Below are 144,179 nucleotides of genomic sequence, written 5' to 3' on the forward strand. Positions count from 1 at the left end.
GCCATGCTGCTGCTCCAGTTTCAACTGACCTGAGCCCTAGGACCATGCCCCAGGACTACCTGACATGATGACTCCTTGCTGTCCACCTGGCCATGCTGCTGCTCCAGTTTCAACTGTTCTGCCTTACTATTATTCGACCATGCTGGTCATTTATGAACATTTGAACATCTTGGCCATGTTCTGTTATAATCTCCACCGGGCACAGCCAGAAGAGGACGGGCCACCCCACATATGCTCTCTCTAATTCTCCCTTTCTTTCTCTCTCTCGGAGGACCTGAGCCCTAGGACCGTGCCCCAGGACTACCTGACATGATGACTCCTTGCTGTCCCTGGTCCACCTGACTGTGCTGCTGCTCCAGTTTCAACTGTTCTGCCTTGTTATTATTCGACCCTGCTGGTCATTTATGAACATTTGAACATCTTGGCCATGTTCTGTTATAATCTCCACCCGGCACAGCCAGAAGAGGACTGGCCACCCCACATAGCCTGGTTCCTCTCTAGGTTTCTTCCTAGGTTTTGGCCTTTCTAGGGAGTTTGGGGAGATTATAGGGGAGATTATAGGTAGCACACATGAGGACATTTCCCTCTGTTGGGATAATTTCCTTATTCATTTCTAGCCAGATGTAAAATGTTCCTGGCTTGCCTAATTTAATAGAGTGGGTTAGGTCTTCTACCAAATTAACAAACCCCTGAGTCTCTTCCCTGTTTCACACCTGGTAGTTTGGTGGATGGTCATCAGTGGTTCCGTCTCCTCTATACCATGCTTTTTATAGAATGACAATGTCTGTATTTCCAATTTCTTTGATGAAGTCTGGGTTCCTGCTCTTTAGGCCAAAGGCAGATGACCTCCGTCCTTGTATATTCCAGGATGACATAGTAAAAGCTTTGTGTTCCGTAGTGTCTAGTGTTGTTTTTGTGTGGTTTAGGCCCGGCCCATTACAGTAGGTGTGAGCAGAGCATGTTGAGCATCTGATACATACCTCATAAGTCGCAAGATGGGGCTTTGGGGGGTGCATTAGTGGGGATTTGGCCTCTTGCTCTTCTCATGGCCTGGCATATGTGCGGCTGTCATGTTGAGGTCCTTGCTGCAGAGGCCATGGGGGTGGCAGAAGGGGCATAGGTCTGATCAAGGGGGGCCTATATAGGATGTGGCCAGGGTTTGTATGGGGTGGTCTCAGCTGGTTGGGGTATGGGTGTAGGTCCTTTTGGCATGGGTTCTCTCGGTGCAGGTCCTTCGGGAGGGTGTCTCGCTCCACACACACACTGCTGTTCTGAATGCTGGAAGGAAGCCCAGGACAGTGTTTTTACTGTGGAGGGGGTGAGCACTTGGCAGAAGTTTCTGTCTCCATTCTGTGACTTCCTTCTGGCATCACTGCAGCACACACTCAGCCTGTGTTGATGGAGATGTCTGCACACCAAGTGTTACAGCTGCCTCCGCAGGAGAAGAAAGGATCAAGAACAAGACCTCCTGAAGACAGTTCTAAATCTCTTGTTCAGAGTCTGTGTACATGTTGACTGAGGTGTCTGATTCACTGTCCTTCTACGTTGTCTGGTGTGTTGAAAGAGGGGATTCATGTCATTTAAATAATGTACAGGGAGTCACTCAATCTGGGCCAGGCCTCTACAACCCTTTTCCTGGAGAGCTACTATCTTGTAGGTTTTCACTCCAACTCTGATCTAGCACACCTGATTCTCATATTTATCTGGTTGATAAACTGTACCAGGTTAATTACAACTGGGTTTGGAGCCAAAACCTACAGGACTGTAACTCTCCAGGAGCAGGATTGGAGACCCCTGATCTGGGCTGTCCCTGCCCTGCTGTGTCTATACACCCGCAATAACCTCTGCTAAATATGTATATGTGACCAATAAAATTGTACTTGATTTACAGTACATAGCCAGCCCACATGCAGCAATGCTGCCTCAGTCCCCAGGTAGGACTGGCTATGCTCCATAAATGCACCCGCTCTGTCAGGAGAAGAGTATTTATGTCTCAGCATTGGCACAAGCATGAAGAAGAGGATGAAAGATGCTTATTATTTCAGTGGCAGTCTGTGGAGAGTAACTCTCCCTGTGTGGACATTCGGATCAGTGGTTATTTTATTCAAACTTGGCTGATACCTCAGCCTTCTGGCTGACTGTATATCATCAGGACACACACTTTCACTCCCCTTTCGATACGCTGTGATTTTCGTAGCAGGTGAGGATAGCAATTTCGCTAACTCTAACCCTTTTCCGAACCTTAACCTCAGTGTCCTAACCTGCTATGTTAATTCTGCTAACCTGCTGCGTAAGTTCGCCTAACCTATTACGAAAAAGTGTATAAAAAATATTTTCTTGTAAATCATCACTCTACCCCAGACTTGACCTTTACAGCATGTCATATTGTTCTCATATCCTCCCTGAGCTCCCAAGAAGAGAGAGACATAGTGTGACTTGTCATACTGGTCAACTGTCAAGAACCTTGTCACATAGGTGCTATGAGGAAGAAGTCCTGTGGGCCATTTTCCCGAAACCTGACTGTCACAGCATTCCTCAGTTTAGTGTTTGACACACTTGTTTGCCCCCTGTGTAAGCTGAACAGAGGGGCTTCTGTGTGTCAGCAAAAGCAAGCACCACCCAAGCAATGTAACAGCATGGTGATAATCTGCTGCCATCAAAATTATTTGAGAGGTTATTGTTCCTTCCTCTTTCCACTCAGGAAATACCAGAGGCCTCATTTATTATTTATAGTCACTGAGAGTTAACTAAATATGTCACACACTGTAGCAAGAGGGTATGATGATGTCATGGTGATGAAGAAAGATCCCTCATATTGTATCCCTTTTGGTGTGTCTCCTTACTCCCCTATGGGATTATGACTTTATACACGGTCCGGCTGGCAAACACACATACCTCTTACACATTCATCATTCCAATTCTCACAAATTGTAACTTCACATAGCCTAATATCTGCTGATAGTTGAGCATGTACACACTCAGAAAGTACTTGTATGTATGATCTATTACTGTATTGTAGCTATATTAGTAATAGAATTGTGGACTTGAATCCGATGACTTGGATTTGAATCGAGTCTCACAAATATTATAGCATGATACTCGACTTGAACTTTGAGAGTTGACCCTCATGACATGTCATTGAAGTAGTCAGTCTCGACAGATGATATGATACACTACATTACCAAAAGTATGTGAACACCTGCTCGTCAAACATCTCATTCCAAAATCATGGGCCTTAATACGAAGTTGGTCCCCTCTGCTGCTATAACAGCCTCCACTCTTCTGGAAAGGCTTTTTTGGAAATCCACCCCCCCCCCCCCACAATCTGGACCCTCTCTTCCTAAAATAATCCGCCGCCATTGTCGCAACCCCTATTACCAGTCTGTTCCACCTCTCTTTTGTATCGTCTGAGATTCCTAAAGATTGGAAAGCTGCCGTGGTTATCCCCCTCTTCAAAGGGGGATTCACACTCTAGACCCAAACTGTTACAGACCTATATCCATCCTGCCCTGCCTTTCTAAAGTCTTTGAAAGCCAAGTTAATAAACAGATCACCGACCATCTCGAATCCCACAGTACCTTCTCCGCTATGCAATCCGGTTTCCGAGCTGGTCGCGGGTGTACCTCAGCCACGCTCAAGGTCCTAAACGATACCATCACCACCATCAAAAAACACTATTGTGCAGCAGTCTTCATCGACCTGGCCCAGGCTTTCGACTTTGTCAATCACCGTATTCTTATCGGCAGACTCAACAGCCTTGGTTTCTCTAATGACTGCCTCGCCTGGTTCACTAACTACTTCTCAGACAGAGTTCAGTGTCTCAAATCAGAGGGCCTGTTGTCCCGGACCTCTGGCAGTCTCTATGGGGGTGCCACAGGGTTAAATTCTCAGGTCGACTCTTTTCTTTGTATATATCAACGATGTCGCGCTTCCTGCGGGTGATTCCCTGATCCACCTCTACGCAGACGACACCATTCTGTATACATCTGGCCCTTCTTTGGACACGGTGTTAACAAATCTCCAAATGAGCTTCAATGCCATACAACACTCCTTCCATGGCCTCCAACTGCTCTTAAACGCTAGTAAAACTACAGTGCCTTGCGAAAGTATTCGGCCCCCTTGAACTTTGCGACCTTTTGCCACATTTCAGGCTTCAAACATAAAGATATAAAACTGTATTTTTTTGTGAAGAATCAACAACAAGTGGGACACAATCATGAAGTGGAACCACATTTATTGGATATTTCAAACTTTTTTAACAAATCAAAAACTGAAAAATTGGGTGTGCAAAATTATTCAGCCCCTTTACTTTCAGTGCAGTAAACTCTCTCCAGAAGTTCAGTGAGGATCTCGGAGTGATTCAATGTTGACCTACATGACTAATGATGATAAATACAATCCACCTGTGTGTAATCAAGCCTCCGTATAAATGCACCTGCACTGTGATAGTCTCAGAGGTCCGTTAAAAGCGCAGAGAGCATCATGAAGAACAAGGAACACACCAGGCAGGTCCGAGATACTGTTGTGAAGAAGTTTAAAGCCGGATTTGGATACAAAAAGATTTCCCAAGCTTTAAACATCCCAAGGAGCACTGTGCAAGCGATAATATTGAAATGGAAGGAGTATCAGACCACTGCAAATCTACCAAGACCTGGCCGTCCCTCTAAACTTTCAGCTCATACAAGGAGAAAACTGATCAGAGATGCAGCCAAGAGGCCCATGATCACTTTGGATGAACTGCAGAGATCAACAGCTGAGGTGGGAGACTCTGTCCATAGGACAACAATCAGTTGTATATTCCACAAATCTGGCCTTTATGGAAGAGTGGCAAGAAGAAAGCCATTTCTTAAAGATATCCATAAAAAGTGTTGTTTAAAGTTTGCCACAAGCCACCTGGGAGACACACCAAACATGTGGAAGAAGGTGCTCTGTTCAGATGAAACCAAAATTGAACTTTTTGGCATCAATGCGAAACGTTATGTTTGGCGTAAAAGCAACACAGCTCATCACCCTGAACACATCATCCCCACTGTCAAACATGGTGGTGGCAGCATCATGGTTTGGGCCTGCTTTTCTTCAGCAGGGACAGGGAAGATGGTTAAAATTGATGGGAAGATGGATGGAGCCAAATACAGGACCATTCTGGAAGAACCTGATGGAGTCTGCAAAAGACCTGAGACTGGGACGGAGATTTGTCTTCCAACAAGACAATGATCAAAATTTTTTTTTTTTACAATGGAATGGTTCAAAAATAAACATATCCAGGTGTTAGAATGGCCAAGTCAGAGTCCAGACCTGAATCCAATCGAGAATCTGTGGAAAGAACTGAAAACTGCTGTTCACAAATGCTCTCCATCCAACCTCACTGAGCTCGAGCTGTTTTGCAAGGAGGAATGGGAAAGAATTTCAGTGCAAAACTGATAGAGACATACCCCAAGCGACTTACAGCTGTAATCGCAGCAAAAGGTGGCGCTGCAAAGTATTAACTTAAGGGGGCTGAATAATTTTGCACGCCCAATTTTTCAGTTTTTGATTTGTTAAAAAAGTTTGAAATATCCAATAAATGACGTTCCACTTCATGATTGTGTCCCACTTGTTGATTCTTCACAAAAAAATACAGTTTTATATCTTTATGTTTGAAGCCTGAAATGTGGCAAAAGGTCGCAAAGTTCAAGGGGGCCGAATACTTTCGCAAGGCACTGTAAATGCATGCCCTTCAACCGATCGCATCACTACTCTGGACGCTTCTGACTTAGAATATGTGGACAAATAAAAATACCTAGGTGTCTGGCTAGACTGTAAACTCTCCTTCCAGACTCATATTAAACATCTCCAATCCGAAATTAAATCTAGAACCGACTTCCTATTTCTCAACAAAGCCTCCTTCACTCATGCTGCTAAACATACCCTCGTAAAACTGACTATCCTGCCGATCCTCGACTTTGGCGATGTTATTTACAAAATATCCTCCAACACTCTACTCAGCAAATTGGATGCAGTCTATCACAGTGCCATCTGTTTTGTCACCTAAGCCCCATATACCACCCACCACTTCGAACTGTATGCTCTTGTTGGCTGGTCCTCGCTACATATTCGCTGCCAAACCCACTGGCTCCAGGTCATCTATAAGTCTTTGCTAGGTAAAGCTCCGCCTTATCTCAGCTCACTGGTCACCATAGCAACACCCACCCGTAGCACGCGCTCCATAGGTAGATTTTACTGGTCATCCCCAAAGCCAACACCAACTTTGTCCGCCTTCCTTCCAGTTATCTACTGCCAATGACTGGAACAAATTGCAAAAATCGCTGAAGTTGGAGACTTATATCTCCCTCACTAACTTCAAGCATCGGCTGTCAGAGCAGCTTACCGATCGCTGCAGCTGTACACAGCCCATCTGTAAATAGCCCATCCGATCTACTACCTATCTTTTCCCCATATTTGTTTTTTCTGCTCTTTTGCACACCAGTATTTCTACTTGCACATCCTCATCTGCACATCTATCACTCCACTCCACACATCTATCACTCCACTCAATTGAAATTACTTTTCCACTATGGCCTATTTATTGCCTTACCTCCTTACTTAATTTGCACACACTGCATACAGATTTTGTATTGTGTTATTGACTGTACGTTTGTTTATCCCATGTTGTAACCCTGTTGTTTTTTCGCTTTGCTTTATCTTGGCCAGGTTGCAGTTGTTAATGAGAACTTGTTCTCAACTGGCCTACCTGGTTAAATAAAGTGTTTCAATACCATACATTTCAGTAGAAATACCCCTTCTGCTTTCACTAGTATTCTTCAACATTGGGATGCGTCTCCAGTCTAGATGACTCAACAAATGATGAAGCATATATTATGTTGATTAAATTGCTATACCATGTGCAAGGAAAAATGGACCGAGCTCCAGTCAATGTCCTGGACACCAATACATATGAATTAAAACCCTGGAACAAAATCATATTTTCCATCTTAAGTAGTATATCATGCTGTAAACATATCCAACTTGTTTGTTCTCTAAGTTGTGACTGGCCCATCCAGAAAGAACAAAAGTGCCCATGTACGTGCCATAGAGACTGTGAAACAGGAAATTGTATATGATGCAAAACATTTACTGCAATACTGTTGGATTAGTCAAAGTGTGCCCTATTCCCTGAACCCATCTGCTGAACAAAAAACCCAGTGTCTGAACTTGCATCAGAGGAGCAGACGGCTGACACAAACTATAGTAAATACCTGGGCTCTCATCCTTTTTTCAGTATTGAGTTAAAATATTGAAGTAGGCAGAGACACACATGGGCGCGCATGACGAACACTCACACACATAGAGACCGACTGTGAGCACACCTTTGTTCTGGATCTCCACAGAGTGTGATGTCAGAGGTCAGGAAGGATAGTGAATGGGAGGTGTGTGTGAGCGTGTGTTGGAGCACAGGAATGGGGCCATTCCTCTCCAGTATAAATACGGGGTCCTGGTGGGGACAGTGGTAGAAAAGTGAGGCATACACCTTCAGGGCTGTTTGAAAAGGCACAAGAGGAGTCAAACTTATCATAAAAGTAGGTAACACGGCAGAGAAGAAAAGGAGGTGATATTCACAACATAGACTGGAAAATGGCTGACCAAAACGGTGAGTGATTTATCATTATCACACTGCTTTTTCAACCCATTGATAGTGCTCTCTGAAGTAGAGGAGACAAATATTACTTGCAGTTTCCATATCTGTGAAAAATGTGCTACCATATAAATAAAATGTGCTGCCGTATGAATTCACAGCAGTGTGTCGAAATCCCTCATTCTAATTTAAGCAATGCATACCAGGAGAGTACGAGACCAATATAGGCGTGTATGCACTATTCATAAAAATATGAGGATGGGCAGATGTGCTATCTGAAAGTTTATCCTGAAATGTATACATTTCTAAATTTATACCGAATATACAGTAGATCAGTGTTTCTCCTAGTGGAAAAAGTTGGTCTGTCTCTGTGTGTGTTATAAGTACATGGCACACAAGATTTCCTGCCAAAATAGATTAGCAAAAAGTAATCAACTTAAGGGCATTTCATATTTTTTCCCCAAAACTTTTAACCTAAATCCAATAACATGATGAAATGTTTTGTGGATTTCACGTTGAATTCACGTTAGTTGACAACTCAACCAAATGTAAATCAAAACTACATGTTGAACTGACGTCTGTGCCCAGTGGGTATCATCAGCGCAATGACTGGAAGTCTACAGATACCTTAGGGTATGCTACATAAAAATGGTATCCACGAGTACATCTGACACTGTAAAAAAAATAAGTTAAAAAACGTATTGATTGCCAAAATCTCAATCTCTAATGTTTTCACACAGTACATCATGCTTAAATGCAGTTGCCTACATACAGTAGTTTCTATAAATATGAAGTGGGGTCCTTGACTTGGTGACTCATAACGATAGTCAGGCTCCAATTGATGACTTGTCTGACCTTTCTGTTGTTTGAACTGTACAACATGGGACCATTGTGATTGATATGACTAAAATAGAGATCTGTCTAGAAATATGAATATCTACTAGAGTATTACTGTATGGCCTGGTTACCGCCAAGATTCCCTCATGGACTCATTATTCCTAACTACACAGTAGAAGTGACTGTGCCCTATGTTATTTATTTTATTGTGTTCCAGGTGTATTCATGGGAATGGACCTGCGTTGCCAGGTGAACAACCATGCCCATCGTACAGGGGAAATGGACCTGGAAAGGCTGCTAGTTCGTAGGGGGCAGCCCTTCTCCCTCGCTCTACAGTGCTCCACACCCCTGCCCCCTAAACACAAACTAGCCATGATCCTGCATCTGGGTGAGCAACTCAATGCCAAGGACCATAAGCTTGAGTCAGCTATAGATTGGACACTATTGCACAGTGGGAGGAGGAGTCAGTTATGATTGACAGATAGAAAACGACAATGGTCTGGTAAAATAGCTTTGACTGATTGTATATGAGTTTTTGTTTGTTTGCGTGTTTAGATAAGGAGAGTGAGGTGGTGGTGAAGGTTTTGGATGCCCGTGCTGGCCGTGACAAGTGGTGGTTCCGCCAGCAGAGGGCTCAGAATGAGGTGCTGCTGACGGTCCACAGCCCAGCAGACACCCCTGTGGGAATCTACAGCGTGACATTGCTGCTCCTCTCCCCTGACGGACACATCCTGGAGCAGACCACACCAGAGACGTTCTACCTGCTCTTCAATCCCTGGTGCAAAGGTGAGCTCCGACACAAACACAAATTAGTAGAATCAGTTGAAACGGCCCTGTTTTATTTGCTCTTTTGGTGAGGGGGAACCAATAAGGGCTCAGGAAGGTGTCATCGGTATTCATTACTTTTGCACATTACTTTTTGAGCTCAACATGTAATTATTCGAAGGGATAGATTAATGTCAAAGTTGGTGAAGAGATTTCTGATATGAAAGCTGTCAGTTATGTGATACAATATCAAATCAATATGATTGCTGTTGCCCCATGTTTTCTCACTCAGTCTTTCCTCTGCTGGGTCTTTGTTTCCCCCCCCCCCCCCCCCCCCCAGCTGACTCTGTGTACCTCCCTGATGAGGAGCTGCTAGAGGAATACATCCTGAATGAAAATGGCCTCCTTTACCAGGGCTCTTGGGACCAGATCTCCTCACTGCCCTGGAACTTTGGACAGGTAGCAAACAGCACACTTCTGAAGGATGGACAGCTAACCCACCTGAGACAAAATTGATATATAGAGTGCAAATCTTTTGATCAAACCCATCGATCCACTGAGAACAAGAACTCAGTGTTGTGTTGCCTAAATCACTGTTCTAGCTGAGGCGTTTTCAAACAGAAAGATAAACAACAGGGCATGTGGGAGGGTGTTGGCAGCCAGTAGTTTCTAGCAAGTCTGATGGCTTGATGGTGGCCTGTGTGAATTGTCACAGTGCCTCAGCTGGCTGAAGACATGTCTTTGGTGGATGTAAGGCATTTCTACCCTGGCTATGTGAAAATCCAGGGTTTGTCTCATTTCAGAGAGAGACATAGTCACATAGACATTGAGAGACGGACAGACAGCCTGCATGGCTGATTGTCTCCATCTAGTGAGGAAAGTACATATTCACAGTCACTGGTTTGAGATGTGCATACCTCATAATGAGCTCAATGTGTTCTCATAATATTTTAACATATCATTTTTCATAGTTTGAACAAGATGTGGTGGATATCTGTTTTGAAATCCTGAACAATTCACCTGCTGCACTGAAAAACCCAGAGATTGACACAGCCAACCGAGCAGATCCAGTGTACGTGAGCAGGACAATTACTGCAATGGTAAGGTTCACCATATAAAGTAATTCTTTCTACATCTAGGGGAATAGATGGTGCCGGAGAAGAAGGCTGACATTTTACGTGTTCCTATCCAGTTGTGTTTTTTGTTCGTTTTTTTGCGTTTGTATTTTTAAAACTTATTTTGTACATTATATTTCTGCTACCGTCTCTTATCAGAACTGTGATTTCTCACCATGAACTGGCAGAATCATTTTTTCCTTTAACAAGTCCGACGTGAATGGTATACTGCAATCTTTGGAAAATAAAATGTATGACCTACGCAGAAGATTAAACTACCAACGGGACATTCAAAACGGCAATATCCTATGCTTCACGGAGTCGTGGCTGAACGACGACATTATCAACATACAGCTGGCTGGTTATACTCTGTATCAGCAGGATAGAACAGTGGCGTCTGGTAAGACAAGGGGTGTCGGACTAAAGATACATAAGCTGTAGACCACAATATTTACCAAGAGAGTTTTCTGTATTTTTCGTAGCTATCTACATACCACCACAGACTGAGGCTGGTAGTAAGAGCACACTCAATGAGCTGTATTCCGCCATAAGCAAACAGGAAAACCCTCACCCAGAGGCGGCGCTCCTAGTGCCCGGGGACTTTAATGCAGGGAAACTTAAATAGGACTCACCAAATTTCTATCAGCATGTTAAATGGGCAACCAGAAGGAAAAAAACTCTGGACCACCTTTAGTCCACACACAGAGACGCACGCAAAGCTCTCCCCCGCCCTCCATTTGGCAAATCTTACCATAATTCTATCCTCCTGATTCCTGCTTACAAGCAAAAATTAAAGCAGGAAGCACCAGTGACTCAATCAGTAAAAAAATGTTCAGATGAAACAGACGCTAAGATACAGGACTGTTTTGCTTGCACGGACTGGAATATGTTCCGGGATTCCTCCGATGGCATTGAGGAGTACACCACATCAGTCATTGGCTTCATCAGTAAGTGCATCGATGACGTCATCCCCACAGTGACCATGCGTAGCTACCCCAACCAGAAGCCATGGATTACAGTCAACATCCGCACTGAGCTAAAGGCTATAGCTGCCATAGCCATGAAGTGCTTTGAAAGGCTGGTCCTGGCTCACATCAACACCATTATCCCAGAAACCCTAAACCCTCTCCAATTTGCATACAGCCCTAACAAATCCACAGATGATGCAATCTCTAATGCACTCCACACTGCCCTTTCCCACCTGGAAAAAGAGTACACCTATGTGAGAATGCTGTTCATTGACTACAGCTCAGCATTCAACACCATAGTGCCATCAAAGTTCATCACTAAGCTATGGACCCTGGGACTAAACACCTTCCTTTGCAACTGGATCCTGGACTTCCTGACGGGCTTCCCCCAGGTGGTCCTCAACACAGGGGCTCATCAGGGGTGTGTGCTCAGTCCCTCCTGTACTCCCTGTTCACTCAAGACTGCACAGCCAGGCATAACTACAACACCATCATTAAGTTTGCCGATGACACAACAGTGGTAGGCCTGATCACCGACAACGACGAGACCGCATACAGGGAGGTGGTCAGAGACCTGGCCGTGTGGTGCCAGGACAACAAACTCTCCCTCAACGTGATCAAGACTAAGGAGATGATTGTGGACTGTGGGAGAAAGAGGACCAAGCACACCCCCATTCTCATCGACGGGGCTGTAGTGGAGCAGGTTGAGAGCTTCAAGTTCCTTGGTGTCCACATCACCAACAAACTAACATGGTCCAAGCACACCAGGTTCTAGAGCTGCACAATCAAGAGCATCCTGACTGGTTGCATCACTGCCTGGTATGGCAACTGTTTACAGAGGGTAGTGTGTACTGCCCAGTACATCACTGGGGCAAAGCTTTCTGCCATCCAAGACCTCTATACCAGGCGGTGTCAGAGGAAGGCTCTAAAAAATGCCAAAGACTCCAGCCACCCTAGTCATAGACTGTTCTCTCTGCTACCGCACGGCAAGCGGTTCCGGAGGGCCAAGTCTAGGTCCAAGAGGCTTCTAAACAGCTTCTACCCCCAACCCATAAGACGACTGAATATCTAATCAAATGGTTACCCAGTCTACTTGCATTGCCCCCCACCCCCTTTTTACACCACTGCTGCTCTCTGTTGTTATCATCTATGCATAGTCACAGTAATAACTCTACCTACATGTACATATTACCTCAATTACCTCAGTCAATCTAACCAGTGCCCCCGCATATTGACTCTGTACCGGTAATCCCCTGTATATAGTCTCGCTATTGTTATTTTACTGCTGCTCTTTAATTACTTGTTACTTTAATTTTTTTTCTTATTTGTACTGCATTGTTGGTTAGGGGCTCGTAAGTAAGCATTTCACTGTGAGGTCTACACCTGTTGTATTCAGCTTATGTGACTAATAACATTTGATTTGATTTAGTTAATAATCTCACAGTAATTAATTTACTTCCTCTACATCTGTGCAGGTGAACGCTAATGATGACCGTGGCGTGGTGTTGGGTCGCTGGGACGGGAAGTATGACGATGGGGTGTCCCCCACACGCTGGACCGGCAGTGTGGCCATCCTCAGGCGATGGCGCGAGGCCGGGGCACAGAGGGTGCGATACGGACAGTGCTGGGTGTTCTCAGGTGTAGCCTGCACAGGTGAGGCACACATACAGCGCCCTGAGACAGGATGGCTCTCTTCTTTTCAACTACAAATTTCCAACACTCCCTGGCTCTATATTTTCTTTGACCTTTCATTAGGGCTCCAGTAATATTCAGCTCTGTAATTCTTGACAGACTATATGCTATTTGCTCCTTCCGTTCACCCATCCCACAGTTCTTCGCTGTCTGGGCATACCTACTCGCCCTGTTACAAACTACTCCTCTGCCCATGACACTGACGGCAACCTGAATGTGGACTATCTGTACGATGAGCAGCTGGAGAGTGTGTCTGAAGGCAGGAAGGATATGATCTGGTAAAGCTCAAAAGCTACATTTCTGTCTCGACAAAGTCAGCACATTCATCCGTTTTTTTTTATAGTGGCCTCCCTCACATCAATACTGTTAATGCTTTGTGTGTGTAGGAACTTCCATTGCTGGGTGGAGTCCTGGATGGACAGGGAGGATCTTCCTAAAGGCTATGATGGGTGGCAGGCCCTGGATCCCACCCCACAGGAGAAGAGTGATGGTACGGCCCCACTTGATATTCATGATCAGTCTGTCTCACTAAAAAAAAAGCTCCTTTAAAACTCTGTTATTGGGTTCTTCATAACCTCACTCTCCTCAAATCCCCCCACTATCGTTCCTTTGTCTCTTAGGGGTGTACTGTTGTGGGCCCTGTCCAGTCAAGGCGGAGGGACGGTGATGTGGGGATGAAGTATGATGCAGCCTTCGTGTTCTCTGAGGTGAACGCAGACCTGGTCACCTGGATCGTCCACCCAGATGGCCAACGCTCACAGGTTTCCCTCAACCAGAAAACTGTGGGCCGAAACATCAGCACCAAGAGTGTGTATGGAGACTACAGAGAGGACATCACTAAACATTACAAATACCCTGAAGGTATTCACTTTCTTTCGTTAAGTACAAATATTCACACCTGCTTAAATATTAGCACTGATGGCAACCGAACAGAAAGTTCAGAGTACAGTACCGTTATACACAACAAATACCTCAAGGGAACGGGGTTACTATATACACACGCATAACATAAAAACACATTTTATATAACAGTATGACATCCTCCTTTCTTTCTACCAGGTTCAGTGAAGGAGCGTGAGGTGTATGAGAAGGCAGGACGTCGGATAACGCAGCTGAATGGGGCACCAGGGCAGCTGGAGCTGAAGATCAAACATGCCCAGGCCATCCTGGGGACAGACTTTGATGTGATAGTGGAAGTGCACAACGTGGGTGGTGAGGACACCCCGGCCCAGCTCACTGTGACCTCCAACGCAGTCACCTACAACAGCCTTCACCTGGGGGAGTGCCAGAGGAGGACTGCCAGCCTGACCGTGCCAGCCCAGAAAGGTGGGCCTCCGCTTGTCACATACACCATATAGTTGCCGTAGGCGAGAGGAATCAAGACTCAGAACTGGTGTCAGTCCCTGTGTTAGATTTGTTTTTTTACTTGCACTGGGTGAGTCTGACCTACAACATCCCTGGGTTTCTTGTATTTTTAGGAACCGAGTAAACAGAGCAAAAAATACCACACTGAAGTGAAAAGAATACAATAACATACTTTTTCCTCTCATCCCTATTATGCTCACAGCTCATAAGGAAGTGATGCGTCTACGGTACGATCACTATGGGGCCTGTGTGTCTGAGCATAACCTGATCAGGGTCACAGCACTGCTCCAGGCCAGCATGCCCGATGTCATTCTGCAAGAGGTCAACATCCCACTAAGCATGCCACAGCTCCATGTCAAGGTACTAGGCTATACTGTAAATAACTGTAAATAGCTGGTGAATAATTGCTTGATGAATTGCGTGCTACTATTTGCACTTTGCACAATTGTCAAGTTTGGCTATTTCTGCAGGGAAAGCAGTTGAAATATGCTGTTGGGGCTTGTTTTAGATATACTGAAATAATCCTCTGATGATGCCTGCACTGTCCATTTCCTTGCTTCAGGTAGTGGGAGATGCAGTTGTATCTCGGAAATTAATTGCACACATCAGCTTCACCAATCCCCTGCCTATCACCCTGAGAGGGGGAGTGTTCACAGTGGAGGGGGCAGGTCTGACTGCACCACGGGAGCTCCAAGCACCGTAAGTATCTCTGTGTGTTGTATGTGAGGGGACACATTCTTCATTGACTGTCAGCATGTTTGCCAATAAGTGTGTTCAGAGAGAATGTTACATCAGTATTACAGCCATGTTATTACTGTAAGTATAGAGGTGTAAAGTGCTATTTAAGCATAGAGGGGCGGCAGGGTAGCCTAGTGGTTAGAGCGTTGGACTAGTAACCGAAAGGTTGCAAGTTCGAATCCCCGAGCTGACAAGGTACAAATCTGTCGTTTTGCCCCTGAACAGGCAGTTAACCCGCTGTTCCTAGGCCGTCATTGAAAATAAGAATTTGTTCTTAACTGACTTGCCTAGTTAAATAAAGGTAAAACAATTAAAAATAGAAGTTGACTCATCTAAGGTTTTGCTTAAATAGCTATGATTGTGGGTTTATCCATGAGCAATGAGTGAGACATGGCAGAATGAGTTTGAACAATGGTCTACTTACTATATGTAGACCTGAAACTCTTTAAAGCCATGGGCTCTTTAAAGATCCCACACCCTGTGCAGCAGCAGATTTAGGACAGCAGCTCAGAGAGCTCTTAGCTGCCGTGGTAAATTCCTCAGCAAGGACATACTCTTGCAATGTGGTCATACTATAAAGAACAAGATCTGCTTTTCTCTCACTCCACCGCCCCCAAAGACAAAGAGAGAGAGCCAGACATACCCTCCTTTTGCCAGGCCAAAGACAACTAACCTACCAGCCCAACATGGCTCTCCCGGACCACAAGCCAAATGTTACCACACATAACCTCCAACAGGAGACGCAAATGTAAACATAAACCCTCAGACTAAACACAGGATTATTTCTCTGTCCGTCATTGACGTGAGGCTGGGGTACATTGAACATTCTTTGAATGTTCAGACTGTGATTTATTATTAAATCATGATCCAGACTGTTTTGCTAAGAAAGAACCTAACAAAAAACATAATTTTTGCTGGATGAACCTAGCCTACCTCATCTTTTGGTCAGTCATCTCATATTGTTCAAGGAGTGATTTAAAAAAACATGCTATGGCACACTGTCATAGCAGCACATTGCAGCACATAGTGTAGTAGCACATATCAGCACATGGTGTAGTAACAGTGTTGTACCACATAGTGTAGTAGAACATACTGTAGTAGCACATAGTGTAACAGCACATAGCAGCACATAGTAGCACATAATACAGTAGCACATAGCAGCACATAGTAGCACATACTGTAGCAGCACAGTGTAGTAACACAGTGTAGCAGCACATAGTGTAGTAGCACATATCAGCACATGGTGTTGTACCACATAGTGTAGTAGAACATACTGTAGTAGCACATAGTGTAACAGCACATAGCAGCACATAATACAGTAGCACATAGCAGCACATAGTAGCACATACTGTAGCAGCACAGTGTAGTAACACAGTGTAGCAGCACATAGTGTAGTAGCACATATCAGCACATGGTGTTGTACCACATAGTGTAGTAGAACATACTGTAGTAGCACATAGTGTAACAGCACATAGTAACACATAGTGTAGTAACACAGTGTAGCAGCACATAGTGTAGCAGCACACAGTGTAGCAGCGCATAGCAGCACATAGTGTAGCAGCACATAGTGTAGCAGTGCATAGCAGCACATAGTGTAGCAGCGCATAGCAGCACATAGTGTAGCAGTGCATAGCAGCACATAGTGTAGCAGCGCATAGCAGCACATAGTGTAGCAGCGCATAGCAGCACATAGTGTAGCAGCACATAGTGTAGCAGCACATAGTGTAGCAGCGTATAGCAGCACATAGTGTAGCAGCACATAGTGTAGCAGCGCATAGCAGCACTTGGCAGCACATAGTGTAGCAGAGCATAACTGCACATAGTGTAGCAGCACATAGTGTAGCAGCACATAGTGTAGCAGCACATAGTGTAGCAGCGCATAGCAGCACATAGTGTAGCAGCACATAGTGTAGCAGCGCATAGTGTAGCAGCACATAGCAGCACTTGGCAGCACATAGTGTAGCAGCACATAGTGTAGCAGCGCATAGCAGCACATAGTGTAGCAGCACATAGTGTAGCAGCACATAGTGTAGCAGCACATAGTGTAGCAGCGCATAGCAGCAAATAGTGTAGCAGCACATAGTGTAGCAGTGCATAGCAGCACATAGTGTAGCAGCGCATAGCACCACATAGTGTAGCAGTGCATAGCAGCACATAGTGTAGCAGCGCATAGCAGCACATAGTGTAGCAGCACATAGTGTAGCAGCACATAGTGTAGCAGCGCATAGCAGCACATAGTGTAGCAGCACATAGTGTAGCAGCGCATAGCAGCACATAGTGTAGCAGCACATAGTGTAGCAGCACATAGTGTAGCAGCACATAGTGTAGCAGCGCATAGCAGCACATAGTGTAGCAGCACAGGATGTAGCAGCACATAGTGTAGCAGCACATAGTGTAGCAGCGCATAGCAGCACATAGTGTAGCAGCACATAGTGTAGCAGCACAGGGTGTAGCAGCACATAGTGTAGCAGCACATAGTGTAGCAGCACATAGGAGCACATAGTAATGCATAGTGTAGCAGCACATAGAAACACATACTGTAGTAGCAAATAGCAGCACAGTGTAGTAACACATAGTGTAGGAGCACATAGCAGTACATACTGTAGTAGCACATAGTAACAAATACTGTAGTCGCACATAGTAACACATACTGTAGTAGCACATAGTAACACATACTGTAGTCGCACATAGTAACACATAGTGTAGTAGCACATAGTAACACATACTGTAGTAGCACATAGTAACACAGTGTAGTAGCACATAGTAGCACATAGTGTAGTAGCACATAGTGTAGTAGCACATAGCAGCACAGTAACACATAGTGTAGCAGCACATAGTATGTGTTACTATGTGCTGCTATACTATGTGCTACTATGTGCTAGCACATAGTAACACAAGTGTAGTAGCACATAGTAGCACATAGTATAGCAGCACATAGTAACACAGTGTAGTAGCACATAGTAGCACATAGTGTAGTAGCACATAGTGTAGTAGCACATAGTGTAGCAGCACATAGTGTAGCAGCACATAGTGTAGCAGCACATAGTGTAGCAGCGCATAGCAGCACTTGGCAGCACATAGTGTAGCAGCGCATAGCAGCACATAGTGTAGCAGCACATAGTGTAGCAGTACATAGTGTAGCAGCGCATAGCAGCACATAGTGTAGCAGCACATAGTGTAGCAGCACATAGTGTAGCAGCGCATAGCGCACTTGGCAGCACATAGTGTAGCAGCGCATAGCAGCACATAGTGTAGCAGCACATAGTGTAGCAGCACATAGTGTAGCAGCGCATAGCAGCACATAGTGTAGCAGCACATAGTGTAGCAGCGCATAGCAGCACATAGTGTAGCAGCACATAGTGTAGCAGCACATAGTGTAGAAGCACATAGCAGCGCATAGTGTAGCAGCACAGGGTGTAGCAGCACATAGTGTAGCAGCACAGGGTGTAGCAGCACATAGTGTAGCAGCACATAGTGTAGCAGTGCATAGCAGCACATAGTGTAGCAGCACAGGGTGTAGCAGCACATAGTGTAGCAGCACATAGTGTAGCAGCACATAGTGTAGCAGCGCATAGCAGCACATAGTGTAGCAGCACAGGGTGTAGCAGCACATAGTGTAGCAGCACATAGTGTAGCAGCGCATAGCAGCACATAGTGTAGCAGCACAGGGTGTAGCAGCACATAGTGTAGCAGCACATAGTGTAGCAGCACAGGGTGTAGCAGCACATAGTGTAGCAGCACATAGTGTAGCAGCGCATAGCAGCACATAGTGTAGCAGCACATTGTGTAGCAGCGCATAGCAGCACATAGTGTAGCAGCACATAGTGTAGCAGCACAGGATGTAGCAGCACATAGTGTAGCAGCACATAGTGTAGCAGCACATAGTGTAGCAGCACATAGTGTAGCAGCGCATAGCAGCACATAGTGTAGCAGCACAGGGTGTAGCAGCACATAGTGTAGCAGCACATACTGTAGAAGCGCATAGCAGCACATAGTATAGCAGCACAGGGTGTAGCAACACACAGTGTAGCAGCACATAGTGTAGCAGCACATAGTGTAGAAGCACATAGCAGCGCATAGTGTAGCAGCACATAGTGTAGAAAGCGCATAGCAGCACATAGTGTAGCAGCACATAGTGTAGCAGCACATAGTGTAGCAGCACAGGTTGTAGCAGCACATAGTGTAGCAGCACATAGGAGCACATAGTAACGCATAGTGTAGCAGCACATAGAAACACATACTGTAGTAGCAAATAGCAGCACAGTGTAGTAACACATAGTGTAGGAGCACATAGCAGTACATACTGTAGTAGCACATAGTAACACATACTGTAGTCTCACATAGTAACACATAGTGTAGTAGCACATAGTAACCCATACTGTAGTAGCACATACTATAGTAACACATAATAGCACATAGTGTAGGAGCACAAAGTAGCACATCGTAACACACAGTGTAGTAGCACATAGTAACACAGTGTAGTAGCACATAGTAGCACATACTGTAGTAGCACATAGTGTAGTAGCACATAGCAGCACAGTAACACATAGTGTAGCAGCACATAGTAACACATACTGTAGTAGCACATAGCAGCACAGTAACACATAGTGTAGCAGCACATAGTAACACATAGTGTAGCAGCACATAGTAACACATAGTGTAGTAGCACATAGTAGCACATAGTATAGCAGCACATAGTAACACATAGTGTAGTAGCACATAGCAGCACATACTGTAGTAGCACATAGTAATACATACTGTAGCAGCACAACGCAGCACATACTGTAGTAGCACATAGCAGCACATACTGTAGTATCACAGAGCAGCACATAGTAGCATATACTATAGTAGCACATACTATAGCAGCAAATAGCAGCACATACTGTAGTAACACATACTGTAGCAGCACCTAGTGTAGTAGCACATAGCAGCACATACTGTAGTAGCACATAGCAGCACATGGTCACAACTTTGTCATTTCTGGCAGCAAACCAGATTGAACTATTTACTGTGTGTGTGGTCTTTCCCAGAAATACACTGCAAAAACGTTGCTATTACAGAGTCTGAAGACACTTGTCAGACTCCAGTCACCCAAGGCTCCAGTCACCCAAGGCTCCAGTCACCCAAGTTATAGTTTGTTTTCTCTGATACCGCATGGCAATTGGTACCGGAGTGCCAAGTCAACAGCTTCTACCCCCAAGCCATTAGACTGCTGAACAATTCATAAAAATCGCCACCGGATGATTTACATTGACCCCCCCCCCACCACTGCTGCTACTAAAAGTAATTTCCTCACCATCTTAAATAAGCATGTCCCTTTAAAAAAATTAGAACTAGGAACAGGTATAGCCCTTGGTTCACTCCAGACCTGACTGCCCTCGACCAGCACAAAAACATCCTGTGGCGGTCTGCATTAGCATCGAATAGTCCCCACGATATGCAACTTTTCAAGGAAGTCAGGAACCAATACATGCAGTCAGTCAGGAAAGCAAAGGCTAGCTTTTTCAAACAGAAATTTGCATCCTGTAGCTCTAACTCCAAAAAGTTTTGGGACACTGTAAAGTCCATGGAGAACAATAGCACCTCCTCCCAGATGCCCACTGCACTGAGGCTAGGAAACACTGTCACCACCGAGAAATCCACAATAATCGAGAATTTCAATAAGCATTTCTCTACGGCTGGCCATGCTTTCCTCCTGGCTACCCCAACCCCGGCCAACAGCTCTGCACCCCCGCAGCTACTTTCCCAAGCCTCTCCAGCTTCTCCTTCACCCAAATCCAGATAGCAGATGTCCTAAAAGAGCTGCAAAACCTGGACAAATCAGCTGGGCTTCACAATCTGGACCCTCTCTTTCTAAAATTATCCGCCGCCATTGTTGCAACCCCCAATACCAGTCTGTTCAACCTCTCTTTCATATCGTTCGAGATCCCTAAAGATTGGAAAGCTGCCGCGGTCATACCTCTCTTCAAATTGGGTGACACACTAGACCCAAACTGTTACAGACCTATATCCATCCTGCCCTGCCATTCTTTCTAAAGTCTTTGAAAGCCAAGTTAATAAACAGATCATTGACCCTTGCGAATCCTTTGGCCACCGTTCCTTCCAGTTCTCTGCTGCCAATGACTGGAACTATTTGCAAAAATCACTGCAGTTGGAGACTTATCTCCCTCACTAACATTAAACATCAGCTATCTGAGAAGCTAACCGATCGCTGCAGCTGTAATAATATAATAATATATGCCATTTAGCAGACGCTTTTATCCAAAGCGACTTACAGTCATGTGTGCATACATTCTACGTATGGGTGGTCCTGGGGATCGAACCCACTACCCTGGCGTTACAAGCGCCATGCTCTACCAACTGTACACAGCCCATCTGTAAATAGCCCATCCAATCTACCTACCTCATCCCCATATTGTTTTTATTTACTTTTTTGCTCATTTGCACACCAGTATTTCTACTTGCACATCATCATCTGCACATCTATCACTCCAGTGTTCATTTGCTAAATTGTAATTACTTTGCCACTATGGCCTATTTATTGCCTTACCTCCTCTCGCCATTTGCACACACTGTATATAGACTTTTTTCTATTGTTATTGACTGTACGTTTGTTTATTCCATGTGTAACTGTGTTGTTTGTGTCGCACTGCTTTGCTTTATCTTGGCCAGTCGCAGTTGTAAATGGCCTACCTGGTTAAATAAAATAAAAAAATACTTGCTGTTTGTTTGTTACCTATGCATAGTCACTTCGCCCCCACCTACATGTACAGATGACCTCAACTAGCCTGTATCCTGACTCCGTACTGGTGCCCCCTGTATATAGTCTCGTTATTGTTATTGTGTTACTTATTACTTTTTATTTTAGTCTACTTGGTAAATACTTTCTTATTCTTGAACTGCACTGTTGGTTAAGGGCTTGTAAGTAATCATTTAACTGTAAAATCTGTACTCGTTGTATTCAGTGTATGTGGAAAATAGTTTGATTTGAACCACAATTTACATTCGAGGATCATACCAAGGTGAAGTTAAGAGAACCATGCTTTATTTTCTCCTACAGAGGCAACATTGGCCCAGGTGAAGATGTGAAGGTTAAGTTGTCCTTCAAGCCCACCCGTGCTGGCCTGAGAAAACTGATGGTTGACTTTGATGCAGACAGACTGAGGGATGTTAAGGGGATTGCCACTTTGATTGTGCGAGACAGATTAACTGTGAATTAAGAACGTATATATTTCATAGGTATATTTTTTATATGTAAACATATCCCTGTGAATGCAATATAAAAGTGAGGTGCAAAATAACAGGATGGTTTTTCATATTATTCTTTTTTACCTTGTCCAAAGTAGTTAAGATTAGCAAAGAAAGGTGGGCCTCTAAATCCAAAACTATTGTTAGAGTCTGAAGACTATTTGTGAGAAAAAACTGTACTCTTACAGTATTTACAGGATATAGCACACTATTTAGAAGCACATATTGCCTAGGACCAAGGAGCATGGAGGCAGCCTTTAGTTATTATGCCCCCAGCCTCTGGAATAGCCTGCCAGAGAACCTGAGGGGGCCAAAACTGTGGACATATATTTTAAAGAGATCATAAAACATATTTTTTGCTTTGCCTTAGGGTGCTTTTTAGTTTGTCATTCCTTTGTTAAAAAAAAAAAACTTGTTTGTTGTGTAGTAAATATTTCAGTGTTTATTTTCATAGTTACATTTTTTATCCTGTAAAGCACATTGCGTTGCATTCAATGTCTGGAATGTGCCATATAGATAAGGCTTGATTTGATGATATTGTACACCACTGTGGCTTAGATATGCATTCTGTTCTTAATAATTTCATACTTGTGAAACACGTCTTACCTTAATAAATGATTTATTTTTTAAATCTATGCATGGAGTCTGACATGTCAAAACAGTAAAAATTGACAAATGTTATGACTGACTTTTTTCTTATTTTTACAAAACATATTTTTTCATCTAACCTAGGCAGTCGATAGTGCAGTTCTAGCACACTATCATGGCTTGATGTGCATTCCCAGTAACACACTCGTGTCCCCCATGGACCTGCTCATACATAAAGCATCCTCCAGGCTGCAAAGGCATCATTTTCCTCCTTAACTAGCTTTAATGGTGAGAAGTGGATCAAAAAAAAGGGGGAAATATATGTGTTCTTTCTTTATGAAACATCGTCATTTGTCCAATAATCAGAAAATGGTTGTGGTAAAAGGCCTTGTCGCCATTAAAGCTAGTTGAGAAAAAAAATATGCCTTCACAGCCTGAATGGAGGATGCTTTATGTATGGGACAGTCCACAGGAGACACAGGTGTATTACCAGGAATGCACATCAAGCCTAGACGATCAGCTGCCTGAACTAGAGAACATCATGCAACACATTTCAGTCCCTCAGCTCTCTGATGGTGGTGCTTTTCTTCGTACTGCCTTGGACAGTGCTTGCTGAATGACAGGGTAGAGTTTGAAACACCCCTCAATGCATGTGCGCACATCCCCAGTCAGGGTGTCCTCGCCCATCTCGCCATCCGATTGTAGTCCAGAAATCTGGTTCAGACTGGGCAGAAATGCAACTGTCAGGCTTCCCAAATTCTCCCTGGATCCTGAGGCCAAGTTGTATCCATTTTCCTCCAGAAAGGTAGGGTCGATAAGGTATGTGGATCCTTCCTGACGGATTGAGCATCCAAGAACCAGATCGTACATCTCTATACCTGCGTCCGCCAGCGCCATTGACGCACAGGTGACTGCATGTGCCAGGACGGCGCCGTCGTTTTCAAGGACCATTACATTTACTTCAATCTGAGAGCGAGGATACTTCTGCAAGCACACTCCTGGCCTCAGGCTCTCCAACAGCATCAGTGACAGATCCTTTTCATCACTACCTTGAATCCACGAGCCTCTCTCTCGACAAGAGAATGGGGCAAATCTCATGTCAGTAATAAGTCTTCCGGATTTCATATCGGTCTCATCCTTGCGCTCAGTCTCTCTGGGTCCATACACACAGCAGATGAGCTTCGTGTTCCCAGCTTCAATGTAAGCCGAACCTTTGGCTTGACTTATCAGCCCACATCGGACAAAAACTGAACGGCCATCCACTTGACCACGCTGCCTGCCATCTACCCTGGCGTCGTTGGAAGCGGTGGACTTCTTTACCGCGTTTTTACACAGAAAGAGAGACGGACTTTGAGACACTTCTGGGCCACGTACCCTTTTTGTATCAGTCGGCATGGTCGGGGAATAGTTCTTCCAAAAATGTTACTTACTTGGGCCGCGTGCTGTATTTGTCCAAATACTAGTTATTGCTAACTGCTTTTTCTGTTCCGGTTGCTCGATGACTGTATGCTCGATTAGATCACATGGTACCGTGTGTGCATCACCAAATATCTTCCCCGGCCATCACATTGTGCTTGTAGTTCCTCCTCACACATCTACTCACCTTTACATACATTTTACATTTAAGTCATTTAGCAGACGCTCTTATCCAGAGCGACTTACAAATTGGGCCTGTCACTTGCTGGACTGAAGTACAGAAATTAAACAAAAATAAATTCCATAGCGTATAGAATACAGTACATGCATTCTAATAATATATCAGGAAATATACATTATTTATTTCCAATCTACATATTGCTCTATAAGAGAAAATAAATAGACATTTATATTGCATCAGCCATCGATAGCAGTTCGCGCAAGTGCGGTCGTGGGTTTGGCAATGATTGACAGTAAATTATAGCCAATAGAAACTGAGTACCAATGCAGTGACTATCCTGTCAAACCAATAGTGGCAGTGTAAATGCGGGAACACTGCATTTCACTTTGATTGTGCCAGCGTGGGGGTGTCAGTGCGAGCGGTGACAGAAATAAAATAAAGATAAACGTTGTGAGTATGGGAAATGTTTAATTGATAGGAGTACAGTTAATGGTGCCTGTCATTGTTAAAATGGTTAAAACAGCGGATTTATGTCTAATATAGCTACTTAATTCGTTCGAATGTCGCGTATAGCTGACGTTTTCATTAATGACATGAGAAAGGAGAATGGCAATTATTCATACACCGTTGGATTATGCCTTACTATGGTATTAACTAGCTGGGTTTAAAGTTATTCCCATTAGCTAACTATTTAGCTAGTTACCTATATGGGCTGGCTAGCTAGTTAACCATTAAGAACGAATGTATTGCTAGTCAACGAATTTGCAGAGGGAGACGTGGAATGACTCAATGTAACCGCCTCATTTTAGCATCGGTCAGGGCAGGTTACAATTGCAGGTTACAATTGCAACCCGACGCTACGTTAAGGTTTAGTATTGTCAATCATCGCCAATGACACAGCTTTCGAAGCATATGGCCCTTTCATCGTCAATAAGTAATAATTCAATTAAAAAAGATAAACATACTGCAGCAGTTTTGCACAGGTCAATATGGATGCCTCCATCTGACGAAACTTCCGCTATACACTTCCCGACTTAAAGCCGGTGTACACTACAAGATTTTGGCCACGATTTAGCTGTCCCAGACACTTGAGGTCGAAGACAAAATACCGATGTAGTTGGCGGCAGTCTTTTGATGTAATCGAGTCCAATACGCAATCTGAGGGCTATGGTTCTCGTCTTTGAGCAGTCAGACGTCCCTATATTTTAAACAGGTTTAATGTTATTTATTTATGTAATATATTTTTAAAGTCTTACTGAACGTTTAAGGTTACTTTGAGTGACAGTTCGTAGCTGCGTCCAATCGAATCACGTCATTGTTTCGCGGGAGGGCGTGGCTTCGACCACGTGAAAAATCTTGTAGTACGTGACCACCAGCGGTGCCACAGCGTTTAGTGTGCGCACCGCTATGTTGGCCACACACACAAAAACTACTGGAAAGACGGTCGTTTAATGTAAGATTCTTAGCGATGTTAGGATTTTGAAAGTCGTGTAGTGTCCACCAGTCTTTACACACAGGTGTTAGGAGCATGTAAGATAGCTAATTAGCACAGGTGGTCACCTCTTGGCTTCCATCTGTTTTCTCTAAACAAGCACTGTAACATGGATGGCATCATGTGAATCAATTGAAACTTTAAAAAAAAAATGTTATTTTATTTCTGGCTGATATGAAAGAGAAGGTACTTATGCTTTTGGGCTCTGAACAGAACTCCCCCATACAGAAGACTATTTCATCCAATTACTCTTATATGTAATGGAACTGAGAGTCATGATCAAGGGCTAGACCAGTACATGCCATTGGCTGTTAACCCTCAGAGGAGACACATGGAAGGTAATTTACACCAGCAGTGGAGTTTCCTGGATTATCAAGGATTCCACCTCAGGAAATAGGACCTCTGTTACCTTTTAATTAAGCTGTGACATAGGCTATATGTCCACACATGACTTGGTTTTACTTTAAAGTAAGGGCTAGCTAAGTAATCAAGTAATCTTTGAAAGTTTAAGATTGACTGGCAAACGTAAATTAGAATTACTGTATACAGCAAAATTAAAATCATACCTCAGAGGAGGTTCAGGAAATTGCTTATATATGCCATTTAGCAGACGCTTTTATCCAAAGCGACTTACAGTCATGTGTGCATACATTCTACGTATGGGTGATCCCGGGAATCGAACCCACTACCCTGGCGTTACAAGCGCCATGCTCTACCAACTGAGCTACAGAAGGACCACAAAAAAGGTACCTACCTTTAAAGGTAGTCATACAAAGAGGAGTGTTGTGTTCATGTGGGATCTTCTCCTGCCTTCCAGCCAGGCCTGCTATGAAGCTTCAACATTGAAGATAATGGGTCTAAGGCCTAGACAGACCCTGGGGCCAAACTTGTCATAAACATGCTGCATATGCCTATCCAAGGATGTGGAAGGCAGCTGCAATTAGTGTTTTATAGGTCCAGTCAGGAATGTGCTCTAAAGTAAACATGGTTTTCACATGAATTTGGTTGAAGCTGATATTCAGTTTTCCCCCCAAAAAAAGAAGCAAAACCCATGTTTCCATTTGCTTGCTATTCCAGTGGAAGCAAGGACACATAATAATTTAATTGCAACTTTAGTTTGTTACCTACAGTATTCGGGCCTGCCTACCCATACTTTCTCCCTCACCGCCATTTCATGTGTTTGTTCCTAACTGTTTTTGAACTGTCTGTGTGATCGTCAGTCCTTTCAGAATGGACTCTTTGCTGCCTGCTGCTCAGATCCGTGAGAAGTTCATCGACTTCTTCCGTTGCCATGAACATCAGTATGTCCATTCATCCGCCACCATACCTTTGGATGACCCCACACTGCTCTTCGCTAATGCTGGCATGAACCAGGTACGCAGCAATACTATCCCTTCCCCATACTTCCCCCCCTGGCATGAACCAGGTACGCAGCAATACTATCCCTTCCCCCATACTTCCCCCCTGGCATGAACCAGGTACGCAGCAATACTATCCCTTCCCCCATACTTCCCCCCCTGGCATGAACCAGGTACGCAGCAATACTATCCCTTCCCCCATACTTCTCCCCTGGCATGAACCAGGTACGCAGCAATACTATCCCTTCCCCCATACTTCTCCCCTGCAGTTCTGTAGAGAGTGTGGCTCTATTGGCTAATTAAAGCCTCAACTCGGTGGATGTGTCTTAGCACAGTGGAATAATACCCTCTGGAAGTGTATTGTTCTTAAAATGATGTCTCCTAAACTCATACATTCTGTCCATATTTTAAGCTTTTAGAATAGAATAGACTGAAGTATACTCATCCCAATTTAACGCTATCTTTCTTACCCACCCTATGTCTTTGTCCACCTATCCAACCTCCCCTTCCAGTTCAAACCTATCTTCCTGAACACCATTGATCCGTCCCACCCCATGGCCAGACTCAAGCGTGCAGCTAACACACAGAAGTGCATCCGCGCTGGGGGCAAGCACAATGACCTGGATGATGTGGGCAAGGATGTGTACCACCACACCTTCTTTGAGATGCTGGGCTCCTGGTCCTTCGGAGACTACTTTAAAGTAAGTCATGGAGACCGGATGTTAGATACGGTAGTAGTCATCTCATCTGTAATGACGTTGCAACATTTTAACAAGTCTCTCAAGATAGTGTTTGCGTGTTGGGAAGATTAATTGATTATATATCTCTTATTTCCTTTCCTGCTGACTCCTCTCCCTGCAGCACCTTGCTTGTACGATGGCCCTGGAGCTGCTGACTAAGGAATTTGGGATTCCCATCGAGCGTCTGTACGTAACCTACTTCGGTGGTCATGAAGAAGCTGGGCTGGATCCAGATCTGGAGTGTAAACAGATATGGCTGGACCTCGGGTAAGTGAGTTTCAGGAGTAGGAAATTCTTGGCAGATCGAATAAGGCCATTATATATCCAAATCTACCTGAATGATAGAAATAGGCTGCACTCTTTCTATTCTTGTTATTGTGGTCAGTAACACTGTGTTGGGTGATAATTCTCTCAGGGTACTGTTCCCTTTTCTAACCTCTAGACGCCACTTTGCTGGTTACAAAAACAGTCTTGTGAGAACAGTCATGTTCTCGCTCTGTGCTCATGTTCCCTCCCAACCTGCTCCTACTGTAACCTCTCTCTTCTGAGTTTCACCTGGGAAGGATTTATTAGTTGGATTCCATTGCAAAACGTTTTGTAATGTGCAATGGAAACCATTTAGCGTTTACTTTAGGAACCAAATTGAAGCAAACGGTACCAAACTGGGAGGGACCTTACATGAATTTATCCAATAGAACCTTTCGTTTTTGTTGAAAAATATTTTTTAAGGGAATATGACTAATGAATACACCCCTGTTTTACCTGTGTCTCCTCCCTGGGTGACAGAATGGACGAGGCTCGTATTATACCCGGCAGCATGAAGGATAACTTCTGGGAGATGGGGGACACAGGTCCTTGTGGGCCCTGCAGTGAGATCCATTTTGACCGCATCGGGGGGAGAGATGCAGCCCACCTGGTCAATATGGATGACCCCAATGTGCTGGAGATTTGGAACCTGGTGTTCATCCAGTACAACAGGTAATTAATTTATAAATGGCTGTAAAATATGTGACCGACTGACTTGATTGGGTCATGTAGCAAAATTTGAATGGTGTTTTTTACATTGGATAAAAGTAGACTCAGAGCTAGAAAATGGTATATCATACACTATAGTTGAGGAACAATGGGAAAGTAATTCTGTTTTGAAAGTTGATAAACTTGTTACTTTACTTTTGAGAAAATTGTCCTTGAATGTTTTGGTTCACCTACTGGAGAGCTCTTTGTCTACACCTATTTAGCAACATTCCAGCTTCTTAAGCCTCACCAATCTCTTTAAGGATTCACTTGTGAGTCCATGTGCTAAACAGTGAGTACTGTAGTGTACAACCAAAGATTTCAAGACTAAACGCTGGTTTATACTACATCTATCGACACGTCTGTCTGTATACAGTTGTCGCAGTGACATCATGAACATTCTATTGTCATCCAAATACAAACTTGTCGTTATGAAAACGTGTAAACATCAAAACGACAGTCTACATGACATCAGCAGCCTGGTGGTCCAAAATAGCTTAACTGGTGTATTTTAAAGCCAATAAACCCATCTGTTTAAAAAGGAATTTAGTGTACAGTGAATTTGGGAAAGTATTCAGACCACTTGACTTTTTCCACATTTTGTTACATTACAGCCTTATTCTAAAATGGATTAAATAAATAAAAACATCTCAAATCGACACACACCATAATAAAAAAGTGAACCGGTTTTTAGATTTGTTTTGCAAATTTGTTAAAATAACATACCTTCTTTACTAACATGTTCAGGCCCTCTGCTATGAGACTCAAAATTGAGCTCTGGTGCATCCTGTTTCCATTGATCATCCTTGATGTTTCTACAACTTGATTGGAGTCAACCTGTGGTAAATTCAATTGATTGGACTTAATTTGAAAAGGCACACACCTGTCTATATAAAGGTCCCTTTGTTGACCATGCATGTCAGAGCAAAAACCAAGCCACGAGGTTCGATGAATTGTTCGTAGAGCTTCGAGACAGGATTGTGTAGAGGCACAGATCTGGGGAAGGGTACTAAAAAATATCTGCAGCATTGAAGGTCCCCAAGAACATAGTGGCTTCCGTTATTTTTAAATGGAAGAAGTTTGGAACCACCAAGACCCTTCCTAGAGCTGACCGCCCGTCCAAACTGAGCAACCAGGGGAGAAGGGCCTTGGTCTGGGAGTTGGCCTAGAGCCCGATGGTCACTCTGACAGAGCTCCAGAGTTCCTCTGGAGATGGGAGAACCTTCCAGAAGGATATCCATCTCCGTAGCACTCCACCAATCAGGCCTTTATGGTAGAGTGGACAGACGGAAGCCACTCCTCAGCGGCAGGGAGTGGTAGACTAGTCAGGATCGAGGGAAAGATGAACGGAGCAAAGAACAGAGAGATCCTGGATGAAAACCTGCTCCAGAGCACTCAGGACTTCGGACTGGGATGAAGGTTCACCTTCCAACAGGACAACGACCCGAAGCACACAGCCAAGGCAACGCAGGAGTGGCTTCGGGACAAGTCTCTGAATGTCCTTGAGTGGCCCAGCCTGATCCCGGACTTGAACCCAATCGAACATCTCTGGAGAGACCTGAAAATAGCTGTGCAGCGACACTCCCCATCCAATCTGACAGAGGTTGAGAAGAATGGGAGTAACTCCCTAAATACAGGTGTGCCAAGATTGTGCCAAAGAACACTCAAGGTTATAATCGCAGCCAAAGGTGCTTCAACAAAGTACTGAGTGAAGGGTCTGAATACTTATGTAAATGTAATGTTTTAGTTTTTTATACACTTTAAAAATTATAACCTGTTTTCACTTCGTCATTATGGGGAATTGTGTGGAGATTGAGGGAATTATTTTTAATAAAAAATACATTTTAGAATATTAATAAAAAATACATTTTAGAATAAGGCTGTAACGTAACAAAATGTGGAAGTTACTGGGTCTGAATACTTTCCGAATGCACTGTATGTCAATCTAGCAAACCAGGCAACTTTCTGAACAATATATTTGTTAGTTTCTAGCTTGTAAGCTAGCTAGTAACGTTAAGTTGGTTGACTAGCCAGTTCTAATAATGACCATATCCTATAGCTGACAACGTCTTAACTTTACAGGAAAATGAACTCCCAACTAGAGGTCGACCGATTATGATTTTTCATCGCCGATAACGATCACTGGAGGACAAAAAAAGCAGATACCTATTAATTGGCCTATATATACAGTATACACACACATTTTTGTAATAATGACAATTGCAACAATACTGAATGAACACTTATTTTAACGTAATATAATGCATATTATAGGTGTTAAGGTGATTCCCCTAGGTGTTAAGGTGATTTAGCTGTTGCTGTCCCCATTCTTTCATCTTTATCACAAATAAGTCACCTTGCTTTCCCTGGTGCCAATTCCATGTAATAGTCCCACACTGGTGCTCTGCTTTTCTCTGCCATCTGTAAAACACACACACATACAGCTCTGAAGTGACAATGATACTGAAGAGTCTGCTTAGGAGACATACTCTCAACTGTTTGAATAAAAATAGATTAAGTTACCTGTGATGAATGTTGAAAACAACTAATTTCTATATGCAGGAAATCCTATTTTAATAATGGGCATGGTAAGAATTGACTACCTTCTAGCAAAATCTGAAAAGCGGTTCCTTCATTCATTTATTCCATAGGATATTTTTAGATTCACTTAAAATAAGGTCTGTTTCGTGTAGGCTTACACCACCTTGCCAATTTTATAACTGTGTAGATATCCATAGGACAAGGTAACTCTGATCAATATTGACTAAATATAAGCAAAAAAAAATTGTGGAGTGGAATTATGAAAATATGTTGACAAATGTTACCTTATCCTAGTGAGATTTACACGGATATCAAAACGCCGAGGCGGTTTAAGAATGCACGATACACAGACCTTATTTGAAGTAGATCAAGACATTCTCTATGGAAGACGACATGAAAGGTAAAATAACGAAGGAACCCATTTCAAGTTCAGCCGCAAGTTATTACAGGATTTATAACGCGTCGACTATTTATCTCTAAACCATATACCTTTGACTATTACGAGTCTGCTGCTGCCTACCACCCCTCAGCCAGACTGCTCTATCAAATCATAGACTTAACTATAATAAACACACAGAAATACGAGCCTTGGGTCAAATCCGGAAACTATCACCTCGAAAACAAAACGTTTATTCCGTTCCGTATTTTATCTAACGGATGGCATCCATGAGTTTAAATATTCCTGTTACATTGCACAACCTTCAATGTTATGTCATAATTATGTAAAATTCTGGCAAATTAGTTCGCAATGAGCCAGGCTGCCCAAAGTGTTGCATTTACCCTGACTCTGCGTGCAATGAAAGCAAGAGGTGACACAATGTACGCGTCTCCCTCTCTGTCACAGATTCCATGGTTGCCCTTAGTTTGAAGATGTAATCCGGAGACAGGTGTTTTTTTCCCCCAAGGCAAAACCAACTAGGCATCGAATTTTACAATTGTATTCGTATTTAAGATGGCATAAGTTTTTTTAGGCACATGAAAGTTCCCATGTTCCAGAAGGCATTTCTGCCATACATTTTGATAAATATTTTTACGTTCAAATGTATGTCCTGTAAAGTAGTGACACGCCTAGTTTTCTGAAACAAATAAGAATATTGTGTTTAATTCAAGTCCTGTGTAATGCACATGTGCGTAGATGCAGGATCTGGCTGAACCTGTTCCTCCCCCACCAGGGAGTCTGAGACAGAGCTGAAGCCCCTACCTAAGAAGAGCATTGATACAGGCATGGGTCTGGAGCGTCTGGTCTCTGTGCTGCAGAATAAGATGTCCAACTATGACACAGACCTTTTCATCCCCTACTTCCAGGCCATCCAGAAGGCAAGCACCACTACCAAACACTATTTACCATTACTCTCTGGGTGCTCTGAATGACCTGTCTGACAGTACCATTGTGGTTGTTCTGAACAGGGTACAGGAGCCAGGGACTACACAGGAAAGGTTGGTGTTGAGGACGTAGATGGCATTGACATGGCCTACCGTGTCCTGGCTGACCACGCCCGCACCATCACCATCGCCCTCTCTGACGGGGGCAGGCCAGACAACACAGGAAGAGGGTGAGTCCTTTTAACTGTCTGGCTGACTCTGGACTATGTTTGTGTGAACATCAATCTCTTAATGTGCACATTTGAACCTTCTCCCTCTGTGTGTTCAGATATGTGTTGAGGAGGATCCTGCGTCGTGCTGTGAGGTACTCTCACGAGAAGCTGGGTGCTCAAAAAGGCTTCTTTGCTACCCTAGTTGACGTGGTGGTAGAGTCCCTGGTAAGAACATCATCCCACTTCATGTTATTCACCATCTCTCCTTCTGTCTTCGTCCTTTCCTGTTTTCCTCTGCTGTCTCCTCGAAGGTGGAAAAATCTGTCATTCTGGCCTTGAGCAAGGCAGTTAACTCCCAACAACAACTGCTCCCAGGGCGGTTGACGGTGATTTAGAGCAGCAACCCGCACCAACCTAATTGGGTTGGGTTAAATGGGTTGGGTTAAATGTGGAAGATGCATTTCAGTTGTGCATCTGACTAGGTATCCCCTTTCCCTCTCCAGGGCGATGCCTTCCCTGAGTTGAAGAAAGACCCAGACATGGTAAAGGACATCATCAACGAGGAAGAGGAGCAGTTCCTCAAGACACTCAGCAGGGGGCGAAAGATCCTGGACAGAAAGATCCAGAGTCTGGGAGACAGCAAGACCATCCCTGGTACTGAAGGGCTACATTAGCAAATTGGATTAATTAGAAACATTTACCTTGTTGTCAAAACAAAATGCTCTTTAAAAACCCTTTTTCTCTTCTCTCCTTGTGAAGGTGACACCGCCTGGTTGCTGTATGACACATACGGTTTCCCCCTGGATCTCACTGCCCTAATTGCTGAGGAGAGGGGGATGATGGTGGATGTTGCTGCTTTTGAAGAGGAGAAGAAGGCTGCCCAGGTGAGAGTAGAGAAATGGTGACCAGTAGAAAAGATGGAGCCTTGGATTGGCATGGAGTTGATGTGGATTTTTTAATTTGCCTGTGGAGGTGGGAAATGTACTGCTTTGTGAATGTCTACAGACATGAATGCTTTCCTCTGTCAGCATTTCTCATTGCACTGTAAGTGACAATTGCACTGTAAGTGACAAGTGCCTTGTTCTGCTTATTAGATAAATCAATATTTATAATACATTACAGCTCCATTACTTGCAGTGTTAAAGCTCCATTCCATGTTGAGTGAAGGGCCAAATCACTTCAATAAGGTCATATGATATCAGAAAGCCAAATGGCATGTTTAGCCCTATCTAAATAATGAGTATGATGTTTCCACATAATGAATGACTGATTCATCATTGGTTTAAAGTTAGTTGAAAGTTTATTCAATGTAAATAGAACGGGGATTGGGCTGTCTCATCCATGTCCCTCCCATTCAGGTTAAGTCCCAGGGGAAGGGCTCTGGGGATGAGGACCACATCATGCTGGACATCTATGCCATCGAGGACCTTCGCAACAAAGGCATCGCTGCTACTGACGACATACTCAAGTACAGCTACAGTGCTGACGACAGTGGCAAATATGGTGAGACATGCGAATAAAATCAGCTCAGTTTTATTAACCAACTCAGAAAGATGGTTTGCTTGGTATTTATTCAAATCGCTTTCTTGCTTGTGTCTGTTTTAATCCCTGTATATTTCTCTGTGGTTGTCCCAGTGTTTGAGCAGGCTGTGAGCACGGTGCTGGCTCTGAGGAGGGAGCGTGCCTTTGTGGATGAGGTGACAACAGGGCAGGAGTGTGGGGTTCTGCTGGACAAGACTTCGTTCTATGCGGAGCAGGGAGGACAGAGCTTCGACGAGGGCTACATGCTGAGAGAGGACGACTCTGTAGATGATGTAAGGACCTACAGAGAGGACAGACCGGCCAGTTGTAAAAGCCATATTAGACATGAATGTTGGCAGCAGGTAGCCTAGCGGTTAAGAGCGTTAGGCCAGTAGGTGGAAGGTCGCTGGTTCAAATCCCCACTCGGTGGAATGTCTGTCAACGTGCCCTTGAGCAAGGCACTTAATCCTAATTGCTCCTCTATGTCCCTCTGCTCAATGACTGTAATGTAATTCTCTGTCTCCCTCTCACACCACATTTACTCCCTTCCTCAGAGGATGGAGTTCACAGTGAAGAACACTCAAGTCCGGGGTGGATACGTGCTGCATGTAGGAACGGTTTACGGCACTCTGAAGGTTGGCGATAACGTCATTCTGCATGTGGATGAGGTAATGCATCACTCAAAAGTACATTTTAATGACTCAATTTCATGATATTTTCTTAACTGCCTTGATATTGAAAAGTTATTACATCTCTACTTGTCCAAACCCCCCTCCTCCCCAGGCTCGTCGTAGGCCCATCATGAGTAACCACACTGCCACCCACATCCTGAACTTTGCCCTGAGGGAGGTCCTGGGAGAGGCTGACCAGCGTGGCTCCCTGGTGGCTCCTGACCGCCTGCGCTTTGACTTCACCGCCAAAGGTGCTCTGAGCACAGAAGAGGTGCGATGCACAGAGGAGATTGCCTGCACAATGATCCGCGATGCAAAGGTGAGAGGTCATAGGTCACTGAAAGTATGAGTAGGGGGTATGTTCATTTCTGTTTGATCAAGTGTTGTTTTCACACAGCTCTTTGGTTGCTGGTGTTATTGATCTAGGGCCTGTTGTCTATTGTTCTATTTGAGTATTCCTTGACTGTTTCCTTGCCTTATTGCACCTTAACATTCTGTATCGTCTCCTGTTTTCTTTTATACACTGTCACCCCAAGGCTCCTGTCATCCTTTTCTCCTCCTCACAGAATGCACTGTTTTCAAGCGTGTATTACCAAGTCACGACATCCGCTCCTTCTGTCTCTCTACAGCCTGTCTATGCCATGGATACCCCCCTGGCGGCAGCTAAAGCCATCCAGGGTCTGCGTGCTGTGTTTGATGAGACCTACCCTGACCCGGTGCGCGTGGTGTCCATTGGCATCCCCGTGGCTGACCTTCTGGCTGACCCCAGCGGCGCTACCGGCTCCTACACCTCCATCGAGTTCTGCGGAGGAACGTGAGTACACAGCTCCCCTTGCCGTTGCTTTACATAATTATATCTCAGGATTCAGAAATACAGAGATGTTGTTTGAGAATTTACTATGAGACTGTTGCTCGGTTGTATTCTGTACATTCTATCTGTAACTTCAGGCACTTGCGGAACTCTGGCCATGCTGCACCTTTTGTCATCGTGTCAGAGGAGGCCATCGCCAAGGGAATCCGCCGTATCGTCGCAGTGACAGGAGCAGAAGCACAGAAGGTGAGAGGACAGAAAGGTTCCCAACCATTAGTGGATGCTTGACATTCGTGTTCTACATTATACTACAGGTTCTTAGTCAAATCACTGGGTGATGATGGTATAGGTATCACTCTTTCATAACTGCTATTTACTCAACGGTAACTGACTAACTTGAATCCCGTCCCCACCCTGCTCTGTTCAGGCCCACAGGAAAGCAGATGCTCTGAGACAGTCTCTGTCTGCTCTGGGGGACAAGGTGAAGGTTCAGACCGCCCCCAATAAAGACGTGCAGAAGGAAATCGCTGACATGACAGAGGTGAGGGCTGTCGCAGAACATCCAGCCCTTAATGAGCCGTGTCCATCTGTGTGTTTACTTACTATGTCTCTGTTCTGTGTTGCAGTTTCTGGGCATGGCAGTGATCTCCCAGTGGCAGAAGGATAAGATGAGGGAAGCCCTGAAGGGCTTGAAGAAGACCATGGATGACCTGGACCGCGCCAGCAAGGCTGATGTCCAGAAAAGGGTACGAGAGAGGGTCCAGACATGGGGGTTTGGGGGGGGGGCAGACATGGGGGTTGGTGGAGATTTCTTTTTTTTTTTTTTAGGTATACTACTTTTCATAGAAACTGATATACTATGTAGGCTGTGTAGTTGGGGAGTATGCAGGTCATTCTATATGAATGGTGTTTTCCTCATGTTATCTGGTTCAGCTGGTCTTTAATTGCTATATTATCTCTGCCTCTCCTCCCCCAGGTTCTTGAAAAGACCAAGGAGATGATTGACAGCAGCCCTAACCAGCTGCTAGTAGTCATGGAGATGGAAAGCGGAGCCTCTGCCAAGGTAACAGCATCATTTTCTCTCCTCTACAGCCAACCCTACCACTCTGGAGAATTACAACACACCACGGCACAGATTATCCCTAAATTCGAATCAGAAATTTTTCTAATTCCACTTCTATTTTCTAACCCTTTCACTGTGTATTTTTGTGTCCCAGGCTCTGAATGAGTCTCTGAAGCTGCTGAAGACCCAGTCCCCCCAGACTGCTGCTATGCTATTCACCGTAGACAACGATGTTGGAAAGATCATCTGTTTATGCCAGGTGCCCCAGGTAAGCCATGTGCTCAACCTGTGTGTTTACATCCATTCACAGATTAGCTCCTTATGTGTGCTTAATGCAATGACCTTACATTTTTGTTGTGACAGTATCTTATCTGTTGACTTTCTCCTCTACCAGGATGTGGCCAACCGGGGTCTGAAGGCCAGTGAATGGGTGCAGGAGCTCTGCCCTCTGATGGATGGCAAAGGTGGTGGCAAGGATATGTCTGCCCAGGCAACTGGCAGGAACACACACTGCATAGAGGAGGCTTTGCAGATGGCCAACCAGTTTGCCCAACTTAAACTGAGTGAAAAGAAATAGAGGAGGCTGGGGTGTGGTGAATGATTATGGGGAAAGATCCCTCGATCCAACCCCACTGAAATGTTCCAGCTCTGTTCTCTGTGACTCTGAACTGGACGTTCCAGAAAATTGTATAGAAACATTCACCCATCCAAAGGTTAGAAAGGGAAGCGGATACAAGAGCCACCTTTCTCTGAAAGATGCATCTGCAATTTTAAGGAGGATAACATGGTTTTGATCCATGCACAATTTGATGGCTCCCTGCAAGATCTGTGGCCGAAGGATTAGGTGATCAAATGATTGATAGGTGTACGAAGATGCTACCCCCAACATCCTACCTGATCTGTCCTGAGGTAGATAGTATTAGTCCTCCTTCTCCCACTTTAACTAACGATGAAAATACTCAACGGTAAACTGCTTCAGTTCATTGCTTGTTTCTCTCTATTTCATTGGCCTCTTCCATGTCATTGTGTTTCACTTCCCCTCCCGGACTGTGGGGAGATGTGTTCTCTGCAGACTGTCTTTCCTGCCAGTTGTAATGTACATTCACAACAGCAACCGTGGCACCTGTCAGCGCCACCAGCTGTGTAACAGTTTTATTGTCTGTCATCTCAATATTAATGTAGTCAATTAATAATGAATTTAAATAAATGGGTGACATGACATTGTCAATTCTGTGAAATGCATTTTATTGCCACTTATGAACGTCACAATGCATTCATGTCTTGATGAATTCCATGTTGTGGAAGAAAAATACTGATAACACTTGATTTCTTAATTTCTCCTCCTACTAGTATTTAAATCTGTCTTCTCCTGTAGTTCATAGGTGATGATCAGATGACCTATTTATCTGGTCAGTCTGATGCTAGGTAACCATGTCCAGCGCTAGTACAGGGGCTGACGTGTTGTAAGTGCTCTTACTGCCCCACTGTAGAAAAGATGCAGAAAACCACCATTTTTTTCATGTTGCTTTTATTTTCACAACAGCATGTGATTAAAAACAGTCCATCACACACACTGAGGTTTTAAGTAGTAAGGAGCGAGTGCTTACAACCAATGACAGTCATAATACTAATGAGGATTCTATTGGTAATAATGATAGTAACACTGATGGGACCATCAGTCTGTTGTCGGTATATATTGTTGTGCACAAGAGACCTCTAATGAAGAGCTGGAGATGAAACCAGAAAAACACTGCAACAGCATAGATGCTTCATAAGAGACCATTCAGTTATCACTAGAAGCCACTCAAGCCAGACCCGATGAACTCAAATACATTCAAAACTATCCATTACGGAATAATACTATCAGGGACAGCAGAGTTGAAAGGGATTTCTCACCTTTTACACAGTCAGTTTCCCACAGTGTACACAGCAATCAAACAACATATTGGGGAACATACTGTATCCTTATGCACTTTGAGCTAAAACGTGGCGTTCAGCTTCAATGTGCTAGCTTTATTGATACAGTAGATATGGGTATTGTCCTGTTGTATAAACAGTTATTACAAAAGTAATTGGGAGTAACGGAATTAAAGTTATGTCCAATCATTAGAACAATATCCATTGTGTTTGATTCTCTTTGAGTATGTATTGCACATTTTATTTCTGGCGTAGTCAGTAGGATCACCCAGGAAAGTGTTGGGTATACTTACTAAGAAACATTCCATGTAAAACACAGACATAAGGTGGAGACATGTTTTAACCACTAGACACAATGCCATCGGCTGTCATCTTGAACACGATACCTCAGCAGATACGAATCACAGACACAATGGCAAAACACTGCTTGAGAAGAGCAAATGAATACAAACATAATCATCAACTTTACCCATTTCTAGTCACAGATAAGAATTGATTTTCTTTCATCTCTAGATAATGAGTTGTTTAAAAAGCAACCGCATAAAGGAAGCCTCTCTACGTGTCTCCAAGAGAAAGGCAGAGTGAATCATATGGGTCCAGAAGGCACAGCTCTCAGCCAGGCGAGACCAGAGGGAGTGGGTATAATATAAGGTGTATGGTCTAAGTCAGAGAAGACATTTGAAGCCCTCAGAATATGTGTATGTGTGTAAGAGACATGGCTGACACGCTGTTATGATCACAATAGCAGTACCCATAGTATAAGGGGCTTTGGGTTTGTGTGAATGTCCTGTGCAGACTAAATCAAGCTTAAGGTAGCACACGTGTACTGAGGTTTATGGTGCACTGCAGGAAAGGTATGTCCAACACTGGGACAAGGCACGCAAGCATGGATGTGTGTGTGTGTTGTCACATTGCTGTAAATTTCTGATATGTGTCTATTTTGTTATGAGAGGGGTCTAACTGAAAATCTCACTTTGACAACACTAAGTAAATCACACAATTTTGTTTACAGCACTCACTCTCACACACACTAGTAAGGAGTGAGGTCTGATAAAAACTCACTGGCACTCCGTAGATATCCTTAAAGTATGTGTGTCAGGTAGAGATACACAGAAATGAGTATGTATAGGAATCAGTTACAGTGATCTGCCCAACTCAATGTCGGAGTGTCAGATAAGAACTCCATGATGTGCAAAGGATAGATATAATACAAGTATATCATACAGTACATAATGGTATATACCATATTTATGATATCATCATAGGATTACACAACAGCAGAAATCCTTAACTGAATGTCACATTGCCAAACTGGCTTATATCTACTGCAGCCAGGACTAAAGACAGTTTTTACATTTAACTAAACTAGCACACGCCCTTATCCAGAGCTACTTACAAAAGCAACAGGGTTAAGTGTGTTGCTCAAGAGCACAGACAGATTTCTAACCGAGTCAGCTCAGGGATTTGAACCAGCAACCTTTCAGTTACTGTCCGACACTCTTAATTGCTAGACTACCTGCCTAGACTACCCGCTAAGCTACCTACCATTTTAGAGTTCCTAAACTCTGATCTGAAAATATAGTGGCATTTTCTAATAGCAGTCGGGTTAGTTATGTTGTGCCATATTACTTACCATTATCAAGTGGCCATCATTAGACACAGAGGAGGCAGCCTTCAGTTTGTCCTATGTACATATAATGTATGGGCCTCAGAGTGATGCAGTATCCCTTAATAGGCAGCAGGAGGCAGCAGGTCATTTTAGTGTGAGCTCTTTGTACTCAGTCCTATACTTAGTGGTATTAGCTCTAAATGACCAAGAACATTGTGTGAACGGTGTATGTGTGGAAGAGTGTGTGTGTATGTTAATGAGTGAGTAGTGTTAGTCTTATCACGATATGTCTGCTTGAGTTGTTGTTGACCATGTGTAAGCCTCTCCCCGATCCACCTAATTAGCAGGATGATTAGTCACTTAAAATGGTTAAAACAAATCAAACGGTTAATACTGTATATGTGGTCAAATCCCTGTGGGCCGTACATACCTTCAACATGATGGTCATATAATTACAACAGTAAGCCTCTGGGCTTCCAACCACGTAAACTTCAACTACCTAGTACTCCCAGCTCCGAGGGGCAAGGGGGCTTTAACAGCAGCTATACAGGTGGGTGTGAACACGGCAGGGGTAGATCAGTGTCCGTCACTTGTTGCCATGACATTTAGGGTGGTGGCTACAGAGTGGGAGGGGGGCTGAGTCTCTGGGTGTGAGACCCCTAAGGCGTGTGATGACTCAACCCCTTGCGGATGAGCAGGAGGTGGGATAGTGGATGGGACTGGTTCACAGGTCCATACAGTGGCTAGGCCAGACTTCTCCGCCCCCACTACATTATTCCTATAGTTCTGACTGTTCATTTCTCCTCAGGGCTGAAGGCTATGGAGGTAGGCCTGTTGGGGGCAGAGTGTGTAGTCACATGTAGTTCCACTCACAACCATCAGCATCTTACCCTCCTGCACAATGGGAACAGGGTCATCAGGCAATGTATGATCTAGTGTTATGGAACCCTCTCTATGCAAATCACAAAGAAACAGATAACTAAGCACATAAAGATGGTGGTGATGGTTACTCTAGTGTTCCTGTAAGCCAGCCCACCACACCGCCAGCCTTCACTTTCCTGGAAAAACTGTGATCTTTCCGGCCTTCGCCAGCGAATCAATGATCTGGGCCTCGTAGTCTGCATCATGTACCCCTGTTTTCCGGAACTCTCCAGAGTAGCGGTTCTGCTCCCAATAATGGTGCCAGTTGCCTCGACTGTCAGCGCCAAAGCCAAAAACATTCACCTGGAAAACAAGACCAAGGTTTTCAAACATTACAGATAGACCAACAAATCCTGTTCATGTCAATCCTACCAGACCGAGAGGTGTGTGTGTGTGTGTGTGTGTGTGTGTGTGTGTGTGTGTGTGTGTGTGTGTGTGTGTGTGTGTGTGTGTGTGTGTGTGTGTGTGTGTGTGTGTGTGTGTGTGTGTGTGTGTGTGTGTGTGTGTGTGTGTGTGAGTGCCTCACTTCGTCACACACGTGCAGAGCGAAGAACAGAACCAGCATGCCTGTGGAGGGGTAGCGTCCGTGGTGCCTGGTCCAGCGGTCATGGATGTACTTGAAGAAGGCTGGGTTAAAAATCTGAACCTGTGGAGGTAAACAGTTTGTAAAGAGTTGACTTACCATTTATTAATAATTCTTCCTACATTTGTAAATGTCAATAAGAAATCACTAAATAGCCATTTACACATTTAAACATTTGTAATTATTTATTCATTTATTCATATGATAATGAATAAGGTGTTTGATCATAGTATGTCCACAATTATTAATAATGTTCTAATAATGTACCAGTTATAAAGTAGTTATTGTCAATTCATAAGATTATTTATAAGGTATTTATATATATCATGAATGGGATATTTATAAATTGTGAAATGAATGCATTTGTAAATGTCATTACATACACTTAATTACTCCCCAAAAGCTGGCTACATTAGTAGACAATACCTAAAGCTCCACCAACAGCTAGAAATAACCTAAAACATGATATGGTCAAATATCAAATAAAAAGTATGCAATACATGGTAGAACATCTATTTAAATTAAAAACAGAGCATCTACAGAATCGCATTAATTTCTTCCTTGAACAATTTCAGTTATATATTTCCTAAGGTTCACAACTGCAGCAATTAACAAAGACCTGATAAATCACAAGTGATCATCAACCATCGGCAACTTGCACTTGACCCAAAAGCATATGTGCAGTGCCATATGGCCGTTTAACACTGAAATAGCCGGGCCTCGATTAATAAAAATAGCTGGCAATGACGCAGCCTTGGGGCAGCTACATTTTAACAGAGCCATTTTCTTCTTTCGTTTAGGCAGGTCTAAAGAAACATTAGGATATTAAGACTTTTGCACATTTTTGGTTGACTGAGTGAGGGAAATGCTGTGAATTATGAGGACTCGATGTATTGTGAAAGATGAGACGTTGAGGATTGTAAATACTGCTTTGGTGTCATACAAGCAAGCCAAACACCCGTCCAAACGTGCACTTTACATTTCCATATCATAAGAGTCATGTCATATACAGCGTCAACGTTTATGATCATTATGTTTGTAAACTTATAAGATGACATAGCGTCATCCCTTAGGTTATTCTGAACAGAATGAGCCTGCTTGTCTACGTTGAAGAAGATTGGCGCGACACACGCACCTGTATGCAAATTATGATCCATTTCCATGAATTGCATTGTGAAAGCCTATCTATCGTATTGTATAACTTAGCTAGTCATTCTGGCTAATAGAATAAGCTTTTAAATTATGCCCACCGGACCCAGATTTCGATTTATAATCGACCGCTTTTGGATTGCATGTGTGATAGATATCAGGGATGCAGGGCTGTGCTCCAAACGAAACAACTACAAGTGTGCTTGCTCTATTTCCTCAACAGCACAGCTACACTCTTAGAATAAAAGGTGCTATCTAGCACCTAAAAGGGTTCTTCAGCTACAATTATGTTCTGTTGAAAAGTACCATTGACTGATACATATAAGAGATCGGAGAGATTCTGATGATAGACGTAGTACCTTGTCTTTGTCCACCCGTAGAAACTGCTTCACAGGGGCGTAGGTACTGAGAGAGAGAGAGAGAGAGAGAGAGAGAGAGAGAGAGAGAGAGAGAGAGAGAGAGAGAGAGAGAGAGAGAGAGAGAGAGTGAGATGAAACACTCTTTTATCCTTTACTTTCTAAATTGCTTTTAAGTGATCATTCACAGATGGCACGTTCCCGTGTTTCCAGAGTGCTCTGTTGATGATGTGCTCTGATCTGGACTGGGAGGAGAGAGCGAAGAGAGAGCGAGAGAGAGAGTGGCACTGTGCTTGTGAAGGTGTGAAGCAGCAGGTCACTTTGAACATGTGAACAAAATCTGCTAGTGTGAAAACATGTGTGTGTTAAAGCAATATAAATGGAGCTGGTGTGTGTGTGTGTGTGTGTGTGTGTGTGTGTGTGTGTGTGTGTGTGTGTGTGTGTGTGTGTGTGTGTGTGTGTGTGTGTGTGTGTGTGTGTGTGTGTGTGTGTGTGTGTGTGTGTGTGTGTGTGTGTGTGTCCATGCGTAAATGCACATGTGTGTGTGAGCATTGCTCTTACAAGCGGATCTGTCCAGTGGAGAGTGCGCTGGTGATCCACAGCAGGTCCAGGGTCTTGAAGGGCACCAGGACGAAGCTGACATTGGCTGCCAGGTTCTTGGCACTCTCTGGGTACATGAAGTGGTGAGTGGTGTGGCTGCCTGCATCCTCCTCATAGCCCACCGTGGGAGCCAGGTTGATCCTGAAGGACACAGACAGGACAGACACAGGGAATTAGACCATGCTGGAAGTAACTCGACAGACAGACAGACAGACAGACAGACAGACAGACAGACAGACAGACAGACAGACAGACAGACAGACAGACAGACAGACAGACAGACAGACAGACAGACAGACAGACAGACAGACAGACAGACAGACAGACAGACAGACAGACAGACAGACAGACAGACAGACAGACAGACAGACAGACAGACAGACAGACAGACAGACAGACAGACAGACAGACAGACAGACAGACAGACAGACAGACAGACTAGTAGCTGGTTGGGCCCACGCAGGCAGGCTTCAGAAGGCAGCAAATGGCTGCTGATCCCTGGATGCTGTGCTGAGTTTCATTACTGTTATTTATCCACCCACACACATTCTACTGTCATTAAAAACACTCTCTCTTTCCCCTCTCTCATATGCAAACCCACTGCCATGCTTAGATATTGTCACTGATTGTCTCCATCCCTGTCCATGGATTGCATATGTGTTATGTGTGTGTGCAATTGTATAGTGGACTGTATGCATGGCTGTGCATGTGTAATGTTTTTGTGAGTATATGCTATGTATGTGTCTGTCGGTCTGTGTGTGTTTGCAGACAGACAGGGAGAGGGATTAGCTCAGTAGGATTTAGTGCATTACTGTTATAATCTATATGTTTTGCTGCCTTTATCTTCTTAAGACACAAAGCTGCAGCCGAGGGAGAGCTGCTGGTCACATGACCAATTATCCAGCCAATGAGGAGGGAAGATTTCATCAAACATAATCAGCAGAACCCATTGTTGAGGACACCCTACGCCCCCTCCCCACCCACCATTAGGGTACACAATGTTCTGTAGAGATACGAAAGCTTACAATCGTAGTATTATACACGGTATAATACAACTTAATTAACAGCTAATAAACAGATTTAGAAAACAAGCATCCTCTTTCTCTCCCACCCCCTCTCCTTCCCTTCCTCACCTCATGATGTAGTTGTGGCCGTCTATGGTGGGCCCATACCCAGCCCCACGCATGTTGCCTGAGTTCCCCACCACTGCACAGCGCAGGCAGCGGGCGGGGTCCCAAGAGCCGTAGGGGGAGCGGCCTGGGATCACCTGGAACAGCCGCAGCAACACCTGCTGGATAGTGTGGGGCTTGAACTGAGGCTGCAGCATCTACATGCAGGGGGCGACAGAGAGGCAGCACGGTCAGGAGAGCAGGCAGAGGCAGTACCATAGACTCATATGGGAGGACAGGCCACTGAGACTGGCTGAGGAGAGGGGGATGGGATGGGAGAAGAAGAGGTGGTTCTGAGGGCAGAAAAGGACACTCTTTCCTCCACCTGGATGTCAAAATAGGGCAGAGGGGGAGGGTGTAGTAGTGATTCATGAAAAAAAGAATAGGAAACTGAATATTTAAATGAACGTGAAAAGAGGTGAGATGTTTTGGGGGGAAATGGATGAGAGAGGACATCTATGTATAAACACTGAAGGTGAAAATGAGAGGCTGTTGTTCAACACCTGGCTATCTGAGCGCCTCCCAACAAAGAAACAGAATAGTTCCATCAGACTATTAGCACCTCCTTCAAATACCTCTCCCTCTCCCACCAGCAACCTTGTTTCTCTCTCTCGCACAGCTGCTCCCCCCTGCCACCTCCTCCCCAATTCTCAGTTTCCGCTACATGACCCTCTCACTGTCTCTCTCTTTTCCTCTCATCCCTTTGCTCCCCCACTATCCTTTCCTCTATCTCTCTTGCTCCCTCTCTCATCTCTCTCCCTCTCCTCGATGCCAACGCCTGGCACTGCACAGCGGAATTCTGCAGGGTCACTAATTCTTGGCAGATGTTTAGTGGGCACTGCTGCTGTCAGACAGTGTCTTTCCTGCTCTGCTCCTCTCAGGCTTCATTGTAGAGAAACTATGACTTTACTCTTCATTGCACCTCTCCCTTATACCAGGTATATACACTGAGTGGCGCAGCGGTCTAAGGCCAGTCCCTGGTTTGAATCCAGGCTGTATTACAGGCTGTATCACTGCCGAAAAGGCCAGCATCCTGGAATCGCCTCTTCACGGTTGACATTGAGACTGGTGTTTTGCGGGTACTATTTAATGAAGCTGCCAGTTGAGGACTTGTGAGGTGTCTGTTTCTCAAACTAGACAATCTAATGTACTTGTCCTCTTGCTCAGTTGTGCACCGGGCCTCCCACTCCTCTTTCTATTCTGGTTAGTGCCAGTTTGCGCTGTTCTGTGAAGGGAGTAGTAAACAGCGTTGTACGAGATATTCAGTTTTTTGGCAATTTCTCACACGGAATAGCCTTAATTTCTCAGAACAAGAATAGACTGGCGATTTTCAGAAGAAAGTTATTTGTTTCTGGCCATTTTGAGCCTGTAATCGAACCCACAAATGCTGATGCTCCAGATACTAAACTAGTCTAAAGTAGGTCCGTTTTATTGCTTCTTTAACAACAGTTTTCAGCTGTGCTAACATTATTGCAAAATGGTTTTCTAATGATCAATTAGCCTTTTAAATTATAAAATTGGATTAGCTAAGCGATGGTTGCTGATAATGGGCCTCTGTACACCTATGTAGATATTCCATTTAAAAAATCTGCAGTTTCCAGCTACAATAGTCATTTACAACATTGACAACGTCTACACTGTATTTCTGATCAATTTGATGATGGACAAAAATGGACAAAAAATGTGCTTTTCTTTCAAAAACAAGGACATTTCTAAGTGACCCCAAACTTTTGAACTGTAGTGTATGTTATTTACCTTTGTGTAGCATAAGATCAATCAATCAATGTGCATGCAAAGAACACATTGAAACAAACCATTTATTTTAAATACCCACAATAGAGCATGTTGGGAAATATGACAGATGGTCAAGGTTTTTGCGAGTTTGTGCTGATTGTATTGTACCTTTATATCCCAAATATTGGGTAGAAAAGTGGACCATTATACTAGATTATCAACACATGTACCCTAAAAGGCACCGAATAGAGATTATATGTGTATGTCTGAAGGTACATTATGTGTATTTTGATATTTTTGTACCCCCGAGAACAATACTGTACTCTAATTGTACCCTTTTTTTGAGAGTGTAAGGGGCCAGCACTCTGCTCAAAGACTAGCCAATTCCATAAGAGATATGTTCCTAAAACAATATCTTCTAACCAACTCAAAATTGCAGACTTTCATTTTTCCAAAGATGCATTAAGCCTAATCTATGCACTCCTTCACCTTTCCCTACCTCATTAGTTCCTCCTCTCTCTAACCTCGTTTACTTTACACTGTTTCGGCACTGGCCGGTCTACTTCTGTTTACAATCTCACCTAATTATCTAGTGGGATATATATAAAGCCAGCAGCTCAAGGACGTGACGCTAAATAGGTTAAACCTCTGAACTCCCACCTCCTCTACGTTAGTGTTAGAAATAACAACCTCTTTTATCCAAGTGATCACATAGGCTTGATTTCCTGACAGTAATTCAAACAGAACTTCCAAGGACATTTACATTTACTCTGTCTTCTTTTAATATGATTGGCAGAGCTGCTCTCATTCTTTCCAAGGAGACCAGGAGAACGAAAGAGGATGGGTAAAATGGAGTAAAAATAGGTGGTGTTCAACTGGATCACTTACCACCCACCAATAGTAGACATCTGAAGGCAGCTGGATGTTGTCCCGTGTCCACACGGGGGAAATGTCCGGGTCGTAGTTCTCATCAAACCAGTCCGACACCCCAGGGTCTCCCACACAGCGGGGGCAGGCACATGTCTTCTCCTGCTGGGTGCCCTCAAGAGGGCTTAGCTGGTGGGCACCAGCATAGTTGGGCACTAGTTTAACTCGGCGAGACTCCTCCCATCCGGGTGGGTCCAGGTAGGGCAGGCCGACGCCCCCCCTCAGGGAGATGGAGAAGAAGAGGGAGGTGAGAAAGACCAGGCCCAGGGAGCCCAGCAGCACCCACACCCTCAGTGAGCACCGCATGCCCCCTGCTCCACCGTCGCTAGACCCCGGCCGACACCCCCGCTCCACGCTGGCCCCACCTGTCAACCAGGGCCTCAGCTTCCCTGACCTCTGGCCCCTCGCCCCCCCAGGGCCGCCCCACACCCAGCCCCAACCCCAGCGCCCCTCCCGGTGCTGGGTGACAGACGGCACCCGGCCCCCCCACTGCCATGCACCGCTCCCTGCCACTGTCCCCACCCTACTGGCCTCAGCTCCACTCAGCGTGCAGGCTGGCTCACGCTGGCTCAGAGAGAACACTCTTCCAGTCCGTCAAACAGAGAGAGGGAGAGCCGCTGCACCACAGTGTGTCTCCCAGTGTCTCACACTAAACAGTTTCTCCCAGAGTTGTGTGTTGCTCCCTTCACTCTCTGTCTCTCCACACGTTGCTGCCGCTCTTCACACCTTCCACCCAGCCCCGACTTTCCACACACAGCACTGCTCAAGTCCTGGATGGGAGCTCCAGCAGAGTGTCTGCACATAAAAACTGACGAACTCAACACAAATTGTACACTGTTAGTCTGAGAACCTGTCAGAGCCTATCACGCTCCGTTAACCTTGGTTAGCAGTCGTATCCACCTACAGTGATATCCATGGTAAAAGTCAGGTACTGAGGCATTAGTGTCATCTCAGAGTAGCAGAGCTACTCAGGACCTTGGGTTCAGCTCTGAAACATAGGGTCTGGAGCCCTGCAGTCTAGTTCTCATTGAGGCGGTGAGTGGTGTGTGTCCCTGTGTTGGCAGACTGAGCATCTACCAGCCCTTCTAATGCCCTGGGTCCAGGTTCTCTGTCTAAATTCCAGTGGTTTTCAGAATACAGTAATACAGTAAAACCCCGAAAGTAATCAAAGCATTCTGACCATAATAACAAAGGGGACTGACCCAGAATCTTAAGAAAAGTAGATATGGTGACCTTAAAACAGCTTACCAATTAATGATCTCCAAGGAACCGTGAGGCAATGAGTGACTGGATTGAAAAAAAGATAAACCAATCAAAATAAAAAAATCCCATCACTCCATCTGGCACTGATCGTCAAACAGGACAGCAGAGAAGCGAGGGGGCTCAGTAGCTGTCCAGCAGTGGAGATTATTTGTGTATATGTGTATGTGTGTGAGGCTGGACCACTTCCTGCCAGTAGCAGGAGCAGTAGGGTTTAATTGAATTCTGCGGTGTGGTGTTGGTGGAAGTACAGATTGTGTCAGGATAATGTGCCCTGACCTGCTGTTCTGCCTAATCTGTAATCTCGATGCTGCGGTCGCCTGCCCACCACAGTGCCCGCTCTCTTCCAGCCAGATGCCAACCTTCTGCCCAGTGGCCCTCCAGTGCCCTTCAGAGTGGTTTAGTCCTGCTGTTAGCCAGTCCTTGGCTGTATGTGTGTCCACCTCTCGATCCCTGACACAAAGACAGCCTCACAGGGAAACAGAGGACCAGATAGACACCGTGGCCCCTGTAGCTCCTATATCTCCTGCTCCCTATCTACTTGTTTCCAGATCCCTGTCCCCCTGAGACACCAACACCCTGTTGTTCAGGAAGCAGTAGACCCCTGGAGAGAGGAGATAAAATAAGTGAGGGTGTGAATCAATAGTGCATTTATAACACACAGGCATTGTGGTGATTCCCAGGAATATAGATACTGACATTTACCTTGGTATTTGACTTTATGACAGTATTTGATTTTAAAGCTTTTGTGTCGTTCAAGGTATTGTGTCTGCTGTGAAGAAAGCCACGTCTGAGCCCCTCTCGGCCTTTACTCTTTCCCCTGTACTTTATACACAAATACACAAAACAGAAGTAGAATTTGTCCTCACAGTATAGCAGATTCTCCATCTCCCATATTCCCCTGTTTCAGCCTAAAACCGCTTTCCATCTCTACTGCTCATGCTCTTTGACTTCCTCTTTCCTCCCAAACACCTCATTTCCCTCTCATTCTCAGGCTTGTCTCTGAGGACAGAACAGAGGATGTGCTTCTATCTTTGGGCCTCTCCTAGGAGCTTATGGATGAAAAGAGAATGTCTCTACAGTATGTCTGAGGCACTCTGCTGCCAAAGACCAGAGATGACATGTAGAAAGAAAGAGACAATCACCAAATAATGTTCCACAGTGACTCGACCATAATATGCTGGCAATTATGCAACCACAATACAACACAGAGCTCACAGAGAGCAACAAGCTCTTGGGCAAATCCATTTGAATTCAATTCCTTTTTGATTTGAACTAAATGTTCCATAGTAGGGTCAATTGAGCCATTTTTTACATTCAGCATCACTCCCGTCAAGGGAATAAAAGTATTCTTTCTAGCAAAGATATCTACATATATTTCAAGATTTTGTGTATCCTTGGAAATAATCAGAATTCATGTAAACATGACAGTTTATTTCCCAAACACAATTCAACACAATCACAATCACTTTTTTGTCTTTAAAATTGAAGCGTCCTTTAACACAAGCTTAACACCAAACAAATACTTAGTACTTTATTATTATTATTTATTGTTGACCTTGTTGTTAGCTTATATCCCAGTGATAATGCCATGCATTACATCTGGGAGGAAAACACATCTATTTGCTCAACTTGCCATTGGCTCAACTTACCCCAAGGCAAACATTTGACTATATCAGCCCACACAGCTACAAGGATGCACTTTCATGCTAGGTTTAGGAACTCATATTCAAGCTTATAGAGACCCCAACTGAAGGGTATAATTTTAAAATGATCTCATTTGGTTTAGATACAAGCAACACAAAAAAATGTATATGAATTGGTGAAAATCATATTTTCCCCCACAACTTGCTTACATTTGAGTCATTTAGCAGACACTTTTATCCAGAGTGACTTACAGTAGTGAGTGCATACATTTTCACACTGGTCCCCTGTGGGAATCAAACCCACAACCCTGGAGTTGCAAGCACCATGATCTACCAACTGAGCTACACAGGACCATAGGAGACCTATTGAAATCATAGAAATATAGATAATAGAATAGACATGACCGTTTAAGTTGACATTCAAAAGTGGGTGTACCGGCAGCCATCTTTTTGGTAGTAATTATAAGTAAAATGTCAATTGAATTTGAATGGTGTACCAACTAAATTGTAGTGGTCTGAAGGGATAGGTCCATTCTATTAATTATATTTCTATGATTGAATTGACACCAACCCTGTACTCCAGAGTACGTTGTGTCTGAACTGATGGCGGCACAACACAACACAACACGTCAGTATAGTAGAGTCTACGCGTTTTTAGATCATTTACGTTTAAAGTTTAAAAAAATAATTCTACAACTGTCATGCAGGTGAAAGAGGACCCAAAAGCGACTTGGCGAAAACAGAGTCTTTAATCCAGTAAAGTAAATACAAACAAAAAACACAACTTTCACTCGAAATGACGAGGACAAACTGGAGACTCGATCTTGAACAGCAGGTGAACAGCAGGTTGCCTCGGGAAGGCACTTGAACCAGACAGACTCAGACACCTGCTCACCACGCAGCATCTGAGGAAAACACGACACGACAGGGCGATACACAAACACAGCACGGTGAATTCTAGACAAGGAACCGACAGGACAGGAACGGAACACAAAGGAAGAAATAGGGACTCTAATCAGGGGAAAGGATCGGGAACAGGTGTGGGAAGACTAAATGATTGATTAGGGGAATAGGAACAGCTGGGAGCAGGAACGGAACGATAGAGAGAAGAGAGAGCGAGAGAGTGAGAGAGGGAGGGGGAGAGAGAGGGATAGAAAGAGGGAAAGAACCTAATAAGACCAGCAGAGGGAAACGAATAGAATGGGAAGCACAGGGACAAGACAAGATAATAAATGACAAAACATGACAGTACCCCCCACTCACCGAGCGCCTCCTGGCGCACTCGAGGAGGAATCCTGGCGGCAACGGAGGAAATCATCAATGAGTGAACGGTCCAGCACGTCCCGAGACGGAACCCAACTCCTCTCCTCAGGACCGTAACCCTCCCAATCCACTAAGTATTGGTGACCCCGTCCCGAGAACGCATGTCCATGATCTTATGTACCTTGTAAATAGGTGCGCTCTCGACAAGGACGGGAGGGGGAGGAAAGACGAACGGGGGTGCGAAGAAAGGGCTTAACACAGGAGACATGGAAGACAGGATGGACGCGACGAAGATGTCGCGGAAGAAGCAGTCGCACAGCGACAGGATTGACGACCTGGGAGACACGGAACGGACCAATGAACCGCGGAGTCAACTTACGAGAAGCTGTCGTAAGAGGAAGGTTGCGAGTGGAAAGCCACACTCTCTGGCCGCAACAATACCTTGGACTCTTAATCCTGCGTTTATTGGCGGCTCTCACAGTCTGTGCCCTGTAACGACAAAGTGCAGACCTCACCCTCCTCCAGGTGCGCTCACAACGTTGGACAAACGCTTGAGCGGAGGGAACGCTGGACTCGGCAAGCTGGGATGAGAACAGAGGAGGCTGGTAACCCAGACTACTCTGAAACGGAGATAACCCGGTAGCAGACGAAGGAAGCGAATTGTGAGCGTATTCTGCCCAGGGAGCTGTTCTGCCCAAGACGCAGGGTTTCTGAAAGAAAGGCTGCGTAGTATGCGACCAATCGTCTGATTGGCCCTCTCTGCTTGACCGTTAGACTGGGGATGAAACCCGGAAGAGAGACTGACGGACGCACCAATCAAACGACAGAACTCCCTCCAAAACTGTGACGTGAATTGCGGGCCTCTGTCTGAAACGGCGTCTAACGGGAGGCCATGAATTCTGAATACATTCTCGATAATGATTTGTGCCGTCTCCTTAGCGGAAGGAAGTTTAGCGAGGGGAATGAAATGTGCCGCCTTAGAGAACCTATCGACAACCGTAAGAATCACAGTCTTCCCCGCAGACAAAGGCAGACCGGTAATGAAGTCTAGGGCGATGTGAGACCATGGTCGAGAAGGAATGGGGAGCGGTCTGAGACGACCGGCAGGAGGAGAGTTACCCGACTTAGTCTGCGCGCAGTCCGAACAAGCAGCCACGAAACGGCGCGTGTCACGCTCCTGAGTCGGCCACCAAAAGCGCTGGCGAATAGACGCAAGAGTGCCTCGAACACCGGGATGACCAGCTAACTTGGCAGAGTGAGCCCACTGAAGAACAGCCAGACGAGTGGAAACAGGAACGAAAAGGAGGTTACTAGGACAAGCGCGCGGCGACGCAGTGTGCGTGAGTGCTTGCTTAACCTGTCTTTCAATTCCCCAGACTGTTAACCCGACAACACGCCCATAAGGAAGAATCCCCTCGGGATCAGTAGAAGCCACAGAAGAACTAAACAGACGGGATAAGGCATCAGGCTTGGTGTTCTTGCTACCCGGACGGTAAGAAATCACAAACTCGAAACGAGCGAAAAACAACGCCCAACGAGCTTGACGGGCATTAAGTCGTTTGGCAGAACGGATGTACTCAAGGTTCTTATGGTCTGTCCAAACGACAAAAGGAACGGTCGCCCCCTCCAACCACTGTCGCCATTCGCCTAGGGCTAAGCGGATGGCGAGCAGTTCACGGTTACCCACATCGTAGTTGCGCTCAGATGGCGACAGGCGATGAGAAAAATAAGCGCAAGGATGAACCTTATCGTCAGACTGGAAGCGCTGGGATAGAATGTCTCCCACGCCTACCTCTGAAGCGTCAACCTCGACAATGAATTGTCTAGTGACGTCAGGAGTAACGAGGATAGGAGCGGACGTAAAACGTTCTTTTAGAAGATCAAAAGCTCCCTGGGCGGAACCGGACCACTTAAAACACGTCTTGACAGAAGTAAGAGCTGTGAGAGGGGCAGCAACTTGACCGAAATTACGAATGAAACGCCGATAGAAATTAGCGAAACCTAAAAAGCGCTGCAACTCGACACGTGACCTTGGAACGGGCCAATCACTGACAGCTTGGACCTTAGCGGAATCCATCTGAATGCCTTCAGCGGAAATAACGGAACCGAGAAAAGTAACGGAGGAGACATGAAAAGAGCACTTCTCAGACTTTACGTAGAGACAATTCTCTAAAAGGCGCTGTAGAACACGTCGAACGTGCTGAACATGAATCTCGAGTGACGGAGAAAAAATCAGGATATCGTCAAGATAGACAAAAACAAAGATGTTCAGCATGTCTCTCAGAACATCATTAACTAATGCCTGAAAAACAGCTGGCGCATTGGCGAGACCAAACGGCAGAACCCGGTACTCAAAATGCCCTAACGGAGTGTTAAACGCCGTTTTCCACTCGTCCCCCTCTCTGATGCGCACGAGATGGTAAGCGTTACGAAGGTCCAACTTAGTAAAGCACCTGGCTCCCTGCAGAATCTCGAAGGCTGATGACATAAGGGGAAGCGGATAACGATTCTTAACCGTTATGTCATTCAGCCCTCGATAATCCACGCAGGGGCGCAGAGTACCGTCCTTCTTCTTAACAAAAAGAACCCCGCCCCGGCCGGAGAGGAAGAAGGCACTATGGTACCGGCGTCAAGAGACACAGACAAATAATCCTCGAGAGCCTTACGTTCGGGAGCCGACAGAGAGTATAGTCTACCCCGAGGAGGAGTGGTCCCCGGAAGGAGATCAATACTACAATCATACGACCGGTGAGGAGGAAGGGAGTTGGCTCGGGACCGACTGAAGACCGTGCGCAGATCATGATATTCCTCCGGCACTCCTGTCAAATCGCCAGGTTCCTCCTGAGAAGTAGGGACAGAAGAAACGGGAGGGATGGCAGACATTAAACACTTCACATGACAAGAAACGTTCCAGGATAGGATAGAATTACTAGACCAATTAATAGAAGGATTATGACATACTAGCCAGGGATGACCCAAAACAACAGGTGTAAACGGTGAACGAAAAATCAAAAAAGAAATAGTCTCACTGTGGTTACCAGATACTGTGAGGGTTAAAGGTAGTGTCTCAAATCTGATACTGGGAAGATGACTACCATCTAAGGCGAACATGGGCGTAGGCTTCTCTAACTCTCTGAAAGGAATGTCATGTTTCCGAACCCATGCTTCGTCCATGAAACAACCCTCAGCCCCAGAGTCTATCAAGGCACTACATGTAGCACCCGAACCGGTCCAGCGTAGATGGACCGACAAAGTAGTACAGGATCTTGATGGAGAGACTTGAGTAGTTGCGCTCACCTGTAGCCCTCCGCTTACAGATGAGCTCTGGCTTTTACTGGACATGAATTAACAAAATGTCCAGCAACTCCGCAATAGAGGCACAGGCGGTTGGTGATCCTCCGTTCCCTCTCCTTAGTCGAGATGCGAATCCCTCCCAGCTGCATGGGCTCAGACTCTGAGCCAGAGGAGGGAGATGGTTGCGATGCGGAGCAGGGAAACACCGTTGATGCGAGCTCTCTTCCACGAGCCCGGTGACGAAGATCTACCCGTCGTTCTATGCGGATGGCGAGAGCAATCAAAGAGTCCACATCTGAAGGAACCTCCCGGGAGAGAATCTCATCCTTAACCACTGCGTGGAGTCCCTCCAGAAAACGAGCGAGCAGCGCCGGCTCGTTCCACTCACTAGAGGCAGCAAGAGTGCGAAACTCAATAGAATAATCCGTTATGGACCGTTCACCTTGGCATAAGGAAGCCAGGGCCCTAGAAGCCTCCCTACCAAAAACTGAACGGTCAAAAACCTGAATCATCTCCTCTTTAAAGTTCTGGAACTTGTTAGAGCAATCAGCCCTTGCCTCCCAGATAGCTGTGCCCCATTCTCGAGCCCGGCCAGTAAGGAGTGAAATGACGTAAGCAACCCGAGCTCTCTCTCTAGAGTATGTGTTGGGTTGGAGAGAGAACACAATCTCACACTGCGTGAGAAAGGAGCGGCACTCAGTGGGCTGCCCGGAGTAGCAAGGTGGGTTATTAACCCTAGGTTCTGGAGGCTCGGCAGGCCAGGAAGTAACAGGTGGCACGAGACGTAGACTCTGGAACTGTCCAGAGAGGTCGGAAACCTGAGCGGCCAGGTTCTCCACGGCATGGCGAGCAGCAGACAATTCCTGCTCGTGTCTGCCGAGCATGGCTCCTTGGATCTCGACGGCAGTGTAACGAGCGTCTGAAGTCGCTGGGTCCATTCCTTGGTCGGTTCCTTCTGTCATGCAGGTGAAAGAGGACCCAAAAGCGACTTGGCGAAAACAGAGTCTTTAATCCAGTAAAGTAAATACAAACAAAAAACACAACTTTCACTCGAAATGACGAGGACAAACTGGAGACTCGATCTTGAACAGCAGGTGAACAGCAGGTTGCCTCGGGAAGGCACTTGAACCAGACAGACTCAGACACCTGCTCACCACGCAGCATCTGAGGAAAACACGACACGACAGGGCGATACACAAACACAGCACGGTGAATTCTAGACAAGGAACCGACAGGACAGGAACGGAACACAAAGGAAGAAATAGGGACTCTAATCAGGGGAAAGGATCGGGAACAGGTGTGGGAAGACTAAATGATTGATTAGGGGAATAGGAACAGCTGGGAGCAGGAACGGAACGATAGAGAGAAGAGAGAGCGAGAGAGTGAGAGAGGGAGGGGGAGAGAGAGGGATAGAAAGAGGGAAAGAACCTAATAAGACCAGCAGAGGGAAACGAATAGAATGGGAAGCACAGGGACAAGACAAGATAATAAATGACAAAACATGACAACAACAGCTTGACAACCCTGTTTGTAAGTGTTTAAATGACATCAAACTCAACCTTTTATATTTTCCAGTGATGATGACATGCATGTCTCATGGTATGGCGGGGTATGACAAATGGGTCAACTTTCGGACCACTTCTTCCATGGGCAAACATGTATGGCAGGTTTTGTTTAAATCAAACGGGATGCTGTCAAATAGTGATTGATTTCAAATGGATTTACCCCCTTACATAGACATATGGTTGTGCAGTAACACCTGTTGTAATTACAATGTTTGAGCTATTGGTAAAAGGTGTATCAGTGTCTGTACTCTGTTCTCTGTTAACATGGCACTATGGCTTTCACCAAAGAGGAGACTCCAGGTTTCCATGACTACCAGAATAATAGACTGGACAGCTTCTTTGTGCGGTCAGCAGAGATGTGTGTAACGCTCACTGAATCAAATTTACAGAAAGACTAAGAGACAGAAAGGACTTATGAGCAACAAACACTTCATAGTTTACAAGTGGGCCAGCCTGGGCTTACCAAAATGCTTCCCAAAACAATACAGCACACACTAATACTCAGGAAGAAGAGATCAGTAAAGTACACACTGGCAGTGGAACAGCCTAGCTCCACTGAACTAAACAGGTGGCTATGGCAGGCTGCTGGGTACTGCTGCCTCAGCTTCAGATTCAATTATAGGCACTGTCACTCCATGTGGGCGTAGTGCTAAAAGCTCCAATAATGCATGCCTTGCATTGTTCACAATTAGAAAAAATATATATCTTAGATTACATATTCACCAGCAAGCATTGCATTTGTTCCTTAAAGCTGTGAAGCCTACTTAAGGATCCTTGAGAACAGGGACATCAAAAAGATCAAGAAAGAGAGAAGGAGAGGGAGAGAGATTGAAAGGAGCGTTGAAGTTGGAGGGAGATTCAGGAGAGAGGATTGAGACTTGAGTGATTGCTACCTGTAGAGAGATACGCTATATCTATCTTCATGTGACAGGAAGATACAACACAAGCAACAACCACAGGCTTGGCTCTGGTCTCACTCACTGCTCCTGTATGATGCAAGCGGTCATGGTGCATGTCAAGTCTGCGAGTGACCGCACCCTCAGTCGTCTCTTCCGTTAACCCACATAGTGTATGCGCACACACACAAAGTAAGACTCTTTGTTCCATCTCTGTCCTGATTTGGTACATGGGGTTGTGGGGATCTGGGGGTGTGAGGTGCCTCTGTTGCCCTGGAAACATTGACTCACAGCTGGCTGCCATGGCATTGTAGCAAAAAGAAGTGATGAAAAAAATACTTCAACAGTAGACGTTGTATCATGACACAAGGCGAGGCCCAGATGCAGACAAAGGAGGCAAATGGTTGCAGTCTTACAAAGTTTATTAATCCAAAAGGAATAGGCAAGAGAATGACAGACCTAGCCACAGTGACAGACCTAGCCACAGTGACAGACCTAGCCACAGTGACAGACCTAGCCACGGTGACAGACCTAGACACGGTGACAGACCTAGCCACAGTGACAGACCTAGCCACGGTGACAGACCTAGCCACAGTGACAGACCTAGACACGGTGACAGACCTAGACACGGTGACAGACCTAGACACAGTGACAGACCTAGCCACGGTGACAGACCTAGCCACGGTGACGGGCCTAGCCACGGTGACGGACCTAGCCACGGTGACGCACCTAGCCACGGTGACGGACCTAGCCACAGTGACGGACCTAGCCACAGTGACAGACCTAGCCACAGTGACAGACCTAGCCACAGTGACAGACCTGTGACAGACCTAGCCACAGTGACAGACCTAGCCACGGTGACAGACCTAGCCACGGTGACGGACCTAGCCACGGGGACGGACCTAGCCACGGTGACGGACCTAGCCACGGTGACGGACCTAGGCACGGTGACGGACCTAGCCACGGTGACGGACCTAGCCACGGTGACGGACCTAGCCACGGTGACAGACCTAGCCACGGTGACAGACCTAGCCACGGTGACAGACCTAGCCACGGTGACAGACCTAGCCACGGTGACAGATCTAGTCACGGTGACAGACCTAGCCACAGTGACAGACCTAGCCACAGTGACAGACCTAGTCACGGTGACAGACCTAGCCACAGTGACAGACCTAGCCACAGTGACAGACCTAGCCACAGTGACAGACTTAGCCACAATGACAGACCTAGCCACAGTGACGGACCTAGCCACAGTGACAGACCTAGCCACAGTGACGGACCTAGCCACGGGGACGGACCTAGCCACAGTGACAGACCTAGCCACAGTGACAGACCTAGCCACAATGACAGACCTAGCCACAGTGACGGACCTAGCCACAGTGACGGACCTAGCCACAGTGACGGACCTAGCCACGGGGACGGACCTAGCCACAGTGACAGACCTAGCCACAGTGACAGACCTAGCCACAGTGACAGACTTAGCCACAATGACAGACCTAGCCACAGTGACGGACCTAGTCACGGTGACAGACCTAGCCACAGTGACAGACCTAGCCACGGTGACAGACCTAGCCACGGTGACAGACCTAGCCACAGTGACAGACCTAGCCACGGTGACAGACCTAGCCACAGTGACAGAGCTAGCCACAGTGACAGACCTAGCCACAGTGACAGACCTAGCCACGGTGACAGACCTAGCCACGGTGACAGAGCTAGCCACAGTGACAGACCTAGCCACAGTGACAGACCTAGCCACGGTGACAGACCTAGCCACGGTGACAGACCTAGACACGGTGACAGACCTAGCCACAGTGACAGACCTAGCCACAGTGACAGACCTAGCCACAGTGACGGACCTAGTCACGGTGACAGACCTAGCCACAGTGACAGACCTAGCCACAGTGACAGACCTAGCCACAGTGACAGACCTAGCCACGGTGACAGACCTAGCCACAGTGACAGACATAGCCACAGTGAGAGCTCCAGAGTAGTATTGTGCTGTCTCTTAGGTTTTTGTATGACCCTCGCTATGGCATTGTTACGGAGCCTCCGTGCTGATTCAGAGACCCTCTGCTGTCAGAATACTGCTGTCCTCTATCACAAACCACCAGCTCAACTGTATGAAGCAGTAACAGTGCTCAGATAATACAAAGTAGATGAGACAGTATGTGAGATAGCGAGAAGAAATATAATTTGTCTGTGTATACATGAGTTCTTATTTGTGGAATATGGCACAGTAGGCATATTTCATAATTAGCTGTTTTATCATGGATATGCTATATTTCATACCACTTAAAACTGACTTTAGACTTCAGATTTTTAAACTCTATAAATGTTCCCTGTAGCCCTGATGTCCTCTCCTCTTCCCTCCACAGTGCTTACTGTTCAATAAGTCCTAGCTTGGAGGTCTGTTCTCTGAGGACTGACCAGCTACTGCTGAGTGTGTGAGTCAGCTCAGCTCCCTGCTCTGTTCAAGGCCATAACACTGTAATGCAGCCTGGCTACTGTCAGAGGAGAGGCCACTTAGCAGGACAATGGATACCACCAGATAGCCAGTGTACTGACTCACTTTATTAAATACCAACAATGTAAAATTACCTACTTAATTTCCAGATTCTCCACGTATTATCATAATTTTATCAAATTCAACCAATGGTGACTGCGGGTGCTCGATGAGCAATAATGCAACGCAGACGTTCCATTGTTAAGGATCCTTGGTATTTCATTGTTGTTGAATTAGGGTTGTGATATTTTTAGCTGGCCTTGACAAAATTGCAGAAACAAATGCGTGGCAATAAAGCACAGCTGAATAGAGGATGAATAGAGAATAAATTGAGGCTTCACACAGAGGGCTCTTAAAGGTCAAATACCCCTCCCTCCCTTGCTGTCCTGTCCCTCCTCCCACATCGTCCCTCCTAACTCTCTCTCTCTCTCTCTCTCTCTCTCTCTCTCTCTCTCTCTCTCTCTCTCTCTCTCTCTCTCTCTCTCTCTCTCTCTCTCAACCTTCTCATTGTCGATCCTCACTCCATATCACATTTCTCAATCATTTCACTGTGTCACATTCTGTCCCTTTGCCATATTCAATTCCTTTCTGTCTTCATTACTCAATACAGCAATCTAATATTGCTCCTTCATTGCTCTCTCCCTCTGCCTCTCTTCCTGCCAGTTTGTGACCATTGAAGGTTCTCACAGACTCCCAGGTCTGGGGCCCGTTGCCAGGGCCCGCCGCAGAGCCCATCCATCCAGTGGAAAGCAGGGTTGACAGAGTCCTGGAACACAGCCTCAGCTAGTCTGGGCTGGTCTGACACAGTTAACCCCTAGCTGGCTCACTCACTACCACTTAGGATACAGTGGGCATGTTATGAGCATGGCCTACCTGAAAAAAAGCTCAGTTTTACTGGATTAGCCTAAAACGGGAGGTATATGCAAATGCAATGAATATTGTAAAACCCAAGAGACTAAACATGTACAATTACCCAATGAAAAGGAAAACAGTGGTAGGCTACAAGATGGGGTGGATAGGATATCAAGGTCTGAAGTTCCCCTGTAAATAAAAGGTGTGTGTGTGGGAGAAATGGGATATTAGATGCATGAAGCATCTCTACTCCTGCCAGGCTTGAGAACACATCACATTTCCCAGGTGAGGACAAACTTGTTACTGACAGGATCAAAAGCCTGACTGCACAAAGCCATCACATTTTCTGTAAGCTGATGTGATGGCTGTCTCTGCAAGGAGACTATCCCATCTGTTAGGAATCCAGAGACCATTACGGCAGTAGCTGAGCGTGAAAACACACACACACACACACACACACACACACACACACACACACACACACACACACACACACACACACACACACACACACACACACACACACACACACACACACACACACACACACACACACACACACACACACATTGGAAGCATTATGTTTTTTAAAGACGGGCATGGGTATAAAAAAAATCAAGTTTGCCACTTTCTGCTTCAAAAAGGGGTTTCCTAAAGTGGAATAAGGAGGGATGTCCTAGTCCAACTACGTGTTGTTACAGATAGCTATGCAACCCGGATTGCCTTGCACTACATGTTGTCTCAATGAGCCACGTCAACATATCTGCCTCTCTATTGGACATCAGTCTGCATGACAACCTGCCTATTTACAGCACACTTACAGAGGTCCTTGTGCACAAAGATGTTACAGTAGGTTACTTCGCAATTGAATCATTGTGTGAATAACCTATTTTAGGTTGTGATGGAGGATGCTCCGTACAGTAACCTACTTAGAACTCTCACCGGACACGTTTTAACAGCACTCTGTATGGCCTCAGAAGTGAGTAACCTAGTTACAGCTGTGTCTATAGGACTTCTGCTGGCACTTTCAATTCCCTGGGTAGCATATTATTAACCTAGTAAAAGATCAAATTGATGAATGTTGTTGAGCTCAATTGGAAAATACTTCAGAGTGGACTATATAAGTCTACATGTACAAAAATGTTTTTTAAAATCCTCAACGGTGCAACAGAAAATCCTGTCCCACTGGGCCCAGGCGTCAGTTCAACGTCTAGTTTTGATTTACATTTGGTCGAGTTGTCAACTAACGTGAAATCCTCCCCAAAATTCACCATGTCATATTGATTTAGGTTCAAATTTGGGTGAAAAAAATATGAAATTCCCTTACTTTGATGATTTTTTAAAAATGCAATTCAGTTTTCCATGTTCATTCAACGTCATCACATGAATCAACGTTTCCACATGACGTGGAAATGTTGATTCAACCAGTGAGGTAGCACTTTAATTAAGGTACAATTTAAGGGGATTGTAAAGGGGTTTATTATAGTGAGCTAAATATTAGTTAATATATATACTGCACAAAAATATAAAAACATAACATGCAACAATTTCAAAGATTTTACTGAGTTACAGTTATTTTAAGGAAATCATTCAATTGAAATAAATTCATTAGACCTTAAGCTATGGATTTCACATGACAGGGAATACAGATTGGCCTTAAAATAAAGGTAGGGGTGTGGATCAGAAAGCCAGTCAGTATCTGGTGTGACCACCATTTGCCTCATGCAGTGTGACACATCTCTTTCTCATAGAGTTGATCATGGCTGTTGACTGCGGCCTGTGAAATGTTGTCCCACTCCTCTTCAATGGCTGGTCGAAAGTTGCCGGATATTAGCCAGAACTGGAACACGCTGTCATACATTTTGATCCAGAGCATCCCAAACATGCTCAATATTTCAGCTTCTAGGAATTATGTACAGATCCTTGCGACACGGGCTGTGCATTATCATGCTGAAACATGAGGTGATGGAGGCGGATGAATGGCACGACAATGGGCCTCAGGATCTCATCACAGTATCTCTGTGCATTCAAATTACCATCGATAAAATGCAATTGTATTTGTTGTCCATAGCTTATGCCTGCCCATACCATAACCCCACCGCCACCATGGGGCACTCTGTTCACAATGTTGATATCAGCAAACCGCTTGCCCACACGACGCCATACACGTGGTCTGCGGTTGTGAGGCCGATTGGACATACTGCCAAATTCTCTAAAGCAATGTTGGATGCGGCTTATGGTAGATAATTAACATTAAATTCTCTGGCAACAGCTCTGGTGGACATTCCTGCAGTCTGCATGCCAATTGCACACTCCCTCAAAACCTGAGGCATCTGTGGCATTGCGTTGTGTTACAAGAGTGCACATTTTAGAGTGGCCTTTATTTATCCCCAGCACAAGGTGCACCTGTGTAATGATCATGCTGTTTAATCAGCTTCTTGATATGCCACACCTGTCAGGTGGATGGGTTATCTCACCAAAGGAGAAATGTTCACTAACAGGGAGGTAAACAAATTTGTGCATAACATTTGAGAGAAATAATATTTTTGTGCGTATGGAACATTTCTGGGATCTTTTATTTCAGCTCATGGAACATGGGACCAACAGTTTACATGTTACGTTTATATGTTTGTTCAGTGTAATTTATAAATCCCAAGGGGTGGCAGGTTAGCCTAGTGGTTAGAGCGTTGGACTAGTAACCAGAAGGTTGCAAGTTCAAACCCCCAAGCTGACAAGGTACAAATCTGTCATTCTGCCCCTGAACAGGCAGTTAACCCACTGTTCCAAGGCCATCATTGAAAATAAGAATTTGTTCTTAACTGACTTGCCTAGTTAAATAAAGCTAAACAACAAATAGTTACAGTATGATTAAATTGTGTGATTGTCATTTTGGTGCTTGTCAAATAAGGTTTATACATGGTTGCACAGTTAGTAGTCCTTTATGGTAAGTTAGCTGAATGCTATGTAGTAGTCCCAGAACTGGATATTGAATTTGAGCCGAGACCTCAGCACCATATGGGTCAATGAGCACAGGCTCGAACTGACTCATTTAGTCTCTTATCTATTCCAACAAACCATGGGCTGAATGACTCCTAAATTCTGTCGGCCCCATAATTAATTAGGCTGAAGAAGATGCATGTTCGATAAAATCAACAATGATTCACATCTCAATAACACATTCCTACACACAGCTTACTGAAACTATGTTTTTTAATTATGTGTGTGTGCTAATTACAACGTAACTGTTATTTGATGTAAACATTATTTGAGTGAGTTAAAAAACTACTGAAATGAAACAGTGACAATAACAAATGTAGTAAACAGGGTATGGCAAATAGCCAATGATTGACACAATCTGGACCATTGAGCCGGATGCCCGTGAGCCTACGCTCTGACATTCGACGAATTTTGCGACAGGGATTTGTATTTCAAAGCTCCTCACGGAATGTTTAGGCTATACATACATTCCTAGAGTGTTAAGTGGAAATCCAATTCACTAAGCTATACTTCATCTGCCACAACACCTATGGCTATTAAGGCTATGTGCAATTAGGGCTGCCGGTAGGGTAAGTGCACCTATTTAGACATTTCTAACGTATACAGACCTCATTTTCATAAAACATATTAATCTCTCATGTGAAGTCTTATGACTTTGCTTACACCATTTCTTTCCTGTGAGATAAAAATATTTGATCAAACGTGAAAAGTCCAGTCTGGGCTAAATGGGTAGTGAATGATCCCTTTAAGCCCATGGGGGTTCCTAAAGCCCACCTCTTCAATAATCCATTTTAATTCATTTCCAAATGTTAAAAAAGTACAAACAGGCATGTCTTATGTAAGCTTAAATCATAATCATCTCCCCTAAACATATTAAAATCAATTGATCCTTACTATTCATCATGGAAGAAGCATTCGTAACAGGGGGTGTGTTAATCGTATCCGCCAAGATCAATTTGGGCTCAGGGTTTTGTTCTTGCTAACCAGTACACACTTGATTAAACTAATCAACTAATCATAGACTTCCATTAGTTGAATCAGGTGTGCTATTGCTTGGTTAGAACACAAACCTGAACCCTCAATGGCCCTCTGTGGATAAGAAGCCATGCAACAAAAACCATAACACACCCAACTTTCAATAAATTATCTGAAAGCTGATTCACATTTGCTGCACTGCTATTCTTATGAATTAGTTCAACTGGTCTTCCTAAAGCCTGTCTGAAGACAGTTTCTAGTCTCCCTCTCTACTGTTGTACGACAAAGGTACATATGGTGAACCAAAAAATAGAAACACCTGGATGAATTAGGGACAACAATATGACAATGGCACGGCCTTAACTGCATCCAATAGTCATCTTCTTGTCCCTTGTTTCCATTTTGCTCCACTACTTGTAGGTCTTTTATCCCTGATATCCTTCATGCTGATCTTATTCTTCTCTCCCTGCATCAAACGTCTTAGAGAGAGTACAGAGGCTTTTAATTGTTCTTCATTTTTATATTTTTATTGAACCTTAATTTAACGAGGCAGGTCAGTTAAGAACAAATTCTTAATTACAATGACAGCCTACCAAAAGGCAAAATGCCTCCTGAAGGACGGGGGATGGGATTAAAAATACAATTTAAATACAAAATATAGGACAAAACACACATCACGACAAGAGAGACACCACAACACTACATAAAGACAACAATTAATTAATCTTGGCAAAGGCACCATAAATAGATGCATGGTATTTTAATCTATTTAAATCTGAAGAAAAAACATTTATGCTCAGGTTTATTGAATATTAGGGATATCAACACCCTATCCCCATGTGTTTCAATACAAACTAGGCTTAATAGGAGCATACTGGGCCTAATAGGAGCATACTGGAACTAAAAGGAGCATACTGGGCCTAATAGGAGCATACTGGGCCTAATAGGAGCATACTGGGCCTCATAGGAGCATACTGGGCTTAATAGGAGCATACTGGGCCTAAAAGGAGCATACTGGGCCTAAAAGGAGCATACTGGGCCTAATTGTAACAACAGTGATTTATGGTGAAAAATACAGAATAGGAAAGTCTACTCATAAAATAAACTCAGCAAAAAAAAGAAACGTCCCTTTTTCAGGACCCTGTCTTTCAAAGATAATTAGTAAAAATCCAAATAACTTCATAGATCTTCATTGTAAAGGGTTTAAACACTGTTTCCCATGCTTGTTCAATGAACCATAAACAATTAATGAACATGCACCTGTGGAACGGTCGTTAAGACACTAACAGCTTTCAGACGGTAGGCAATTAAGGTCACAGTTATGAAAACTTAGAGGACACTAAAGAGGCCTTTTTACCGACTCTGAAAAACACAAAAAGAAAGATTCCCAGGGTCCCTGTTCATCTGCGTGAACGTGCCTTGGGCATGCTGCAAGGAGGCATGAGGACTGTAGATGTGGCCAGGACAATAAATTGCAATGTCCGTACTGTGAGACGCCTAAGACAGCACTACAGGGAGACAGGACGGACAGCTGATCGTCCTCGCAGTGGCAGACCACGTGTAATAACACCTGCACAGGATCAGTACATCCGAGCATCACACCTGCGGGACAGGTACAGGATGGTAACAACAACTGACCGAGTTACACCAGGAATGCACAATCCCTCCATCAGTGCTCAGACTGTCCGCAATAGGCTGAGAGAGGCTGGACTGAGGGCTTGTAGGCCTGTTGTAAGGCAGGTCCTCACTAGACATCACCGGCAACAATTTCGCTTATGGGCACAAACCCAACGTCGCTGGACCAGACAGGACTGGCAAAAAGTGCTCTTCACTGACGAGTCGAGGTTTTGTCTCACCAGGGACGATGGTCGGATTCTGGTTTATTGTGGAAGGAATGATGCGTTACACCGAGGCCTGTCCTCTAAAGCAGAGGCCTGTACTCTAAAGCAGAGGCCTGTACTCTAAAGCAGAGTCATAATAAAGACTTTAGTATTCTTTCTTCACTGAACTACAATAATTTGTAAAATATATCACAGTTACATAGTTATTAACAGGACAATGGAAAAACTGGCTAACATTTGGCACCGATTGACATGATCATGTCAGAGGCCTGTACTCTAAAGCAGAGGCCTGTACTCTAAAGCAGAGGCCTGTACTCTAAAGCAGAGGCCTGTCCTCTAAAGCAGAGGCCTGTCCTCTAAAGCAGAGGCCTGTCCTCTAAAACGGGATCGATTTGCAGGTGGAGGGTCTGTCATGGTCTGTGGCGGTGTGTCACAACATCATCGAACTGAGCTTGTTGTCATTGCAGGCAATCTCAACGCTGTGCGTTACAGGGAAGACATCTTCCTCCCTCATGTGGTACCCTTCCTGCAGGCTCATCTTGACATGACCCTCCAGCATGACAATGCCACCAGCCATACTGCTCATTCTGTGAGTGATTTCCTGCAAGACAGGAATGCCAGTGTTCTGCCATGGCCAGCGAAGAGCCCGGATCTCAATCCCATTGAGCAAGTCTGGGACCTGTTGGATCGGAGGGTGAGGGCTGGGGCCATTCCCCCCAGAAAAGTCCGGGAACTTGCAGGTGCCTTGGTGGAAGATATTTAAATATTTACACATGTTAAGTTTGCTGAAGATGAACGCAGTTGACAGTGAGAGGACGTTTCTTTTTTTGCAAAGTTTATTTGGAAACTAATGGTTGGGGTATAAATATACACTATAGACTACAATATTATGCAAAGTTAGTATTGACAATATTGAACAATATTTATTTATTACCATTTACATTCTGTATAGAGAGGATGCTTTTTGTGCTACTGTACCCTTTAAGCCCACCTGAGATAAATGTCACACCCCTCGACTTTTTCGACATTTTGTTATGTTACAGTCTGAATTTTTAAATTGAGAGTATATGTTACTGGTCTACACACAATACCCCATAATGTCAAAGTGGAATAACGTTTTCAAAGATGTTATTTTTACTAATGAATTAAAAATTAAATGCTAAAATGTCAATAAGTATTCAACCCCCTTTGTTATGGCAAGCCTAAATCAGTTCAGGAGTAAATATGTGCTTAACAAGTAACATAATTAGCTGCATGGACTGCCTCTGTGTGCAATAACAGTGTTAAACATTATTTTTTAAATTACTACCTCATCTGTACCCCACACATAGAATTATCTGTAAAGTCCCTCAGTCAAGCAGTGAATTTCAAACACAGATTCAACCACAAAGACCAGGGAGGTTTTCCAATGCCTCACAAAGGGCACATATTGGTAAAACAGACATTGAATATCCCTTTGAGAATGGTGAAGTTATACATTTAACTTTGGATGGTGTATCAATACACCCAGTCACTACAACGATATAGATGTCTTTCCTAACTCAGTTGTCGGAGAGGAAGAAAGCCTGTATGAAAATATGGTAAGCAAATATACTAGAGTTGCATACCAAGAAGAGACAGTGAATGATCCTGAGTGGCCAAGTTACAGTTTTGAGTGAAATCTATGGCAAAAACCTGAAAATGGTTGTCTAGCAATGACCAACAAAAAATTTGACTGAGCTTGAAGAATATTGAAAATAATAATTGGGCAAATGATGCACAATCCAGGTGTGGGAGCTCTTAGAGACTTACCCAGAAAGACTCAAAGCTGTAATGACTGCCAAAGCTGCTTCTACAAAGTATTGACTCAGGGGTGTGTAAAGGAGATACTTCTGTATTTCATTTTCAATACATTTGCTAACGTTTCTAAAAACAAGTTATGCTGCCACTGTATTGACTGCTAGCATGAAAAACCCATATTTTCAATTGGCAAGAAATAGTGATGAATACCCATATAGTATGCTATCATGTGCATATATCAACACATTAATCTATTAGTTCTACATTATGATCACTTATCTGAGAAGGTACAATTTGAGAGTCGTCTCCACACCAACGTTCTTTTGAAACTTTGAAATTGGCCACAAATAGGAACTTAACACATAACTGTCAATAACTTAATAACAAAACATCTTATTGACCTATAATAATAACTGGTATGGATACCACAACCACATTGAAACATTAAATAGCAGAACATTAAATAGAGAACGCCCCCATCCACATCGACGGGGCTACATCCAGGATATCACTGAGGCCGAGCTCTGTGCCATCCAGGATATCACTGGGGCAGAGCTCCATGCCATCCAGGACATCACTGAGGCCGAGCTCCGTGCCATCCAGGATATCACTGAGGCCGAGCTCTGTGCCATCCAGGATATCACTGAGGCCGAGCTCTGTGCCATCCAGGATATCACTGGGGCAGAGCTCTGTGCCATCCAGGATATCACTGGGGCAGAGCTCCGTGCCATCCAGGACATCACTGAGGCCGAGCTCCGTGCCATCCAGGATATCACTGAGGCCGAGCTCTGTGCCATCCAGGACATCATCCAGGATCCAGGATCACTGGGGCTCTGTGCCATCCAGGATATCACTGGGGCCGAGCTCTGTGCCATCCAGGATATCACTGGGGCCGAGCTCCGTGCCATCCAGGATATCACTGTGGCCGAGCTCCGTGCCATCCAGGACATCACTTGGGCCGAGCTCCCTGCCATCCAGGACATCTATATCCCCAAGCAGCAAGACTGCTACATAACTAACAAAATGACTAGACTAACTGTATTTGATTTTTAAAATCATGCACACTGACAGGCCTCACCACACTCCAACACACATAACATGCTCAACACACATGCACACACACACTCACATACAATCTTAATTTATGCTTCTTCTACTCTGTTAATCATACATCCTGATGCCTAGTCATCTTACCCCTATACATATGTAAATCACTCCAGTATTCCTGCACATTGCAAATATGCTATTATTTGTATTTCTTGTGTGTTGTTGTTCTGCCTTATGTTATTTCTTAGTGCAAACTTGATATTGATTCCTGCATTGTTGGGTTTAGAGCTTGCAAAAATGCATTTCACTGTACTTGTGCACATGACATAAAAAAATGAAACTTGAAGCTCACATGCATGATTCTAAATGAAGAAGTGAATTTGAAATGGACAATACAAACGTGTAGGCCTAATATGTCACGTGCCCATAAACTTTTCCAATTCCTGGTGCAACAAAGTAACCAAGCCGGAGCCTCCACGCTTGACCTAAAACATTGTTGCCTACCAGTCAGGAACCATTTGAGATGCACGCATCATAGGTTATTACTGTTAATTGCAGTGTCCCTACAACCCCTCACCCGAACACTTGCCCTCCATCCTTCATGGCACTGCTGTATCTTAGCAACACTGGCAGATCGATGGGGCAGTTCAGAAATTGAACAACACCCTGTTTAAAACTGAGAGCTGAGAACAAGATACAAAGAAACGAGATATCCTACATTGGGGACCACCAAACCGATGCATTAAACGGAAATAGACTATATCCCCAACATCTCGTAATTCTTTCACAAATCTAGGCTTTTCATTCAACCCCAACACATCCTAATGAATAGTCTAATGAAAATGTAATTCAAGCAGTATTCTTGAAAGCCTTACCTTGTAAATCTGATTTCGCCAGCTTCTAAACCTCGAAAGCCATCACCAATCTGTGCTGTCTCCCCCCCCCCCCCCAAAAAAGATATTCTAATTTAATTTGTCGTATGCATCTAACGATAGGCTATGTGTTTGCCTCTATGTACTCACGTTGTCGGAATGTAAATTAGTTTCCACTCTAAGCTACAATGAATGTATCAAAGTGAGAGAGGAAACCGTCTGACGAGCATTAGGCAAATTTCATCATGATATGTCTGTCGTATTCAGCCTGTGCAGTGACGAATCCAGATGTGAGCCTATATTGTGAAATGTAGTCTAGGTAAAATACAAAATATTTTGAAGCAGTTTCTTTTACTGGTAAAAACACATCCCTGCCTTAAATTCGACAGGTAGGGCAGTGTTTCAGCGAGGAAGGATCCAGGTTCTCAGCTCAAACCCCGATGGCTGTGGCAGCTCCCGAAAAATAGAGATTCGCATTCCACTAGTATTCTGCCAGCAGCACAAACGAAAACGCCACTTTGCATGATAATGACGAATCATTAAAAATAAAAGCCCACATTTTAAAACATTGCTATGTGAATAACTCACAAAAAACATTTTACATTCGATGTCCATTTGTGTTGTGCTTATAAGTAAATGCAACAAGGAATTTATGGAAGTAATTAAAAATATGCTTTAAAAAAAATTATGTTAAGACCACTATCGAAAAAATTTCAAACTGGTATGTTCCCAATATTGGGCTGTAGAGAAAAAAATATTCTATGTGCCGAGGTTAAAGTGGAGTTGGGAATACTAGAAATAGCACCATATATAGATTCAACAGACCCTACTGAGTAATCCCAACCCCACTTTTACCTCAGCTAATATTAAAAAATATTCTCTATAAGCCAATATGTAGTTCATACAGCGCAGTGGGCTCCCGAGTGGCTTCAGCTGTCCAAGAGGCGTCACCACAGACCGTGGTTCGATTCCAGGGTGTATCACAACTGGCCGTGATTGGGAGTCCCATAGGGTGGTGCACAATTGGCCCAGTGTGGTTAGGGTTTGGCCGGGGTAGGCCGTCATTGTAAATAAGAATTTGTTCTTAACTGACTTGCCTAGTTAAATAAATAAAATGAAATAGTGCATTGCAATAAATGGAGTGGGTGGATCAAGGAGTCAACAGCACTCTGTATTAAACCCATTGGTCAGCACATGATACGATTTTAAGTTTTGCAGACTCTACTGAGTAATTCCAATTACATATATTTGCATTTTTTTTTAAACCCACTGGGCACAGACGTCAGTTCGACGTCTAGTTTTGATTTAAATTTGTCTGAGTTGTCAACTAACATGCATTCAATTTGAAATAAACAACTAATTTTACCATGTCATTGGATTTAGGCTAAACATTGGGTGGGAAAATTACAAAATTCCTTTACGTTGATGACGTTGAATTGTTCTGTTTAAACGATGTGGAAACTATGTAGATTCTACCTGTTTTTGCCCATGTAACGGATGTGAAATAGCTAGCTAGTTAGCGGTGGTGCGCGCTAAATAGTGATTCAATCGGTGACGTCACTTGCTCTGAGACCTTGAAGTATTGGTTCCCCTTGCTCTGCAAGGGCCGTGGCTTTTGTGGAGCGATGGGTAACGATGCTTCGTGGGTGACGGTTGTTGATGTGTGCAGAGGTTCACGCCCGGGTATGGGCGAGGGGACGGTCTAAAGTTATACTGTGACACCCAGTGGGAAGAGGATTTCTTTAATTATAAACTGGGTGCTTCGAGCACTGAATGCTGATTGGCTGACAGCCATGTTATATCAGACTGTATACCACGGGCAAGACAAAACATTTATTTTTACTGCTCTAATTACGTTGGTAACCAGTTTATAATAACAATAAGGCACCTCAAAGGTTTGTGGTATATGGCCAATATACCACGGCTAAGGGCTGTATACAGGCACTCCGCGTTGTGTCGTGCTATATTGGCCCTTAGCCGTGGTATATTGGCCATATACCACACCTCCTTGTGCCTTATTGCTTAAATGTAGCCTACACAATGGGTGTTTTGGAGTGGAATGCCGAAAGTAGCCGACTGTAGACTGAAATCGACAAGTAAAGTCGGGGAAGGTACATATGCACTGACAGCAAGTCAGACAACTTCGGCTGTTTCTAGGAAACACAACAATGGCCTTTGTCATTGCCAATTAAATTGATGCTGTCAAAATTCCACTTCTCCTACATGATGCTGAACATGATCAACATGGAAGAAACCTGGTTAGTCAACCCCTGTTTAGTATTTTAGTGATGGTTTTCTCATAATATACCCAGGAATTGAGTGAGTGCATAGGCTACTAGAATGAGAACATAGGAGGTGTTTTGGCAGCATATGGGATATGCTCTGTTGTTTGTCATTACTTCATGCCCTTGTGTACCTTCCTCATTATCATTTGTGATTGTACAACATGGAATTGTAACAGATGTGATTAAATGGAGTCCACAAAGATTCTTACTGTATGGTAAATGATTGTATGTCAACATCACTACAGCCTGGAGTGTATTTATTTAATTCTAAACCTTTATTTTGCTTTTTTCAGTAAGGATGTAAAGAACAGAATTTGATTCAATCACATGAAGGACAAAAAACTCACTGTACAGAAAATGATTAGATTATACATGTAGATTAGTTCTCATAAATTACTGGGTAAACACTATGAAAAGTACTAGATTATGCATGTACATCAGTTGACATAAATTACTGGGTAAACACTATGAAAAGGATTAGTGTCACGACTTCCGCTGAAGTCGGCTCCTCTCCTTGTTCCGGCGGCGTTCAGTGGTCGACATCACAGGCTTTCTAGCCATCGCCGCTCCATTTTTCATGTATCCATTTGTTTTGTCTTGTTCCCTGCACACCTGGTTTTCATTCCCCAATCTACATGTATTTATTCCTCTGTTCCCCATCATGTCTTTGTGTAAGATTATTTGTTTTACGTGTGTATTGTTGACGCGCCAGATTGGCTTGTTTTTGTCCGTGTTTTTTTCACAAAGATGTTTATTGTTTAACATAATTCTTGTGACTGTTTTGCGCGTTTTACACTTTTGCCTAAATAAAGTGTGCGCCTGTTCCCAAATCTCTGCTTTCCTGCACCTGACTTCGCTACCATTACGCACACATCTGACAATTAGATTATACATATACATCAGTTCACATAAATTACTGGGTAAACACTATGAAAATGATTAGATTATACATGCACATCAGTTCACATAAATTACTGGGTAAACACCATGACAAGCAATATACCAAGCAGTCAAATGCACTTGGTATTGACCCCACAACTGGTGTCTGGGGTACATGCTCATTAAGGGCCAAATTCCCAGACACAGATTAAGCCTCTAAAATTGCCAGTGTAGAAATCACCTACAATAACCCATGTGTAGCCTACAATGTGTACAGTCGTGGCCAAAAGATGTGAGAATGACACAAATATTAATTTTCACAAAGTCTGCTGCCTCAGTTTGTATGATTGCAATTTGTATATACTCCAGAATGTTATGAAGAGTGACCAGATGAATTGCAATTAATTGAAAAATCCCTCTTTGCCATGCAAATTAACTGAATCCCCCAAAACTATTTCCACTGCATTTCAGCCCTGCTACAAAATGACCAACTGACATCATGCCAGTGATTTTCTCGTTAACACAGGTGTGAGAGTTGACGAGGCCAGGGCTGGAGATCACTCTGTCATGCTGATTGAGTTCGAATAACAGACTGGAAGCTTCAAAAGGAGGGTGGTGCTTGGAATCGTTGTTCTTCCTCTGTCAACCATGGTTGCCTGCAAGGAAACACGTGCCATCATCATTGCTTTAAACAAAAAGGGCTTCACAGGCAAGGATATTGTTGCCAGTAAGATTGTACCGAAATCAACCATTTATCGGATCTTCAAGAACTTCAAGGAGAGCGGTTCGATTGTTGTGAAGAAAGCTTCAGGGCAAGAAAGTCCAGCAAGCGCCAGGACCGTCTCCTAATGTTGATTCAGCTGCGGGATCGGGGCACCACTAGTACAGAGCTTGTTCAGGAATGGCAGCAGGCAGGTGTGAGTGCATCTGCACGCACAGTGAGGCGAAGACTTTTGGAGGATGTCCTGGTGTCAAGAAGGGCAGCAAAGAAGCCACTTCTCTCCAGGAAAAACATCAGGGACAGACTGATATTCTGCAAAAGGTACAGGGATTGGACTGCTGAGGACTGGGGTAAAGTGATTTTCTCTGATGAATTGCCTTTTCGATTGTTTGGGGCATCTGGAAAAAAGCTTGTCTGGAGAAGACAAGGTGAGCGCTACCATCAGTCCTGTGTCATGCCAACATTAAAGCATCCTGAGACCATTCATGTGTGGGGTTGCTTCTTAGCCAAGGGAGTGGGTTCACTCACAAATTTTTCTAAGAACACAGCCATGAATAAAGAATGGTTCCAACACATCCTCCGAGAGCAACTTCTCCCAACTATCCAGGAACAGTTTGGTGATGAACAATGCCTTTTCCAGCATGATGGAGCACCTTGCCATAAGGCAAAAGTGATAACTAAGTGGCTCGGGGAACAAAACATTGATATTTTGGGTCCATGGCCAGGAAACTCCCCAGAGCTTAATCCCATTGAGAACGGGGCGGGTGGACAAACAAAAACCCACATATTCTGACAAACTCCAAGCATTGATTATGCAAGAATGGGCTGCCATCAGTCAGGATGTGGCCCAGAAGTTAATGACAGCATGCCAGGGCAGATTGCAGAGGTCTTGAAAAAGAAGGGTCATCACTGCAAATATTTACTCTTTGCATCAACTTCATGTAATTGTCAATGAAAGCCTTTGACATGTTTGTAATTATACTTCAGTATTCTATAGTAACATCTGACAAAAATATCTAAAGACACTGAAGCAGCAAACTTTGTGAAAATTGATATTTGTGTCACATGTCACATGTACCTTCAGAAAGTATTCATACCATTGACTTATTTAACATTTTGTTGTGTTACAGCCTGAATTCAAAACTAATTACACGTATATATTTTTCTCACCCATCTTCACACAATGCCCCATAATTACAAAATTAAGATATGTTTTTAGAAATGTTAGCAAATTAATTGAAAATTACATCTAGAAATATCTCATTTACATACTTTAAGTATTCACACCCCTGAGTCAATACTTTGTAGAACTACCTTAGGCAGTGATTACAGCTGTGAGTCTTTTTGGATAAGTCTCTAAGAGCTTTCCACACCTGGATTGCTCGACAACCATTTTCAGGTCTTGTCATAGATTTTCAATATTTAAGTCAAAACTGTAACTCGACCACTCACTATGAAGCAAAGCAGGGTTGTTCCTGGTCGGTCCCTGGATGGGAGACCAGATGCTGCTGGAAATGGGGTTGAAGGGTCAGTCTTTTGGATAGGATGTTAAACGGGTGTCCTGGCTCCTTGTGGTCACTAAAGATCCCATGGCACCTATCGTAAGAGCAGGGGTGTTAACCCTGGCGTCCTGGCTAAATTCCCAATCTGGCCCTCATACCATCATGGGACACCTAATCATCCCCAGCTTCCATTTGGCCCCCTCCTCTCCCCTGTAACTAATCCCCAGGTTGTTGCTGTTAATGATGTGTTCTCAGTCAACCTACCTGGTGAAATAAGGGTTAATAAAATAAAAAGCAACATTCACTGTCTTCTTGGCTAGTTGCTTTGCCACATTTTTTGCAGTATTACTTAAGTGCTTTGTTACAAACAGGATGCATGTTTTGAAATGTTTTTTAAAAATTCTGTACAGGCTTCCTTCTTTTAATTCTGTCAATTAGTAACTCCAATGTTGTCGATCAATCCTCAGTTTTCATCCATCACAGCCATTAAACTCTGTAACTGTTTTATAGTCACCATTGGCCTCAATGGATATTTTTACCCATCTACCAAAATGTGTCCTTCTTTGCGAGCCATTGGAAAACCTCCCTGGTCTTTTTGGTTGAATCTGTTTGAAATTAACTGCTTGGTTGAGGGACCTTACAGATAATTGTATGTGTGGGGTACAGAGATGAGGTATAGTCATTCAAAAATAATTTGAAATACAATTATTGAACACAGTGCGTCCATACAATTTATTATGTGACTTGTTAAGCAAATTTTTACTCCTGAACTTATTTAGGCTTGTCATAACAAAGGGGTTGAGTACTTCTTGACTCAAGACATTTCAGCTTTTGATTTTTAATTTGTTTGTTAAAAAATAATAACAATAATAATTCCACTTGGACATTGTTGGGTATTTTGTGTAGGCCAGTGACAAAACAATATCAATTTAATCCATTTAAACATAACATAACAAAATGTGGAACAAGTAGATGATTAACTATACTTAGATAAAGAAGTTGTCATGCCCTGACCTTAGATATCTCTGTTTTTCTATATATTTTGGTTAGGTCAGGGTGTGACTAGGGTGGGTTCTCTAGTTTTTGTATGTCTAGGGTTTTTGTATGTCTAGAGGTTTTTGTTATGTCTATGTTGGCCTGATATGGTTCCCAATCAGAGACAGCTGTTTATCTCTGTCTCTGATTGGGGATCATATTTAGGTAGCCATTTTCCTCACTTGTGTTGTGGGATCTTGTCTATGTATAGTTGACTTAGTGCACCGCAGTATCTTCACGGTTCATTTGGTTGTTTGTTGTTTTGTTCAGTGAGTTTCGATTCATTAAAATGATGTGGAACTCTGCTCACGCTGTGCCTTGGTCTGACCATTACGACGAACGTGACAGAAGATCCCACCACCAACGGAACAAGCAGCGTGTTCAAGAGGAGCAGGGATCCTGGGCCCGGGAGAAAAGTGAGTGGAGGACATCCTGGACCTGGGAGGAGGTAATGGCAGGGGACAAAACCCTGCCATGGAAGCAGGCAGAGGCAGCAAAAGAGGAACTGCGACGATACGAGGGGTCACGGCTAGCACGGAAGCCCGAGAGGCAGCTCCAAAAAATATTTTGGTGGAGGCACACAGGGAGATTGGTGGAGTCAGGGTTTAGACATGAGCCAACTCCCCATGCTTACTGTGGGGAGCGTGTGACTGGTCAGGCACCGTGTTACGCAGTAACGCATTCATAGCCTGGTGCACTCTATTCCAGCTCCCCGCATTTGCCGTGCTAGAGTGGGCATCCAGCCAGGACGGGTTGTGCCGGCTCAGCGCTCCTGGACTCCAGTACACCTCTTCGGACCAGGATATCCTGCGCCGGCTTTATGCGCTGTATCCCCAGTGTGTCTTCACAGCCCAGTGCATCCTGTGCCAGTGCCACGCACTTATTAAGCTAAAGTGAGCATCCAGCCAGGACGCATTGTGCCAGCTCTACGCTCCAGACCTCCAGTGCGCCTCCACAGTCCAGTACGTCCTGTGCCTCTTCCTCGCACTCGCCCTGAGGTGCGTGTCACCAGCCCACTACCACCAGTACCGGTCCCACGCATCAGGCCTCCAGTGCGCCTCCACAGTCCAGTACGTCCTGTGCCACCACCCTGCACTCGCCCTGAGGTGCGTGTCTTCAGCCCGGTGCCACCTGTACCGGTCCCACGCATCAGGCCTCTAGTGCGCCTCCACAGTCCAGAGCTTCCGGCGACAGTTCCCAGTCCAGAGCTTCCGGCGACAGTTTCCAGTCCGGAACCTCCAACGACGGTCCACAGTCCGGAACCTCCAACGACGGTCCACAGTGTGGAACCTCCAGCGACGGTCCCCAGTCCGAGGTCTCAAGCGACGGGCCCCAGTCCGGGGTCTCCAGCGACGGCCCCCAGTCCGGGGTCTCCTGCGACGGTCCCCAGTCTAGACTCTTCAGCGACAAACTGCAGTCCAAAGCCTCCGGCGATGATCCACGGTCCGGTTCCACAAAAGCGGAGGGATCAGCGTAAGGAGGGGGGGCTGCGTCCAGAACCGGAGCCGCCACCGAGGGTAGATGCCCACCCGGACCCTCCCCTATAGGTTCAGGTTTGGGGGAGGGGGGGTACTGTCACGCCCTGACCTTAGATATCTCTGTTTTTCTATATATTTTGGTTAGGTCAGGGTGTGACTAGGGTGGATACTCTAGTTTTTGTATTTCTATGGTTTTTGTATGCCATGGGGTTTTTGTATGTCTATGTTGGCCTGATATGGTTCCCAATCAAAGACAGCTGTTTATCTCTGTCTCTGATTGAGGATCATATTTTTAGGTAGCCATTTTCCTAATTTGTGTTGTGGGATCTTGTCTATGTATAGTTGCCTTAGTGCACCTCAGTAGCTTCACGTTTTGTTTGGTTGTTTGTTGTTTTGTTAAGTGAGTTTTGAGTTATTAAAATGATGTTGAACTCTACTCACGCTGTGCCTTGGTCCGATCCTTACGACGAACGTGACAGATGTTTTTAAGCTCTAAATATCCACCCAAAACAGTAAACATGTATTGTGTTAAAATGATCGGCTTCAGTCAGCTGAATTTATCCTTTATGATTACTTCTAGTTGGCAGTTTAGGTCTCCAATTCAGAGGACCTCCACCCACATTTGTTCATGTCTAATTGGTCAAGGTCACGCAAAATTATTATCGCCACATGTCCTTGCGCCTATCAGTGGCATTGATTCCCGGAACTTCAGTTTCAGTTAGTCTATGACAATTTTGACTGATACTGTATATCACTCATGCTCGTTGTAATTATATTATGTATATTTCAACATTACTGTAATGTTTACTTGAGCACATTTGCATGAGTTTCATATGTAGAAGTCCAATAAGATGCGCAACCAGCTCACGTCAGAAGCTGCTTGGGACGCAGCGCCGTTCTACATCCGCTTCATTATTAGCCCCAGTCTCGGATCTGATCCCTATTGTGGGGTCCCTCACAGCGGTGCTACAGCTTTCTCCAGGGCCAGAGGAGCTACCAGAGCTCACCCTGGCAGAGCACCCTACCACTGTGCTCCAGCCGACCACAGCAGTGCAGATCCAGCCTGTTCTGACAATGTACTTCAAGTTAGTAATGAGGCCTACTACACTGGCTCCTGCCATGGCGCTTCAGCTCGCCACTCCCACAGCTATGCTTCAACCAGCTCCCGTCGCAGAGTCTCGGCTACCTGTTCGCGAGCAGGAAGACCTACAGACTTCTCCAGGGACAGAGGAGATACCAGAGTTCACCCTGAGGGAGAACCCTACTCCAGCTGAGACCTCCGAATGTCAGTTGGTCCATAATGCGGGAGCCCTGTCTGTAGCTGCTGAAGGTACCAAATCTTTTCCTGCCACTCAGACCTCTCCGGTCCCTGTCTGGTGGGATCTGCCCAGTCATACCTTGGACGTCCAGCCTACTGCTGTCCAAAGACGTCTCCCTGCTCCTCCCTGGGAGCCCCCTCCAGGCTCTGCTGCATGGCTCGGTCCATGTTTTCTGTCTTGGCTCTGTCAGTCCCTGCCTGTTGGAACTTGTCGGTCTCAGCCCTGGGGTTCTTGCTAGCCCCTCTCAACTGTTTCCTGCTAGCTCCAGCCTTGGGAGACCCTCCTGACGTTCCCATGCGGAACCCCCCTGACATCCCTGTGGGGGACCCTCCTGGCCGAGATATTCAGTGTCCTGTTATAGGAGACACCTAACCTTCTGCACTACTAGGTGCTCAGTCTATAGCAGGTCCAGACTATCTTATCCCTTAGTTCCCAGATCACCTAGTGGCTTCAGTTTCCTGCTGAGCTGGGTCCCTAGTTTCCTATCTCAGTAGGTCTATAACTTTCTGTCCTGATAGATCTAACATGCCTTAGCTCACATTCTGTAGCCCAGTCAGGCCCCAAGTCACTAGCTCTGTCAGGCCCCAAGTCAAGAGCTCTGGGCACTCTTTTTCTCCCTGTTTTCTCCCTTTCAGGTGTGCAGCTGTCTCCTGTCCTGAGATCTTCACCTGTTGCTTCTTTGGGAATCCAGCTGATCTCAGCTCCGGTCCCAGAGCCCTCTCCTTTCACTGACGTGGTGGTCTGCCCGTCTACTGTCCTGAGATCTCCACCCGTCGCTGCTGTGGAGATCCAGCAGATCCCAACTCCTGTCCCTGGGACCTCTCCTGTCGCTGAAGGGGCGGCCTCGCAATCTCTAGTCCTGAGAGCTTCATCGAGACCTGCGGCCAAACCTCCGCCATCTGCTGTACTGAGACCATAATTTAAAAAATATATATATTTCACCTTTATTTAACCAGGTAGGCCAGTTGAGAACAAATTCTCATTTACAACTGCAACCTGACCAAGCAAAGCAGTGTGACACAAACAACAACACAGAATTACACATGGAATAAACAATAAACAAGCCAATAACACAATAAACAATTCAATGACACAGTAGAAAAAAATAAAGTCTATATACAGTGTGTGTAAAAGGCATGAGGAGGTTGGCAATAAATAAGCCATAGTAGCGAAGAATTACAATTTAGCAGATAAACACTGGAGTGATAAATTAGCAGATGATGATGTGCAAGTAGAGATACTGGTGTGCAAAAGAGCAGAAAAGTAAATAAAAACCGTATGGGGATGAGGTAGGTAGATTGGGTGGGCTATTTACAGATGGACTATGTACAGCTGCAGCAATCGGTTAGCTGCTCAGATAGCTGATGTTTAAAGTTGGTGAGGGAAATATAAGTCTCCAGCTTATGAGGTGTTGGCTTTGGGGATGATCAGTGATATATACCTGCTGGAATGTGTGCTACGGGTGGGTGTTGTTGTCGTGACCAGTGAACTGAGATAAGGCAGAGCTTTACCTAGTATAGACTTATAGATGACCTGGAGCCAATGGGTCTGGCGACGAATATGTAGCGAGGGCCAGCCGACTAGAGCATACAGGTCGCATTGGTGGGTGGTATAAGGTGATTTGGTAACAAAACGGATGGCACTGTCATAGACTGCATCCAGTTTGCTGAGTAGAGTATTGGAAGTTATTTTGTAGATGACATCGCCAAAGTCGAGGATTGGTAGGATAGTAGGTTTTACTAGGGTAAGTTTGGCGGCGTGAGTGAAGGATGCTTTGTTGCGAAATAGAAAGCCGATTCTAGATTTGATTTTGGATTGGAGATGTTTAATATGAGTCTGGAAGGAGAGTTTACAGTCTAGCCAGACACCTAGGTATTTATAGTTGTCCACATATTCTAGTTCAGAACCAGAATGGTGATGCTAGTCGGGCGGGCGGGTGCGGGCAGCGAACGGTTGAAAAGCATGCATTTGGTTTTACTAGCGTTTAGGAGCAGTTGAAGGCCACGGAAGAAGTGTTGTATAACATTGAAGCTCGTTTGGAGGTTAGTTAGCACAGTGTCCAAGGAAGGGCCAGAAGTATACAGAATGGTGTCGTCTACGTAGAGGTGGATCAGGGAATCACCCGCAGCAAGAGCAACATCATTGATATATACAGAGAAAAGAGAATTGAACCCTGTGGTATCCCCATAGAGACTGCCAGAGGTCAGGACAACAGGCCCTCCGATTTGACACACTGAACTCTGTCTGCAAAGTAGTTGGTGAACCAGGCGAGGCAGTCATTAGAGAAACCAAGGCTATTGAGTCTGCCGATAAGGATACAGTGACTGACAGAGTTGAAAGCCTTAGCCAGGTCGATGAAGACGGCTGCACAGTATTGTCTTTTATCGATGGCGGTTATCGTTTAGTACCTTGCGCGTGGCTGAGGTGCACCCGTGACCGGCTCGGAAGCTGTTGGCTGGGGTTTGGAATTAGCCAGGAGGAAAGCATGGCCAGCCGTAGAGAAATTCTTATTGAAATGTTCAATTATCATGGATTTATCGGTGGTGGGCGTGTTACCTAGCCTCAGTGCTGTGGGCTGCTGGGAGGAGGTGCTCTTGTTCTCCATGGACTTTACAGTGTCCCAAAACTTTTTGGAGTTAGAGCTACAGGATGCACATTTCTGCTTTCCTTTGCGTTCCTGACTGACTGCGTGTATTTGTTCCTGACTTTCCTGAGCAGTTGCATATCGCTGGAACTATTCAATGCTATTGCAGTACTCCACAGGATGTTTTCGTGCTGATCAATGGCAGTCAGGTCTGGAGTGAACCAAGGGCTATATCTGTTCTTAGTCCTGCATTTGTTGAAAGGGGCATGCTTATCTAAGATGGTGAGGAAATTACTTTTAAAGAACGACCAGGCTTCCTCGACTGACAGGATGAGGTCAATATCCTTCCAGGATACCCGGCCAGGTCGATTAGAAAAGCCTGCTCGCAGAAGTGTTTTAGGGAGTGTTTGACAGTGATGAGGGGTGGTCGTTTGACAGCGGACCCATAGCGGATACAGGCAATGATCGCTGAGATCCTGATTGAAATTAGCAGAGGTGTATTTGGAGGGCAAGTTGGTCAGGATAATGTCTATGAGGGTGCGCATGTTTACGGATTTAGGGTTGTACTTGGTTGGTTCCTTGATGATTTGTGTGAGATTGAGGGCATCTCTTTTAAGCATATCCCAGTTTAGGTCACCTAACAGAACGAACTCTGAAGCTAGATGGGGGGCGATAAATTCATATATGGTGTCCAAGGCACAGCTGGGAGCGGAGGGGGATCGATAGCAGGCTGTAACAGTGAGAGACGTATTTCTGAAGAGATGTATTTTTTAAATTAGAAGTTCGAACTGTTTGGGTATAGACCTGGAAAGTATGACATCAAGCTCTACTGCTGCCGCCACCGCCCATTGCTGCTTCATGGCTCCAGCAGCCTAAGTATCCAGTCCTGAGATCCTTGTTGAGCTCTGCCCCTTTGTTGTTGATTTCAAATCTGTACAACACATTTGGTGGCCGCTGTTAAAACGTCCAACTTCAGTCGGCTGATTCTAGCCATCTTTTATGGTTAGTTCTAGTAGGGCAGCTTTAGTCTCCAATTCAGAGGACTCCCACTTTTGTTAGTGTCTTATTGGTCTAGGTCACTCCATATAGTTATTACCACATCACGTTCAGCCTATCAGTGGCCTTGATTTCCGGGACTTCAGTTTCAGTTAGTCTATGACCCCACCACGCTGTGTGGTCAGAAACGTGCTTTCCCCATCTTGATGAGCACTTCCACAGTTTTCCCTCCTGCTGAACTTTTCCTCTTGTGGACTGAATTGATGTTTGTCTGATGTTTTAATTGTGCGTACATCTAAATGTAAGTGCCGTGAGATCTGTTTCATTATGTGGAGCTAAGTTTTGTGGCTTATTGTATACAATTACCGTGTTTTGAGCTTGCTTGCTAGCTAGCATTAGTACTACACATAGCATTTTGCATTGGAATGCATGAGCATTTTAGCATGACTGTTAGCGATTAGCCGTTTTAGAATTGCTCATTTATGGTGCGAGGCAAATGTTCTATGCCCGCAACAGTCAGCATCGATAGAATGCAATAGTTTAATATTTTGCCATATTGTAATAATTTTCATGTGCCACGTATTGCCACAGTCCATGACATGATGAAACTTGCACTCCTGTAGATTTGACATAATTGGATGGTGGAACTTGCATCCAGCCAACTAAAAAGCAAGTCGAAACAATTCAGCCATTTTTGAAAGTCATAAGAATCCTGCTAAGAAACATTTTTATTGTTGAAAAATTAGATTTAGATTTATCAGGCAGTAGGCATTGGAAAGGAGCATCAAGCTCCTTCTGTGCAGGACAGCCACCACTAACATTGAGTGGCTGCTGCCAACACACTGACACTGACAATGACTCAACTCCAGCCACTTTAATAATGGGAATTGATGGGAAATGATGTAAATATATCACTAGCCACTTTAAACAATGCTACCTTATATAATGTTACTTACCCTACATTATTCATCTCATATGCATACGTATATGCTGTACTCTATATCATCGACTGCATCCTTATGTAATACATGTATCACTAGCCACTTTAACTATGCCACTTTGTTTACATACTCATCTCATATGTATATACTGTACTCGATACCATCTACTGTATCTTGCCTATGCTGCTCTGTACCATCACTCATTAATATATCCTTATGTACATATTCTTTATCTCCTTACACTGTGTATAAGACAGTAGTTTTGGAATTGTTAGTTAGATTACTTGTTGGTTATTACTGCATTGTCGGAACTAGAAGCAGCATTGTCGGAACTAGAAGCACAAGCATTTCGCTACACTCGCATTAACATCTGCTAACCATGTGTATGTGACAAATAAAATTTGATTTGATTTGATTTAGAATTAAATGAGTGGCACTTCATAGGTAGGGGTAAGTGTTGACATCATGTGCCCCGTGTACCTTCAAAATTAGTCGGCAATCCTCATTCATTTGGAAAACCCAGATCCATCATTGTTTGTCGCAATAAAGAAAGTTAGACAAATAAAATCAACGCCTGTCAAATGGATAACAATGTCGATCTTTAGAAAATGTCTCATATCTGCTGTTTCTATTTTTGTTGTTGCTGACATTGATTGATTTTGTTGAATAAACCCGGGTCAATGGAAACATGCCTATTGATAGATGGCGACATCAACCATTTATCAGCATGCAGTGCTTTTTTCTTCCAATAAAACAGGTTGTCTTCCACAATGTTTTGGTTCCAACTTCAAGTTGCAGTTAGTGAGGAGGAACTGCAGACATTTCCAGTCGCTTGCAATCAAAAGTTATCACATGATTGTAGTAAAGTCTCTGATATTTATTAGTATCCAAGGGGCAGGCAAGAGAATGGTCGTGGACAGGCAAAAGATCATAACACGGTCAGAGTCCAGGAGGTACAGAGTGGCAGGCAGGCTTGAGGTAAAGACAGGCGAGGGTCAGAACCAGGAGGACTAGGAAAAACAGAGAAAATGAAAAAACAGGAGCACGGAGTAACACGCTAGTTGACTGGACAAAACAAGACGAACTGGCACAGACAGACAGAAAACACATGTATAAATACCCAGGGGAAAATGGGTGACACCTGGAGGGGGTGGAGACAAGCACAAGGACAGGTGAAACTCAGGATGTGACAGTAGTCTCAAGTCAACATACCAGTATTGGTGTAAACTAAAACTTTCTAAAGAAATGCTGGTATAAATAATACAATAATAAATGTATGGGGCCTCCCTAGTGGTGTAGTGGTCTAAGGCACTCCACAGTACTAGCTATGCCACTAGAAATCCTGGTTCGAGTCCAGTCTGTTGCAGCTGGCCGTGACCGGGAGAACCATGGGGTGGAGCACAATTGGCCGAGCGTCGTCCAGGTTAGGGGAGGGTTTGGCCGGCAGGGATGTCCTTGTCCCATCGCGCTCGAACGACTCTTATGGTGGGCCGGGCGCATGCATGTTGACATGGTTGCCAGGTCTATGGTGTTTCTTCTGACACATTGGTGTGGCTGGCTTCTGGGTTAAGCAGGCATTGTGTCAAGAAGCAGTGCAGCTTGGTTGGTTTGGGTTGTGTTTCGGAGGATTCATGGCTCTCTACATTCACCTCTCCCGAGTCCGTACTAGAGTTGCAGCGATGAGACAAGACTGTAAATATCAATTGGATACCATGAAATTGGAGAAAAAGGGGTTAACAAAAAAAACAGAATAAAAGGTGAAATTATCATTATATTTTTTACAAAGGTGGAAAAACGATTGTAAAAAAATGTACAATTATATTCCCAGTTTAGCAGGTCTTTGCAGGGGGTCTTTTATTTTGAAATATAAAATATAATGCTGCTAGGAGAATGGTAATCCACATTTCTCAAAATCTCTAAAATGGCTTTGGGATTTGTAGTCCTTCTGGTCATAAATCCATTTCAACACAATAGCCTCAGCTGGGTGAATTCAGCAAAACCATAGTGGTGTGCTTCAAGGGAACTGTCCTATCGTCATAATAAGACATGACCACCGTGTCGAAAATACAGGCACGCGCACATATGCCAGATGATTGAATATGAAAAAACGCTTGTGCAAGATCTATATTACCATGCACATGCTTATCTGTAGCATATCAGTGCTTAATTAGAGCCGGATCCTGTGGCAGCTCTCCTTTTTTAACTGTTTTGTTTCGGGAACCTGTTTGGTCGAATCCTGTACCTCTTGTGGCATGAAAAATAGTCACTTTTTGCAATGTAAAAATTTGAATAGATGTGATCAATGTTCATTCGAGTTGCCTATTAGTTCATTTGAGTTGCCCCACAAAAAGACGTATGTAAAAAAATAGATTTTAGGCCAGGGCCTAATATTATAAGAGTTGATTTGGGTTGGGTCTGGTTTATGTGTGGTTTATGGTTGGCAAAATATTGTAACCTATGTATGAGACCATCGCTTGGCGCTGGCTGTGTGAGAAGCGCATCATTATGTCTCTCATAGAGTGGCGACCTGTCATTCAAGGCAAGTGGGGCTAAACCACAGACTTTTAAGTTAAAAAAAAAAAAAAGTATACTTTTTTAGGGGGGGTGACTTGATTGTTTTGCTTGTTATTTTGGCATTAATACGTGTCACATAACAGTTTACAAACAATGTTAAGAAAATGTAATTGAGTTATTAATAAAGCCGCATACAAACATGGTCTCTTGTTTTCTTGATTAAGGCAGCTCCAAATGCAGGTGTTTCAGCCTAGCTCAGTGCTTTCTGTGGTGGTGGGGCTAGCCAGCAGAAAATAGAGAGCGTTGCGCCTGATTGGCTCAGTTTTCTGTCACTCATGGGACAGTACGTCATCCCCAATTCTAAGGTTAGAGCTTGAAAATGTTTGCCCCTTGTGGTTCTGCCAAAGAGTTATATTAGAAGTGCCCATCCAAGAAGGCTCAAGGTCATTGGCCACATATAGAATGACATTAAATCACATTATATCTACAGTAGCTTTGATTGGACTGATCATGTCAACATCATACTTTCAAAATCAGTTTATAATAGCAATAAGGCTCGAGGGGATGTGGTAGGCGGCCAATTATGCACAACGCAAAGCGGAGTGCCTGGATACAGCCCTTAGCCGTGGTATATTGGCCATATACCACAAACCCGAGGTGCCTTATTGCTATTATAAACTGGTTGCTAACGTAATTAGAGCAATAAAAATACATGTTTTGTCATACCGGTGGTATACGGCTGTCAGCCAATCAGCATTCAGGGCTCGAACCCCTCAGTTTATAACAAGGAATAACCTACAGTTAGGAACGCGATGCAAATCTGTCAGTGAAAAAACAGCACCCAGACAAAACAGGCCTTTCGCAATATTTCAAATACAATCGAGGGAAAACACTGGTTGGAAAGAAAATGGCTCCTGCTGAAAAGAGAAGACTATGCTGTTTGTAACCGATGTGAAATAGCTAGCTAGTTTAGCGGGGTGCACACTTATAGCATTTCAATTGGTGACGTCACTCGCTCTGAGACCTTGAAGTAGTTGTTCCCCCTGCTCTGCAAGGGCCGTGGCTTTTGTGGCGAGATGGGTAATGATGCTTTGAGGGTGACTGGTTTGAGCCCAGGTAGGGGCAAGGAGAGGAACGGAAGCTAAACTGTTACATTGGTGCCGTGACCCGGATCACTGGTTGCTGCGGAAAAGGGGGGTGAGTGTAACCGATGTGAAATGGTTACTCATAGCATTTCAATCGTTGACGTCACTTGCTCTGAGACCTTGAAGTAGTTGTTCCCCTTGCTCTGCAAGTCAGGTGGTTTTTGTGGAGTGATGGCTAACGATGCTTCGTGGGTGGCTGTTGTTGGTGTGTAGAGGGTCCCTGGTTCAAGCCCAGGTAGGGGTGAGGAGAGGGACGGAAGCTAAACTGTTACATGTAGGCTGCCAAAATATTTGATAAACTTCCAAATATTGTTTTACAAAAAGAGAGAGATAGGCTTTTGGCACGAGCACATCAGCCATCACCAGCTGAGCATCATTGGGTGAGTCAGTGAAACTGAAAAGCATTTTTATAACTATAACACACACCAAGGCCTGGATTCAAGACAAGGTCGTTTTTATTGATCTCAGATTATCAATTTGTCTGTGTCAAAGTAGCCTGCTATTTCGATAATTTGTGTGGTATTAAAAGGGATTCTGCCAAAGTCTCCGGTCATGTAAAATGACGAAGAATTGTATGAAATGTGTTTATAAAGGCCAACATTTTCCCGGACCCCAGGCTACTAAAAATGTTCCCTATGTGTGCAACTTCAATAAGTGCCTCTACTCTACTGCTCCTTGCCACTACACAAATACAATGATATGTAATGCTTTATTTAAAAAGTGCTTTTTCTTTTCTTCTCATGCGTCCCGCTACCTCAGAACTCCCTATATATATATATATATATGATTTTTTATTTTTCTCTAAACATTTTCAAACAGTTCATTTATATTTTCCAACGGGGCTATATATTTGGGTGAGTTTTTTCTCTCGCCTGAGTAGCCTCGTTTCACTGCCAAAAACTAAATTAAACCATCTAGTGTTCAGTGAAATAACAACACAATGTCCAATACAGGTAGCTTAGTCAAATAATAACATCCAATCACATGAACCGTTACTCTAGCGGGAATGTAGGCTACATACGGACAGTTAATTGGAATTCCCGCTAGAGAGTTGTGTAGCCAAACGTAGCTGCTGCTCATTCCGTTTCCTCGATAATGGGATAAATGGTTTAAAAAATAAGGCCAGCGTCCATAGAGACACATACCAGTTCTACTGGTAGTACTGCTACTATCAGCAGTACTACACCTGCACCTGTTGACAACACAAGTTGTTCTGCTTCCACGAGCACATCCAATGCTAGCATCAGTAATTCTAAATTTGTTGTTAGCCCAGATAGCATGGACACTGATAGTTGTTAATCTGATGCATCGGAAGAGCTACTGTCCCCTTACCCAGGAAAGCACCGAACAACAGACAGGAACGTTAGACCATTGAAGAGGCGCAGATATGATGAGAACTACATTGATTTGGGGTTCACTTATATTGGGAGTAGTACCTTTACTCAGCCATAGTGTGTTATATGTGCAAAAGTACTATCTCACAACTCGATGAAACTATCACTCTTGCGCAGACATTTAGAAACATAACATGCCAAATTGAAAAATAAGCCACGGCAGTATTTTGAGTGAGAATTAAGACGATTTCCGAGTAGCAAGACATGCATCAAAGCAGATACCATTAACAAGAAGGGGCTAGAAGCGTCTTATATGGTGAGCTACTGAGTGGCTAGGACAGACAAGCCCCATACTATTGTGGAGGATTTCATTCTTCCTGCTGCTGCAGATATGCCTGGGACTGTCATGCAGGTGAAAGAGGACCCAAAAGCGACTTGGCGAAAACAGAGTCTTTAATCCAGTAAAGTAAATACAAACAAAAAACACAACTTTCACTCGAAATGACGAGGACAAACTGGAGACTCGATCTTGAACAGCAGGTGAACAGCAGGTTGCCTCGGGAAGGCACTTGAACCAGACAGACTCAGACACCTGCTCACCACGCAGCATCTGAGGAAAACACGACACGACAGGGCGATACACAAACACAGCACGGTGAATTCTAGACAAGGAACCGACAGGACAGGAACGGAACACAAAGGAAGAAATAGGGACTCTAATCAGGGGAAAGGATCGGGAACAGGTGTGGGAAGACTAAATGATTGATTAGGGGAATAGGAACAGCTGGGAGCAGGAACGGAACGATAGAGAGAAGAGAGAGCGAGAGAGTGAGAGAGGGAGGGGGAGAGAGAGGGATAGAAAGAGGGAAAGAACCTAATAAGACCAGCAGAGGGAAACGAATAGAATGGGAAGCACAGGGACAAGACAAGATAATAAATGACAAAACATGACAGTACCCCCCACTCACCGAGCGCCTCCTGGCGCACTCGAGGAGGAATCCTGGCGGCAACGGAGGAAATCATCAATGAGTGAACGGTCCAGCACGTCCCGAGACGGAACCCAACTCCTCTCCTCAGGACCGTAACCCTCCCAATCCACTAAGTATTGGTGACCCCGTCCCCGAGAACGCATGTCCATGATCTTATGTACCTTGTAAATAGGTGCGCTCGACAAGGACGGGAGGGGGAGGGAAGACGAACGGGGTGCGAAGAAAGGGCTTAACACAGGAGACATGGAAGACAGGATGGACGCGACGAAGATGTCGCGGAAGAAGCAGTCGCACAGCGACAGGATTGACGACCTGGGAGACACGGAACGGACCAATGAACCGCGGAGTCAACTTACGAGAAGCTGTCGTAAGAGGAAGGTTGCGAGTGGAAAGCCACACTCTCTGGCCGCAACAATACCTTGGACTCTTAATCCTGCGTTTATTGGCGGCTCTCACAGTCTGTGCCCTGTAACGGCAAAGTGCAGACCTCACCCTCCTCCAGGTGCGCTCACAACGTTGGACAAACGCTTGAGCGGAGGGAACGCTGGACTCGGCAAGCTGGGATGAGAACAGAGGAGGCAGACTACTCTGAAACGGAGATAACCCGGTAGCAGACGAAGGAAGCGAATTGTGAGCGTATTCTGCCCAGGGGAGCTGTTCTGCCCAAGACGCAGGGTTTCTGAAAGAAAGGCTGCGTAGTATGCGACCAATCGTCTGATTGGCCCTCTCTGCTTGACCGTTAGACTGGGGATGAAACCCGGAAGAGAGACTGACGGACGCACAAATCAAACGACAGAACTCCCTCCAAAACTGTGACGTGAATTGCGGGCCTCTGTCTGAAACGGCGTCTAACGGGAGGCCATGAATTCTGAATACATTCTCGATAATGATTTGTGCCGTCTCCTTAGCGGAAGGAAGTTTAGCGAGGGGAATGAAATGTGCCGCCTTAGAGAACCTATCGACAACCGTAAGAATCACAGTCTTCCCCGCAGACAAAGGCAGACCGGTAATGAAGTCTAGGGCGATGTGAGACCATGGTCGAGAAGGAATGGGGAGCGGTCTGAGACGACCGGCAGGAGGAGAGTTACCCGACTTAGTCTGCGCGCAGTCCGAACAAGCAGCCACGAAACGGCGCGTGTCACGCTCCTGCCTCGAACACCGGGATGACCAGCTAACTTGGCAGAGTGAGCCCACTGAAGAACAGCCAGACGAGTGGAAACAGGAACGAAAAGGAGGTTACTAGGACAAGCGCGGCGACGCAGTGTGCGTGAGTGCTTGCTTAACCTGTCTTTCAATTCCCAGACTGTTAACCCGACAACACGCCCATAAGGAAGAATCCCCTCGGGATCAGTAGAAGCCACAGAAGAACTAAACAGACGGGATAAGGCATCAGGCTTGGTGTTCTTGCTACCCGGACGGTAAGAAATCACAAACTCGAAACGAGCGAAAAACAACGCCCAACGAGCTTGACGGGCATTAAGTCGTTTGGCAGAACGGATGTACTCAAGGTTCTTATGGTCTGTCCAAACGACAAAAGGAACGGTCGCCCCCTCCAACCACTGTCGCCATTCGCCTAGGGCTAAGCGGATGGCGAGCAGTTCACGGTTACCCACATCATAGTTGCGCTCAGATGGCGACAGGCGATGAGAATAATAAGCGCAAGGATGAACCTTATCGTCAGACTGGAAGCGCTGGGATATAATGGCTCCCACGCCTACCTCTGAAGCGTCAACCTCGACAATGAATTGTCTAGTGACGTCAGGAGTAACGAGGATAGGAGCGGACGTAAAACGTTCTTTTAGAAGATCAAAAGCTCCCTGGGCGGAACCGGACCACTTAAAACACGTCTTGACAGAAGTAAGAGCTGTGAGAGGGGCAGCAACTTGACCGAAATTACGAATGAAACGCCGATAGAAATTAGCGAAACCTAAAAACGCTGCAACTCGACACGTGACCTTGGAGGGCCAATCATTGACAGCTTGGACCTTAGCGGAATCCATCTGAATGCCTTCAGCGGAAATAACGGAACCGAGAAAAGTAACGGAGGAGACATGAAAAGAGCACTTCTCAGACTTTACGTAGAGACAATTCTCTAAAAGGCGCTGTAGAACACGTCGAACGTGCTGAACATGAATCTCGAGTGACGGAGAAAAAATCAGGATATCGTCAAGATAGACAAAAACAAAGATGTTCAGCATGTCTCTCAGAACATCATTAACTAATGCCTGAAAAACAGCTGGCGCATTGGCGAGACCAAACGGCAGAACCCGGTACTCAAAATGCCCTAACGGAGTGTTTCTTAAACATTCAGCCGTTTTCCACTATGGTACGTCCCCAAATAATCCTCTCTATAGATGCGCACGAGATGGTAAGCGTTACGAAGGTCCAACTTAGTAGGAAGGATAGAATTACACCTGGCTCCCTGCAGAATCTCAAAAAAGAAATAGGCTGATGACATATACTGGGAAGATGACTACCATCTAAGCGGATAACGATTCTTAACCGTTATGTCATTCAGCCTCTGAGCCAGAGGAGGGAGATGGTTGCGATGCGGAGCAGGGAAACACCGTTGATGCGAGCTCTCTTCCACGAGCCCGGTGACGAAGATCTACCCGTCTCGAATGATGGACCTGGATCTTGATGGAGAGACTTGAGTAGTTGCCTCCACGCAGGGGCGCAGAGTACCGTCCTTCTTCTTAACAAAAAGAACCCCGCCCCGGCCGGAGAGGAAGAAGGCACTATGGTACCGGCGTCAAGAGACACAGACAAATAATCCTCGAGAGCATCTCCTCTTTACTGGAACTTCGGGAGCCCCCATTCTCGACAGAGAGTATAGTCTACCCCGAGGGGCTGCCCGGAGGAGTGGGTCCCCTGGAAGGAGATCAATACTACAATCATACGAGGTTCTCCACGGTGAGGAGGAAGGGCTCCTTGGATCTCGTTGGCTCTGGGACCGACTCCTTCTGAAGACCGTGCGAGTCTTTAGATCAAACAAAAAACACAACTGATATTCCTCCAGGCACTTGCCTGTCAAATCAGACACCTGCTCAGAGCATCTGAGGAAAACACGAGAGTGAGAGAGGGAGGGGGAGAACACAAAGGAAGAGGGATAATCAGAAAGAGGGAAAGAACCTAATAAGACCAGCAGAGGGAAACGAATAGAATGGGAAGCACAGGGACAAGACAAGATAATAAATGACAAAACATGACAGGGACAATGCTGGGGGAAAAGGCCAACAAAAACTATACAGACAACGTCTCCATCAAACAACACTGTTCCATGACGCATCAGTGACATGGCAGGAGATGTTTTGAAACAATTACTGCTTTGTGAATTATATGCCAGTGAATTATATGTTACAGCTGAATGAGTCAACAGACGTGGCTGGCTTGGCACAGCTCCTGGTATATGTCTGTTACGTTTATGGGGGGTCAATTATGGAAGACATCCACTTCTGCAAACCACTGGAAACCAGGACAACAGGAGAGGATATTGTTAAAGTACTGGACAGCTTTGTGACATCAAATGGACTTTGGTGGTCAAGATGTGTTAGTATCTGTACTGATGGCGCAAAAGCCATTACAGGGAGAGATAGTGGAGTGGTAACGCGCATGCAAGCAGTTGCTCCCGACACCACTTGGGTATGCTGCAGCATCCACCGAGAGGCTCTTGCTGCCAAGGGAATGCCTGACAGCTTAAAATACGTTTTGGACACTTCTGCGAAAATGGTTAACTTTGTTAAAGCAAGGACCCTGAACACACGTGTATTTTCTGCATTATGCAATGATATGGGCAGCGACTATGTAACACTTTTACAACATACAGAGTGCGCTTGTTATCAAGGGGCAAAGTATTGACATGTTTTTTTTTTAAATTGAGAGACAAGCTTTTAAGTAAAGTTTTATTTTTTGACCATAATTTTCACTTGTCTGACCGCTTGCATGATGGCGAGTTTCTCACACGACTGGCCTATATGGGTGATGAATAATCTAAATCTAGGATTACAGGGACTCTCTGCAACTATATTCAATGTGAAGGACAACATTGAGGCTACGATTAAGAAGTTGGAGCTCTTCGCTGTCTGCATTATCAAGGACAACACACAGGTCTTTCCATTATTGTAGGATTTTTTTGTGTGCAAATGAACTCAAGCTTACGGACAATGTCAAATGTGATATAGCGAAGAACCTGAGTGAGTTGCATGCGCAATTACGCAGGTACTTTCCTGAGACGGATGACACAAACAACTGGATTTGTTATCCCTTTCATGCCCTGCCTCCAGTCCACTTACCGATATCTGAACAAGAGAGCCTCATTGAAATTGCAACAAGCGGTTCTGTGAAAATTGAATTGAATCAAAAGCCACTGCCAGATTTCTGGATTGGGTATCCTCAGAGTATCCTGCCTTGGCAAATCTAGCTTTTAAGACACTGTTGCCCTTTCCAACCACATACCTATGTGAGAGTGAATTCTCAGCCCTCACTAGCATGCAAACTAAATACAGGCACAGACTGTGTGTGGAAATTATTTAAGACTGAGACTCTCCAATAAAACCCAACATTGCAGAGTTATGTGCATCCTTTCAAGCACACCCTTCTCTTTAACATATGGTGAGTTATTCACAATTTTCATTGAACAAATAAGGTTTTATATGTAAGATGTTTAAATAAAGAGCAAAATTATTGATTATTATTATATTATTACTTGTGCCCTGGTCCTATAAGAGCTCTTTGTCAGTTCCCACGAGCTGGGTTGTGACAAAAACTCACACTCATTCATATGTTTAATAAATGTATCGTATAGTGTGTGGCAGGCTTACAATAATTGGAGAGTGCGCTGACCCTGGTGATAGAGGGGATACACAGCTGGAGGTTGAATGTTTGAAGGGGTATGGGACTATGAAAAGTTTGGGAACCACTGCTGTAGGGAACTCTTTACATTTACATTTAAGTCATTTAGCAGACGCTCTTATCCAGAGCGACTTACAAATTGGTGCATTCACCTTATGACATCCAGTGGAACAGCCACTTTACAATAGTGCATCTACATATTTTAAGGGGGGTGAGAAGGATTACTTTATCCTATCCTAGGTATTCCTTAAAGAGGTGGGGTTTCAGGTGTCTCCGGAAGGTGGTGATTGACTCCGCTGTCCTGGCGTCGTGAGGGAGTTTGTTCCACCATTGGGGAGCCAGAGCAGCGAACAGTTTTGACTGGGCTGAGCGGGAACTGTACTGTCTTTATTATGCACATGAACTTATCCCCAAAATGTATATGCTGCTAGACATATTTCAGTTCAGAACCTTTACATCATGTCATTTCTGTGAGCTATAGTGACTTTATTCTAACACGTTGTGGATGCTTTTAGGAGGAAATGTCTCAATTAAATTACATCCATAAGGCTTTATTGGCATGGGAAACATGTTTACATTGCCATAGTAAGTGAAATATACAATAAACAAAAGGGAAATAAACAATAAAAAATGAACAATCAGAAATGATCTCTCTGAATCTGCAGTCCACACTGACTTATTCCCTGCACGGCTGCACCTGCACCTTTTGTCCAACCTAAGCAAAGCATGGGCATTGTCGCCACCTATTGGAATAGCTCGTCAACTGTAATTAATTGCGCATTTTCATTATATTTTTCGGATAATTTCAAGACAAGTAAAATGTATATTTTCTATAAATTATATGGCGTAACTGCTTTGAGTTTCGTGTTATTCCCATATAATTGTGTATTTTGGTCTCAGGCACATTGTGGACCGATTTTTGATGACGTCGCAGATCGTGAAGAGGACCCACGATCGACAGGAAGGCGTTTGTCCGCAGAAGTATCAACAAGTTGACGGTGTGACTGAAATTCATAATCTAGTTGATATCAGTTTAATCCTAACTGATACATCGGTAAATCATTTTCATACAATATCCGCACAATACAACATAGAAAACAAAATATATATCAATATGCTTTTTTTTAACGTCTTCCTCAATTTTGAAGATGGGCGCTTGTGGGTATACGGAGTGATTGAATGAAACAACTGCGAGTGCTAGGTTAGCTAACTCGAGCAAGCAAGCCTTGTTTTGCAAAGTTACATGGTCTATTTCGTTAAAATATTTTGTAATGGTGGGCCAACGTTACTGTTATTATTGCGGTTAGGTTGGACCTGGCTGGTTGCAACAATGACCGATGGGTTTGTGTAGAATCAACTTTACACAGTTGGCTAGGCTGGGCTCTACGTAGTAGCTAACTAGCAGCGGCACCCGTGTCTTTGAAAGCGCCTTTGTTTGTAGTCTATGTTGTGTAGCTAGCTATCATCAACTGAGTTGACAATGTTTTTGCTTGCGGGTGTATAATGTGTCTACAGTATCCACAATAACATCACTGTGCAATAGTTAGCTAGCTACCGCACTAAGTTAGCTATGTTATAACACATGTTTGCGGCAATGCAAAACACGTACTCCTCCTTTCTTCCTCAGAACCTGGTGTTGTTGTGGCCTCTTTGACCTGCACCTGAAGGTAGAGAAACAGACACTATGTTTCTGTATAACCTGACCCTGCAGCGTGCCACTGGCATCACCCACGCCATCCATGGAAACTTCTCAGGTACATAAACATTATTATCTTGGGGTCTCCCTGAGTCTATATAACATGGATAATGTAACCTGTGATCTGGTATGGTTATCATTGTTGTCTTGCCTTGCAGGAACCAAGATGCAGGAGATAGTTGTTTCCAGGGGGAAGATAATTGAGCTGTTGCGTCCAGATGCCAACACAGGGAAGGTTCACACCCTGCTTACCATGGAGGTGTTTGGTATCATTCGCTCCCTCATGGCCTTCAGGCTGACAGGAGGAACTAAAGGTGTGTGTGTGTTATGAGATGTATGTGTGTGTGTCAGCATGTACACTGGGGATTTATTTTTTTTGCTGTAAATACAGTGCATTTAGAAAGTATTCAGACCCTTTGACTTTTCCCACATTTTGTTACGTACAGCATTATTCTAAAATTGATTAAATTGTTTTCCTCATCAATCTACACACAATACATCATAATGACAAAGCGACAACAGGTTTTTAGAAATGTTTGCTAATGTATTACAAATAAAAAACAAATGCCTTACTTGCATACTTATTCAGACCCTATACCATGAGACTTGAAATTGAGCTCCGGTGCATCTTGTTTTCATTGATCTCCTTTGAGATGTTTCTAAAACTTGACTGGTCCACCTGTGGTAAATTCAATTGATTGTACATTATTTGGAAAGGCACACACCTGTCTATATAAGGTCCCACAGTTGACCGTGCATGTCAGAGGTCGAAGGAATTGTCTTAGAGCTCCGATACAGGTTTGTGTCGGCACAGATCTGGGAAAGGGTACCAAAAAATGTCTGCAGCATTGAAGGTCACCGAGAACACCGTGGCCTCCATCATTCTTAAACGTAAGAAATTTGGAACACCAAGACTCCTTCTAGAGCTGGTTGCCTGGCCAAACTGAGCAATCGGGGGAGAAGGGCCTTGGTCAGGGAGGTGACCAAGAACCTGATGGTCATTCTGGCAGAGTTCCTCTGCGGAGATGGGAGACCCTTCCAGAAGAACAACCATCTCTGCAGCACTCCACCAATCGGGCCTTTGTGCTAGAGTGGCCTTACGGAAGCCACTCCTCAGTAAAAGGCACATGACAGCCTGTTTTGAGTTTGTCTGAAGGCACCTAAAGACTCTCAGACCATATGAAACAAGATTCTCTGGTCTGATGAAACCAAGATTGAACTCTGGCCTGAATGCCAAGCGTCACGTCTGGAGGAAACCTTGCACCATCCAAACGGTGAAGCATGGTGGTGGCAGCATCATGCTGTGGGGATGTTTTTCAGTCGCATGGACTGGGAGACTCGTCAGGATCGAGGTAAAGATGAATGGAGAGAGATCCTTGATTAAAAACCTGCTCCAGAGCGCTCAGGACCACAGACTGGGGCGAAGGTTCACCTTCCACCAACCCTAAGCACACGGCTAAGACAATGCAGGTGTGGCTTCGGGGCAAGTCTCTGAATGTCCTTCGGGGGCCCAGACTTGAACCCGATCAAAAATCTCTGGAGAGACCTAAAAATAGCTGTGTAAGGAGACACTCCATCCAACCTGACCGAGCTTGAGAGGATCTGCAGAGAAGAATTTGAGAAACCCCCCAAATACATGCTTGCAGCGTCATACCCAAGAAGACTGCTGTAATCGCTGCCAAAGGTGCTAAAACAAAGTACTGAGTAAAGGGTCTGAATACTTATTTAAATGTGACATTCAGTTTTTATTTTTAATACATTTGCTAAAATGTCTAAACCTGTTTTTGCTTCATCATTATGGGTTATTGTGTGTTTGAGGGGGGAAAAAACAATCCATTTTAGAATGAGGCTCTGAATACTTTCCGAATACACTGTATATAATGATTGTGACTTTCGTTCCATCTCAATAAGTACTTTGAATAGCCTAAAATCACAAGGTATCCATAGTGCTAATAATGAGAGAGTACAAACAACAATAGCCTACAGAAAAATCTTAAGGAAAATCCCTCTGCAAGGTTGAATACCAAATTGGCAATAACCTATCCTACTAGGCCTATCAAAAGCTTTAAGACAAGTTTATGGTCTAATGCCGCAGTTATCACAATATCAAGTCATTTCTGGTTTTATATATATATATATATATATATATATGCCATTTAGCAGACGCTTTTATCCAATAAATAAGGAAGTACCTTACTGTGATAGTTTTCAATGAAAATGGTAAAAAAAATGTATGTGTGTGTGTGTGTATATATATATATATATATATATATATATATATATATATATATATATATATATATTCTTAGCAAAGTGCAATTGGTAATCAGTGTCGTCAACATGTTCACGGTTCATAAGCAGTTCATAAATGGTCATGCCAAGAAGTTTCCTTTCGTTAAGTTTCTCTTGAGTCCTTTGTTTTTGTTGTAATGAATCCTTTAGTCATGTTTTTTTCAGTCTATTTTTTACAACTTGTAGAAAATATGCTTTATAACACTGTCATGAAGCATTATGATCATTCTGTGTCACTTTACTTGGACTAAGAAAATATACTTTATGACACTCAAGACGCGCTATGGCCCCCATAATCATATACGGAAGATAAGCCTATTATGTCAAAAAGAGGATGTCTTGTCCTGCAATCTGCTCCTGCATTCATCCCTGTCATCAGCAACGGGGCATGTCTGACATCAATGTGTGCGCAATTACAGTGAGCATTTAACATGCTCAATAAATATAGCAATGTGTGGTAGGTTTTGACACTCTTATGTAGGTGTCATAACCAGCCATAAAATCAAGCAATATATGTCACAACAGGTGTAAATATAATGTGTATCATGACAGTGTTATGGTCATATTATAGCAGGTTATTATAACATGACGCTGGTGTTAACCCCTCTAGGGGGTGTGGGACGGTAGCGTCCCACCTGGCTAACATCCTGTGAAATTGCAGAGCGCCAAATACAAATTAAATTATTGTACATATTTAACTTTCATGAAATCACAAGTGTAATACATCAAAATAAAGCTTAACTGGTAAAGGAAACGGCTCTGGGGACATCCCACTATCCACTCATTCAAATTTGTCATTCTCCATCATTTTTCACAATAAAAGCCTGAAACAATGTCTAAAGACTTCACAACTAGTGGAAGCCATAGGGAACGGAAACTGGATCCTATCCCTTTAAATGGTGGATAGGCTTTCATTGGAAAAACAGCCATTTCAAAATAATGGCACTTCCTGGATGGATTTTCCTCTGGTTTTTGCCTGCCATTTCAGTTCTGTTATACTCAGACATTATTTTAACAGTTTTAGAAACTTTGGAGTGTTTTCTATCCAAATCTACTTGTTATATGCATATCCTAGCTTCTGGGCCTGAGTAGCAGGCAGTTTACTTTGGGCACGCGTTTCATCTGGAGGTGAAAATAGTGCCACCTACCCTAGTGAAGTTAAGTAAAGTGTTATTGAGCAATTCCTCAAGCAAGACTTTTTCCAGGACTGTCTGTCTGAGTGGGGAGGGGAAAACTGTTATTGGCAGAGAGGTATGGAACTCTTTCTTATTGGTCTATTAACTATGCTGAACAAAAATATAAACGCAACATGTAAAATGGGCTGAAATAAAATAAATGTTCCATATGCACAAAGTTTATTTCTCAATGTTGTGCACAAATTTGTTTACATCCCTGTTAGTGAGCATTTCTCCTTTACCAAGATAATCCATTCACCTGGTTAAAAGATCATTACCCCGGCGCTGGGGACAAACGTGATAACTCATGTTTTGGCATGATAATGCACAGTTCCTGGAAGCTGAAATTGTCCCAGTTCACACAGATACAAACCTGCTCCATGCTGAAGCTCTTCCACCAGAAAGGATATTTGAAAAGTTGAGTCTGTACTTAGCCTCTGCCCAGGCTTTCAACAACATTGTCTTTCGTCATGATTCATTCAGTTGTAGCAATACATTTTCCGCTATAGCTCAATGGACGTTTTAGTCGGTTTAAAATTATTATAATATCTTTTTTGGGGGCCAATAGTAGGCGATAACATCGTATATCGCAGTGTTTTATGGATACGTAATCACGATAGGACCAATGTTGACATCGCCCAATCCTAGTGTGAAGTAGATGCAAGTTTTATGTGTGTGGTTGAAAAGCGCTTATTTTAAATTTGAGACATTTGTGGTTTTGATACACAGACTATATTGTGGTGGGCAGTGACTCAGGCCGCATCGTGATCCTTGAGTACCACCCCTCCAAGAACATGTTCGAGAAGATCCACCAGGAGACCTTTGGCAAGAGTGGATGTCGTCGCATCGTCCCTGGACAGTTCCTCGCCGTCGACCCCAAGGGCAGAGCAGTCATGATAGGTAAAGAGCTCAGAGAACTGAGAGATATTCTGTTGTGGAGAGAGTTGGTAATGGTTTGAAATTTCAACAAAATTTCAAGTTGACAAATCTTGGCACGATGACAGAATGCCCTGTTGCAATGGACATGTTTTTTGTCTAGTTTGCTAATTACCTCTGTTTCCAGGTGTTGTAGTTTACTAATTACCCCTGTGTTTCCAGGTGCCATTGAGAAGCAGAAGCTGGTGTACATCCTGAACAGAGATGCAGCAGCGCGTCTCACCATCTCCTCTCCCCTGGAGGCTCACAAGGCCAACACGCTGGTCTACCATGTGGTAGGAGTTGATGTGGGCTTTGAAAACCCCATGTTTGCCTGTCTGGAGATGGACTATGAGGTGAGAGCCTAGCACTGACTGCTATGATTTGTGAATTTGCTCATGCGCTCTTGTTACGTACTAAAGAAATGGACCTAATCTATGTTTACACACAGGCTCAGATGTGCTTCTGTTTTATTTTCTATACACCCAAGTGCTATTGAATTGATGAGTCTTCATGTCTCTTCTCTGACAAACCACTGTAGGGAGCTTAAACACCTCTGATTCCAACACAATCCTGCTGCTTTGCTACTAAAGATGTCCTGTAAATCCTCATCCTGTCCTCTTCATTTCCACTGACTCACTGTGTGTGGCCTATGACCTCTCCCTCCTTCCAGGAAGCTGACAATGACCCCACTGGCGAGGCTGCAGCCAACACCCAGCAAACCCTGACCTTTTATGAGCTGGACCTGGGTCTGAACCACGTTGTGCGCAAGTACAGCGAGGCCCTGGAGGAGCACGGCAACTTCCTCATTACAGGTATTCTACACTGAACAATAATGTAAACGCAACATGCATCAATTTTTTTTTACCGGCATTACAGTTCATATGTGACCAACCAGCTCGATTTCCAATATAGCGAGGGGGGGGATTACATTGCATATTGGAGACTCAGCGCTCAAAAATAGTATATCACACATTACAGTTGAGGAACAAGGGAAAGTAATTCTGGTTTGAAAGTTGATTAACTTGTAACCTCACTTTTGATAAAATGACCCTTGAATGTTTTGGTACACCTACTGGAGGGCTCTTTGTCTACTCCCATTCAGTATTGTTCACACCCTCTAAAGCTTTAGCCTCACCCATCTCTGTAAGGATTCACATATGAGGCTATGTACTAAACAACCAAACATTTCAAAACTATAGGCTGGTTTATACTACAAGTGTTTCTGTAAATTTAATCTGGAGTGCCAGAGTGTGCTCTGGGTGTTCATAAACTCAGAGCGTTGTCAGTTTATCCGTTCATAAATTCAGAGCGTTTCGCTCTCTTGAGTGTTCAGAGCGCACACTGGACGCTCTGGCCGAGGAGTAGGGTTGATCCAAGCATTCTGACCAGTCAAGAACCCCAAGCTAACTGGCTAATATTGGCAAGTTTGCTAGCTATTTCTAGACAAAACTCTCTAGAAAGGCAGGAACCTAGGAAGAAACCTAGAGAGGAACCAGGCTCTGAGGGGTGGCCAGTCTTCTGGCTGTGCCGAGAGGAGATTATAACAGTACATGGCCAAGATGTTCAAATGTTCATAGATGACCAGCAGGGTCAAATAATAGTACTAAGGCATGGTCCTAGGGCTGAGAGAGCGCTTAAATTCACACAGGACACCGGATAAGACTCCAGATATAACAGATTGACCCTAGCCCCCCCCCCCCCCTCGACACAAACTATTGCAGCATAATTACAGGAGGCGTCGGGAGACACTGTGGCCCCGTCCGACTATAACCCCGGACAGGGCCAACCAGGCAGGATATAACCCTACCTACTTTGCCAAAGCACAGCCCCCACACTACTAGAGGGATATCTTCAACCATCAACTTACTACCCTGAGACAAGGCTGAGTATACCACACGAAGATATCCCTCACTGCATGAACCCGAGTGGGGTGCCAACCCGGACATGAAGATCACGTCAGTGACTCAACCCACTCAAGTGACGCACCCCTACTAGGGTCAGCATGGAAGAGCACTAGTAAGCCAGTGACTCAGCCCCCATAATAGGGTTAGAGGCAGAGAATCCCAGTGGAGAGAGGGGAACCGGCCAGGCAGAGACAGAAAGGGTGGTTCGTCTTGTGTCTGACCTCAGATAATTCTCTGGTTTTCGTTATTTTGTCCATGCTCATTGCGGTACACACAGTAACACAAAACAGGAGAATGAGTCCTTTTCTCTATTAGGGTTATATTATAAGATGTGATTTTTATACTGCATGCACCTTCAACTCACAACAGGGGAGTTCAATTCCAAAGTAAATGATAATCACCTGCTTGAAATCTAAAATACTTCTAGACAGTGGCAATAATATTGTCTGGGCCATTTTAGGATTTCTTTCTGGAATTAGCTAAGATTTAGTAAATGATTCAGATTAGTTTGTTTTTGACAACTGCATACCGAAGATATACATATGTGGATACCAAAATATGTTTTAATTTCAACAGTCTTCTGGAAGAAATTGTGCATTATTTGAAAAAAGTGCAAGGGTTCATTATTTTTGGCTGACTGTATATAACAATTAAAGAGCAACAGTAAAATAACAATAGCAAGACTATATACAGGGGGTACCGGTACATAGTCAATGTGCTGAGGCACGGGTTAGTTGAGGTAATTGAGGTTATATGTACATGTAGGGCTCCCAAGTGGTCTAAGGCACTGCATCTCAGTACTAGAGGTAACACTACAGACACCCTGGTTTGATTGCAGGCTGTATTACAACTGGCCGAGATTGGGAGTCCCTTAGGGCGGCACACAATTGGCCCAGCCTCGTCTGGGTTTGGCCATCATTGTAAATAAGAATTTGTTCTTAACTGACTTGCCTAGTTAAATAAAATGTGAGTGATTATGCATAGATAATGAACAGAGAAGCAGCAGCGTGAAAGAGGGGGAGGGAACAATGCAAATCGTCTGGATAGCCATTTGATTAGCTGTTCAGGGGTATTATGTCTTGGGGGTAGAAGCTGTTAAGAAGCCTTTGGACCTAGACTTAGCGCTCCGGTACAGCTTGCCGTGTGGTAGCAGAGAGAACAGTCTATGACTAGGGAGGCTGGTGTCTTTGACAATTTTTTGGGCCTTCCTCTGACACCGCCTGGTATAGAGGTCCTGGATGGCAGGAAGCTTGGCCCCATTGATGTACTGGGCCCCACGTACTACCTACTGTAGTGCCTACTAGCAGTTGCTATACCAGGCAGTGATGCAACCAGTCAGGATGCTCTCGATGGTGCAGCTGTAGAACTTATTGAGGATCTGAGGACCCATGCCAAATCTTTTCAGTCTACCGAGGGGAAATAGGCTTTGTCGTGCCCTCAGCAATAGGTCGGTTATTCTGCGCTTTGGCACACTCCAAGGTGAGTGCTCTGAAATCATATTAGATAGCCAGAGCGAATTTACCAGCTACGTCTATCGACAGTTGTCGCGGTTACATGAACATTCTCTTGAAATGCATACATGCATAGTGTTTTGACATGTAGCTAGCTAGCTAAACAATGAACCACGGTCCCAACTCATAACGTTACTACCCTGAAAGAATCTGCAGGGAGCTAACCAACCAGGTTCAATGTTAGATAGCTAACATTAGGCTAGAACTAGCAATGCAAAAGGCTCTGAGATACAAGTGATATTACTAATCAGATCATACATGTAAAGTTAGCGAGCCGGCCAGCTAACACTAGCTAGCTAACAGTACACTAACTTGACATGAAAACAACTTTCTGACTAAATTAGAAATGTATAATATCTGAAAATGTATCTAGTTAGACTCTTACTTGGATGGACACTTCTCCCTCTGTGTCACGGATGCCATGGTTGCCCTTATTTTGAAAATGTAATCAGGAGAAAGGTGTTTTATACATCTGAATTCTGGGTGTTCTCGTTTTGACTTTGCAGTCAAATACCAGTATTTTCCCCATCTCCTTAGCTATCGTACTTTAATTCCACTGATTTCAATACTCGGTCCAATAGAAAGTGGAGAGCAACACTTACGCACTTCTACTACGTGATATGTTTCAAAAAATCCTTGTTAGAAAGGATTATCTACACATACTGACCAGCTCATGTTATAGACGGAAGCATGCTACATGGCAGACCAATCCGAAATCATCTCTCGGCATGTCCAGTCCATTCATTATCTCAGCCAATCATGGTTAGTGGGAAGGTTGCTGCTCTTACATGGCTAAACCAACTAGGCTCATAATTTAACATTTTTATTGGTGGCGTACAAGTTTGTTATTAAGGCACGTGAAAATTCACATGTTCCCGTAGGCATTTCTGCCAAAAACGCATTTTGATAAATTAAAAAAAGTTAGTTTTCCTGTGAAGTAGTGTTGCGTGACATACACCTAGTTTCCTGAAACAAGTCACATGTATAAGGAAATCAGTCAATTGAAATGTTTTAATTGGCCGTGCGAAGTTGCTGGATATTGGTGGAAACTAACACGCTGTCGTACACGTAAATCCAGAGCATCCAAACATGCTCAATGGGTGACGTGTCTGAGTATGCAGGCCATGGAAACACTGGGACATTTTCAGCAACCAGGAATTGTGTACAGAACCTTGCAACATGGGGCCGTGCATTATCATTCTGTGATGACAACGGCTGAATGGCACGACATTGAGCCTGAGGGTCTTGTCACGGTATATCTGTGCATTCAAATTACCATCGATAAAATGCAATTGTGTTTGTAGTCCGTAGGTTATGCCTGCCCATACCATAACCCCACCACCCCCATGGGGCACTCTGTTCACAACTTTGACATCAGCAAACCACTCGCCTGCATGATGCCATATATACTGTTCTGCCTTGTGCCTGGTACAGTTGAAACCAGGATTCATCTGTGAAGAGCACACTTCTTCAGCGTGCCAGTGGCCATTAAAGGTGAACATTAGCCCACTGCACTGGATTACGACTTCGAAAGGTCCTGGTGATGTCAATGAGCACGCAGATGAGCTTCCCAGAGAAGGTTTCTAACAGTTTCTATCAGCTGTCAAGGTGGCTGGTCTCAGACGATCCTGCAGATGAAGAAGCTGGATGTGGTGGTGAAATCTGGGACCAACACTTTAGATGTTTCATTTATATTTTTGTTCAGTGCACATTATTTCCAGTAGAGGGCAGTCAAAGCCAGGTTATGAGTTGTTTGCAGGCTGGATTATTATTATTTTTTAGGTGTAAACCTATTGTTTGATCATTACCCTTTCCCCCTCTCTTCTCCAGTTCCTGGAGGCTCTGATGGGCCCAGTGGAGTACTCATCTGTTCAGAGAATTACATCACCTACAAAAACTTTGGGGACCAGCCTGACATTCGCTGTCCCATCCCACGCAGGAGGGTGAGTTTCTGTTATGTTTTATAAACGCGAAAACGGATTTCAAATAACTTGGCTAACAAAACATGGTCATACATGTTAACAGTTTGAATGTTTGTGTGGATCACAATTGATTTGATACCATCTGCACTGTGCCCTCAATTCTTTTTTCTTTTGCCTGAACACAGAATGACCTGGATGACCCTGAGCGAGGTATGATCTTCGTCTGCTCAGCCACCCACAAGACCAAGTCCATGTTCTTCTTCCTGGCCCAGACGGAGCAGGGTGACATTTTCAAGGTCACCCTGGAGACCGATGAGGAGATGGTGAGGCCAGCAGGGTGCAGTCTGAAACAGGAACTGGGGGAGTGGGGGGGCAGAGGTGTTCATCTGATGTGTGGGAAATAGAACCGTGCTGTCGAGGTGATGAGTCTTCATGTCTCTTCTCTGACAAAAACATGGAGAGAGCATAAACACCTCTGATCTCAGCATGCACACACACTAACTCGGGTCAGTGTTCACATGATGGGATATTCTGTGATTCCTTCTATTTCAAATAAACGTTTGTATCCCCCAGGTTACAGAGATCAGGATGAAGTACTTCGACACCATACCTGTAGCCACATCCATGTGCGTGCTGAAGACCGGCTTCTTATTTGTGTCCTCGGAGTTTGGTAACCAGTAAGTCATTCATTACACTGTAATACCTCACACATCCCATCTATGTCCGTGCCTCTTGCTCTCTTGTGTTCATTGCCTTCTCTCTTTTCTCTCTCTGCTAGTTACCTGTACCAGATAGCCCATCTGGGAGATGACGATGAAGAGCCAGAGTTCTCCTCTGCCATGCCCCTGGAGGAGGGAGATACCTTCTTCTTCCAGCCACGCCCCCTCAAGAACCTGGTGCTGGTGGACGAGCAGGAGAACCTCTCCCCCATCATGTCCTGCCAGGTGTGTGTGTGAATCTCTTTGTGTTGTATGTTTGGTGTGCGTGCAACGGTTTTAGCTTTTGATTCCCATGGATTATGTAGTGGATGAACTTAGTGAGAACACCTTTCCCTCTGTTCCACTGAACTGAATTGTAAACAGCTTAAGCTGGGGTAGATGTGTTTTCCCACTATTTATAGCACAATGAACCTGATTTTCACTTTACTTGAATGCGAGCTATTTGGAGTACAAAGATTCTTGTCTTTTTGATTTTTCTTTCAAAAAGTAGGATTCACATTAACCCGCTGTCCCCACACACACACAGATTCTTCTGAATTCTTTCGGCAAGGTTTGAGGAGAAGGATGTTGTCCTGTTGAAGTGATGAGTTTCTCATGTCTCTTCTGTCTAAATATTGTTAGGTTCTAATTATCAGAGTAAGAACTCAACAGACACTGAAAGCTTAGACCAAGTTTATTCTTCCCAAAGGATCGACCAGTTGAACCGACAAAGACATGATTACAATAGTGGTGGTATATGTATCCCACTGTGGGTGGAGTCTCCTCCTTGCTAAACATTGAATCTTTTTTTGCTAGGCAGGAAACTAAGTGATAGGGGTAATAAACGGTTCCTTTCCCCTTAGAGACCTGTCCTCGACCCCCTTATCCACGCCTCTCCCCTTACCAGTACTGCCACGTGACTGTTTTCCATGCTCTCAGCCCCTCCCAAGCTTAATTGCACCCACCATAACCCTTCCTCCTACAGACAACTCCTGGTGTAAATCCTGGGCTACGGCACCCCTCACGTCTCTATTAGAACTTATGATTCATAATAGTTAAAGCTCACAAATCCAAACCTATCAATGGAGAGTGTTTAACCACCTCTGATCTCAGCGTTAGAACGTGACACAGACACCACATGTGAGACTGCCTTGTTTACTTCTGGAGCTGTACTACTTGTTAAATTCTGTCCTCTGAGAATACATACGGATCTCTTACTCACCACTGGCTCCTTGTTCCACTCACCTCATCTGTTTCTCTCTCCCTGTGTAGATTGCTGACTTGGCTAATGAGGACACTCCTCAGCTGTATGTGGCCTGTGGCAGGGGACCCAAATCCACCCTCCGTGTCCTCAGACATGGACTGGAGGTATGTGTACTGCTATTCCACCTCCCATTACACATTCCCATCCCAGAAAGTGCTCACACACACATTCTCTCAATGTGGCACATGCCACAGTATTATTTGAACAATGATGACATTTTAACAAAGTCATGCGGATACTCACTCACATGCACACCGGAAACCAGAGTTGGGACAGAGTTTGGGTATTACGTTTCTGGTGCTGTTGCTTTTCTCGCACACCAGCTCATGTTTGACATGTTTAAGAAGCTGGATGAGATGAAATCATGTCTCTGACAAAGCACCGGAGGGAGTGTATATACCTCTGATCTCAGCAAATCTCAACATGTTAATGCAGAGGTAACAGACTGGTAAATGCTTAGGTTAGATTACAATGAAAGTCTGATCATTGATTGTTCCCTCCAGGTATCAGAGATGGCTGTGTCTGAGCTGCCCGGTAACCCCAATGCTGTGTGGACTGTGCGCCGACACATTGAAGGTGCTTGTTCTTTTTATTTGATTTTTTATAAATACATCAATGTTTTTAACTAGTTGCAGTTTATTTTCCCTTCTACCTCATTACAGTCCACTCCGGCAGTATTTGCAATTGGTTGCAATTATTGTGTATGACATGGTTGTAAAGTGGCATTGTTTTAATCTTAATACTGTCAAGTCTCATGTTGTAGTCTGGCATCAGAGTGCATTCTGAGGAAAAGTCACTCAGCCAGACTATTCCCAGAAGTCATGTGATTTCAGAGATTTTTCCTGTCATGGTATAGTGCAGTGGCCTAGTTCCACTGCAGCTGCCTGGTAGATAGAGGCCTGGCTTCACTTTCACTCTGGCATTCATCCATTACACACAACACTTGGCACATCCAACTGGTTAGCCTGCACAAGTCAAGACATTGTAACTTCTACACACTGGGTTACAGATGTAGATTTCAAGATTGTGATGCCATGCTCTAGGTTAGTGAAAAACCAAAATAAGGGTATGAGATTGATTGATCTTCATGTACCAGATTAGGGCACATTCCTCTGAAGTCTCATGGCAGGGTTTGTTGTGCTGTTGAAGTGATGAGTTTGTCATGTCTCTTCTCTGACAGAAATATCAATGGAGAGAGTTTAAAACACCTGATCTCAGCATTATACATACTTTGTGAATAAATAAACTCAGAAAAAACAAATGTCCCTTTTTCAGGTCCCTGTCTTTCAAAGATAATTTGTAATAATCAAAATAACTTCACCGATTTTCATTGTAAAGGGTTTAAACACTGTTTCCCATGCTTGTTCAATGAATCATAAACAATTAATGAACATGGACCTGTGGAATGGTCGTTAACTTCTTATGGTATAGGGGACGCTTGCGTCCCACTTGGCCAAAAGCCAGGGAAATGCAGCGCGGCAAATTCAAATAAAATGATAAAAATCAAACTTTCATTAAATCACATGTAAGATACTAAATTAAAGCTACACTCGTTGTGAATCCAGCCAACATGTCAGATTTTAAAAAGGCTTTTCGGCGAAAGCATAAGAAGCTATTATCTGATGATAGCACAACAGTAAACAAAGAGGGTAGCATATTTCAACCCTGCAGGTGCTACACAAAACGCAGAAATAAAATATAAAACATGCCTTTGACGAGCTTCTTTTGTTGGCACTCCAGTATGTCCATAAACATCACAATTGGTCCTTTTGTTCGATTAATTCCGTCCATATATATCCTAAATGTCCATTTATTTGGCGCGTTTGATCCAGAAAAAAACTGCTTCCAAATTGCTACTACTTTTGTCACTACAAAATATTTCAAAAGTTGCCTGTAAACTTTGCCAAAACATATAAAACTACTTTTGTAATACAACTTTAGGTATTTTTAAACGTTAATAATTCAATAGTTCGATTTATGTCTGTTGTTGAATCTTGTTATGTTCATACAAATATTTACACATACTGAGTTTGCCGAAAATAAACACAGTTGACAGTGAGAGGACGTTTCTTTTTTTGTTGAGTTTAAATGTAGTTGATGATTTTGATGAATTGCTTCATGTATCAGATTAACACTAACCATAGGTTTATTGAATATAAGGAAGGGTCCAGAAATCCCCTCCGTGTGAAATTCCTACTCATTGAAACACCTCTCCTCCTCCAGATGAGTTTGACGCGTACATCATCGTTTCCTTCGTCAACGCCACCCTGGTTCTGTCTATCGGTGAGACCGTAGAGGAAGTGACAGACTCTGGCTTCCTGGGGACCACCCCCACCCTTTCCTGCTCTCTGCTCGGGGAGGATGCTCTGGTGCAGGTCAGTCACCCACACTACACACGCCTCTCACAGAGGCCTGAACATGCACCTTCTGTTCTGGAGGGAATACAATGCTGATGGTGAAAGTGAAATGAAGATCAAGTGTATGACAGATTTAATATTGCTGTTGAAGTGATGAGTCTTCATGTCCTCTGACATTACAATGGAGAGAGCTTGAACACTGATCTCAGCACTATTCACAAACATTAGACACCCTGGCCAGGCCCCTTCCCCAGCCCTGTGTAAACTGAATAACTCTATTGTACAGGTGTATCCTGATGGGATCCGTCACATCCGTGCTGATAAGCGTGTGAATGAGTGGAAGACTCCAGGGAAGAAGACCATTGTGCGCTGCGCAGTCAACCAGAGGCAGGTGGTTATCGCTCTGACCGGAGGAGAGCTGGTCTACTTTGAGATGGACCCTGTGAGTATACTTTCAACCCCTGGGTGTCTATTTTCTCAGCCAGTTTCATCTGCTTTTTGCAAATATCGAGGAGTCTCTCCTGCTCAGTGTAAAGGTTATTTTTCTTCTGACAGTAAATGTTTATGATAACCTTCCCCTCTGTCTCTCCCCCCAGTCTGGCCAGCTGAATGAGTACACAGAGAGGAAGGAGATGTCAGCTGACGTGGTGTGTATGAGCTTGGCCAATGTCCCCCCTGGCGAGCAGCGCTCCCGTTTCCTGGCGGTGGGGCTGGTGGACAACACCGTCCGCATCATCTCACTGGACCCCTCGGTACGACTCTCACCGTAATTTGCGGCCCGTGCGATCTGTTTGTCCATCTGTTTAGAATGGATCTGATTCATACTGACTGCTCTGCGAGTTGGTAACAAGCACCACATGTTCTTGGACAATTGCAAGGAAACTCTTCTAGAGCCCGTTTACTCTGCGCAAGTTTTTTATTTTTTTTTGCAATTACAGCCAGGGTGAAAAAAACTAAGTTCAAATCCAAATAACACTGTGCCATTGTGGATATTTTTCTTTTTAACATGCGTTTATCTCTCAAAGCTGTGTTTGTAGCCACTAACCCCTCTGTGTTTGTGGTGTAGGACTGTCTCCAGCCCCTCAGTATGCAGGCCCTGCCTGCCCAGCCTGAGTCTCTGTGTATAGTGGAGATGGGAGGAGTGGAGAAGGAAGATGAGCTAGGAGTGAAGGGCACTGTCGGCTTTCTCTACCTCAACATCGGACTGCAGGTGAAATACACTATGACCAAAAGCTTGACGAACATCTCATTCCAAAATAATGGTCGTCCTTAATATGGACTTGGTCCCCCTTTGCTGCTGTGACAGCCTCCACTCTTCTGAAAAGGTTTTCCACTAGATGTTGGAACATTGCTGTGTGGACTTGCTTCCAAGTCATCCCAAAGGTGTCCGATGGGGTTGAGGTCAGGGGTCTGTGCAGGCCAGTCCCGTTCTTCCACACCAATCTTGACAAACCATTTCTGTATGGACAATGCATTGGTGCATAGTCATGCTTATACATTAAAGGGCTCGTCAGAACAGAAATTACAAGAGTATGTTATAATGCTGTTATTGCATCAAATGGGTGTTTTATGGAACAGAATAAGGGGTTGTTAGAATGCTCATCTGTGTGTTCTTACTGAGGATGGCCCTCTGGGAGATTTACAATGCCTTTGGGTGATACTGCATTCCAGAGCATGAGTTAATGTTTCTGTACTGGGGTACCAGGGGGAGATGACTCCGGTGCCAGACCCTGGTCTCCACACAATGAGATACTTATAATTCACAGCAGACAGTATCTTTCATACTAATCTTAACCTTATGACCATTCCGTAAATCTGTTTGTCATGTAGCCTGAAAGGGGTGAATCTTGGCAATAAAAGACCTTTGTGTTTTTGACTCGGGGCTCTGAATTGATTCGTTGACCAGCCATTATTAACGTGGAGCACTCAATCGATTCACTTTATATGCGTGTGTTGTATTGACCTGCTCCCTTATTAACAAGTTAGTAAAGATTTAGTTGAAGTATAACTCTGACCTCTTGTGATAAGTTTGTTTCTCCTCATTTGATAGTAAAGAAATTAACCACCACAGGCCTTCCCCAAACTTGCAACGGTCCAGTTCTGTGAGCCTGTGTGGCCTACAAGTCAGCGGCTGAGCGGTTGTTTGTCCTAGACGTTTCCACTTCACAATAACAATACAGTTTTTCCAGGGCAGAAATATCACAAACTGACTGGAAAGGTGGCATCCTATAACGTTGCCACGTTGAAAGTCACTGAGCTTTTCACGAAAGCCATTATACTGCCAATGTTTGTCTATGGCTGTGTGCTCGACTTTATACACCTGTCAGCAACAGGCCAAGCCGAATCCACTCATTTGAAGGGGTGTCCACATACTTTTGTCTGTATATCGTGTATATGTCCTCTGTGTTGAGGAAGCATTTGAGTAGAGTGATATTGTGGTGCTGTTGAAGTGATGAGTTTTCTCATGTCTCTTTTCTGACAAATAATGGAGAGAGTTTAAAACACCTCTGATCTCAGCATACAGTATATATATATATATACACCTACACTATCTGTTACTGCATGTTTACTTCTGCCACTGTATTACTTGATATTTTGTGCTCTGTTGGAAGACATACTAGAGCTTTTATTTGTGACGTTAACATGTCTGTCTTTCCTCAGAATGGTGTGTTGCTCAGGACCGTGCTGGACCCAGTGACTGGAGACCTGTCTGATACTCGTACTCGGTACTTGGGGTCGCGACCTGTGAAGCTCTTCCGCGTCAGGATGCAGGGACAGGAAGCTGTAAGTGAAATCCTATTAGTTGGTGTGTTTTTGCAGCTTTATGGAGCTGAAACATAACATTGAGGCTGTGTGTATTTGTATCCTCTCTGACCTCTCCATCTCCTTCAGGTGTTGGCCATGTCGAGTCGCTCCTGGTTGAGTTATTCCTACCAGTCCCGATTCCATCTGACACCCCTGTCCTATGAGACGCTGGAATATGCCTCTGGCTTCGCCTCTGAACAGTGTCCAGAGGGCATTGTGGCAATCTCTACCAACACCCTGAGGTGTGTACACACACACACAAACACAGAGAGAACTAAAGTAAACACATCTGCACTGAGTGTACAAAACATTAGGAACACCTGCTCTTTCCATTACATAAACTGACCAGGTGAATCCAGGTGAAAGCTATGATCCCTTATTGATGTCACTTGTTAAATCCACTTCAATCAGTGTAGATGAGGGGGAGGAGAAGGGTCAAAGAAGGATATTTAAGCCTTGAGACAATTGAGACATGGATTGTGTGTGTGTGTGTCATTGAGGGTGAATGGGCAAGACAAAATATTTAAGTGCCTTTGAATGGGTTATAGTAGTGGGTGTTTTTTTTATAGCACTTTTCTAAAACCCGAAGAGGATTAATTGAAGGCAGGGTTTGAGGCGAGGGGTGTTATGCTGTTGACGTGATGAGTTTCTCATGTCTCTTTGACAGAATAATGGAGAGAGCATTAAACATCTCTGATGAATTGAGGCTGTTCTGAGGGCTAAATTAGGGCAACTCCATATTAGGAAGGTATCCTTTATATTTTGTGTACACCCAGTGTCGATTGAGGAAATGTCTTTGACAAGGCTTGAAGGTAGAGCAGTTATGCTGTTGAAGTGATGAGTCTTCATGTCTCTTCTCTGACAAACCAATGGAGAGTGTAAACATCTCTGATCTCAGCATATACATAGATCACATCTCATTTTCTCTCATTCACCCTCAACCATCCTCATTTTCAATTATAACACTGATATTAACTTACGTTATGTTCCATTTACTTTTTAAAATGTTATTTCTGTTCCCATTATGGCTGAGTTGTGGCATGGCACACCTGTTACGTGGTACACATCTTCTGACACTGCCTTTGTCTCCCTCTTAGGATTCTGGCCTTGGAGAAGCTGGGTGCTGTGTTCAACCAGGTGGCCTTCCCCCTGCAGTACACACCTCGCAAGTTTGTCATTCACCCAGAGACAAACAACCTGATACTCATAGAGACTGATCACAATGCCTACACAGAGGCCACCAAGGCCCAGCGCAAGCAGCAGATGGCAGAGGTATGGTTCTGTTCTGACTGGGAGGGCTGAGGTTACGTGTTGTACACCCAGGCCGTGTATATTGTGTGGGCTGATATTATGAAAGTGTATATATAAGAACTTCAATATAAATAATTTACAATGGTTTTTTATAGCACTTTTCTAAAAACCCAAAGAGGATTAATTGAAGGCAGGGTTTGAGGCAAGGGGTGTTATGCTGTTGATGTGATGAGTTTCTCATGTCTCTTCTCTGACAGAATAATGGAGAGAGCATTAAACATCTCTGATCTCAGCATATATACAGAGATTACACACACAGTGTAGATTGACATGGGGAATTAGACTAATACTTTGCTTATACTTATGTAGATATCTCTCACACACTTCTCCCTTCCTTTCTTTCTCTCTGTTTGTAACTGACACTGACACCACTTCTGTGTTGTTCCCTTCTATAGGAGATGGTTGAGGCAGCTGGTGAGGATGAGAGGGAGCTGGCAGCAGAGATGGCTGCTGCCTTCCTCAATGAGAACCTGCCAGAGGCCATCTTTGGGGCGCCCAAGGCCGGGTCTGGCCAGTGGGCCTCTCTGGTGCGTCTGGTCAACCCCATCCAGGGAACCACTCTGGACCTTGTCCAACTGGAGCAGAATGAGGCTGCCTTTAGGTGAGGACAGGATGGATGAATGGGAAAGAGCTCCCCGGCTTGTAGTCCTAAAAAATTAAATGAATGAATTCTGGTTCGTTCAGCCATTCCTATGGGGGGAAAATGGGGTTTTGGGATAAACGCCAAAGTAAGGTCAGATCTTATATGTTTTGTTCTATGAGATAATGTTATGGCCCTATAAAATCTGCGCTGCAAAAAAAACTGCCGGAATCACAGAATCCTAACATTTAAACAGAATTCAACAACATACATTTTTTTTATTGAAGTTAATTTGACATGGTGGGATCTTTTGTGTTTAAAAAAAATCATTATGCGGGAAATGGCAGTGGAAACGCCTTTCAATGTTAAGGATGTAATAACCATATCAAAGTACATGTGGAGTCATGTGATATGTTGTGTGGTCCTCCCACTACCACTCGGGAAACCATGCAGTTTATTAGGCTACAAATGAATTAAGTTATGAACTTCACAGGGTGGTGAAAGTGCACAGTGTCGAGCTTGATGCTTCTTTCCAAAAAATATTGAGGGTCTTATTCTGGTGACATGATGATCAATGCTTGGCTGCAGTTTGACAAAGAAAAAATGTTCTTGCTCCTATCCCCGGTAATCTACTTTTGGTATTTGGTATTTTATTAGGATCCCCATTAGTTGTTGCAAAAGCAGCAGCTACTCTTCCTGGGGTCCACATGAAACATGACACAATACAGAACATTAATAGACAAGAACAGCTCAAGGACAGAACTACATCAAAAATAAATAAAAGGCACACGTAGCCTACAGATCAATACCAATACATACACAAACTATCTAGGTCAAATAGGGGAGAGGCGTTGTGCCGTGAGGTGTTGCTTTATCTGTTTTCTGAAACCAGGTTTGCTGTTCAATTGAGCAATATCAGATGGAATGGAGTTCCATACAATAATGGCTCTATAATACTGTACGCTTTCTTGAATTTGTTCTGGATTTGGTGATGGTGAAAAGACCCCTGGTGGCATGTCTGGTGGGGTAAGTGTATGTGTCAGAGCTGTGTGTAAGTTGACTATGTAAACAATTTGGGATTTAACACATTGTTTCTTATAAAAAGAAGATGCAGTCAGTCTTTCCTCGTCTCTTAGCCAAGAGAGACTGGCATGCCTAGAATTTATATCCGCCTTCAGAATATGAAGAGCAAGACGTGCCGCAATGAAGAGTAAGACGTACCACTCTGTTCTGGGCCAGCTGTAGCTTAAACTTCTTCATTTTAATACATTATGGCTTTCTCTTGCATTTCAAAGATGATGGTACAAAAAAATACAAAAGAACGGTTGTCTTCCTTTGTATTATCTTTTACCAGATCTACTGTGTGTTATTGTCCTACATTCCTTTCACATTTCCACAAACTTTAAAGTGTTTCCTTTCAAATGGTACCAATAATATGCATATCCTTGCTTCTGGGCCTGAGCTACAGGCAGTTAGATTTGGGTATGTAATTTTAGGGAAAATGTTAAATAAAAAATGTAATAAAAGGGTTTTAACTAGATCTTTCCTTGCAGCACTTGACCACACGACTGGACAATAATCAAGATATGAATAACCTCGTCATGTAGACTAGACAACCCGCACAACCTACCTGCACTGTGTCTGCCAGCTGATGGCTTGAGTGCAGGTGCCAAGACCAGAGTGGCACATTTTCTATTTAACTGACAAAAATGCGATGAATAAGCATTGAACATTAGATTTTTATTCAGTATATGAAAACTTAAGATAAATTTTGTTTTGTGGGCACTACGTCATCACACACTGATTTGTATCCACAAGAAGTCCATTTGGCGGAAATGCGGATTCTATAATATTTGCATGAAAATCACCAATTGGATGGAAACCTAGCTACTGATTCATATTTTCCTGGAACTTGCATTAAAGGATAACTTCACCCACATTTCTAAATTTCTTAGATTTTCCCAGACCACCAAAGTGGACTCCTGATGTGGTTAAAGCATTGTTGTGGACTTAACATCCAATTGAGTTGTTTTTCAATTAAACAGGTGTGATTTTGAGAGCAAAAACCCAGGGAGAAACAGAAACCTGGAAAAGCCAAATCGGGGAAAAAACAACAAACAGGATCAGGCAAAAAATAAAACTGATTTTATAATGCCCTATAATATCAGTCAGATTACATGACCTTTATGAATTATGAAGCCATTGTGCTTTATGTGCTTGTTTTGATTTACATAAATGTTAAAAAATGTACAAGTGACGTTTGCTGATGATCTTATAGAACAAAATGTATAACATCTCCTAAGCCTGTGTTTAACACAAACCTTATTTTCGGTGTTTGTCCCTCAAAAAATGAAGTTCTCCATAAGCTTTGGTCATCAAGCCATAGTGAAGTTAGCCTGCGTTAGACGTTATTGCTCTCTGTAGGGTCACTAAGGGAGATGTTATTATTGGCTCTGCTGGTTTTCCTGTTCAAATGACCAGCTCTTATGAAATTACACAGAGAAAATCTTAACTGTCATTTAAGGCAGGGTTTGAGGAGAGTGAAGTTGTGCTATTGAAGTGATGAATCTTCATGTCTCTTCTTGATTTAGTAATAATGGAGAGTGCTTTAAACACCTAATCTTAGCATTTAACACAGTTCACACGCAAAAGGTAGAGATTGAAACAGGGAATAATACGTATCCCTTCCCGCTCTCCTACTTTGTCTTTGTGTTCTGTCCCTGCAGTGTGACTGTTTGTCGGTTTGCCAGCGGAGGTGATGACTGGTATGTGCTGGTGGGGGTGGCCCGGGACATGATCCTTAACCCCCGCTCTGTGGGAGGCGGTTTTATCTACACCTATCGGCTGGGAGGAGGAGGGGACAAACTGGAGTTTATGCACAAGGTGAGTGAGTGACAGAGGATATGACTAATCCAGTGGTTTCCTGGTCTTGTTGACCACAGCTATGTGCACAGGAATTCCCCGGCTGTTATTTCTGAATGGTCATAATTGCCATTTGAGAGTCAGAGTACTCTTTCTTGTTTCCACCCCTCCCCTTTACCCAACTCCCTGAGGGACAATGGTGACTTTGTTGACGCATTCTGACTTTCTGTCCCTTTTCCAGTCTCAGCGGGTCTTATCAGTATTTTATGCTTTACATTTTTTATTTAACCATTTTACCAGGCAACAAGGAACAAATTCTTGTTCAAAGGGGTGTGATTTTGAGAGCAAACCCCTGGGGGAAAAAAATGGAAGGAAGGGGAAACCTGGAAAAACAAACCCGAGAGAACTGAATTTGGGGGGGAAACGGAATCTGGCAAAAAATAAAACATATTTTAAAAGGCCCTGTAATATGTAATTTAACATTACCTTTTTGAATTATGAAGCCTTTGTCACGTGCCAAGCACAAGGTCTGTGATACATTTCGATCCTGCCTTCGTAATGATTTGGGTTGTCAATTTAATTCTGGCCCGCTTCCATGGCCTGCCAGAACAGCTTCAATGCGCCTTGGCATAGATTCTACAAGTGGGCCTAAATCATGCCAGGAAAAAGCAACCCCACACCTTAACATATACTTTGTATCCCTCGTTTACTGAAGTGTTTCCTTTGTTTTGGCAGTTGCCGGTATGTCTATATTCGGGTAGGCCGCAGTTTGGGTAGCATGCGTGTCAAATATACAGGTTGTCACGTTGTGGCCATAGACACATAATCAAAAAGGGTTTTGTAACCTCTTACACTGGAAATGTGATTGTTAAAATTATGGAAACAATAGCAATGGATGCCAGTCCTGTCTTGAATAGGAACTGACATCTAGGGTTGCAAATGGTCTGAAATTTTCAATGGGATGTTAAGCCCTGGAATTTGGGGGATTTTGCTTAAATTCATCAAAAATGTAGCTTATAACAGTGAACCTTTTTTGTGGGATACACATAAGGCAAGGTCTTGTGGCATATGTTGGTTCAACTATCCCCAATGCAATGGAATTGCAACCCTCTGCATGCACAGTGCATTCTCCCATCACATGTACAGCTGAATCTCAAGATCTTGCACACTAATGAGATACTATTGAGCCCACACTACTACACTGTCTGAGCCAAGTACTACATGCTTTCTGGTAAGTTATGATTGCAATACTGGGTGGGGTGAATATATTTTATAACTTACATGCTTTTTTGTTAACTACTAAATAGTAGCCTACAGCAAAGTGTTTAAATAATTTCTAACTTGTTAACCATTTTTGGTTAGTTTTTGCAACCATATGGGTTTTAGCTTGCTTGAGTCTGCTAACTGAGGAGTGTTAATTCACCTGGTTCCATGTTTCATTTTAAAAATGTATCTTACAAAGGAGTTGTTCAATCTAACTGCTTAACTATTTGTCTGTACATGGAATTGTTTTTGGGGTTTTCTAATCTTTACAGGAATATGCCACGGGCAATATCTGATGTGTGGAGACATTTCACTGCAGCTAATGTAGAAGGAAAAACTGTATATTTGCAAATACTGTGCCAAATCATATGTGAAGAATGCAGCAAAGATGCAGAATCAAATGGCCAAGTACATACATTTTCCTCAGCGCTCACAACAAGCAACCTCTGACAAAAGTCCCTCTACTTCTATTCGAGGTGAAAATGATAAACAACTTGTCGATAACAACAGCTCATGGTACTCCTGGAATTTTTTTGACTCGATGGAGGAATGTAGTCAGGGAAATGATTGTCTTGCACGAGCTGTGTATGCATCTGGTTCAACTCTGATTTTCACAGGCAATGTCTATTGGAAGAGATTTCTGAATGTTCTTCGCCCAGCATACACCCCTCCAACCAGACATGCTTTATCTACTCATTTGCTGGATGCGGAGTGCAACAGAGTTACAGCAAATCATAGAGAAAGCAGACTATTGCAATCATCTCTGATGGGTGGTAGAATGTTCGTGGGCAAGGAATAATGAACTACATCATCTCCACCCCTCAACCAGTATTCTACAAGAGTACAGACACGGGACAACCGACACATCGGTCTCTACATTGCAGAAGAGCTGAAGGCAGTCATCAATGACCTTGGTCCACAGAAGGTATTTGCACTGGTAACAAACAATGCTATGAACATGAAGGCTGCTTGGTCTAAAGTGGAGGAGTCCTACCCTCATGTCACACCCATTGGCTGTGCTGCTCATGCATTGAATCTGCTACTCAAGGGCATCATGGCACTACAAGTGAGCCAAGGAAAGGGTTAGGTATGTGAAGTTATAGCAGCAATCTACCTCACCAAGCAAAGTGAGAAGAATAAGAGCACAACATTGAAGCTGCACTGCAACACCCTTCATCATGTTTGACAGTCTCATGAAGGGGAAGGAGTCTCGAAGAAATGGCCATATCACAGTCTGCCGATATGCAGAGCCATCAAGAGGATCTTCTGGATTATGTATTTTGGGAGAGATTGGTAAGCAGCATGAAACCAATAGCAGTAGCCATTGCATGGATTGAGGGAGACAATGCCATCTTGTCAGATGTTCAGGCTCTGCTTGCAGATGTAAGAGAAGTAATCCGTACTGCCCTGCCCACTTCACTGTTGTTCCAAGCAAAGGAGATCTGAAATGCGTCAAAAGTGTGAAGACTTCTGCCTGAAGCCCATACACGCCGCAGCGTACATGTCGGACCCAAAGTATGCTGGCAAGAGCATCCTGTTTGGTGCAGAGATCAACAAGGCCTATGGTGTCATCATTACCATGTCTCGCCACCTTGGCCTGAATAAGGGAAAGGTTCTTGGCAGTCTGGCAAAGTACACTTTCAAGCAAGGGCTTTGGGATGGAGATGCAATATTGCAGTCATGCCAACATATCTCATCAGCCACTTTGTGGATCTGAGGCTCTTTCCCCTATTGCCTCCATCATCCTCCAATTCCCACCAACATCAGCCTCCTCAGAGCGCAACTGGTCCTTGTTTGGGAACACATACACCAAGGCACGCAGCAGGCTGACCAATACAAGGGTTGAGAAATTGGTGACCATCTGTGCAAATGTGAGGCTTTTTGATGCTCAACAACAAGCCATTCTCAACTAGGTTGGAAAGTGACAGTGAAGATGAGGCCTCAGAGTCTGATGTTCAAGCGGAGGGCATTGAGGAGGTCCAGGGAGAAGACATGGAAGCCTGAGAGGAAGAGAACCAAAGCTTTAATTTCTAGACTATAATTTTACAGATGTATGTTGAAAATGTTTTTAGGAGATGCGATGGATCATTCAATATTCCCTTTTGTTATTCGGTGAAATCATCCCATGTGAAGAGTCAACTCATTTAATTCAAGTTCAAGTCATAACTAAATAGTTTTTAACATTTCTATGGGAAGGCCTCCCGGGTGGCGCAGGGCGCAGTTAGTCCCTGGGCGCTGTTAGTCCCTGTGTTCGCGCCCAGGCTCTGTCGTGTGTGTATATATATATATATATACCGTATGTATGTAGTTTATTTATATATATTTATTTATTTATACGCACACATACATACATACATACATACAGTGGGGCAAAAAAGTATTTAGTCAGCCACCAATTATGCAAGTTCTCCCACTTAAAAAGATGAGGCCTGTAATTTTCATCATAGGTACACTTAAACTATGACAGACAAAATGAGAAAGAAATTCCAGAAAATCACATTGTAGGATATTAATTAATTTATGTGCAAATTATGGTGGAAAATAAGTATTTGGTCACCAACAAACGAGCAAGATTTCTGGTTCTCACAGACCTGTAACTTCTTATTTAAGAGGCTCCTCTGTCCTCCACTTGTTACCTGTATTATTGGCACCTGCTTGACCTTGTTATCAGTATAAAAGACACCTGTCCACAATGTCAAACAGTCACACTCCAAACTCCACTATGGCCAAGACCAAAGAGCTGCAAAAAGACACCAGAAATAAAATTGTAGACCTGCACCAGGCTGGGAAGACTGAATCTGCAATAGGTAAGCAGCTTGGTTTGAAGAAATCAACTGTGGGAGCAATTATCAGGAAATGGAAGACGTACAAGACCACTGATAATCTCCCTCGATCTGGGGCTCCACGCAAGATCTCACCCCGTGGGGTCAAAATGATCACAAGAACGGTGAGCAAAAATCCCAGAACCACACGGGGGGACCTAGTGAATGACCTGCAGAGAGCTGGGACCAAAGTAACAAAGCCTACCATCAGTAACACACTACGCAGCCACGGACTCAAATCCTGCAGTGCCAGATGTGTCCCCCTGCTTAAGCCAGTACATGTCCAGGCCCGTCTGAAGTTTGCTAGAGAGCCTTTGGATGATCCAGAAGAAGATTGGGAGAATGTCATATGGTCAGATGAAACCAAAATATAACTTTTTGGTAAAACCTTAACTCGTCGTGTTTGGAGGACAAAGAATGCTAAGTTGCATCCAAAGAACACCGTACCTACAGTGAAGCATGGGGGTGGAAACATCATGCATTGGGGCTGTTTTTCTGCAAAGGGACCAGGACGACTGATCCGTGTAAAGGAAAGAATGGATGGGGCCATGTATTGTGAGATTTTGAGTGAAAACCTTCTTCCATCAGCAAGGGCAATTGAAGATGAAACGTGGCTGGGTCTTTCAGCATGACAATGATCCCAAACACACTGCCCGGGCAAGGAATGAGTGGCTTCATAAGAAGGTTCTGGAGTGGCCTAGCCAGTCTCCAGATCTCAACCCCATAGAAAATCTTTGGAGGGAGTTGAAAGTCTGTGTTGCCCAGCAACAGCCCCAAAACATCACTGCTCTAGAGGAGATCTGCATGGAGGAATGGGCCAAAATACCAGTAACAGTGTGTGAAAACCTTGTGAAGATTTACAGAAAACGTTTGACCTCTGTCATTGCCAACAAAGGGTATATAACAAAGTATTGAGAAACTTTTGTTTATTGACCAAATACTTATTTTCCACCATAATTTGCAAATAAATTCATTAAAAATCCTACAATGTGATTTTCTGTATTTTTTTTCTCATTTTCTCTGTCATAGTTGAAGTGTACCTATGATGAATATTACAGGCCTCATATGTTTTAAGTGGGAGAACTTGCACAATTGTTGGCTGACTAAATATTTTTTTGCCCCACTGTATATATATATATTTCTTCATAATATCGTACAAGCTGTGTGTCGCTTTATTGGTCTGGGCTGTTTGAATTCAAGACCAGATTGATCGCAGTTTGTCAGTCGGAGTAGCCAGTCGTTTGGTCATTTGTGTGGTATTAAAAAAAAGATAACGCTAATGTCTTCTGTCATGGAAAGGACGTAGAATTACGTAAAAATCAGTTTTTAAAGGGCTGAAATTTGTCAGGTCCTGCTAAATTATGTTACCCATGTGTGGAAATCCGAAATAATAATCTGCTCAACTGTAGCCTACATTAAATGTAATCTAGTTACTAGATAAAGAATTTACAAGCAGGTATAAATTGACAGCTGAGTCATCTATTTTATGAAACTACAGCCGGATGTGCTGCTATTGTGTGTCCCGTTTACCGCACGCAGCGGAGGGAAATTGTACAGACCCATACCACAGTCCTCGCTGGGCTATTAAACGTTTGCTGCCTGGCTTCTATTTTTAAAGCTTGACAACGAATTTAAAAAAAAAAAAACCTGCAACAAAACACCATGCGGAGGAGAAACAAGCATGCCTATTACAGCAACATTTGAGCAGTAGCATAGGCTGGCTACTCAACTATAAGACATTTGAAGTGCACCATACAGCAATGCTGATTTCAACCGCACCGGTGATTCATGCAGTGCAAAACAAATATTAATGTTACAACAACCTATCTATGTTTTTGTTATTTGTAGTTAATACTTTTTTTTGCAGCATATTATGCACATTTGCAAGCATAGCAGCAAAGGCTGGACCAATATTATTGATCTATTTTGTTTTTATGTTTAATGCTATGTACAACAAGGGCCATATTATTTCTATTAAAACTACGAATTCGTGTTTACCACAGACATTATTTTCGGGATGGTCATAATTGCCCTTTGAGAGTCATTCATCATTCTTACCCCCACCCTCCTTTACCCAACTCCCTGAGGGACAATGGTGACTCTGTCGGAGCCGGTTGCCCTTCTCCAGTCTGTGGTTCTTATAAGTATTCTAGAGTCTATTAAAGAATTCATATTTACGGTGTTGGCCAGGCAAGAGGCAAAATGTTGTGCTAAATAGAGGATACTTAAAATGGCCTTATACATAAGAATGTTTGCGCCTGCGTTTTGCTAGTGATGTCCACCCGACAACACTGTTGATCACAATGGTGAGTTGGACATTTCTGATTGTTGACAAAACGAAAGGCTGCATGATACAGTTAAGAGCCTTCAGTGTAGAGCAACACAGAGAGAAAAGTACAACAAATCACCTATTTTCTGTCTGGAAGGAAAAAACAGCTTTGTGCCGGTAATAAAACCCAATACGCAGCTTGAGTTCCCTGACAAGGTTCTCTAGATGGGTGTTGAAGCTCAACTTCTCATCCACCCAAACTCAAAGAAATGTGTATGCTTTGACATGCTCTACAGAATGTCCTTTCAGGGTAGTATGTTACTGACCTTTACGATCAATTGTTGACATGGTAAAGGAATGTTGTTTTGACAGACTCCAGTGGAGGACGTTCCTCTGGCAATCGCTCCGTTCCAGGGCCGTGTGCTGGTGGGCGTTGGCAAACTGCTGCGCATCTATGACCTGGGCAAGAAGAAGCTGCTCCGGAAGTGTGAGAACAAGGTGAGACGGGAGCTTGACGTTACAAACACACACAAGGATGTATAAAAAACTATTGACTCTACTGTGTAAACACAAAACCAGATGGCAGTGTGGTAAGTGGCTGGTTAGGAAGGCTAACAAGCTCTCAGACAAGGAAGTGTCAAAGGGTCAGATTGATGCTCCTGCGACTGTCTTTTGTAATTGCACCACTTTACTTTCTCTGTTGTTACAAAGTGGGATTCAAATCGATATAATTGTAATTTTTTTGTCAGCGATCTAGACAAAATACTCTGTCAAAGTGCTCTCAATTCACTTGTATTTATCGATGTTTTTATCGATTGTAGGGCTGTAGCCACAGAATTCTCGTAGTTTTCAACCATCAATCACAACCTTTTCAGCTGGCAAAATACAGCTCGTCACAGCTGCTTCAACAAACTGCGTCAATCACTCCCACACAGCTAGCAAGCTCGCACTCGTCATGGAATTGGGGATGGCTGGATGTAAATTTGGACCAATCCCTGTCAACCCATACATTAAAACATGGCTATGAAGCTCTACTTTGTAACCTGCTATGTTTATTTATTTTTTCTCTGATTTAAAAATTCCTTGATGTAGCCGAAATAAAAAAGGGCTGTCGCAAAGAGTTGAAAGTGCTTAGCATGGCACTTGTTTTACATTTGCAATCATGTCGTGTACAGTTTATAACTTAAAATATTAGTGTTTTTAGACATCGGTAACAACTGCCATATTAATGTTTTTAAAATGATTTATGACATTGACATTTAGTGAATTTATTTATGTCCATTTATGATGGTATTTGATGTTTCTGAATATTAATAGTTCTAAACATGCTTTGAGTAGTGCAAATTAAGTTAAGTTATGTTTTAATGGGCTTTCTTCATTCTGATTGCTTTATACTTTTCAACTAAACTTCACTGTCAGTTTTTATCCTATTATTTTAGGTTGACGTAGTCTTATTTGTAGAACATTGAATATAAATCCTCCTTTGTAACCACAAACCCTGGTACTCGACCAGTGGTTACCATTTGCATAGTTAATTCATTCCAACATGAACTTCAAGAAATATAATCAATTTCCTGCAGTAGTTTATCATGTATACTGTCACATTTATTTTGTCTTAGTATGCCTCTTGTTTATTTGAGATTAATCATTCTATTTGACCTATTAAATTTCAGTTTTTAATTTCGCAACATGACGGCAGTATGCCGTTTTCTAGGGGTCTCTACTCCCGAAGTTGTTGACTTGTTCTTGCAAGTTTGCTAGTCGTTCTCAGCTGAAGAGCAGTTTCTTACTGCTGATTTAAAATTGATGATTGCTATATATTCTTTGAATCATTAGTGAATTATTTAATGGAACAAATCATCTATCCACAGCATTGTTTGGATAGATACCGGTATATAGTAAAATACAATTTGTCACCCATCCTAGTTTAAGACTGAACTAAAGTACTTCAGGTTCAGGTCTCAAAGGAATCAAGTTAACCACTGTAGAATTGTTAGTGATCTAAGTGCAGTAATCATGTTGTGGAGTAGATTGATTTGTAAGAATCACCTTCCAAAATCAAAGATAAAAGGCCACAGCATCATCCATCCATTGTACCAAAGGACAATTTACCACTGTCCACCTTTTGTTTAGGTTCCAGACCTTCCAAATTAAATCCATATGGCAGTCCATTGAGGACAAAGGTGTTCAGTTGATGTCATCTGTCTCGTTTGCAGCATGTGCCCAACCTGGTGACTGGTATCCACACCATCGGTCAGCGGGTCATAGTGACTGATGTACAGGAGAGTCTGTTCTGGGTGCGCTACAAGCGTAATGAGAATCAGCTGATCATCTTCGCTGACGACACCCACCCTCGCTGGGTCACCACTGCCTGCCTGCTGGACTACGACACCATGGCTTCAGCCGACAAGTTTGGCAACATCAGCATTGTATGTGGTCGCTCTTTATTGTTCCTTTCTGTCAAAGGTGTTGGGTATTATATTGGATACTACCTTTTCTCTAAAAGGGAGTGTTTGCCAGACGCGTCATACTAACAGTTTTATCCAATTTATGATATTTCAATGATGCCACAAACATCTTGAAGGCTTTTACACTTACATTTTGTACCCCCTCAGGTGCGCCTTCCCCCTAACACCAGTGACGATGTGGATGAGGACCCAACTGGGAACAAAGCATTGTGGGATAGAGGTCTGCTGAACGGAGCTTCTCAGAAGGTACAGGCTTTCTGCTCTTCTGTCACAGCATCACAGCTTTATAGATACTTGTTGTCGGTCTCGCTCTGGATCACTGTTTGTCTTAGTGATGTTGTGGTTTGCCTCATCCTAGGCCAGACCTGCTCTCAAAATCTTGGCAGCTCTCCAAGCCAATTTGCTGTTAAATATACTGTTTTCCTTTTAGCTGTTTATTGGAAGCTTTTAAGAGCTAGAAGATGTTTAGATAGTCAGTGGGAAATTCCCTCCGCTTGGATTTATTGTGGGCAATTGGTAAAAAGGGTGCATATAAGCAATGTTTTCTGGGTGTGTGTCATGGGTGAGAATTGTTCTGTAATGCCCTGTCTGTGCCTGACCCTGTACCATGTCTGTTCCCCGTGTCAGGCTGAAGTGATCATGAACTACCACATTGGGGAGACGGTGCTGTCACTGCAGAAGACCACACTGATCCCCGGAGGCTCGGAATCTCTGGTCTACACAACTCTGTCTGGAGGCATCGGCATCCTGGTGCCCTTCACTTCCCACGAGGTACCTCTCACACACACACACACACACACACACACACACACACACACACACACACACACACACACACACACACACACACACACACACACACACATAGTGTTTTCAGACAGTATTCATACCGCTTGACTTATTCCACATTTTGTTGTTACAGTCTGAATTCAAAATTGATACAATACAATACCAATCTACACACAACACCCCATAATGTTTCAGTGAAAATATGTTTTGAGAAGGTTTTGCAAATTTATTGATAATGAAATACCAAAATCGAATTTACATGTTATTTGCACCCCTCCAAATTCAGCGTGTGTGCATCCAATTTCCATCATTACAACTTGTTTGGATTCCACCTGTGGCCAATTCAATTGTTTGGACATGATTTAGAAACAGACCTGTCTATAGAAGGTTCCATAGACAGTGCATGTCAGCGCAGAAACTATTAGGTTAAAGGAACTGTCCGTACATCTCCTAGATAGAATTGTGATGAGTAATACTGTGCATTCGGAAAGTATTCAGACCCGTTGACTTTCCCACATTTTGTTAAGTTTTAGCTTTATTCTAAAATTGATTAAATTAATTTCCCTCATCAATCTACACACAACACCCCATAATGACAAAGTGAAAACAGGTTTTTAGAAATGTTTGCTAATGTATTAGAAATAAATAACAAATGCTTTACTTGCATATTTATTCAGACCCTTTGCTATGAGACTCTAAATTGGGCTCAGGTGTATCCTGTTTTCATTGATCATCCTTGAGATGTTTCTAAAACTTGACTGGTCCACCTGTGTTAAATTCAATTGATTGGACATTGTTTGGAAAGGCACGCGCCTGTCTATACAAGGTCTCACAGTTGACCGTGCATGTCAAAGCAAAAATCAAGCCATGAGGTTGAAGGAATTGTCGTAGAGCTCAGAGACGACAGGTTTGTGTCTAGGCACAGATCTGGGAAAAGGTACCAAAAAATGTCTACAGCATTGAAGGTCCCCAAGATCACCGTGGCCTCCATCACTCTTAAATGGAAGAAGTTTGGAACCAGCAAGACTCTTCCTATAGCTGGTCGTCCAGCCAAACTGAGCAATCTGGGGAGAAGGGCCTTGGTCAGGGAGGTGACCAAGAACCTGATGGTCACTCTGACAGAGTTCCTCTGTTGATGTGAGAACCTTCCAAAGGTCAACCATCATCTCTGCAGCACTCCACCAATCAGGCCTTTATGATAGTGGTCAGGCGGAAGCTACTCCTCAGTAAAAAGCACATGACAGCCCGCTTAGAGTTTGCCAAAAAGGCACCTAAAGACACTCAGACCATGTTTAACAAGATTCTCTGGTCTGATGAAACCAAGATTGAACTCTGTCCCGAATGCCAAACGTCACGTCTGGAGGAAACCTGGCACCATCCCCACGGGGAAGCATGGTGATGGCAGCATCATGCTGTGGGGATGTTTTTCAGACGCAGGGATTGGGAGACTAGTCAGGATCAAGGGAAAGATGAATGGCGCAAAGTACAGAGAGATCCTTGATGAAAACCTCCAGAGTGCTCAGGACCTCGGACTGGGGCGAAGGTACACCTTCCAACAGGACAATAACCCTAAGTGCACAGCCAAGACAATGCAGAAGTGGCTTCGGGACAAGTCTCTGTGGTCTGAGACAAAAATGTAGCTCTTTGGCCTGAATGCAAAGCGCTTTGTCTGGCAGATCATCACTTTTTAAACACCATCCCTACTGTAGGGCATGGTGGTGGCAGCATCATGCTATGGGGATGCTTTTCAGCGTCAGGGACTGGGAGACTGGTAAGAAACAATAAATGGAGCCAAATACAAATGCTTGATGTGAACCTGCTTCTTAGTGCAAACTACTGTAGACTGGTGTGAAGATTTACATTCCAGCAGGAGAATGGCCCCAAGCATACAGCCAAAGCAATGCTGGAATGGCTTCAGAACAAGCATGTGAAAGTCGTTGTGTGGCCCCAGCCAAAGCCCAGACTTGAATCCACTTGAAAATCTGTGGACCAACTTTAAGATTGCTGTACAAATTGGAAATCCACATGAGAAAGGTTGCAGACTCCGCGTATAGCATATTATCTGCAAATTCAGGAGGGTAAAGTCAGTAGGAGCGGGACGAGGATGGTCAGATTACTTTTTTTCCCTTCTGGTTATCTGGAAGATGTATCTCTAGTAATTTGTGTCTTTCATTAAACAGTGCACTTAAAGCATCAGACAAGCTCAATGCATATATAGTTGATATGATTAAAACACACTAGGTGTGTCTACAGTGCATTCGGAAAGTATTCAGACCCCTCAACTTTTCCCACCTTTTTTTTACACTACACCCTTATTCTCAAATAGATTACATTAATTGTTTTCCTCATCAATCTACACACAATACCCCATAATGACAAAGCAAAAACAGTTTTTTTTTTAATGTTTGCAAATGTATAAAAAATAAATTTACATAAGTATTCAGAGCCTTTGCTATGAGACTCAATTGAGCTCAGGTGCGTCCTGATTCCATTGATCATCCTTGAGATGTTTCTACAACTTGATTGGAGTCCACCTGTGGTAAATTCAATTGATTGGACATGATTGGAAAGGCATAACTGTCTATGTGACCGACTGCCTCGATTCGGGCTTATGTAGCAAAATTCGAAATTCGTTTTTTTACATTGGATAAAAGTAGAGATTCAGAGCTAGAAAATGGTATATTATACACTGCAGTTGAAGAACAATGGTTACGTAATTCTGCGTTAAGTTGATTAACTTGTAACCCCACGTTTGAGAAAATGGTCGTTGAACGTTTTGGTACACCTACTGGAGAACTCTTCTTTGTCTACACCCATTCAGCCTTTTTCACATCCTTTTTAGCCATAGCACCACCCATTTCTTTAAGGATTCATGTGAGGCCATTTGCTAAACCAAAATATTAGATTAGTTAACAAACGAAGATTTCAAGACTAAAATTGGTAAAAGTAGTAGCTTACAACAAAGAAATACTCCAGGTAAAAATACACTATCTAGTCATTGGCCTATTTGCTAATCTGACTCTGATGCATGTCATTGTTCTTCACATTACTGTCTCTAGTAAACCCACACTATATAAATAAAAAGTTGATATGTCACATGCACAGAATACATGTGTAAACAGTACAGTGAAATGGTTTCTTGTAAATAAGAATTTGTTATAACTGACTTGCCTATTTAAATAAAGGTTAAATAAAACTTTTTTATAGCATAGTAGCAATTCAAAAATAGTGTCCAGATAAAAAATATTTTATAAATATTTTGTTTAGACATGTAGCTAGCTAGCTAGCTAAACAAGGAACCGGCATTATCCCCAATCTTATTACTATCATCCAATACAAACATAGTCATAGCTGTAGTATGAATCTGCAGGTAGCTAAAGCTAACCAACCAGGTTCAATGTTAGATAGCTAACTTGAGGCTATAACAAAGAATGCAAATGGATTTCTGATTTGAATGAATCAACAAAGATTATACATTTAACATTACATAGCGAGCGAGCAAGCTAGCGTTCGCTCGCTAGTTAACAGTACGCTTTTAACTTGCCATGAAAACAACTTTCTGCCAAAATTAGAAACTTGTAATACCTGAAAATGTAGCTAGATTCTTACCAGTATACATGGATGAATGCTTCACGGCAGACTGGGACCATTTAACTCTGTTTTGTTTGTAGCAACATCTTATTTGGCCAGCGTTGTCTAGTCATTCCGGTTCACACTGACCGTGTGCAGAAAGTAGCAAATAACTATATCCAACTGATTGTCAATAGCGCCTGCTAAATTCAGGGCATCAATGTTGTTGAGAAAAGTAGCAAAATGTTTGTATTTCTCGATGGCAGCTCATGTTATAAACAGAAGCATGCTACATGACAGACCAATCCAAACTCATCTCCCGGCATGTCCAGCCCATCTATTATCTTAGCCAATCATGACTAGTGGGAAGGTTCCTGTCTTCTTCTGTGGCTAAAATAGGCTTGTAATTTAACCATTTTATTTGTATTTAAGGATGGGATACAAGTTTAATATTAAGGCACATGGAAGTTCACATGTTCCAGAAGGAATTTCTGCCAAAGAATTCATTTTGATTAAAAAAATGTCCTGGCACCATCCACCATGACCTGGCTGCGTCATGCTGTGGGGATGTTTTTTAGCGACAGGGAGACTAGTCAGAATCAAGGGAAAGATGAACAGAGCCAAGTACAGAGAGATCCTTGGTGAAAACCTGCTCCAGAGTGCTCAGGACCTCAGACTGGGGCTAAGGTTCACCTACCAACTGGACAACTACCCTAAGCACAGCCAAGACAATACAGGCGTGGCTTCGGGACAAGGCTCTGAAAGTCCCAGCCAGAGCCCGGACTAACATCTCTAGAGAGACATGCAAATAGCTGTGCAACAATGCTCCCCATCTAACCTGACAGAGCTTGAGAGGATCTGCAGAGAAGAATGGGAAAAACTCCAAATACAGGTGTGCCAAGCTTGTAGCGCCATACCCAAGAAGACACGTCTGTAATCGCTGCTAAAAGTGCTTCAACAAAGTACTGAGTAAAGAGTCTGAATACTTATGTAAATGTGATATTTCCGTTTTTTTATTTTATTAAGTGTGCTAACATTTCGAAAAACCTGTTAATGTTTTGTCATTATGGTGTATTATGTGTAGATTGATGGGAAAAAAACAATTTACTCAATTTTAGAATGCGGCTGTAACATAACCAAATGTGGAAAAGGTCAAAGTGTCTGAAAACTTTCTGAATGCATGGAAAAATACATGTTTTTACAATTTCAACCAATCGATTGGTCAAAATATTTTTTGGGGTCTGGACAGCATTAATTGATGTCGATAATTAATCTATGGTGTTCCTCTCTGTCTTCAGGATCATGACTTCTTCCAGCACTTAGAGATGCATATGCGCTCAGAGTTCCCCCCTCTGTGTGGCAGGGACCACCTCAGCTTCCGCTCCTACTACTTCCCTGTAAAGGTGGGTACTACCTGATTAGGTTGCATTACTATTCCCCTAGGATGGTGGGGCAAAGAAAGCCACAATTTATACTCCCAGCGATGTAGAGGGAATATATCCAAAGGACACCACTGTTAACAAATGGAATCTGATACCAAATATTTTGGGTGAAAAGTTATGCCAGCAACCAACTGCATGTGGTTCCTGACATACATTTGGCTGGATCAGTATCATGAGTGTATTTATTATGGATCCCCATTAGTTCATGCCAAGGCGGCAGCTGCTCTTCCTGGGGTTTATTACAGATCCCCATTAGTTCATGCCAAGGCAGCTACTCTTCCTGGGGTTTATTACAGATCCCTATTAGTTCATGCCAAGGCGGCAGCTACTCTTCCTGGGGTTTATTACAGATCCCCATTAGTTCATGCCAAGGCGGCAGCTACTCTTCCTGGGGTTTATTACAGATCCCCATTAGTTCATGCCAAGGCGGCAGCTACTCTTCCTGGGGTTTATTACAGATCCCCATTAGTTCATGCCAAGGCGGCAGCTACTCTTCCTGGGGTTTATTACAGATCCCCATTAGTTAGTTCTTCCTGGGGTTTATTACAGATCCCCATTAGTTCATGCCAAGGCAGCTGCTCTTCCTGGGGTTTATTACAGATCCCCATTAGTTCATGCCAAGGCGGCAGCTGCTCTTCCTGGGGTTTATTACAGATCCCCATTTCCTGGGTTCAGATCCCCATGCCAAGGCGGCAGCTGCTCTTCCTGGGGTTTATTACAGATCCCCATTAGTTCATGCCCCATTAGGCCAAGGCGGCAGCTGCTCTTCCTGGGGTTTCCCCATTACAGCTTCCTGGGTTACTCCCCAAGGCGGCAGCTTCCCTGGGGTTTATTACAGATCCCCATTAGTTCATGCCAAGGCGGCAGCTACTCTTCCTGGGGTTTATTACAGATCCCCATTAGTTCATGCCCCATTAGTTCATGCCAAGGCGGCAGCTACTCTTCCTGGGGTTTATTACAGATCCCCATTAGTTCATGCCAAGGCGGCAGCTACTCTTCCTGGGGTTTATTACAGATCCCCATTAGTTCATGCCAAGGCGGCAGCTACTCTTCCTGGGGTTTATTACAGATCCCCATTAGTTCATGCCAAGGCGGCAGCTTCTTCCTGGGGTTTATTATGATCCCCATTAGTTCATGCCAAGGCGGCAGCTACTCTTCCTGGGGTTTATTACAGATCCCCATTAGTTCATGCCAAGGCGGCAGCTCCTGGGGTTTATTACAGATCCCCATTAGTTCATGCCAAGGCGGCAGCTACTCTTCCTGGGGTTTATTACAGATCCCCATTAGTTCATGCCAAGGCGGCAGCTACTCTTCCTGGGGTTTATTACAGATCCCCATTAGTTCATGCCAAGGCGGCAGCTACTCTTCCTGGGGTTTATTACAGATCCCCATTAGTTCATGCCAAGGCGGCAGCTACTCTTCCTGCAGATCCCCATTAGTTCATGCCAAGGCTCTTCCTGGGGTTTATTACAGATCCCCATTAGTTCATGCCAAGGCGGCAGCTGCTCTTCCTGGGGTTTATTACAGATCCCCATTAGTTCATGCCAAGGCGGCAGCTACTCTTCCTGGGGTTTATTACAGATCCCCATTAGTTCATGCCAAGGCGGCAGCTACTCTTCCTGGGGTTTATTATAGATCCCCATTAGTTCCATTAGTCCCCATTAGTTCATGCCAAGGCGGCAGCTACTCTTCCTGGGGTTTATTATAGATCCCCATTAGTTCATGCCAAGGCGGCAGCTACTCTTCCTGGGGTTTATTATAGATCCCCATTAGTTCATGCCAAGGCGGCAGCTACTCTTCCTGGGGTTTATTATAGATCCCCATTAGTTCATGCCAAGGCGGCAGCTTCTTTTCCTGGGGTCCAGCAAAATTAAGGCAGTTATACATTTTAAAAACATGACAATACATTCATAACAGATGAAGTGTGTGCCCTCAGGCCCCTACTCTACTACCACATATCTGTAACGTGTGTGTGTATAGTGCGTGTGTTATCGTGTGTTTGTATGCATGTGTCGCTGTGTTGCTTCACAGTCCTCGCTGTTCCATGAGGTGTATTTAAAAATAAAAATAGATCAAATTGTACTGCTTGTATGAGTTACTTGATGCCATGTAGTCATGGCTCTATGTACTACTGTGCGCCTCCCATAGTCTGTTCTGGACTTGGGGACTGTAGACATGCTGTGAATTATTAACAGATTGCATGCGGTCTCTGAACATGATTGCGGAAATCGGAAGCCTTGTTCTTTGGCCATCCAGACAGTCTCTTACCTACTGTGTCTGACCCTCTCTCCTGTCTGTTTGTGCAGAATGTGATAGATGGAGATCTGTGTGAGCAGTTCAACTCCATGGACCCCCACAAGCAGAAGAGTGTTGCTGAGGAGCTGGACCGTACACCACCTGAGGTCTCAAAGAAACTGGAGGACATCCGCACACGCTATGCCTTCTAGAACCCTCCTGTACTGTACATACACACATACACAAATACACTCACTATGTTAACATGAGGAGTTGAGAGCTTTCTTGGTTTCCTGCCGAGATGTCGACAAAACATTTTCAGTTTCCTTGCCTCTTCACAATCTATGAACACTCTGAATCGATCTTTAGGCCCTGTTTTCTTTATTAGGCCTATAAAATGTCACAAATTGTGGTGAATGGTGGTAACAGTCTATGGTGAATATTTACCCCAAGGGTTTCACTCACAGGATGTCATTTAAACCTAGACTGATTCTGTGGAATGTATCATGTGTGTAGCATCAGTGCTTTATTCTCCTTCCATGAGCAGTCGCTGGGTTTTCAACCGTGAGAAGCACAGCCTAGTAAACCCTTTGATAGAATTAGCTCAACTGTTTTTGCATTGTGTGATTTGTTTAAACGATCCATTTTAAGTATTTTTCTGTAACTGTGCTACAAATGGATTTTGTTTTCTGTATCGATTTGAATCCTAAAAGTCAGTGTCCAGCAGCTGTTTATTTAGTGCTTAAAAAGTATATTCCTTTGGACAAATTGTCCATATCTATTACACAGGATGACAGGATTGTGTAAAAACAGCAAAGGAATACTCGCACTGTAGGAGAGCGAAACCATTCCGTATTAGTCATGAGAAAACAGGCAGGCAAATTTGTAAATAAAGTGTTGTTTTTTATCTCTTGTAATGCCTTGTCACATTGTCTGTTATAATTATGTGGGAGAGGCAAAGGAGCAGTGAGTTTTAACAATATCAGCATAGTTTACTGTTTAATTGGATTACAAAGCCAGCTCTGATTTTGGCTTTCATTTTACAATAGGTCTTCTGTGTCTTGTTTTTCAGTCTGCTCTCATGGATGGAATTTTTCACTGAAATGGTGAAACTGCTATAATATCCTCAAGGATCATAGCCTTTCTTTTTTTTTCGCCTAAAATGACAAACCCAAATCTAACAGCCTGTAGCTCAGGACCTGAAGCAATGTTATGCATGTTCTTTATACCATTTGAAAGGAAACACTTTGAAGTTTGTGGAAATGTGAAATTCATGTAGGAGAATATAACACATTAGATCTGGTAAAAGATTATACAAACAAAACCTTTGTATTTTATTAAGGACAGACTTTCAGATAGGGGTCTAGGTGTAATTTAGATTATGGCCACCAGGTGGCAGCCGTGTGTATACAACGTTTCAGACTGATCCAGTGAAGAATTACATTACACAATATTTTGTATCAAGTCTGCCAGGAGTTTGCCAAAATATGCGGAATTGGTCAATTGATACATTTGCAAGTGCATAACTATAGAGAACATACAAAAATGCTTTGGTAATAAAACATTCAAGTTTACACACTCCCAGGAATGTCATTCATAATGGATAATTTGCTTATACACTGACTTTCACACATCTAGATGTCTGGGCTGGGTGGGTGTGGAGCCAGAGACAGCAGTGGGGTCAAACTGTAGACCCCAGTTCCTATATTTGAACATAAATATTTTATCAACCAAAATTATGCTACATTTTATCTCTGGGACCTTCAGGATGACAATTCAGAGGAATATTACTGAATGTAAGTACATTATTTACCCTCAGAGGTGAATGTATCAAACCAGTTGCTGTGATAAAAGTTTTTATTGTTCTGCACTCTCCTCAAACAATGGCATGGTATTTTATCACTGTAATAGCTACTGTTAATTGGACACTGCAGTTAGATTAACAATAATTTAAGCTTTCTGTCTATAAAAATAAATGTCCTGGAAAGTTGGCTGTTGTATGCAACAACATTCTAGTCACATTGGCATACGTCAGCAACAACCGTCCCGTTTAGGGACACCCATCCTGTAGAGGATGAGGCTTAGCCAATCATATATGCAGATGTGGATTGTAAAATAAATCGATTATGTATGAATGAACCATATCTATGTCCCTTCCTTTGAGATTATTTGCACTCTGGGATATTGAATGCCAAAGAAAACAGAAGGAAACTGGTTCTGCGAGTCAATCTGTTCTATTGGCTCTTAACTAACTGTGCTAGTTAGTTTTTTTTTTGCATTGTTTGGAACTTATTTTGTACATAATGTTTCTGCTACCGTCTCTTATAACCGAAAAGAGCTTCTGGACATCAGAACAGCAGTTACTCACCTCGAATGGGACAAATAATTTTTCTTTAATGAGTCAGATGGGAAGGATATATTCCAAACATCCAAACAGGCCCTCATCCCCGTCATTAGCTGGAGAAAGAAACAGATTTTGCGGAAAGAGATTGGGGTGCCTTGTGAGGATCAAGCGACGAGTGGCTAATCTGCCTCTGCCATCAGTACTGTTAGCTAGTGTTAAATTGCTGGAAAATAAATGGAACAAACTGAAAGCATGTATATCCTACCAACGGGACATTAATAACTGTAACACCTTATGTTTCACCGAGTCGTGGCTGAACTACGACATTAATAACATACAGCCGGCGGGTTGTCCACTATCGGCAGGATAGAACAGTAGTCTCTGGTAAGACACACGGTGGGGGCCTATGTGTTTTTGTAAACAGCTGGTGCACGATATCTAAGGAAGTCTAGAGGTTTTGTTCGCCTGAGGTAGAGTATCTAATGATAAGCTGTAGACCACACTATCTACCTAGTGAGTTCATCTGTATTTTTTATAGCTGTCTACATACCACCATAGAACGATGCTGGCACTAAAACCGCACTCAAAAATGCTACCGTTCAAAAGTTTGGGGTCACTTAGAAATGTCGTTGTTTTCCATGAAAACATACATGAAATGAGTTGCAAAATGAATATAAAATATAGTCAAGATGTTGACAAGGTTATATATAATGGGTTTTAATTTAAATAAGCCATGTTTGAAGGACATACTTTTGTCAAATAATCCTCCATTTGCAGCAATTACGGCCTTGCAAACCTTTGGCATTCTAGTTGTCAATTTGTTGAGGTAATCTGAAGAGATTTCCCCCCATGCTTCCTGAAGCACCTCCCACAAATTGGATTGGCTTGATGGGCACTTACGTACCAGCACCCCCAGACCATCACATTGCCTCCGCCATGCTTGACACATGGCGTAAAGCACTCCTCCAGCATCTTTTCATTTTTTCTCCGTCTCACGTATGTTCTTCTTTGTGATCCGAACACCTCAAACTTCGATTCGTCTGTCCATAACTTTTTTTCAATCTTCCTCTTTCCATTGTCTGTGTTAATTTGCCCATCTTAGTCTTTTATTTTTATTGGCCAGTCTGAGATATGGCTTTTTCTTTGCAACTCTGCCTAGAAGGCCAGCATCCCGGAGTCGCCTCTTCACTGTTGACGTTGAGACTGATGTTTTGCAGGTACTATTTAATTTAATGAAGCTGCCAGTTGAGGACTTGTGAGGCATCTGTTTCTCAAACTAAACACTCTAATGTACTTGTCCTCTTGCTCAGTTGTGCACCGGGGCCTCCCACTCCTCTTTCTATTCTGGTTAGAGCCAGTTTGCGCTTTTCTGTGAAGGGAGTTGTACACAGCGTTGTACACAACATTGTCTTGGTAATTTCTCGTATGGAATAGCCTTCATTTCTCAGAACAAGAATAGACTGGGTTTCAGAAGAAATATCTTTGTTTATAGCCATTTTGAGCCTGTAAACGAACCCACAAATGCTGATGCTAATCTAAAGAAGGCCAGTTTTATTGCTTCTTTAATCAGTATAACAGTTTTCAGCTGTGCTAACATAATTGCAAAATGGTTTTTTTAACCATCAATTAGCCTTTTAAAATGATAAACTTGGATTAGCTAACACAGCGTGCCATTGGAACACTGGAGTGATGGTTGCTGATAATGGGCCTGTACGCCTATGTAGATATTACATTAAAAATCACCCATTTCCAGCTACAATAGTATTTTACAACATTAACAATGTCTACACTGTGTTTCAATTTTAGTTTTCATTGATAAGCAATTTTGGTGCATTACTAATCGGTAGTAAGACAAATGAGTCAATGTTGTGACGGTATTTGGACATTTAACCTGTATCTTGATCATTCAAGTTAAGACAACTGATATTGAAATGGATTTAGCAGAGGGTTATTTTGAGTCACTGCCTCTTCCTCTACTTTTCATTTTCAACGTGTCATTGAACAGCAGAACATAATACCATTGTGCCATTCTCGAGGTTGGTGTTGTGCCATTCTTGAGGTTGGTGAGATTGCTGGGAATATAGGTAGTTAGGCATAGTGCAGAGAGATGTTTGTAAACTGAATGTGGTATCTTTCAGTGAGGTTGTTTGTGCATATTTGTGTGATCAGTGTTGCACCCCAGTGTATGTTTGTTATTATGGCTTGAAGAGGTGCTTCTTCTTTGGAATGTGTTTGTCATTCACCACAGTTTGACTCAAGACTTAACCAGTTGCCATGTTAATGTGGCTTCTCAAAATGATGGTGAAACATCCTTTCTGCTGGCCAGAGATAGACGTCTCAAATACCTATTTTCAAATTGCATGCATATTTACATATAAATGTCTACTTAGTAATCTGTCTGACATTTATTTACTTCAATGAAATAGTTTTCTAAAGTAACTTCAGTAAATTCCATTGACCTCTTTACTGCATCTGTTTTATGCAAACGTCTTGGTGTTGTAACTGCAAGCAGGAATTAACATGTTAGCAGACTAAAATATTGAGCACCGGGGTCGTTCACCCCGCCCCTTGTTTGAGTAAGAATGCTGAGGATGTATATTCCCTTCATTGGAGAGTCATTGGTCTCCATCTTCTGGGATTTCCCCCCCTGATGTCACTCTGTCTGGACTAGCAGATGGTGTTGTTATGATTGAGGTTTGGTTTGAGATTTTGGGGTCTGCACTGCACATGGAATGCCCCTTCTCAAAATGTCTCCAGTGTCTATCTGGCTCTAGGCCAGCCTGAAATCTGAAATGACAGTTCATCTCGATGGCCCACAGCTGGGGTTCTTAAAGTGGGGTCTGTGGATGAGGTACAGCAGCTAGTCCGGAGCCAGATCTAAAACATATATTTTTAATGAATATTACTAACTGATTAAACACATTTTGGCCGAGGGATCAATGGAATAAGTTTATAAGTTGTAATACAATATTATTAAACAGAAGCAAATGGAACAAAATGGGGATAAACATACCTGGATTTGTCCAATAGAAGCTCTCGTTTGCAAGTGTTGGACTTATGATTACACCCTAGATCAGTTTGATGCAGGCAAGGCAGTATTTAAAGCGACAACAACAAAACATCTCTGCCCCATAACAAAATGTGTAGAATTGCAGTAAAATTGCTTGAAAACTGCTAAATGTTCTCTCAGATGCCAAGAGATGGGCCTTCCCAGGGCCTGAGATTTGTTTAGTTCGGCCATGCACTGTCAGTCATAGTAGAACTTCTTGTATTCTATTTTTTAATAAATCTCACTGGAGTTTTTCCTGATTGAGGGGGTCCCTGATGAATTTACTATCACAAAAGGGGTCCCTGGCCCCAAAACCGTTTGAGAACCCCAGGTGTAAAGGAACTTCCTCTGCAATGATCCTGATTTTGAAACATAGAAATAAACAATATTGTATCAGAGGTGTTTGCTTTCACCAGTAAACTTTTTTCACGTACAGCATCTGTAGGGAAGGAAACAGGGGAGAGGATTCCACTTTGACAGGTTGGCTACCTACCCCCTCTAGTGTAATTAGGTTTAGGCAATTCTAATCAGACCTAGTCTTTGATTTTACAGCTGACTAATGGATGATTATAAGTTAACCACTTGGGTCAGCTGGCAAATGAATGTCCTCCATAATATTGTAATTTTCTCAAACTCCAGCAGCCCCATTTCCGCTTCAGACATTTTTACCAAAACCATTAACAAATCCTGTAGCCATTGCAGTATTATTTTCCAGTCTCATTCATGCTGCACCTCAGTACCGCAGGATAAAGCCCAAATAAATCCATGATGATCCACGTGGGCGTTTGTGGTGGGACAGTTTGGTACCCTAGCTGTCCTGAGTAGGCATATGTTGGTCACTCGAGCAGTCAATTTGTTCACAATGAACTCTGTGCCCTAGAAGATAGGTGACATTAATGTCATGAAATTGTGTGATTGTGAATAAATGGCCTTATATGGCCGCGTGGCTGTTGAGCACATGGAGTACGTTTTAAGGAGCTGAATGTGGAGTATGGTGCGATATCTGTGCCAACAAATTGTATTTGAATTTTATAATTTATAATTTGTATTAGGATACTGAATTAGAATGTAATATTTAGGGCAGTCTAGTCGGGGATGAGATTATTATTTGGGAGAGTTATGGCGCAGTGCATGGAAAGTGAAAGTAAAACCTGACAATTTGCGCCTGCAAGGTGGAGCTGGAGACGACCATTTGGACATTGCGCAATTTATCAATATTCTCTCGTTTTGGAGTTCTGGGCCAAAGAAAGTGAGGCTTCAGGGATTTTCCCAAATTCGCGTTCGCCTAAAACGGGGGTTTTATTCTGGGTGTTGCTGCGCGCAGGTCATCTATTAAAGATGACATTGTTTAAATATCACTGACCAGTCACGCACGCGTGGTTTCCCAGCCTTGTAAGTAAGTCGTTTGTGTGAACCATGTGTGCTTTTGGTCGCTGCTGCTGATGGTCATTGGAGTGTTGAAGTTGCGAGTTTCTGTGGAGTTACTGCTGAGATTGTGCAGGTGAATATGGAAGTGATATTTGTAACGTCTTGAGCAAATATTGGATGTGTTATGTATTGCTGCGCTTAGCCAACTTTAGTTATATGGCCTTAAAAGACATTATATTATTTAATATGGACGCTGGTGCCGAAGGTGCTGTTTTGATATTGTAGGCTATATGGTTAAATAATGAAGACCCTTGGGATCCATAGGATATATAGACATGCTATTTGCCAGTGTTGGCTATGCCTACTCTATTTACGATGCATTTTACTGTCATATAATTGTCATATAACATATGTCCATACATGTGATATATGGGGCACTGTCCTCTACTTTTCTCCAAGTTACAGCTGTGATGTGTGATTTAATGTTCTTGTCAATTTTGTCATAAGGTTCTGTATTTGTTTTTGGAACTGATCATGGAAATTCACGTGAATTGAATGATCACATCATTCACACCCCATTCACATTTGTCATGCATCCAGATTGGAGAATTCCTGAATTCAAAGGTATTTTGGATTCGCATGTGAAGTGGAGTCATTAAAACTCGTTTTTCAACCACTTTCAACCACTCAAATTTACTGTTAACAAACTGTAGTTTTGGCAAGTTGGTTAGTACATCTACTTTGTGCATGACACAAGTAATTCTTCCAACAATTGTTTACAAACAGATTATTTCACTTATAATTCACTGTATCACAATTCCAGTGGGTCAGAAGTTTACATACACTAAGTTGACTGTGCCTTTAAACAGCTTGGAAAATTCCAGAAAATGATGTCATGGCTTTAGATAGCTTCCTATAGGCTAATTGACATCATTTGAGTCAATTGGAGGTGTACCTGTGGATGTATTTCAAGGCCTACCTTTAAACTCAGTTCCTCTTTGCTTGACATGATGGGAAAATCAAAAGAAATCAGCCAAGAAGTCTGGTTCATCCTTGGACCACGTTCATCTGTACAAACAATTGTACGCAAGTATAAACACCATGGGACCACGCAGCCTTCATACCACTCAGGAAGAAGATGCATTCAGTCTCCTAGAGATGAACGTACTTTGGTGCAAAAAAGTGCAAATCAATCCCAGAACAACAGCAAAATACCTTGTGAGGATGCTGGAGGACACAGGTACAAAAGTATCTATATCCACAGTAAAACGAGTCCTATATTGACATAACCTGAAAGGCCTCTCAGCAAGGAAGAAGCCACTGCTCTGAAACCGCCATAAAAATCCAGACTACGGTTTGCAACTGCACATGGGGATCGTACTTTTTTGGAGAAATGTCATCTGGTCTGATGAAACAAAAATAGAACTGTTTGGCCATAATGACCATCGTTATGTTGGAGGAAAAAGGGGGATACTCGCAAGCCAAAGAATACCATCCCAACCGTGAAGCACAGGGGTGGCAGCATCATGTTGTAGGGGTGCTTTGCTGCAGGAGGGACTGGTGCACTTCACACAATAGATGGCATCATGAGGCAAGACAATTATGTGGATATATTGAAGCAACATCTCAAGACATCAGTCAGGAAGTTAAATCTTGGTCGCAAATG

At 43.7% G+C, this 144,179-nt stretch overlaps 6 protein-coding genes and 1 long non-coding RNA gene across 10 annotated transcripts in view; 4 read left to right on the forward strand and 3 right to left on the reverse strand.

Moving 5' to 3' along the window:
- The first annotated feature begins 7,217 nt into the window (after positions 1–7,217).
- Positions 7,218–22,801, forward strand: LOC124037500 (protein-glutamine gamma-glutamyltransferase 2-like). Its single transcript, XM_046352261.1, is given in 14 exon segments — positions 7,218–7,627; positions 8,667–8,837; positions 9,005–9,235; positions 9,555–9,673; positions 10,186–10,314; positions 12,773–12,950; positions 13,129–13,267; positions 13,376–13,479; positions 13,610–13,643; positions 13,645–13,850; positions 14,049–14,315; positions 14,557–14,714; positions 14,917–15,053; positions 22,153–22,801. Coding segments are annotated over 14 exon segments (2,049 nt in total). The 5' UTR covers positions 7,218–7,611; the 3' UTR covers positions 22,313–22,801.
- Positions 22,802–22,942: 141 nt separating this feature from the next.
- On the reverse strand, positions 22,943–24,516 carry exosc6 (exosome component 6). The gene has a single exon (XM_046352276.1). The coding sequence runs from the start codon at positions 24,321–24,323 to the stop codon at positions 23,490–23,492; it is 834 nt and encodes a 277-aa protein (XP_046208232.1). The 5' UTR covers positions 24,324–24,516; the 3' UTR covers positions 22,943–23,489.
- A 337-nt stretch (positions 24,517–24,853) lies between these two features.
- On the forward strand, positions 24,854–38,499 carry aars1 (alanyl-tRNA synthetase 1). Its single transcript, XM_046352249.1, has 21 exons — positions 24,854–24,975; positions 27,238–27,391; positions 27,888–28,076; positions 28,237–28,382; positions 28,902–29,093; positions 32,843–32,987; positions 33,078–33,223; positions 33,322–33,430; positions 33,709–33,859; positions 33,965–34,089; positions 34,564–34,708; positions 34,841–35,019; positions 35,281–35,394; positions 35,510–35,716; positions 36,027–36,211; positions 36,346–36,454; positions 36,636–36,749; positions 36,835–36,954; positions 37,185–37,271; positions 37,426–37,539; positions 37,666–38,499. The coding sequence occupies exons 2-21, from the start codon at positions 27,248–27,250 to the stop codon at positions 37,846–37,848; spliced, it is 2,904 nt and encodes a 967-aa protein (XP_046208205.1). The 5' UTR covers positions 24,854–24,975; positions 27,238–27,247; the 3' UTR covers positions 37,849–38,499.
- A 289-nt stretch (positions 38,500–38,788) lies between these two features.
- LOC124037510 (CMP-N-acetylneuraminate-beta-galactosamide-alpha-2,3-sialyltransferase 2-like) lies at positions 38,789–48,662 on the reverse strand. The gene is made up of 6 exons (XM_046352289.1): positions 48,198–48,662; positions 45,540–45,733; positions 44,368–44,547; positions 43,810–43,855; positions 42,245–42,364; positions 38,789–42,021 (listed from the first exon to the last, which is right to left on the reverse strand). The coding sequence occupies exons 1-6, from the start codon at positions 48,540–48,542 to the stop codon at positions 41,848–41,850; spliced, it is 1,059 nt and encodes a 352-aa protein (XP_046208245.1). The 5' UTR covers positions 48,543–48,662; the 3' UTR covers positions 38,789–41,847.
- Positions 48,663–48,687: 25 nt separating this feature from the next.
- Positions 48,688–71,500, reverse strand: LOC124037517. 2 transcript variants are annotated; one of them, XR_006839202.1, is made up of 4 exons: positions 71,177–71,500; positions 71,030–71,084; positions 50,202–50,321; positions 48,688–50,100 (listed from the first exon to the last, which is right to left on the reverse strand). It is a non-coding gene; the product is annotated as an uncharacterized LOC124037517 (long non-coding RNA). The 2 variants fall into 2 exon arrangements; XR_006839203.1 differs by lacking the exon at positions 50,202–50,321.
- Positions 71,501–96,528: 25,028 nt separating this feature from the next.
- sf3b3 (splicing factor 3b, subunit 3) lies at positions 96,529–136,669 on the forward strand. The gene is made up of 27 exons (XM_046352316.1): positions 96,529–96,653; positions 97,227–97,353; positions 97,454–97,609; positions 101,492–101,662; positions 101,861–102,033; positions 102,351–102,492; positions 106,926–107,038; positions 107,203–107,340; positions 107,591–107,694; positions 107,796–107,961; positions 108,988–109,083; positions 109,483–109,555; positions 111,203–111,354; positions 111,623–111,778; positions 111,933–112,088; positions 112,403–112,546; positions 113,998–114,120; positions 114,229–114,383; positions 115,239–115,413; positions 115,848–116,053; positions 118,759–118,915; positions 125,621–125,746; positions 127,465–127,677; positions 127,864–127,962; positions 128,344–128,487; positions 133,374–133,478; positions 135,824–136,669. Exons 2-27 carry the CDS (start codon positions 97,284–97,286, stop codon positions 135,962–135,964), a joined length of 3,654 nt encoding a protein of 1,217 aa, XP_046208272.1. The 5' UTR covers positions 96,529–96,653; positions 97,227–97,283; the 3' UTR covers positions 135,965–136,669.
- A 5,625-nt stretch (positions 136,670–142,294) lies between these two features.
- il34 (interleukin 34) overlaps positions 142,295–144,179 on the forward strand; it is a 23,466-nt gene continuing 21,581 nt past the window's right edge. Inside the window, exon 1 of one of the 3 annotated variants that reach the window (XM_046352326.1) lies at positions 142,295–142,646. The gene's annotated coding sequence lies outside the window, so the exon portion shown is untranslated. The remainder of the gene's footprint in view (positions 142,647–144,179) is intronic. The other 2 variants (XM_046352341.1, XM_046352334.1) reach the window with 2 other exon arrangements.

Source organism: Oncorhynchus gorbuscha, linkage group LG01, assembly GCF_021184085.1.
Source record: "Oncorhynchus gorbuscha isolate QuinsamMale2020 ecotype Even-year linkage group LG01, OgorEven_v1.0, whole genome shotgun sequence".
In the NCBI taxonomy this organism is placed as follows: Eukaryota; Metazoa; Chordata; class Actinopteri; order Salmoniformes; family Salmonidae; genus Oncorhynchus; species Oncorhynchus gorbuscha.

Bases quoted from the DNA above. Each gene is read 5' to 3' on its own strand.
- exosc6 (XM_046352276.1), bottom strand. From the start codon at position 24,323: ATGCCGACTGATACAAAAAGGGTACGTGGCCCAGAAGTGTCTCAAAGT.
- aars1 (XM_046352249.1), top strand. From the start codon at position 27,248: ATGGACTCTTTGCTGCCTGCTGCTCAGATCCGTGAGAAGTTCATCGAC. The intron at 28,077-28,236 runs GTAAGTCATGGA...CTCTCCCTGCAG, and splicing joins CCTTCGGAGACTACTTTAAA to CACCTTGCTTGTACGATGGC. The intron at 37,272-37,425 runs GTAACAGCATCA...TTTGTGTCCCAG, and splicing joins AAAGCGGAGCCTCTGCCAAG to GCTCTGAATGAGTCTCTGAA.
- LOC124037510 (XM_046352289.1), bottom strand. From the start codon at position 48,542: ATGCGGTGCTCACTGAGGGTGTGGGTGCTGCTGGGCTCCCTGGGCCTG. The intron at 44,548-45,539 runs GTGAGGAAGGGA...TGTGTCCTTCAG, and splicing joins GGCCACAACTACATCATGAG to GATCAACCTGGCTCCCACGG. The intron at 42,365-43,809 runs GTACTACGTCTA...TTACCTCCACAG, and splicing joins TACGGGTGGACAAAGACAAG to GTTCAGATTTTTAACCCAGC.
- sf3b3 (XM_046352316.1), top strand. From the start codon at position 97,284: ATGTTTCTGTATAACCTGACCCTGCAGCGTGCCACTGGCATCACCCAC. The intron at 111,779-111,932 runs GTGAGTATACTT...CTCTCCCCCCAG, and splicing joins TCTACTTTGAGATGGACCCT to TCTGGCCAGCTGAATGAGTA. The intron at 118,916-125,620 runs GTGAGTGAGTGA...TTGTTTTGACAG, and splicing joins AACTGGAGTTTATGCACAAG to ACTCCAGTGGAGGACGTTCC.